Below are 144,179 nucleotides of genomic sequence, written 5' to 3'. Positions count from 1 at the left end.
AGAAAATCTCATAAACTTTCTTATATTATGTGTATAATTCATCATATCCGAAAATAGTAATAATGGTAACTATCCAAAATTATACTTATAAAACTTTTTAAAAAAATATTCCACTCAATATAAATACCATATCAAAATGTATCTAACGGTATCAAGGTTTTTATACGTACGGGGTATTATAATAACATAGTGACAAATCCTCTATAATCTCATGAATGGTCTTAATCCTTTGAAGCTCAAGTAGATTACTACGACTTATCCTAATATTAAAGTACGGGATGTAACATCCTTCCCCCCCTTTTGAACATTCGTCCTCAAATGTTAACTTTTCTAGATTTACAAAATTTTCACTAGGGTCTCCTCTGTAAATTAAACTAAAACCTAATCTTACTAGACTTTTTGTATTATTAATAAGGATTTCAGGATTATGAGCAAAATAGCTACATATTCTTTTTATCGGTAACAAAATAGCTACATATCTGGGGATTAGTGTCGAATAATAGTCGCACATTTCATTTTTCTCCAACTAAATACAATAGAAATAATAAATACTTTCCTCCCTTTTCTCTCTTTTCTTTTCTCCAGCATATCCCTTCCCTGTCTAGGATTCTTTAAATTCAACAATTCCATGACAAAATTTGACATTCATCATTATGTCAGAATAAGATAGATCATTATTTCAATTTTTTGTAAGTCCCTACTTTTTTGTACCTAGACTTCTAAAAGATTTAATTCTTTTTCATTTTTGAGGAAAAGTTGAACATTTCCATTTTCTCATTCAGGTTTCAATCTTTTTGGCTTTTTAAAAAAAAATTATATCTTAGGTCTTTCTTCAATAGATCCAAACACTCATATCTGAAGTCTTGACTATTAACAACCTTTTTTACTTGAGTATCTCGTATCTTCTTCACCTTTACCTTACTTACTTTTCAATCTCACATCATATCTTCGGTTCTTTTCATAACCTTCCTTCCACATAGGCGAAAATTACGCCTTGAAGCTCTACTGTAATACCTGCACCTCTAGTGCATACAAAACATGGTGAAAACTTCATACTGACTTCTTACGGCTCAGCTTTATGGAATGATCTGGAAATAAAAGAAAGCTAATATTTCCTAAATGCCCTATAGCCTCTCATTTATAAATGTGGCGCGCAACACACCCATAAGTGAGACTCTACTAGGCACGGATTTATAGACTCCCTAGTACACGACCCGCTCTGATACTACTTTATCACGCCCCAACCTGGGGAGACGTGGCTGGCACCTGGTGTCGTACTAGCCCGAGTGAACCACGCTATAACTTATTTTGTTTTTTCAAGCTATCGTGGGCCACAACTCATAATGTACAAGTGTAAGTGGGAAAACACTGTATCACTGAATCATTTTTCTTAAAATATGAATACATATGGGCCGTCAAGACCTCTGACATACTGTACAAAATGAACCTTTATCTAAAAAGCCTCTAAGATTATTTGACATAAAATGGGACAGGGTACCAACCTACCCATAAGTCTGTAGCAAAACTCTGACACGATGAATCATAGACTCGACTGCTCTCCGAATGAGGTGGAGTCTTACCGATCCTTTGTTGAATGCTAATCTCGTCTACTATAAGGGCTTGTCAAACTGATTATCTATACCTGCATGCATGAATGCAGCATCCCCAACAAAAGGACGTCAATACGAATAATGTACTGAGTATGTAAGGCATGTAAATCCATATATAAAGGACATGGAAGAAACATGGAGTAAGGACTCAACTTGTAAGTCTTGATAGCTCTGTAAATCATGAAATATTTATAATGTCATGCATATGCATATGTATGTCATGTAATGCATAGGTATGTAAGTACATAACATCATCAAGCCTCTGAGGGCATCCCATCATATAATCTCAGCCACTGTGGGCAAATCATTAACGTATACCAGCTGATCAAGTGGTGGTGTGTATATAACGCCATAACCTTTCCCATATCCCATATACACATATATATATGCGTATATAACACCATCTGATCATGAGTCAATGTGCATGTATAAATGCATGAAATGCATATGAAATACGTTAATAAAATTTCTCGGTACATCATAAGACCATTATGCCTTTGATTAATATCATGAAATAAAATTTACCAACATACGTATTCTTGAGACCCTTGAACAAACGATAGAATAATAAGACATATAGGGAATCAAGAACATAGGAACCTCTAATATTTCTATGAATAGAGTTACGTATGGAAGTCGTGCATTTGCTTGTTTCGTTTGTATCTGTCACGACCCAAACCGATGGGCCGCGATGGGCACCCGGTACCTTACTCAACCGAATACCAACGAAACGAATCTTTCTTATTACATCATCATTTATATGTGACATAAGGGCCTAATAGGCCAACAAAAGCATTTATAAACTCAAAACATAGGCCGATAAGGCCGTACAATCTTTCACATACATGACATATGTCTACAAGCCTCTAAGAGTACATAAATGTCATAAAGGTCGGGGTAGAGTCCCGCCATACCAAATAATACACGTCTAAATCATACTAACCAAACAAGCAACTCCGAAGCAAATGGAGCGCACCAACATCTTCCGCTGAGCTGATAGCCTACTTGGAGGACTCTCGACCTGTCTATCGGGACCTGCGGGCATGAAACGCAGCGTCCCCAGGCAAAAGAGACGCCAGTACGAATAATGTACCGAGTATATAAGGCACATAAATAAATACATAAGAGACATGGAAGACATATAGAGTACATGACTCAACCTGTAAGTCTGAATAACTTTGTAAATCATAAATTACTTTTAGCGTCATGCATATGCGTATGAATGTCATGTCGTGCATAGGTACATGTTTCATAACATCATCAGCCTCTGAGGGCATCCCATCATATCATATCGGCCACTGTGGGCAAAATCATCATCGTATACCAGCTGATCAGGTGGTGGTGCGTATATAACGCCATAACCTTTCCCATATCCCATATACATATATATACATACATATATACGCGTATATAACGCCGTTTGAATACATACATATATATGCGTATATAACGCCATTTGAATACATACCCATATATGCGTATATAACGCCGTTTGAATCATATTTCAGCCACTGTGGACAACATCATCATCATATACCAGCTGATCAGGTGGTGGTGCGTATATAACGTCGTAAACTTTTCCCATATCCCATATACATATAATGTACATATATACGCGTATATAATTCCATCTGGTGAAGGGTCAATGTACAAGTATAAATAATTGCAATATACATGTATAAATGCATGAAATGCATATGAAATACGATAACAAAATCTCTCGGTACGTCATAAGACCATTATACCTGTGATTAATATCATAAAATTATTTTACGTATTTTCTGAGACCCATGAACATACGATGGAATAATAAGACATATGAAAATTCAAGAACATAGGCACTTCTATTCATATATGGAATTTGTGCATTTGCACGTTTCGTTCGTATCGTATGGATCATGCGAAAAGAAACAAGAGATGGCCTTAACATACCTGAAGTAGGGAAAATCCATATGATATTCTTGAGAAAGATTGTATCGGGATTTTTTTGAATTAGCATATCACGTTGGACCATCTTTATAACTTGAGTGATCCTTGCAAGGGTACACTGCCCAGGTAGGTAATTTCCACCCAAATACACCATGTAGTTGGCCAAAAGTTCCCATGACCATCGTAATTAAAAGGACTTCAAGTACATTGCCTTTGTTAACCAATTAATGGCTAACGCCCCTTTCATTTCTGATTTTGCAAATATTTGAGTGCCAAGGTTTTATCCGCAAGCTTTTGTGACAAATTTAAGCAATTTTCTCTTGGTTTACATAATTATCCTTGTAAGCCACCAACTCCTCTACACATGCCACATGTATATATAAGTGAATAGTCATCAAGTGGGCTTTATGTGGCTGCCACATCATGTTTAATTATCTAAAAAATTATTCACTTATTAGTTAACTGGGTAATGTCCTGTTACCCGATAATTAATCAATTACCCGCATAATTTAAAAATTATCTCAACTTAATTAAATACTACTCTCTTTTAACATATCTTGTACACCTTACTATCATAGCCATGTAGTACCTTGTATGGCACTAGTCCATAAATATCAAATATTTTAGCCCGTGCCGTATTTTATTCCAAAATGCCAAACTTTGACAAAATTCATTTTCTTAGACTTGCTCCCCCTTTCACCTTCATGAATTTATTAATCACTTGTGAAATAGCATAATCCTTATAATGCCCAAATAATCTTTCCTTGGACTGATATCAATTACCTTACGACAAATTCTACGTAAAATACTGCAGGATGCAACATCGCCGTTACTTATTACGGCGAAGCGTAACATCACCGTAATGTAATACTACAGGGTGCAACACTGTCGTAACTTATTACTATGAAGAGTAATATCACAGTAATGTAATACTGTAGGGTTCAAAAATGTCGTAACTTACTACTGCAGGACGTAACATCAATCGTAATATATTACTGTAGAGGGTAATATTACCGTAATGTAATACTGTTGGGTAGAACACTGTCGTAACTTAATACTACAGGACGTAATATTGACATAATATTGCGGGGCATAACATCATTCCTCCCTTTAGAACATTCGTCCTCGAATGTTGACTGATGCTCTTATCATTTTCGTAACTTATAGCTCTTGTGAATACCTTAATACTCTTCTTGCCATTTAAGTAGTTGCTCCGTGAAAAAATCCAAAGTCTAGGGTATTCCTCCCTTTTTAGTTTTTTGCCCGTATCATGACCTGTGGTCGAAATCTTTCTAATCTTGCAAATGTTGTTACCTCTTGTCATGCAGCCTGTATGACCCTGGCTTTGTAAGTGCACTTATGCGATTCATCTTTCCTTTTTTCCTTTTATCTTTTAGTCAATCTCTACGCCTTACTTTGTATCTACAAGACTTAATAGGATGCCTCTCTGGGCCTCTATAGGTATACTGAAGTCCTTTGCTCGATACTTTGTAAAATTTGCGAATATGGCCATATCATATTTCATAGATCTGATTATCCATTCATATGACTTTACTGCATTTACATGGGTTATACTATACCATAATTTTTAATTCAATCTACCTCTATTGAGGTATGCTTACCAAGCTTCTAGTTACTTTTGTTGCCTATCATTTAGGTATAAATCTCAGTACTTCAATGCTCCTTCATTACCGTTCATCTTATGAATGACGGCTTAATCTCATCTCATACTTTATGACTTTTGTCCATCCCTTATTTATTCACCTCAATATTAATCTACAATATACCACTGATAACTTGAAACTTCTTACGCCATACCTTGCCACTAGGGCTTACGTTCCATCGAGGAATATTTGAAGTGATTTTCCTGATCCACTTAGGGTTGATACTATACTTCAATGACCGTATTTTATAGCATCCCAACGTGATTCACTTATGTGGGTATTTTAATCTCCTATAATCCATGAAATCCTCTTCAAATCATTACTCAATCGAAGGCCTAAACGTCATTCTTTATCTATCATAATTACACCCTTATTCTACTATTAGGGCAGCATTCCATCTTTTCTAAATGCTACTTATGAAGAGTAACTCTTTTGAGTCCATTCAGGCTATACAGAGCTTACTATAATATAGAGAAACCATTATCTCTCTTATTTTCATGGGCTTAATCCTGAAGACTTATCCATTCTTGTCACCTTTTCACTTGTCTTTCCTAATTCTTACTCATATTTTCTTAAAACTTTGTCGCTCTACCATACTTAAGCTTGCGACCTATAAATATCCATTTATAATACTCGCAACTTTTCTTCAACTTTCTTGCCTTTTCTTATATTATTTTAGAACATCAAGCGCGACATCACGTCGTCTCTAACGCTCTTTGCTTTCTTAACTAGACCTCTTGATACCTAAAAATCATTGACTAGAAGATATGCCGTTGACAATGTCGTTATCATTCTTGGATATTGAATCCTCGTGCTTCTGGCCTTTTAACCCGGAGTATGGAATATCCTTAACCTTCTGCTTTTGAGTGTCTCGTACCTTGTTCACCTTTACCTTACTTTCCTTAAAGCCACACATCATATTTTCTGTCTCTTTCGTACCTCTGATTTTAAGGGAGATCCTGCAATGTTCTCGATCGTGATGTTTCTATTTTTCGGGGTTTAATAATCAAACTCCTGATTTACTTGTGTGATGCAACTCTTTAGTTTCCTCCTTCTTCTGATCGGCCTTTACGTCGGCTTAAGCTATCTTCCGATTTGTGGTTCATGGTATTATTTATTTTGTTTAGTATTTCATGGGCACTGAGGAATATGCATGATACAATCCTTTAACAATTTAATCTTTCATTTATGACATGGGATCAATTTTCTTTCTTTTAACGTATACCAGAACCTTCTATGGCTGTATATGCTGCATATATAAAACTCCAAACCCTTAAGTGAGCTCTTAATGCAACCAACTCTAGATCATTAATTGAGTAATTCCCCTTTTTTCCATCTTAGCTTTCTTTAAACATAAGCTATTACTTTTCCTGATCTTTCTGTCCCCTTGTTGCATCCATACTTAGCTTATCTTAGTCACCATATATATTGAAATTCCATACAACTCATATGATCCTGAATATCACTTCTGATTTTACTCCCTGTTCATTAGCCACTGTAGGTGCCACTTTCTAAGGGAGTGCATACAATTTTGTTTTGAGAGTGTTGTCACACGACCATTTCCTCTTTAGGTCATTGTACTGAGGTTGAAGCCTTCTTCCTTATTTCCTCAGCTAGTCTTTCGTTGTAGTACTTAGGGAAGACCCTCTGACTCTTGTAAAGATTCGAATTTGTTATACTCTATTCCCAATAGAATTTTTGATGTTCGTGCTCACTTGTAATTATCCATAGTTACTTTCCTCCATACTCATCTGCTCGTATGGCTACTTTTGAACTGAAGTTTTGATTGTCTTCCCAGTGGAACTGTCTTTTACTTCCGTAACACTCATATGGTACCTTTAACTACCCCAACTCCTATTTGAATATTTCTCAAGTATTATAATGATATTATCCGAGGCTGAATTCTCCATGTTGGGTTCTACTATGTTTATCTTACACGATCTGATGACTCATCTGTAACCTCATGTTTATCCATACCTGGGATTTTCCTGACCAATTACTAACTACTCTTTGGCCCATTCTCATGTCAATATTCATCGTAATCTTTCTTGGGTTATTTCCTTTGTATTAACTTACGTCTCGCACTGGCTCCTTATTTATTAATAACAGCTCAGGCAGGAACCTTTACTTCCTCTCCTTGATGTGGTGCTTACACAATATTCTTGAACCGTAGCGTATCTGTAAGATTTGGATAAGTGTCATCTCATTCCTCTTTCATTTATCGCATTCTCCTTTACCACTCCATAGTCACTAGAACCACTTAATTCTGACTTAATGCCACATTACTCCATATTCCCCTCTTTAGGGTGTACTAAAAGCTGAAGCCACGAGGATCTACCTATAGATGTTTTACCTCTTCATCCTTAGAGTTGTTTATCAACATCAACGATCCTTACTCATCTTGCAGCAATCCTTCTGTTCAAGAATGACAAATCCCCTTACTCGCGAGGGTGACACTTAATGTAACTGGTATATACAGTCCCTTAAGCTTAACTTTGCTAACATTTCTTGCTTTAGGGAAGCGTCTTCCTGAATGGCCATTCTCTAAATTTCTCATGAACCTTCTTCTGTTGTCCATCCTATTATTGCCGGAATGCGATATGAAGTTCTTATGATGACGACTATCACCAGTCACTCAGTCCTTAATTTATGTTTAGTTTATCTTGTTCACCAATCCATACTGGTTCTATTACTTTGGGGTCTAACTTTTCCTCTTGGTAATCACAATAAAGTTGCGAATTTATTTCTTGAAATGAGGACATGATTGTATGACCTATACTCTTTTATTGTCCTAAGGCCAGTCACTTCTCGTTTCTTCCATAACTTGACTATAGAATTTGTAATATTGTCATCTTTTGATATAACGTTGTCATCCATGTATCACATCTTACTCATAATGCTTCCTTATCTTCCTACTCATTACTCTGCTAATATTTCTGCATATCCTTTTTCTTGTGAAAACTTCAATATGACATTATTTTCGCTTTTAGCTTCTCTTTGCTCCATCCAATGGCTCTTTGGGTTGCTCAACATCCTCGCTCTACTGGGGATGAGAGCCATACTTAAGGTAATATTTATCACATCCAGGCTTTCACTGCCTATCTTCTGAATGCTAGTATTCACATATATCGTAATATTCTAGGGTACACCATCTGGGTGTCTCACAAGAAGATCTATTGGCATATTTGTAATACCCTTCGAAAATGCCAACAAATGAAAGTAATCCATTTACCAATTTGGGTTACTCTAACCCCAGCCGGATCTTGATATCCCATTTTTCTCTTAACTATACCTTTTAGCCCCCACAGGGCATAACTAAAATGGGTGTGAACAACTGTACATACCTCTGTTACTATTGAATATAACTCAAAAAACTTATGTTCCTCTGCCATTAACCTTCATTAACTGGGCGCCTCGTACCCTTCTTCATCTTACTTCTTTTGCTTGTTGAAACTCGTATTTATCTTTTTAATCTCTCATTGTCTTTCACCATAAAGGTGGATAGACATTCTTGTCTTAAGGCTCCTTATCAAGAGGCTCACACCTTTCAGTACGCACATGATCTGTTGAAGACCTCATATTTTACTTATCATAAGCATAATACAAAGTTGAGTTCCTCTAATTCAACACTTCCACAACTATATCTCTTATCGATCATCTTTCTGAACGTAGGCATCGTCTTATTACGAATAAAAATAGAAGCTCGGGACTTGAATTCTTATAAGTGAGCTTTACCACACGATCTAGAGTAAGAAGAAAGAGTGACAATCCTAAATGCCCTGTAGCCTACTGCTTATAAGTGAGCTTTACCACACGATCTAGAGTAAGAAGAAAGAGTGACAATCCTAAATGCCATGTAGCCTCCTGCTTATAAGTGTGGTATACGACACACCATAAATAAGACTCTAGTAGACACGGCTTGTAGACTCTCTAGGATAGAACAGCTCTGATACCACTTTTGTCATGACCCAAACCGATGGGCCGCGACGGGCACCCGGTATCTTACTCAACCGAATACCAACATAACGCATCTTTCTTATTACATCATCATATACATGTGATATACGGGCCTAATAGGCTAACAGAATCATTTATAAACTCAAAACATAGGCCGACAAGGCTGTACAATCTTTTACATATATGACATATGTCTACAAGCCTCTAAGAGTACATAAATGTCATAAAGGTCGGGGTAGAGTCCCGTCATACCAAACAATATACGTCTAAATCATACTAACCAAACAAGCAACTCCGAAGCAAATGGAGAGCACCAACATCTTCCGCTGAGCTGATAGCCTACTTGGAGGGCTCTCAACCTGTCTATCAGGACCTGCGGGCATGAAACGCAGCGTCCCCAGGCAAAAGGGACGTCAGTACGAATAATATATGGAGTATGTAAGGCACATAAATAAATACATAAGAGATATGGAAGACATATAGAGTACATGACTCAACCTATAAGTCTGAATAACTTTGTAAATCATAAATTACTTTTAACATCATGCATATGTGTATGAATGACATGTCGTGCATAGGTACATGTTTCATAACATCATCAGCCTCTGAGGGCATCCCATCATATCATATCGGCCACTGTGGGCAAAATCATCATCGTATACCAGCTGATCAGGTGGTGGTGCGTATATAACGCCATAACCTTTCCCATATCCCATATATATATATATATATATATATATATATATATATATATATATATATATACATATATACATGTATATAACACCGTTTGAATACATACATATCCCATATACATATATATACATACATATATACGTGTATATAATGCCGTTTGAATCATATTTCAGCCACTGTGGGCAACATCATCATCATATACCAGCTGATCAGGTGGTGGTGCATATATAATGTCATAACCTTTTCCCATATCCCATATACATATATATATTTATACGCGTATATACCACCGTCTGAGTCATGGATCAATGTACATGTATAAATGCATGAAATATATATGAAATACGATAACAAAATCTCTCGGTACGTCATAAGACCATTATACCTCTGATTAATATAATAAAATCATTTTACGTATTTTTCTGAGACCCATGAACAGACGATGGAATAATAAGACATGAGCGATTTGGTGTGATCGCAATGTTACCTTTTTCTGCTCTTTCTTATTGAATAGTGATCCCGTCACTATTCATCGGCCATAATTTCGGAATCCTGCAAGGTAAGATCACAATATTGGTACCAAAAGAACACCCTTCTCATTTAGAACAATCTCCTTTTGATTTTTTCCTAAAATCTATCACCATTCAAAACAGATCTTAATTTTACTTTTAAGAGTTGCTGTAGCAACGAGCTCCCATTAGCCAATTTCAACATTGCTGCCAGTGCTAGCTACTGCTTATGTAACGTGAAGTTTGGATGGTTGAAGAACAACTTGGATGGTTTGTTTTTAAGCGTGATTCTCAGTTTTGAAGCTAAAAGCAACAACAGATTAAAATCAGATCTTATTTTGCTTTGAAGAGATATTGTAGCATCGAATTAGCAAAAACTGTGCTTTTTCTTGTCATAAGTATTTACGTGGAAAAGAGTTTTCATTGGTGCAAGAGAGTGTTTACGCGAAAATCTGGGTTGATCTATGTTGTCTCAAGATTTTTGAAAAAACACTTTACAGTTGGAAGATCCTTCACGGAGTGGTGCCATGGCCACTATGGCTAGTGGCCAGCTACCCGCAAACACTGGGACACCTCCCCAACCTCCCCTTAACATCACCCAGCCTTGCACAACAACAATAAATGTTCCAAAATCTATGGATTATGCAAACGCTGCAAAACCCACGACCAGTACTTAGACAATGCAAGATCGAGCAGCAGTAGTTGATCCAATCCCCCCTAGTCAAGCCCAATTCTTTCAAGGACAACCAACGGTATGCTTTACAGAATCAGAAGTTGAATGTATGAACTATATTGAAGGACTTCAACAGGCAGTTGTGTGCAAAGTTTCATACGGATGGCCAGACATCAATGAAATACGTCGAATTGTTCCTATGCAGTGTGGTATCAAAGCAGATTGCAACATTGGATATCTTCGTGACAGGCACATTTTGATTCGATTTTCATTATGGCAAGATTACGTAGATTTCTCGTCAAAAGGTGTGTACTATGTTAATGATAAGCATGAGGATGAATATCAACTAAGAACTTTGATCTATGATGCAAAATTTAAAGTTGGAGAGGAGACACCTAAGGTAATGGCTTGGATTTCATTCCCTAATTTGTTGCCTACCTATTTTGTCAGAGAATGCTTGTTCTCTCTAGCTTCTGCTGTAGGTAAACCCCTTCACTTGGATTTGGCTACTGTCAAGAAAACTAGACCTAGTTGTGCTCGTGTTAAAGTGTTGGTGGATCTGCTAGCTGACCTCCCCAAGAAAGTTCGGATGGACATTGTCAATGAAGTAAATGGGGATGTTAGAACTGAATGGGTAACCATTAACTATGATTATTTGCCAAAGTACTGTAAAGAGTGCAAGTTACAAGGCCATGACATGCTTGAATGTTGGAGAATTAATCTTGATTTAAGGGAAAGCAAAAATGTCCAGCAGCAGGAAAATGTCGAAAATGTGAAACAAGGCACTAAGAAACTGGTAAAACATGATGCTCCTTACTAGTGGTAAGGTAGTTGGTAATGCAGGCCCTCGATGGAAGGAAGTTCGAGACAATAGGGGAATAAACAAAGGCAAACAACCTGAAGGTACTACTACAGAAGGGAAAGAAATAGTTCTTGTTAACAATACAGCTGTGACAAAACAAATACAAATAACCAACCAATTTGCAGTGCTAGAAATTGAAAATGGTGAGATCAATGAAGGTTACCAATTGGCAGCTGTGGAGGAAACTCCAATTCAAAAAACCACAGGCAACAACCTTCAGCAAAAAAATTCCAAGGAGACAATCTCTAGCAGGTGTAGAGAATGAGTCAGAGGAGCAGGAATTTGATTTTTCAACTAGACAAATAGTACAAAAGGTAACTTCTCCTAGCTCATCTAAGAGACAATCATCCAAGACACAACCCAAGAAACTGAACCCTGCAACACCTATTTTCAATCCTACAACAATAAAAAATCATGCAACAAATAGGGAAGCAACAGCTCATTGTGTACAAAAAGATTTGGGGAATGAGCAGCATTTTCGCAATGAGTCAACTGCCCATTGGGTCCAAAAAGCATTCAAAAATAATGTAGTTCAAGTCAATACTTCATGTCAAGACATTCCTTCACAGGACACCAAAGTTGAACAACAATTAGCAAATAATAAAGAAAATGAATTTGTTGAAGATACAGATTTTGAGAAATTCATGACCAATGAAAAAGAAAAATGGGCAGGAGGGAGATTATGTCTCAACCAAACAGAGGAAGACCTAGCAGATGGTCAGATTCCAGATACAATGCATAGTGATAAAGAATTTAGAGGAAATGAAGTGGAAGATGAGGATCAAAGTGTTAATTGTAATGCCAATGCAATCAATATTCAAAGCATCAGTGAATGCACAAATGCAGCAACAGAAAAGACAAAAGAGGGGAACATTAATATTATAGATCTAGGAGGGACTTCACATAATGTTATTAGTAATGTCTTGAAAGAAGCTGAAAATGCAGAAAAGAAACAAGACAAGAATGCAGACAAGAACCGAGCTATGACAGTGCATGTTTATGCAAGAAGTACTGTTCCATTGAGCATCGTGCAGGATGTAGCAAGAAGTAACGTTCCACTAAACAATACAATGTTATTGACCAATGAACATTCTACAAAAGATGCTGAACTTATCAACTAGGCAGAGGATATTGTTACATCAAAAGAAGCAGCAGAAGCACATGATCAAGTTAACCACGCAGAACTTAAAGGTGGAGACATGGATGAGGAATCCACTGCACAAAATTTTCTTAATATTGCCAAGCAGGGAGATCTGTCGCCAAGGCTTATTGAACTAGTAAAATCTACAGCAAAGGGAAAAAAGAAACAGTCAAAAGAGACTTCTACTGTCCCAGTTAGTGGAGTACAAACAAGGAGAACACTGTCCAAATCCCAAAACATTTAATGGATGCCATTATATGGAATGTCAGGTCAGTAAACACAATGCAAGCATTTGAAAGGCTGATTACAATGCACAGAGAACATTATTTTGAGTTCATAGGAATCTTTGAGCCTATGCAACAGTCTCACAAAATAGAGAGGTATAGAGCAAGAATTGGTTTGGCACAGGCTGTGGTGAATGTGTCGAACAAGATTTGGGCTTTTATTGATGAAATTTTTGAGGTTACTATTTTATATAACATGACTCAACAGCTGACTTTGAGATTAATGCACTCTGAAACACATGTTGAGCTCATCCTTACACTAGTCTATGCCAAATGTGATCACACTGAAAGAATAGAACTATGGGATACGTTGTATGCAATGACATCAGATATGACAGTACCTTGGCTAGTTGGAGGCGACTTTAATGTGATATGGGATGAGGAAGAGAAATATGGGGGATTGCTAGTTTCCCTCATTGAAGTAGATGATTTCAGACACTGCATTAATACCTGCAACTTGACAGACTTGGGTTTTAAAGGAAATATATTTACATGGTGGAATGGAAGATCAGAGGAGGACTGCATTTTTAAAAGATTGGACAGATGTTTTGGCAATAATGAATTGCAACAGACCTTTCCTGGATTGGAGATAACTCACCTATCCAAAATCGGGTCTGATCATTGCCTAATGCTGTTGAAATGTGATATAGAAACTCCTCCAATTAAGAAGTCATTCAGATTTCTTAACTTCTGGACAAAGCATAAAGACTTCAAAGATGTAGTAAAAGAGAATTGGAATGCTGATTTTAGTGCTAACCCTTTCTGCATTTTTAACTACAAGTTAAAGAAGCTTAAACAAGCACTATCTACCTAGAGAAGAGCTACATATGGGGATATATTCCAGAAGATTGCAAGCCTTGAGGAGGTGGTCTTGGTTCATGAAAGACAATTTGAAGTCAATCCTACAAAGATGAATAGACAAAGATTACAACAGGTCCAAGCTGAAATGATTAAATATCTTGCAATAGAAGAAGAATTCTGGAAACAAAAAGTAGGCATGTTATGGTTCAAAGATGGCGATAGAAATACTAAATTCTTCCATGCTCAAGTTAATGGGAGAAGGAAGGGACTGAAATTATTAAGGATCCAGAATAGCCTTGGTAACTGGATTGAAGAAGATCACTTAACAGCAGAAGAAGCAGTAAAGTTCTACAAGGATCAATTTACAGAGAGTGCAGTTCCAAATGATTTTGATATTCTAAATCATGTACCTTCAGTGGTAGATAGTGATCAACATGAAATACTGATGGCTTTGCCTTCCAATGAAGAAGTGAAGAGAGCAATTATGGGGTTGAATGGGGACTCAACTGGTGGACCGGATGGATTCACTGGAGCCTTTTACCAAACATGCTGGGAAATTATTGAAGAAGATATAGTCCGCATGGTCAAGGATTTCTTTTGCAGTCAGCAGTTGCCAAAGAGTGTGACACACACAAACCTGGTTTTATTACCAAAGAAAAAAGAAGTTACGACCTTTGCGGACATGAGACTAATCAGTCTTAGCAACTTTGCTCACAAGATTTTCTCTAGGGTTATTCATGAGAGGTTGGTTGAATTTACCAAACATAATCTCAGAGGAACATGCAGGTTTTGTGAAGGGCAGAAGCATAGTTGAGAACGTGCTGCTAACTCAAGAAATCATTAAGGATGTCAGGTTGAGAACAAAAGCAGGACCAAACGTTGTGATTAAGCTTAATATGACAAAAGCTTACGATAGGTTTTCATGGCTATTCCTGACCAAAATACTAAGGAAAATGGGATTTCCTGAAGCTTTTATTGGCTTGATCTTTGATTTGATTGGGAAAAATTGGTACTCTATTCTTATAAATGGTCAGCCTAATGAATTCTTCAAATCATCGAGGGGAGTTAAACAGGGTGACCCTTTGTCACCAACTCTATTCATTCTAGCAGCAGAAGCACTTTCTCGGGGATTGAATTCACTACACACTAACCTGTATTTCTATGGATTTGGAATGCCAAAATGGAGCCCGAAAATAAATCATCTATCATACGCTGATGATACGATCATTTTCTGCTCATCTGATGAAATTTCATTGAGACTTGTCATGGAGGTTTTGCAAGCTTATGAATCATCATCTGGTCAACTGGTGAACAAAGCCAAATCTATGCCTGCATCATTTAATGGATAATGAGGTGATTAACAAGGTGGAAAGGATTACATGCATAAGAAGACAAGGTTTCCCTATGACCTATCTCGGATGTCCTATTTTTTATGCAAGAAGAAGGGGAGACTAATACCAGGGATTAATCACCAAGGTTATGGACAAACTGCAGTCATGGAAAGGCAAACTCCTATCTGTAGGAGGCAGAGCGGTTTTGATCGCAAATGTCCTGCAGAGTATCCTAATTCATATGTTGTCAGCAGTTAATCCACCAAGTTATGTGATCAACAAATTACATAGCATTTTTGTCAAGTTTGACTGGAACAGCAATGTGGGAGGAAGCACTAGACATTGGGCATCTTGGACTAACCTTTGTATGCCTTATGAGGATGGAGGCATAGGTTTCAGGTCCCTACAAGATGTATCCAAGGCACTGTTCTGCAAATTGTGGTGGAATTTCAGGACAAAGCCCAGTTTGTGGAGTGCATTTATTAGTCAAAAGTACTGCAAGAAACTAAATGCAGTAATTGTACCTTGGAAAGGTGGATCCCATGCATGGAGAAAAATGCTAGAATGTAGGGACTTGATTGAGCATCAAATCGACTGGAAACTGAGAATGGGATCAGCTCTATTCTGGTTCGACAATTGGACTGAGATGGAGCCTTATATTTTCAAGTACCTGCAGAGTTTGGTATCGATGAGGATATTCATAATGTCAATGATATGGTTGAAAATGGTATGTGGAATGTGGATAAAATGTTTGAGAGCCTACCTGAAGATTTGGCACACCACATTGTGCAGAATATTAGACCACCAACTGAAAGTTCATAGTTAGATACTCCTTTCTGGATGCTTGAAACAAGGGGACATTTTACAGTAAAGTCTGCATGGGATTACGTGCGAAGAAGAGCCAACCCAAGATTATCTTACAAGATGATATGGGTAAAAGGTTTACCTTTCAAGATATCCTTCTTCCTGTGGAAGGTGTGGAAAGCCAAACTGCCACTTGATGATTTCTTGCGTAAACTAGGATACTCTATGCCATCTAAATGTTGGTGTTGTGCTGATCCTAAGGAAGAGTCATTACTACATCTGTTCTTCACATCCAATGCAACTAGAAGTGTTTGGACTTACTTCCTGAGGAGAGCAGGAATTGCATTAGATGGGTTGCCATTACATCAAGCAATTACAAAGTGTTGGACAGCACCAGTTGTACCTAGATTGAAGCTCGTATTACAAGCTTTACCTGCATGCATTGTATGGGAACTTTGGAAGAGAAGAAATAGTTTGAAATATGGAGAAGCAGTGTCAGTGAGCAGAGTTATTTACCAGGTGTCGTCTACTGTGCAAGCACTGGTCCAACTAAAAAAGCCTGGACTACGTGTGCCTTAGAAGTGGCTGGACTTACTAACAATGATGGAGCAATACACACCTCGACTAAAATATGATAAAGTTTTATGGGAATTTCCTTCAAGAGGATGGATCAAAGTGAATACGGATGGAGCATGTAGAGGGAACCCAGGGAGGAGTTCAATTGGTTTCTGCATAAGGGATGAGGTAGGTGATTTGATATATGTAGAAGGAAGAGAGATTTCTGAAGGAACCAACAATGAATCAGAAGCGGTAGCTATTGTGGAGGCATTGAAGATGTGCAATTTTTTTAATTATTTCCAGATATGGCTGCAGACAGATTCTATGCTATTAAAGAACATTATAGAGGAATCATGGAAGCCTCCTTGGTATATTACTGAACATGTAGAGGAGATTTTAAGATTGAAGGAACAAAGTATCATCAAGGTCACACACATATTCAGATAAGGGAATACATTAGCGGACCACCTTGCCAATTATGCTCTATATGAAGGAAATACTGAATGCCATGGTTTCTGGGATATGGACTCAAAAGGAAGGAGGATTATTAACGAAGATAAGATGCAATATCCTTACATAAGAGTGAAGGTTGCAAGGAATTAGGAGGAAAAGGGGAAGGATCAAAGCCAAAAAGGAGATAAATATGGAGTGGAACAAAGGCAAAATGAGGAGGAGAAACGGACTGGACTTAACTGATCAGTAGGGTCGAATCCTATGGGAAGAGATCTTGATGATCTTCTGTTATACTAACATTTGGTGTTTTTGTGCAGGAAATGGTAATGTGGAAATGACTTATCATGATTGTCAATTTCAATGGGTGGTATTAGTACATGGTACTCAATCCCTTGAAAGAGATATCATGATATACACAAGCAGGGAACAAAGGAACAGAATGCCCAACTCTTTTACATGGGGCAGTGAAGTTGAGTCTAATGCACAAGTTGTGATACCCCCTAAAGTATCACAATGCTTATGGCATTCACTTTTGCAACATTTAGAGACAACATCTAATAAAGAACAAAAGCACTACAATAATCGAGCACAAAAGGAATGGCCTAAGGCATTGGAAACAAATTCAGCATAGGGTGCAAGCGTGCATTCAATTCCTTGGATATACAACAACCTTGGTGCAAAAATGTTTAATTTCGAGGATAATTTGAACATTAAACAAAAACAAATGCAGCGTTTATTAGATTGGAGTGATGCTGAGCTTAAGCTTTTGACAAGATGCTAAAGGCATTGGAAACACAACAAGCATGTGGAGCTCGCATGAATTCGAGAAAAACTGGAAACAAAGGCCGATGCAGTTTTTGATTTTTAAATGCACGAATGGTTCATCCGAGAGATGGAATGCACGCATGCTTCTATCATTTTTAAATGAAAGAATGCTTCTAGCTGATTGGATATCTAGTGTCTTATGCACGCCTGTTTCCTTGGAAAATGCAGATTACATATGCAAATGTCACGACACTCTATGCATATTTTTTAATGAACTTTCAATTAGTGGTATTAATGCCATGCATTCATTCCAATGGAAGGGATTTAAAAATAGGCAAAAACAGTACAATGCATCGTGTGCTTCACTGTTTAATACATTGCACGATGCATCATGGGCAACAACAGTACTGTGCGTCGTGGGTATTTTTAATACAGTGCACAATTTAGCTTTTCATTCGAAGTGCTATTGTCCAATTTTTAATTCTTTTTTACAAGCCTGCGATTTGGAGCTTGCCTATGGAAGGAAACACGAGGCACGTATGGATGCTGGCAGTTTTCAAAACCAAAGCAGCTGGGCAGTGCTTTCTTTGGAGGACATTTTAATTTCCAACAGGGATGCACGCTTGTTTTCACATGGAAATGCACGCTGGAAATGTAAAACATGCTAAACAAGAATGCTTTGGACATTTGAGCATGCACTTAATTTGCACAATTCGAGAAAAGCTGGATTACAGCATGTGCGACCACAGGGATGCAATTTAAGGCAGATTATGTCCAACAGTTACTACTGAAAGTAACTCGAGTGTAGTCATACACGTAGATGAAATGCAGTATACTATGACTGGATGCACGCCTGCAACGTTTGCGACTAACTTGGGAATAGGATTACGCCTGTTAATGGCTGCAATTGTTCTTTTGAATGCAGGCATGATTTCGAGAAGCAGGATCTTGAGAAAATTTCAGCTCTGTTTTCGACAAAAGCTGTAATTAAATAAGGGCCAGTGATTAAACAATGGTCAGTGCTCACATTTTCAGCGCAGGAACAGGAAGGGGATCGAAGGAAAATAGTATACGCGTGGGATGTGGTGCTGGAGCAAAGTGCTAGAGAATACACATGCTCATTGCTATTGTGACAGTGAGCATTAGAGGAGATTTGGGGAATGGGGCATCACATGGTAATCTTCAGTTTGTAAGCACTAACGAAGGCCTGGAGATTCGACACTGGATTAGCGTCTTCTACTGACAAAGCTCCGATGGGATGGCAATCAAAACAAAGGTTTCTATCAACCTGGGAAGAATTTGTTGAGCAAAGTGGCTGCGGAGATACTAATCAGTGGACTAGCTTTTAATTTGGCAAATTTTATCAGTAATAGGTTTAATTCATGGGCTAATTTTACTATACAATGATTAGTAATACTTGTGATATCAATTTTGAGTGATCTACTCAATTTTGATAATAGGGTACATGTATTTTACAAAGTTTATGCTTTACATTTCGTAGGACATCAAGACATTTGTATTTCTTATTTTTATATATATAAAATCTAGCCCTAGGCGCATGCCTAGCAGATTGCCAAAAAAAATAAAAAAATAATAAGACATATGAAAATTCAAGAACATAGGTACTTCTATTCATATATGGAATTTGTGCATTTGCACGTTTCGTTCGTGTCGTATGGATCGTGTCAAAAGAAACAAGAGATAGCCTTAACATACCTGAAGTAGGGAAAATCTATATGATATTCTTGAGAAAAATTGTATCGGGATTTCTTTGAATTAGCATATCACGTTGGACCATCTTTATAACTTGAGTGATCCTTGCAAGGGTACACTGCCCAGGTAGGTAATTTCCACCCAAATACACCATGTAGTTGGCCAAAAGTTCCCATGACCATCGTAATTAAAAGGACTTCAAGTACATTGCCTTTGTTAACCAATTAATGGCTAACGCCCCTTTCATTTCTGATTTTGCAAATATTTGAGTGCCAAGGTTTTATTCGCAAGCTTTTGTGACAAATTTAAGCAATTTTCTCTTGGTTTACATAATTATCCTTGTAAGCCACCAATTCCTCTACACATGCCACATGTATATATAAGTGAATAGTCATCAAGTGGGCTTTATGTGGCTGCCACATCATGTTTAATTATCCAAAAGATTATCTACTTATTAGTTAACTGGGTAATGTCCTGTTACCCGATAATTAATCAATTACCTGCATAATTTAAAAATTATCTCAACTTAATTAAATACTACTCTCTTTTAACATATCTTGTACACCTTACTATCATGGCCATGTAGTACCTTGTATGTCACTAGTCCATAAATATCAAATATTTTAGCTCGTGCCGTATTTTATTCCAAAATGCCAAACTTTGACAAAATTCGTTTTCTTAGACTTGATCCCCCTTTCACCTTCATGAATGTATTAATCACTTGTGAAATAGCATAATCTTTATAATCCCCAAATAATCTTTTCCTTGGACTGATATCAATTACCTTACGACAAATTCTACGTAAAATACTGCAGGATGCAACATCGTCGTTACTTATTACTGCGAAGCGTAACATCACCATAATGTAATACTACAGGGTGCAACACTGTCGTAACTTATTACTGTGATGCGTAATATCACCGTAATGTAATACTATCAGGTACAACACTGTTGTAACTTAATACTGTAGGATGTAACATCAATCGTAATATATTACTGCAGAGGGTAACACCATCGTAACATATTACTGCAGAGCATAACATCGTCGTTATATAATACTGCAGGACGTAATATGGACGTAATATTGCACGGCATAACAGTATCGTATGGATCATGCCAAAAAGAAGAAGAGATAGCCTTAACATATCTGAATCACAAAACCCAAGTTATTCTTATTTTGGAGTACTTGACATAGCCCAGACCTAGCATCCTCCATGCCGTTTTGAATAGTTCTGCTACTAAAACATCTTTGCTTTTAGGATAAGCAGTACTATTTTACTTCTAGTTTGTCGGTTTATTTTCCATCAAGTCTGAGCTTAGTGCTGGAATAATTGGGGAGGTTCCTAATGAAGCTGCATCGGCATATATAGTTGCTACTTGTGGGCGGTATTAAGTTTCAGATAGTTTGATTTTCTGTTACATATACGTATAAAAAGAGATGGAGACTCATTCATATCTTTGTGGTTACTGTTCACATATGTTTTCCTTTCGGTTTCGAGTACTCTGTAATTGCAGAGCTTCATAAATGTTGATTTTTGTTGGTTACCTTTTGATGTCTTAAGCAAGTCATCAGACTGATGTGTTTCAAATGTCCATAAGAAAGATAGAAGATAGATACATGGTAGAGGTCTTAAATGTGCCACTTTTTAAAATGATTCAAGAGTCACATAATTGGGCTTTGAGCTCTTCCACCTTGCTGTCACGTATTTTTTTTGGGGGGGGGGGGGGGGTTAGCTTATCCACTTATTAGGTAATTAGGTAATGTCCCATTACCCGTTAATTAGCCAACTACCCGCATAATTACGAATTGTTTCAAATTACTTAAATTCTACTTATTTCTAATACACTTTATACATTCTACTATCATGGTCATATGGTACCACATAAAATAAATATATTTACTATTACTTTTATTAAAATATCCATGTAAAAATACATATATTTTCTCAACTTATAATTTTCCTAATCTTATATAAAGAATAGAAATTCTCGTACGCTTAATTCTTAAAATGGTAAAAAAGATAGTCTTCTTTTCTTGTGAGAAAATAATTTCTATCTTTACAATAAAGAAAATCGTATAAACTTTCTTATATTATGTGTAGAATTCATCATATCCGGAAATAGTAATAATGGTAACTATCTAAAATTATAGTTATAAAACTTTTAGAAAAAATGTTCCACTCAATATAAATACTATATCAAAATGTATCTAATGGTATCAAGGTTGTTATACTTACGGGGTCTTATAATAACATAGTGACAAATCCTCTATAATCTCATGGATGGTCTTAATTCTTTGAAGCTCATATGGAGTACTACGACTTATCCTAATATTTAAGTACGGGATGTAAAAGAACGTGCTAAGAGGAGGTTCCGCCGTTGGTTCCTCGCCGGCCGGCTGTGATGTAGAAATAGTTTCTTTTTTTGGGGAACTGTTTTTGAAGTTTTCGTCATTTTCTTTTAAATAGAAGGTAAAAGATGAAATAGGGGAAGTTAAAGGGATTCACTTGATGGTTTGGAATGAAGACGAGCAAAAGTTCTTACAAAGATCTCAAGAAGTCGGGATACAAGTGCTAGAAAATGTAGAGATTTCTAAGGAACAAGAGTAGAGAAGGTTTGGATAAAAAGTTTAAATGAATGAAGAAGGGGGTATTTATGGTTTCCACACGACGGTTCAAATCCAGAAGTGGCCGAGCAATAACTGACAAGCATTTAATGTCATTAAAACGTGATTGACGAGACGTTTCGTTCATTTTGTCGTTTCTGACGCGGAGTATCAAGGTGAGAATCGGAAACTCATACCGTTTCTCGTCGTTTGCTCTCCGAATAATGAGGAGACTATGTGCATATGGTCAAAATCGGGCTCGTCCACTACATGACAGATCGAGCTCGGAATGTGAGGGATTGAAGATCGACCCCGAGTCCCATCGAACCAGAACATGAGGTCAGGATGTCCGTCCTCGAGAACATTGAGTCTATGATTCCGAAATCGAAATGACAGAAGGCCAAAATATCTGTGACCAGTCGAATATTACGGCAGGAATCTCGGCACGTATCAATAAATAATCGGTAAATCAGCAAATCAGGAAATTTTTATCTTTCATAGAATTGTACATAAAGTAGGACTCCCCTACTATATAAAGGGAGTCTGATTACTTGTAAAACACGTTGAAACAATCATTCAGAAGCAATATACTGTTATTTTCTCTTTAAGTTCTTATTCAACTGTGTCTTGACATTGATGGTAGTGCATTCTGTTCAAGGGTGGCCCGCCCCAAGGCTGTATCTGTTCAATTCGTGTGGTTTGAATTTACTTGATCATAGTTTGTTTCAGTTGCAATTTAACTTATCGTTTTGTGTCAATTTAATCCACGTATCCTTAAAACCACCTATAAATTTAATTGTTATCCGATTTTGAGGGTAAACAATATATATTTAATTAATTTATTTTATTTTATCATTACAAAGGATTGAAAATTTATAGACTTCAATTTTGTTCGGGACTTATGCTATTTAAATAAAGACTCAACGAATCAAGAGCACATGTCTTTTGATTTTTTTGTTTGAGATTAACGCACGAGTCAATTTCACGAAATAAACGGGCCAAAATGAAATTTTTTATTTGGAATTTTTTTATTCCTACACACTATTTGAAACCTTATTACGAAAAATATTCATGTTTTGGTATTTACCCGACCTAAACATATTTTAGTTACAAAATATATACAATCCACCTTAAAAGACTCCCAATCTATTATTTGTGCCTTCAATCAAGGTATTTAGTTACACACTTTTTCTTTTTTCTCTCCTCTCTCCTCTATCCCCTATTCTCTCCAAATTAAACTTATATTTAGGGATTTAGAGAATCTAATCCCTCATATCTTCCTCCCATATATTCTAGGTTAAAAATATTTGTTTTATAGAAAATATGCTTGTCTTTCTCCTTTTATTCCGTCTCCATCGTAGCCTGAGTAAAACGTGATTAGTTAAGTCAAAGGACGAACAAACATATACGATTGCTTTAGCTGAATTAAATTTTTCTGGGAATAGAAAGAAACCATTTACATTGGAACTAAATACCACGGAGAGATGGAACTCTCCATTGTGAATGTTTCCTAGCAAACATATGTATTGAGACAGACAACTGAACTGCATATAACATTGCTTCGTCATTAGTTTTTTGTTTTTTTTAAAAAATAAATTAAAATTGCAATTCAAAAATCAACTTAGAGTAATATCAAACGTATTTTTTTGTCATATAAAAAGATGAATGAATACAATTGAAAATGTTGGTCAGGGACTGCACAGATTAAACTAAAAGTGACAAATAACTTAATAGAGGAAGTAGAGAAAAATATATAGTGGGCGCTTGGACATAAAAATTGTAAAACTCCAGAAAAAAATGATTTTTTTTTCAAGCAATGTATCTACAACTTATCTCAACTTTCATACATTATTTCTATTCAGTTATACTATAATATCATACAATTTAAATATAATTTTTATACAATTTTTATACAATATGTTTTTTGTATTTAATTTATACATAGTAAAAATAAATTTCATACAACTAATTATATATTATACAACTTATCTACAACTTATCTACAACTTTCATACATTATTTCTACCAAGTTATATACAACTACAATATCATATAACTTAAATACAAATTTTTATACAATATTATTCAACTTTCATACAATATTTAAATAAAAAATTTATATTATAAATAACAGAATACAATTTTTCTATAATTTTACTACAACTTTACTATAATTTCTGCAGTATAATGTATGTCATGTCGTCGTCTTCTTCTTCTTCTTCTTCTTTTAATATGAAATTCAGCCAAAATCAGGTTTAATCTTCACCAAAACACCCTCAAAATTGAGATATAAACTTCAAACCATATTCTCAATTGTTTGCAACAACATCCAATCCGAACAAATAATGATTTTTGAAAACCCAAATTCGAATTCAAAGCTTTAAAGCTTTTTAATGGCTGTCAATGGTGGAATTACTACTGTCTTTTCCTTGGCTTTACATTACTGGAATTAGGGATTGAGAGATAGAGAGACATAAAGAGAATTCCTAATTATTTGCAACAACACCCAATTCAAATAAATAATATTTTTTGAAAACCCAAATTCGAATTCAAAGCTTCAAAGTTTTTTAATGACTATCAATGGTGGAATTGCTGCCCTCTTGTGCAAGATACGTGGAGAAGGGGGTAAGATGTGAAGAGAGAAACATGGAGGTGAGAGTGAGATACAGAGAGAGAGAAACGTGGGGGAGTGAGAGTGATTGTAGGAATTGATTAATTATCCTTAAATCCTAAAAATGTACATAATTGGTAATTTTGTATATATGAGGTAATTAAAGTGAAACTTAAGCAGGGAGGATAATAAAATTTCCAATAGAATATAAGTATATAAAAATTTCTTTTTTATTTTGTCTCGTACAAGTAATACTAATTGTAAAAGTCATCTTTTTTGTATTACAATTTTATGGACCCAAATTTTTATGAACCCAAAAATCTAAGATTGGGCAGTGGACAGCGCAGCAATCTGGTAAGAACACTCTAAACGACGGCGTTCTCTCCTAGCAAAATGCTACTGTCCCAACGATCCAGCCTCGCCGTCGAACTCTATATAAACTCCTCCTTTTTCTTGTCAACCTTTTCCCCTGTTTTCTCAACCGTTGTAACCGATCCAATTCTCCATGAAATATCTCCAGAAGAATCTTTGAGAAAAATCCTACCTCAAAAACCCTAATCTTCTCTATCTCATCTCAATTCCTCTATTTGCTTATCACATGAATCGACTTATACAAGTACGCGTTTGACTGTGTAACTTTTAACTATGGAAGACAAAGACACAGAGCTGCTGTGTAAAGTCAGCGCGAACCATCTTTTCTTAGCTCAATTCGAGCCATTCCGAGCCACTCTACGGAGTCTTCGTGCTCGGAATCCTGAACTCTCTAGAGCAATTCTTCAAACAATTGTTGCGCATGGCGGAAGATTAGATTCGATTATCTGGTCCCGCTCTTGCTCTTCTCCTGCACTCCTCGCTTTCCTCTGCACCATTGAGCTCCTCCATTTTAATGAACCTACTTCCCAACTTTGGTCTTTTGATGCCGCTACTCTTAAATTAAGGGCTGAATTCTGTTTGTACTTACAAACTGTGATTTCAAGGGTTTCAGAAAGCATCTCGAGTTCAAAATTGGACGAAGAAGCTGTTGAAAATGTAGATTTAAATGGAGATGGTTCGGGTATTAATGAAGATTTGAAGGGTTTAAGTGAAAGTTTGAGGGTTTTGGTGAAAATTGCTGATGTTGGTTTGAGGCGCTTGAGGCCGGATTTGATTGAAATGGATGACACGGTAGAAAGTGAGGGAAATTCAGGGGGAGATATTATAGTGGAAGAAGAGGAAATGACGTGTTTGAGGAAGCTATTTTTGGAAAATGCAGATATCTTTGATGTTTTGTCTCTAAATATAGAGAAACAAGTTGGTTGGGTTGAGAATGAGGATTCGGGTATGGCAATCACAGTCAGGACAGTAGTGAAGCATAAGGAGGTTGAGGATAGGGTGCTTAAATCACTGCAAAAGTCCATTCAAATTGCACATTTGGATGCTATGAGGGACTGCCTAATGAATAATGATGTGGATGGAGCTGTTTCTCATATTCGATTTCTACATTTGGATTATGGGGTCGATGAGGAGGAGTATCGGTATGTAGAATCATGGTTTTACATCCTTATCAAAAAGTTCATAACTTAAATTTATTTGCTTAATATCATTGTAAATAAATTGTTAAGTGACTCTTACCTGTGATTTGTAAGTTCATTGTTCCATGGATTGCTGAAATATGAAATATGTAGTTGGGTATTAGGAGTTACTCCGCACGAAAGTGAAGCATAAATTTCTCGATAAAGTAATAATTTTCACTAAAAGTAGGGCAATACACGCCCATGTTTGAAAAGTATATCAAACAAGTAGAAAACCTTACAAAAAGCTACAATTTTCTACAATAGACACCCAATCTTCTTTACATATGGGAACCTCATGGGTGCACCAAAAAGAAATAAGGGATAAGAGATTATACTTCATCAGAAGCATTCCTATTATGCTCTTTCCATACGGTCCACATAAGTGCTAGAGGAGCTCATCCCATGCTCTGTCACGTCCTTATGAAAGTGAAGCATAATTATAATAGATTTGTGGGAAGTTATTACTATCTTAGACCCTAGGCCGACTTTCACTGGGATCAAGGAGTAAAATGTTTGCATGGATTATTGTTTTCAGTTTGACTGATAGAACTTATTATAATAATAGTTTGTATCTGTTATCATTCTAAAAAAAAGAGGTTAAAATAAAAGTTAATATTGACATGTCAATAATTTGGACGAAAACCTTGGAAGACTAGGGTTCCAATCCTACAAGTAGCAAGGTTGTCTCATAGTCACCACTTGTCAATCGTTTCAAGCTTCCAAAACAAGCAGAAAAAAAGAGGTGAAAATGTTGCGTGATTTCTTCCTATCTACCGAAGTCTTGGTAGGCCAGGCTACCCGATACCTGAGCTTGTGGGAGGTAGCAAGTACCTGGTGAAATAGTGGAGGTGCATACATGTTTTCTAGGACAACATAGTTGTAACAAGAAAAAAGGTAACGACATCAAATTTGAAATTAGTACATAGTGGTACACTTTATATTAATTTGCATTGTTAAGGAGAATATTCATTCTTAAATTTCTTTTTTAAGAGAATACAGTTTTCCATTTTAAGGCAAAAGTCATATTTTTGAATTGGTCTAAAGTAGAAAGCTGGTCCAATAAAATGAGAAGAAGGGAGTTTCCATTTCCAAATAATGAGAAGAAGGGAGTTATACTTACAGTCAAAATGAAACAAGAGAGGTGGAGACTTTGCATATGCTTTATGAAGCTACTTACCTTATTGAAGGGCAGTAGGGCGTGGAAATATTAGTTTGATTAAGATTACTTCATTACTGCGGATTGTTTTGTAAAGGCTGCCTTCAGACAAAGGAGTTTTCTATTTACGATGACGGTAGTTTCTAAACCGATCGCGGACCTTAACTATTCCAAAGGACAGCTTGCTCACATTTTAATATGAAGAGTTCCTAAGAGTTCCATTTTTATTACAACTACGGTTCTTTTTAATGTTTTCTGTCATGCCACTGAATTTTAGGATTGAGTAGGTGATTCATATTGGTTAATGGACATGACCATATGTTTTTTCTCGAATATTATTAGTTCTGTCCTCAGCTAATGCAGATCAACATGTTGCTTTTTCCTGATGGATGGTCAACTTTCTTTTCATGTACCAGAATAAAATGCAAATATGCAATATATTCTATTTCTGCCATCATGTGGATGGAGAACATTGGAAAAGTTAATTTTTTGACCACCTTACAAAATGACTGAATGGGCAGTGTTGGACGTGCTTGTGATATAGGAAGGAGCAAAATGTGTTACTTTTTGGTGTTCAATTTATATCCTGTGCTGTTCTTGTCTCTGTTTCGTTATTCTATTCTTGTTCTCTGTTATCTAGCATGGTTTCAAGAGATCTACTCAGGAGGGTGTTACCTGGGAAGGACGATTATGGAGATGCTTGGTTCGAGATGCGAGACAAATTCTTATCAGTTTATGGGGAAGCACTTTCATCTCGTTGTACACCTCTTGTTAAGATGATACAGGTGGAGATGATATTTCTTACTGAAAGTACAGTCGATTCTGAATATTGATTTTTCATGTGGAATTCTCACATAATTTTTTTACAGCCTGCAATATCTGAGATAGTGTAGTTAAATGTTGTTTTGCTTTTGATAGTTGCTTAGTAAAGTGCTTCCTTTTTAAATCTTTGCTTGATTGCGCCCAAGGGTGTCACATAGCGGTCAATGAAGCTGGAATGGACCACGGGAGACTGAGGTTCAAATTTTCAACAGAGACAGAAAATACTAGGTGTTTTATCCTCATCTTCCTAACTTTGGCGGACAGACGTTTCCCAATGCATGTGTTGGTGGGAGGTAACATGCAACCAGTGGATTAGCCGATATGTGCGAAAGCTGGCCGAACACCACCGGAAAAAAATAATCTTTGCTTGGTTATGTCCCCATAATTACTCTTTTCCTAAAAAGTTGACCTTGCCCCCATTTTAGGTTGTTCCAAAAAATTGACATCTTTCCTTAGATGAAAATTTTGTCTCTTTCTACCTGTTCGATTTAATAGAAGCTAACTACTAATTATATTTTTTCAACCCTATCAACTAACTGTTCTACTATGTTTACATTTGAAACCATTGCTTTATATACTTTCAAGATTAAATATAGGAGTGATAGTTATTCAAATTTTAACTCTTATACATGCATTGTTCATTAGATTGGAGGAGTAATTTAGACGGCTTGCAATGTTTTAGAAGGATTAAATGCTCTTTCTTGAATTTGGGAAGAGGGTATTATAATTTTTGCAGGAAAAGGTGATTCTTTCTACTAGCAAATAGAAAGGTTTACAGAAAAAAAGACAACATATCGTCAATAACAAAATCTAGAACCCATAATCAGGTGAATGACTGTGCTGTGTTTTGGCCAGAAATGTTGAAACTGAAGCTTTACGCAAATCTTTGTTTCCAAAAATTGATTGTATCACCATTGCTTGCTTTAAATCTCTTTTTCCAAAAATTGATTCTAGCACCATTGCCTGCATTACCTCTAAAATTCCTGAAAAAATCTTCCTACACTTTTGTTATAATACCTCAGAAATGCGACAAAGTGATCTGACTGGTCTCCCACTACTATTTGAACTCCATACTTTTTCAATTTCCCGTGTAGAGCTTTATCGAAAATCCTAAAAGCTCTAGTCCCTAGGATCCCAAATTTCATAGCTGATGTTATTTTTTTCTAATTAGCACAAGCTTTGGGTGAGCGAGGAGGTCATGGGGTTCCCACATGTATGGATTTGGATTCCTAAGTGCCTTGAACGGCGTTCTTTCCTTGTTTGACAACAATGAGGGCGATTTGAATGTGGAAAACTTGAGGAATAGGATGATTACACATGTTAGCTAGTGCTTTATGTACATATATTCATGCAAAAATGTGGATCACCTCTTATTTCTTTATCAGGTGACTTCGCCATTGTGATGGGTTGTCTTGAACTGGTTTGGGGTGCAGTGAATGATGTCACATTTAGTGTTGGATGTGCTACCTATCTGAGCCTTTAGGAGAAAGCAGGGAAGACATAAGGCATGACATGTTTACCCACTAATCATCAAGTGGATCCTGTGGAAGGACAAAAATAGAACTTTTTGGGGAATCGAAGATGACTTTGAACCTATAAGGAATAACCTATTATTCTTAGTTAGCCTTTGGTGCACCCATGAAGTTCCTATTTGTATTGAAGATTGAGTGTCTTTTGTAGAGAATCATAATTTTGTGTAGGCCTCTAATTTTTTGGTATATTGCTTGTATTTTTTCAAGTCAATAAACTTGTTTGCCCTATCAAAAGATATGTTTTTTCCTCCTGATTAATGATATTGTACTCCTTTCACCTTCCCACTCGTGTTCAACATGAAATTCCCTTACAAAATTTCTATCTTTTTTGCTATTGAGATCACTATGCATTTTGAAGACATATAACGAGTAGAAATATAACATAGTTCTTCTAATTTGTGTCTCGTTCTCCCCTTATAATAAGTGTTTCGTTTGGCACCTTACTAACTTCTTGTCAATTCTTTCAACCATTGGATTCCATGCAACACAGTCCTTGGAAGTTGCACCTAAAGGTAGTCCTACATAAGTCAGTCGAAGGGAGCTAAGCTTACAATCGAGGAATTCTACTAATGGTTCCGTATTATCCACCTTGCTTGTTGGATTTATGTCAAATTTCTTCGTATTTATCCTAAAAGCCAAACTGGTTAAAAATCTCACACTATGCTTTTCAGATGATGGTGTTGATCTTCCTTGTCATCACGTAACACATATATCATCCACAATTCAAGTTGAGACACTTTTTCAACATCGGCCCCCAGATATGGCTTGTTGTTATTTCAGTTTCCCACTTCCGTAATAGCTAACTTCTGCAACTTCTGCAGAAATCCATATCTTAAATTAGCATAGAATTGGAATCTTGCCCCTATTTTAAGACTTAATATAAAGATTCTTGGGGGCCATGTTGATCTCCAGCTTTAGAATTCCTTACACAGATTCCCCACTTACCTTAATAGATCTAGACACTAAACCAAAGTAAATAGGTAGCCAACCAAGCTCACCAGCACTACCCCCTTCACAGTGAGGCTACTGATTCGCCATGCTTGAATGTGTATTCCAGCCTTTGTCCCTAACATAGAAGTCTGTTAGCTTCCGCTTCCGATGATAATTGTATAGCGAGACGGTATCACCAAACATTGGCATCCTCAGGTTGTCACCTTTCATTCTCACTCACCTATAGCTTTCGGTGACCCTGTTGAGGAAGTTCTTCCTCTTGTGTGATTCTCCTAGTATTGTCTGACCTTGCTTTCTTGCCTAAAACACTATGTTGCAGTGTTATTAAAAGCCATCAATTTGTTGCTTAAACTGATGCAGTATGGAAAGCAGAGAGTTATAGCCTCGTGGTTGAAGCGACGCACCTCATAGGTGAAGCGATGTGCTTTGGGGCGTAAGGTGCAAAATGATCCATAAAAGCAGTTGATTCTTTTGAATTTGATTTTCCGAAGATAAAGAAAGAAGGAAAAAGAGGAAAAAATGGGTCTTTTTCCATCTGAATACTAGGACTTTCCTCACATACTTCTTCTCATGTATGGTTGTGGTGTTCTTATTATCGTCATTGTCTTCTTCTTATTCTCGAGTTTATAATGCCTATTCTTTGCTGCTTCTGTTCTCTGGTTTCCCCCCCTTTTCTTTTAATTCATTTCTTTCTTCTTTTACTTCTCCTAGTGTGTGAGTCCTCTAGTACGGCTTGTGGTTCTAGCTTCTTTTTTGCGTCTCCTTCTATTACCTTAATACAGCATCAAAGTAATTTAGTAGCAAACAAAATGCTGTAAAACTAATTCTTTTATGTGGATGATTTATTGGAAATCGAAAATTATTTTTTGACTGACGGTATGTTTTTTGGGCCTCATTGGAGTTACACTTGATTATGCTTAGATTAATATTGTTGTTATTAGTAATTTTTAATTGTATTTAATGTTATAACGTTACATTCATACATTTATACTAGTATTTTTGTATTTTCCATAAAATTAAGAAGTGTACCCTTTCTTGCTTTTCATTTAAAGCCCCATGAGTCTTTTCATTTTTTTGTGCTCTTCGTTTTTAAAACCACTGCTATGTTGGGAACTACCGTCTACAAACTTCTATATTTTTGTATGATCTCATCTTTGTCTGAGCGAAGATCTAAATCGAAGCTAGCTTTGGGCGGATAACCCACATACTTATTTTTGAGAATACACACTTATACACCCTTAATAAGTGGAACTGAATGTTGATTTCTGGAGTATTTACAGGTCATTCATGATGAAATGCTCTTGGAAGAGATTGAGAGTCTCAAAGCTTCTGAAAGTGAGCAGATTCCTCTTCCTCTTCAGCGTCTCAAAGTTTTTGTCCGAGAACTGAATTCTGAGACGACTTTAAACAACACAAATTCATTGCTGGAGACTGTTATTACTTCTTGTATGAGAGAAATGTACCATTATGCTCGTGTTCGTGGCTTGCATGTACTGGAATGTATCATGGATACTGCCCTGTCTGCTGTGAGAAAGGAGGAACTGCAAGAAGCCAGTGATGTACTGTTCACAATTACACCTTCTGCGTTTTATATGCAAAATCCCATATATAAGCTAGAGATTCATTTGCTTTGAGAATAAGAAGTCACATTCTGATACTTCTCTTTAAAAGAAAAAAAAGAATGGCACATTCTGATGTTAACTCACTTGTTACTTCATTTTTAATTGACAATGAATTGCATTACTAACTTCTATCCTTTTTACCTTTTTTTGAATAAAAAATTTGTTGTATCCTTTTCTATATAGATTCTTTTGCTGTTGCCCCGACTTCAGCCTCTTGTAGCCGTCCTCGGTTGGGATCTTTTGTCTGGTAAAACGGGTTTAAGAAGGAAACTGATGCAGCTTCTGTGGACAAGTAAATCACAAGCTCTTCGCCTGGAAGACTCTCCACATTATGGAAATAGATCAAATGAGGTAGTTCCCATGCTTCTGTCATGATAGAGATGGGGCAGACTGCATTTTTTTTCTTTTCCTTTCCTGTCTAATGTTATTCCTCTGCAAGTTATGTCATGTTCTTTCATGAGCAGATAGATTTGTAGGTTTTTACTTAAAACTACCTTTACTTTGGCAGGTGTCTTGCATCGAACATCTCTGTGATCTCCTGTGTTATCAGCTTGATCTTGCTTCTTTTGTAGCATGCGCGAATTCTGGCAAGTCATGGAGTTTGAAGTCCTCGCTACTGTTGTCTGGTAAAGAGTTTATGCAACAAGGAAATGAAGATGTGCAATGGGATCCCTTTGTTGAAAATTTTGTGCTAGAAAGATTATCTGTACAGAGTCCTTTGCGGGTAAACTCTATGCTGTCCTTCCACAGTAGAACATTACTGTTTGCACTGCTGATGTGTTTCGCGGATTTTTGGTTTCGTTTTATTTTTGGAAGAGAAGTATCTTTTGTAGAAAGAATTTTTAATACTAGTTGAAGGTAAGAAGCTTACTTTCATCCTTTCTCTAGCCGAGGGTTTATTGGAAACAACCTCTCTGCCCTTCCAGAGTAGGGGTAAGGCTGCGTACATCTTACCCTCTTCAGACCCCACTTGTGGGAAATCACTGGGTTTGTTGTTGTTTAGTTGAAGGTAAGTAGCTTATTTTATGTCCCACTTGTTTCTGATAAGGTATTTAATGTCCCACTTGTTCAGTGGTTCAATTCTATATAGTTTTCCTTTTCTTTTTTATAAATATGTTTTGATTACAAATTTGGCTTTAGTTTCATTGAAATGCATTTGCATTTACTCGGTACCTTACTTGCCTGCTCATTGAATCTGAGGTTGCATCTGCAGGTAGTGTGTATGGATTGTATGATACTATTACGAAAGAAGAAGATCAAGTTAAGACGTCGCCTCTCTTCTTAATATAATATTATCCTCAAATTCTAAGATTCATTAAAAAAATTCTAAAGATTCATTAAAATTTGAGTGGTCATAGTCTGTCCACAGATGGGATAGAAGAGTGCTAACAACTGGTACATCTTCACATCCCCAATAAAAGGATCATCACATTGCCTAAATTCACCAGAAAAAAAAGAACTGCGAGTAGAACCAATCCAAGAGCCAGAAAATTTTAAGTTTAAGATCAGCAAACAATATTTTTGGTAGATTATTGCACAAATTACTTCTCTCCTCTCTCTCTCTCTCTCTCTCTCTCTCCCTCCCTCTCCCATCTCTTTGCTTCTGTTATGACTTTGCTTTTCATATATCTTAAAATGGTATCTTTCTTACACCTGCTACATATTTGGCTGATATAATTCTTTTCTTTTGCTTTGATAGTATTTGAGATTTGTAATTCTTTTCCATCTTCTAGGTATTATTTGATGTGGTTCCAAGCATTAAGTTTCAAGATGCTATTGAACTGATTAGCATGCAGCCAATTACTTCCAATCTAGCAGCCTGGAGGAGGTGTGGTGACTCATTCTTTTGCAATGTGTTGTATGACTTAGGTTCAGTTCTACGTTTACATCATGCATGTAGATACTTTAGATTCGGCTGAATAATAGGGCACCAAGCATAACTTTGAAGAGATAGCTGCTTCTTTATTCATTCATTTTTTTTATAAAGTAATTATAGAGCTGCTGTGCTTGTGTGTCGCTGCATTACTACTGGGCAGATGGAGCTTGTATTAATGTCCTTAATGTTACAACATGATTATTTTTTTTAAAAGGGTTACAACATGATTATTTAAAATGTTACATTTTGTTCTTAGTCTGGGATCGAACTTCTAATGGCTAAAATGTGTACGGAGAAAGTAGGTTAACTTACTGCATATGTTTTCCTTTTATTCCATTTGTACTTTGGTAGGATGGAGGACATTGAATTCATGCACATGCGTTATGCTTTGGAGTCTGCTGTCCTTGCACTTGGAGAGATGGAAAAGAATATCGGTGAGGGAGTAGGAAATGGCCAATTCAATTTTTGCTACCTGAAAGATCTGAAGAATCATCTTGATGCCATCAACAACATTTTCCGCAAGGTGTCTACTATCTGAAAATTTCTCATGTAGTTGTCTGTCTGTTCTTGTTCTTGCTCTGTCCTTGTCTTCTGTATTCTTAATTCAGTTAATGCAAGTTGACTTTATAGTTTGACTCACACATTACCTCGTCAGTAAAGTCCACATCAATAAGTTGGTATATAACTTTTAAACTTCAAAATCTCATTAAAAAAGTAAAGAAAAATGTGAAAATATAATGCTTATCTTTGATTTGTGCACAGTTCTGCTTTCCGATGTTCAAATGGTTCACTAGGACACTTGCTAACTGCTTACTGTCTCTATTAGGCTGTCATGTATACCAAATAGGTGATGTCAGCACATGTCAACAGGGGAGTGGCTATCACCCCTCAATCAAGAGCCCCTTATAAATTGAGCTAAGCTGAAACATGAATCATGTGATATCTTTTCGTTATCCTTTTGTCTGGCAGTACGCAAGTTTTGTAATTTAAAGAAGGTAAAGTGAAAGCTTTAGAAAACTTGGATTGCAAATGATAGAAGAAGAATGAGCTACAAATATGCTGGATTATCATGAACAGTGTCTGTATGGTTGGAAATGAGGACAAATGAGCAGTAGAAAGAGAAACCTCTGAAATTCCTTGGTCCTCTGCCTTTCTATGTTATGAACTCAGGAAAAACTAGACATTCCTAGGATATTTGACCAATCCAACAATTGGGAGGAGAATGAGGGGAATCCAATATAGTTGTGGGTTCTATAGGGAAAGAGGAGAAAAATGGTTCCACTGAAAAGCTGTGCCATTCTACCTCCTGAGGATTTGTTATGTATATTCGTTGATGTCATCCCCCAAAATCCCAAGGAGACCTGCCGGCACCCATTAATTCCCGTCGGACGAATCCATAATGCCTAGTATGTCAATAAGCTACATTTGCAAAAGGACATTCATTCACACATCACATTGTTCCATGCAATTGTTTTTTTCCGATCAATTAATAAATTTCATTAAAAAATGGCAAGAAAATAGTCTTTATACAAGAAGTGTACCAAAAAGCAAAAACCTTACAAAAAGAAATGGTTTTTTACGAATGACACTCACTTTTAAAAGAAATGGTTTTCTACGGATGACACTCATTCTTCTATACATATAAGAACCTCGCGAGTGATCCAAAAAGAAATAAAGGATAAGAACTATTCCTCAAGTGTACAAAATCCTTTTCTACTCCATCGGAAACTCTCCTATTTCTCTCTCTCTCCCTCTCTATACGGTTCAAGTAAGTGCTAGAGGAGCAACATCTAATGCCCTGCTTCTTCTCTTCTTCTAAAGGTCCAATTAAACATTATTTCTTTCACCGTGCCCGACATCACCCACTCAATTTTGAATTATCTCTGGATTTTACACCACAAGCAAGATGCAATTGACGATGTAAAAGGTGGTGATTCTCATCTCACCTGAGTTTTACACATGAAACACCAATTGACACAAGTAATATTCCTCTTCCTCAAATTTTCTGCCGTCAAAGATCACTCCTCGCAGCTAGCCAAGTGAAAAAACACACTTTCTTTGGTACCCTAGGATCCATACTGAGATATGTGGAAAAACTGACTCCTCCTTAAACAGAAGCCTCTCATAATAGGATCATTTATAAGAAAACAATCTTTGAGGAAGAGTCCTTACTCCAGAGTCCAGACTTAAAAATATACATCATTCAACTATCCCATAATACATCACAGGATCATCATGGGCCTTTTAAGACTTTACTAATTTGGGGGCTCTCAACCACTTCCACCAACACTGCCATATGATCAAATCATGCAATGCTTCATTCATCGCACTAATTCCTAAGAAGAAAGGAGCTATGGAGTTGAGAGACTAGGCTAATTAGCCTCATAGGAAGTGTGTACAAAATTATCTCAAAGCTTCTAGCAGAGAGATTGAAGAAGATTATTGGCAAGGTGGTCTCTTCCCATCAAAATGCCTTCATAAAACACAGGCAAATCACAGATGCCTCACTGATTGCCAATGAAACCCTTGACTGGAGGATTAAAAGCCGTGAACCTGGTGTGATGTGCAAGCTTGACATAGAAAAGGCATTCGACCAGCTAAACTGGTCCTATCTCATCTCTATTCTTAGGAAAATGGGATTCAGAGACAGATGGATAAGATGGATTAGATTCAGCATCTCAACTCTGAAATACTCAGTGACAGTCAATAGGGGTCCAGTGGGTTTCTTCTCTCCTCAAAAAGGGATCAGGCAAGGAGATTCCCTCTCCCCTTTTTTGTTCATTATAGCAATGGAAGGACTGAGCAAAATGTTGGATAAGGCCAATCAATTGCAGTGGATTCAGGGCTTCAAAGTGGGTACTAACATCGGAAACTCGGTCACAGTGTCACATTTGCTATATGCTGATGATACACTCATCTTTTGTGAGCCTGCTACATCACCACTTCCGTATTTGAATTTGACACTTCTCCTCTTTGAAGCACTATCAGGTCTGCATATCAAAATGTCGAAAAGTGTCATGTACCTGGTCAATGATGTGCCTAACCTAGAAGAAATGTCCAACATTATGGGTTGTACAATTGGGTCATTTCCCACCACCTATCTAGGTCTCCCTCTTGGTGCCAAATACAAGAACGCTGAAATCTGGAATGGGATCATTGGAAAGTTTGAAAAGAGATTGGCAGCTTGGCAGATGCAGTATCTCTCCATGGGAGGGAGACTAACTCTCATCAATAGTGTCCTTGATAGCATCCCCACTTACTACATGTCATTATTTCCCATCCCTAGCAAGGTTCTTAAGAAACTAGAGAAGATCAGGCTAGACTTTCTCTGGGAAGGAAACAACAGCTCCCACAAATACCATCTCGTCAAGTGGTCCAAAGTCACACAATCAAAAAGCAATAGAGGGCTGGGTATTAGAGACTTGGCCTCGCACAACAAAAGTCTGCTCATGAAATGGCTATGGAGGTTCGGTACAGATGAGTCAAGCCTTTGGAAAGAAGTAATTCTTGCTAAACATGGTAGAAGGGACAACTGGAGAACAAAATACATCTACGTCATCTCATGGGGTTGGCCCTTGGCAGCACATCAGCAAGTTGGGAAATGAATTCTTTGAGCAAGTATCTTTCAGGGTTGGGAATGGTTTGAACATTAGTTTCTGGAAGGATAAATGGTTAAACAATATTCCCCTCATGGAGGTCTACCCAAATTTATCCCAGATTGCCCAAGATAAGAATTCCTCTATTGCTCAAAACAGATGTGGAAATAGTTGGAATGTATTATTCAGAAGATGTGTTCAAGATTGGGAGTTAGATAGTGTGTTAGAATTACTAGCTAGTTTGGAGAGGTGCACCATTGATGAAACCAAAGCTGACAGACTAAGTTGGGGAGACAACAAACTTTTCACTGTGAAGGAATGCTACCAGTTTTTAAGTTCTCAGAGTCAGATAATTGATTCCTGGCCGTGGAAGCAAATCTGGAAGACCAAAATGCCTACAAAGGTCATCTGCTTCAGCTGGATTGCGCTTAAGAAAGCATGTTTAACACAAGACAATCTCAACAGACGGGGTTTTAAATTGGTAAATAGATGCTATATGTGTCAAAGCAGCTCCGAGTCGGTCAACCATCTGTTTTTGCATTGTAGAGTGGCCAACGAACTATGGAATATGTTCTATTCTCTCTTTGGCATTCAATGGGTCATGCCACGGCATGTTGGTGAAGCATATGCAAGCTGGAGCCTATGGAGAGTTGAAAAGACCATCAAGAAAATTTGGGTGATGATCCCTGCAGTTATTTTTTGGTGCTTATGGAATGAAAGGAATCATAGATGTTTTGATGGAATCTCAACTCCAACTCACTCTCTTAAAGCTAGATGTCTGATTAACCTTTTTTGCTGGACTAACTTAACTCATGTAATTAGCTTTGATCATTTTTTGATTTTGTTAGTTCCCTGATGTTTTGATGTAAAGGGGCTAACAAACTAGTATTTTTTTGCTCTAGTGCTTCTGTTCTTTTGTAACTTTGCATCTTCTTGATGCCTTTTATTAATGAAACACCTTACTTCATCCAAAGAAAAAAGGTTTTAAGTAATATTTCAATCAAATTAGAATTCCACTCATAATCACCTAGACCGGGTAGTGGGATTACCTCTTGACGACAAATTTTGAAATTTTCAACTTTTAAGCTTCTAGAGAGAGATGAAGATCCTAGGCAAAATCCTTGGATTTGGATGTTAGGGCTAGCATGTAGGAGCGCCAAATAACCCCAATACTCAGAAATGCACTTACCTTGGTGGTTGGTGCCCTGCGCTTTCTGAGGCTGGCCTTTCTCCAGCTTAGATGCAACAGGTTTTCAGCTCATTTGGGCTGAACATTAACATCAGTTACATGAGGTTGTGGCAAAATTAAGAATATTGGAGAATATTAGCGGAATACCAGGAACGCAGACTCGGTATTGTATTGCTTTTATGTTGAAATTAAGGTGAGGATGTGGTCATACAGAGGTAGAAGAGCAATATGCTAAGTTGAGGGAGCATATTATGTCACAGTGAGGTTGCTGACCCATTAGTTTCCTGTTCATTTTTTTAATTATATCTTAAATTGTTATTCTGGAGATTGCTAAGTTTGACAGAAGTATTTTGGAGAAGCTACATGCTAGCCTCAGAAATATTTTTCTCCCAGTTGAGTGAAGGTGGTACTGAAAACAAACAACTTCCATTGAATGATTTGTGATACTATTGCAATGACAGAAGTTTTCTTTTGTGTGGACTGTGGTTTGATTTTTGATCTCCAAAGTTGGAGGAATGATTTCTGAAGTTTGCTATTTCCGTCTTGCCCCTTGCATTTGTTTTATTAGTCTTTGTATTACTTACAGCAAAGGGCTTTTTTCCCCCATGCAATCACAGATACTGATGGTGAACATTATCATCTCTCTTCTGCATATGGATGGCCTTTCTCTCAATTTGACACCTTGTGCTTCATCAAGCAGCTCATCTGAATCATCGAATATATCGAGGGGGCAACAATTGGAGGATGCAACTCATGATGGGCGAAATAAGACCGTTGTAATGTTTATAGGGCAACTATTAGATATATTGCGGCAATATCTACCATCATCAAACTCAGAGAAGGAGAATAACGGGGAAGTAAATATGTCTGCTGGTATCAAAGAAGCCATAGAATGGAGAATTATGAATGCCAAAAGATTTATTGAGGATTGGGAATGGCGTTTGTCAATTTTGCAGTGCCTTCTGCCATTCTCTGAAAGACAGTGGAGATGGAGGGAGGCTCTTACGATATTACGTGCAGCCCCATCCAAACTGCTAAACCTGTAAGTACTAATGTTTCTACTTTGTCGTTTTAATGCATATAATTTAGAAATGCCCTTTTGTTTCCAGACAACTGAGTCAAAAACCTTAGAAAAAGTTTTGTTCTAGCTGTCCTCACTGTATGCCTTCTCTTATTTCATTTTTGATTATTGGGAATGCATTATAAAATTTTTCTCAGAAAGAGTGTACCTCTCTATCAATTTACTACTACCTAGAAATATTTAGGGTTGAAGGTAGCTCTTTCTAAATCTGTGTCTCTTGTTTACAGGCCAGTAGTTGTATCTCTTGTTGCCTTGAGAGTTCTTGGCGTGCCTGCATTATATCTAATCTTAAATGTTTTTCCTTTTAGATAATGGTTAAACATTTTAATTTTTATGCTGGAAAGATAATTTGAATCTTAGTTTTGATTTTACAGCAATGGGTTGAATTTATCCGTTTGATGCTCTGGCAGAATTGTCATGTCAATGTAGGGTTGTATCGCACTGGGATGATATCGTTACCATATTGCCTTAACCTTTTTCCTGTTTTTGGGGATATCTCTTATCCTCCACCTCATTTAATTTCTATCCTTGCATTGTGAGTCCCCATCCCCTTAGTTTCCACTGTTGCCTTTCCTGCTGGGCCTCTAGTGTTAACCCTTACCTTTCAGCCCTTAGTTCAGTCGAACATCAACTTGCCTATCTCAGCTCTCTCCCTCCCATTGTAAGTCTCCTCCATTCTTTCCCATGTTATAATCATTAAGGAATTTAGCGTTCTAGAGATTTGGTCATATTCAGTTATATAGCGTCACACATTGGATATAACGTACAAAGTGGCCTATAATAGTCTTGTACTATATATTGCTTGTATGTAGGAACTTTTCGCATGATTAATGATATTAGCCTTATAACAAAAATAATCTTGTGCCTTTCCAACCATTGGCTTGAAGTTGCGGTTGGATTCTTAGAGTATTTCATACGATATCAGAGTCAAATATTTGACACTCTTATATTTGACTGGGTTAATAGTATCTCGTATCTATTATGAAGAGGCATCCAATGGGATTTATAGATGTCTTCAGCATCCCAATCATTGTTTTTTAAAGTTTTCATTTGGATATTTAGATTCTTCGACATGTCATTTTGCCATTATCATTACATTTAGAACCCAAGTTAAGTTTGTGTACCAAATTCGGGTTTGGACTAGTTTGCATCCTAAAATTCGTTATAGATATACCCGTCCTAGGAAAGAGTTGAGGAGTACAATCTGATGCCATTGCAACTTTGTTTCCATTGCTTTCCCTTGTACATATAAATCAGGACTACGGGGTTAAGTGCTAAATTAGGTTATCAAGCTGCTCCTTAACCTGCACTCTTATCACCTACAGATGTGAGGCCAATTTTTGGCTTAAGCAATATATTTTTAATTGTGTTGATGCAGCTGTATGCAAAGGGCAAAGTATGATATTGGAGAAGAGGCTGTCAACCGTTTCTCTTTGCCTCCAGAAGACAAAGCTACACTAGAGCTGGCTGAATGGGTAGATAGCGCCTTTGGAAGAGCATCTGTATGTTCCTTATCTGCTGATTGTATGTGTATCATATCCCGTGCTGGAACTTCTATGTATTTTACATATATTTTCTAGTTTGTCCCTAAAATTGGATATAGTTGGTGGCTAGTTTTTTCTTTTACAATAATTCTGTGATACTGTTAGCTACTGGTTTTCATGTTTTTGGACTGCTGTATTTTGATTTTGTGGGTCTTTAAATCTGGGCCAGAAATGATAAAATTAAGTCTCTTGGTTCTTCAATATCCTTTAGCTGGATTTGCATAAGAAAGAATCAAAGAGAAACTCAGAAAATATGGGAGCTTGAACTTCTGATATTTTGAAATAAGGGTAAGTGCTTATCATATAAGGGAATGGGGGCTGGCAAGTTGATGAAATGAATGTTATAAATCCATTGCTATTCTGATCTCCTTGAGTAGACAGGAATGCTTGTCTCTAAGCTGATTGGTTCTCCTTTCAAAAACTCTTAGCCCAGAGAAAAGCTCACGTAACGTGTAAATAGGTAAAGTGGGTGGCACAAGACTATTTGTATGTTGAAAGATCTAATCTCAGACCCATTCTAATATTATTGTACATATTCAAAGTTTTTATTAGAGCTCGGCATGGCTTAGTTGGAGTACTTGAGACAAGTGTTGACATGGTTCCACGTGGTGTCTGGTCTAAAAATCCTTCTTAGAGAGAATGCAAAATCATCCTAGTTGGTGAGGTGGAAAATATAGAGGCATTAGCACAAATTTGGAATTGCAAGGTGGGGGCGCTTCCTACTACTTTTCGAATTACCACTTGGAGCATCTTATAGCGACCAAACTGTTTGGAACCCGGTGATTGATAGCGTTGAAAGAAGACTTGCGGGTTGGCAAAGGAGATACCTATTCAAAGGAGGAAAGGAAGTGTTAATAAAGAATACCCTTTCAAGTATTCTTACATATTTCATGTCTTTGTTAAATGCTCCATTTCGTATGGGACACTTCTAGCGGGGAAAGGAAATTTAACTTGGTAAATGGGAGACTGTCACAACACCAAAGTGCTGGGGTGGGCTTGGGATCAAAGATTTGAAAGCCTTTAACAGGGCATTAATGGTTATTGGTTGCGTAGATTACGGATAGATGAGAATGCACTTTGAAGGCGGGTGATTGTGGAGAAATATGGGGTTTTTGATGGGGGTGGAGGGCTAAAGATATCACACTCCCTCATGGATGCGGGCTTTGGAAGAATACCTTGAAGGGGTGGGATGAGGCTTTTTGGGTTATGTATCATTCAGGGTAGGTGATGGGAGTAGGGTAAGTTTTTAGAGACACACAAAGGTGGCGTGGGAACAACAATTTGAGTATCACATTTCCAAATATGTACAGGATTTCATGCCAAAAGGAGATGTCAGTTCAACAAATACAATGGCTACAAGGTGGAGAAGTCCATGGGAGTTGAGGTCTCAGAGGAACTTGCTCTATTGGTAGGTCACAAAATTTCATAGTTTAATTGAGAAGCTTCACAAACAAAGTTTTCTGCTGGCTAGCCATGATGTATGGAAATGGGGAGCAGGGAATAATTGTGTCTTTTCTGTCAAGTCCTAAGCTTCTGGTCTGGGAGGAGTACACTTTTCAGTATCTTTTGGTATGGATTCCTAGGGTTCCGAGAAAGGTTGTTTCACCTGGCTAGCTATGAGGGGGCTGTTATTGTTGTTAACTGGCATTTAGTTGGATTTTCCATATCTGTGTGAATAATTGCTGTCTTTGAATGAAGAAATCGAACTAATGTTAGACGCGTAAGAAGAAACAGGAAGTTGGACGTTAGCTTTCTGAGCTTAGGCCTTAGTTGTGGCATGACTTATTACCAGTCTCCTTTTAGATTATTTAATAATGATCAGAGACTTAGGAGCAGTTTTGTGAGCTTAAGGTTCTTGATATGATACGCTCTTCCTGTGATGGACATCTTGTAAGCTCCTGTTGTTTAGATTTTAAAGGATTGACTATGTTTTCGTTTTGGATAATGGGAAAGAAGTATCCTGACTGGTGCTTCATATGGTTTCAGAATCAGCTGCAATATTAACTACAACAACACTTTGGTGAATACTGATTGATATGAACAGATTTTAATTAAACAGGATTCTCTACAATGCAGGCTTTCTTTTTTATCAAAGTGCAAAAATATTTGCTTTGATGCATTGCTCCTCTAAGATAATCCTAAATGTTGCTGCACGGTGTTAGTGTGTTTATAGAATGAGGATGGTTGTCTAGTAAGTGAACTCATTTTATGGGTAGCAGAGACAACTTTCAGATTGTAGACATTCTAAATATATTTGTCATTATCTTTTGTCAGGTTGAAGATGCTGTTTCCCGTGCTGCTGATGGGACTTCCCCGGTTCAAGAACTGGATTTCTCGTCTTTACGTGCTCAGTTAGGTCCTCTACCAGCTGTAAGACACCATGTTCATCCTCTCGGTGTCTTTTCCCTCATTTTGATGTTTCTATGCATGTCAGCATGGCCACTCGTTTTCTCATGGATGAATTTGTAGACTGACATGTTTACCTTTTCTTTTAAGATTCTCCTGTGCATTGATATAGCTGCAACTTCTGCAAAATCTTCAAACATATCCTGGAAGCTGTTAAGTCAGGTATGTGTCACAACTGTGCTTGGAATTGCATAGTACGATTCATCGCAATTCTATGATTGCTTTTATTCTAGTTCTATCATCATTTGTGTCTTTGCCATATCTTCTTTCTTGATTTGGATTGTCCTTCTTTCTAATCACAATATGATCATGGAGTGCCTTAACTAATGAACATTGAACATCCGGTTCACCAATTGCTCATAATGTCTGGTGATCCTTTGTCTTGACATTAAGTATTTGGATTTAACTGTTTTGTTGCATATTGCGGGTGTGATTGATTTAAATAGATCGTGGTATGCTGTTCAGTTTCTTTTTGATTGATGATTGTGAGAAGAACAAGATTTTGCTTCTACGAGTTCTTGAATCAAGGTGAAGGTTCGATCGGAAGGAAATTGAGTCCTTTTGCTAGCCTTCTGCACATGTAGAAGAAGTTGATGTATCATAAGTTGCTACAGGTCTACTCCTTGAAATTGAAGCTTATAAATCTGAAAGACCTACCTTTTGTTGTAGCTTTGGCTCTTGGATGACTATTTCCTTCACAAAGCGACGAAAAACACTTCCAGATGGCTCGTGTGAATTCCGAATAATCACCAAGCTTGAGCTTTTTCCAGAGAAACTTCTACGTGAACCACCCCCCACTTTCAACCACAAAAATTTTAGGAAAAGTGGCTAGTGATGCTTGAAAGTTCATAAAGCTGATAACAACAATGTGATAAGAAGAACATACAAGATTTCATAAAGTTGGTTATTACAGGACGTTTCAGGGAAGCCAAAATCAGGCTTTAGGTTTATGATCAGGAGCGGTATGTGCTGCTGATGATAATGACTAGATATCAGCTTTTCTTTTAGTTACTGATAGTTAATCTTAAGGCTGAATAATAAAAGGAGAGAGAAAGGAGGAGTGGAAGAAGATATGCTACTAACCTGGAAGAAGAGCTGTATTAGTATGGTATCCTAAGTTTTATTCATATCCCACCAATGTGCAATGTACAATAATGCCCTTAATGGAAAATTTTATACAGAAGAAAAAAAAAAGAAAAAACCTCAGCGCACTCGGGTTCGGGTGTCCGATACGGGTGCAGATCTAGAGATTGGATAATTCATGATCTAAATTTTAAGATTGGGGGCACGAGTCGAGGTATGGATACGGGTGCGGGATTCATCTATATCAAAAAATAGAGCTATAAAAATATTCCTAAATTATGTGACATTACGTGGAGAACTTACATGTAGCTTGTAGAGTGCAGCAATTCAATCTTTTATTCTCAAGTTGTAGGTAGGCACTGAAATCTACAGTAGTTTTTGTCTTGAGAAATCAAAATGCCAATTCTAATATCTACTTTCTCCGTATTTGTGGTAAAAGAACCCAATGTTGATTGACCATATCCGGTACGTATCCCACATCCATACTAGTGTTGGTGTCGTGTCGACACGGGTGTGGCACCACAAATGAAGAGTCCGTGCAACTTTGTTAAGCACTCCTCAAGTTGGTGTCTTATGTGCCAAAGCTTTTCTGGAGTACTATGAAACAAGTAACTTGCTACTCTCATAGCTAGGACGCGACCAAGCTCTAGTTTTGATGAAGGGTCTGTGAAGTAATTCTGCAGCCTATTTCTCCTGTATAAAGTTTCATCAACTTCATGCTTTGTTCTTATCGTGTTGGACTGGAATCTGTGTATATCAATCGTTGCCTTTTTATCACTATTCTGTCCCATAGGATAATCAAATTTAAAGTGAAATCTTTTAACCCTCAATCACAACCATGGATGGCATGGCCCATTGTTTGAACTGCTTTAGCTCTTGACAGTCAATAGTAGCTTTTCCTTGCACCAGCATTACCAAATCCCCACTTACTATTGTAAGATATATGAGCTAGATTGCTATTAGTAAGAGAGGGCAGAGCTATATGGGTGTAAGCCACAGTCCTCATATGATCAAAATTAGATAACAATAGAACTTATTTGGGTGATCCTTTCAAACTAAGAATGCAATAAACTATTACCATGTAGAATTTTAAGATTGTGCATAAGAGGCTTCTGTCCCAACGGGAGATCAGGATGTGCGTGAGATAAATCAATCTCCAGCTTGTCTTTGATATCTACCTCTGTTGAAATAAATAAACATATATTTTCCTATGTTTTCCACATTCCTGTTCCTGAGCTGAAGTTTATAGCTTCAATATTGATGTTATTTATGGTTAAAGTTGAACTTTGGGGTATGCAGGCTCAAGTTATATTGTCCGAGATTTACCCTGGTAATTCCCCTAAAATTGGGTCAACCTACTGGGATCAGATTCGTGAAGTGGCAATGATATCTGTAATCAAGCGCGTTCTTAAGCGTCTGCAGGAACAACTGGAACAGGTGAGTGGAGTTGCATTAGTTGGTGAATTCTCGATTCCTTGATTTACTTGTACTGTAACTATAATCTTGGTTTAAGTATGGTGTGTGCGCTATATGGCTACGTTTCCCTTCTATTAAATGCCAAATGTCTCTTATTTAGCCAAATGTTTTTTCAGCACATGAAGATTAAGTATGGAGTAGCACTTAATATTTTTCTTCTTTCTCGATTTCTTTTACTTTTTTATAGATCTGTTTGCTATATGTTTGTCTCCGTGGTTTGATTTTGGCGTAATTGGTAAAGTTGTTGTCATGTGACCAGGAGGTCACGAGTTCGAGCCGTGGAAACAACCTCTTGCAGAAATGCAGGGTAAACCGTGTACAATAGACCCTTGTGGTCCGATCCTTCCTGAACCCCGCGCATAGCGGGAGCTTAGTGCACCGAGTTGCCCTTGTTGTGTCTGTTTTTGAATTGATAACTTTTGTATATATTAATAACATCATCAGTACATAGGTTGTACTGAAAACCAAATTTACAAGTAGGTGGTAAGTAGATGTGCTGGTGTGCAACTAGCAAGATCCTAGTATGTCTACGATTGTCAATGTATCTTCTGTGTAAATCTGTTTACACCAAAAACAAAAAAGAAGAATACAATTGAGTTTGATCTTCTGTACTGGGTTGCTTCTATCTTCAAAACATCTAGCATTCCTTTCCCTCCAAACTGTCCACAAGATACAAGCCGGGATAGTCCTCCATCTATCTCTGTTAGTTACTTCAGCACCAACTTCTTCCCAACTATAAAGAACTTCATTAATCCTGCATGGCATTGTCCATGAAATACCCCTAAAACTAATAAAGATTTTCCATAGTTGGTCTGTTATCTTGCAATGTAGAAATAAATGGCTAACAGTCTCAGCGTTTTCCCCACATAGGAAACATCTTGAATACAGAGAAATTCCTCTTTTTATGAGATTATCCTGGGTTAATACAGCCTCCTTTGCTAGTAGTCAAGAGAACATGCTACCTTATATGGAATCTTTGTTATCCATATATGCTTTCATGGCCAAGCATCTATATGAAGATCATTTTGATTCAAAATCTTATATGCATCCTTCACCTGATAGGCCCCTCTGTTGTGCCTCTGCCACCAAAGTGAATCCACCCCTTCCTGTAATCCTTTAAATGCTTCCAGCTCTTTGTAGAGGTCAGCTAATCTTGTTATCTCCCAGTCATTCAACTGTCTTCTAAGAGTGAGTTCCCATCCTTGATAACTCCACATATTAGCTACTGTCCTACGCTGGTTTTGTGCCAAACCAAACATATCGGGGTATCTTTCCTTTAGGCATCCATGTCCCAACAAATTATCATTCCAGAATGATGTGTTGCTTCCATTGTTCACTCTTATGGAAGAGTGAATCTTCATTATAGGCCAAAGTTCTCTGATGGATTTCCACACATTAACTCCATATGATGTGCTGACTTTGTTTGACACCCAGTTATTTTCCTCACCGTACTTAGCTTTGATCACTTTGCTCCATAAAGTTTGAGGTTCTTGAGAATATTTCCATAGCCATTTCATTCTAAGAGCCTTGCTTTGATTCTTCAAATTTCTTATTCCTAAACCACCTTGTTTTTTGGCCATTGTGAGGGTCTTCCATTTAACTAAATGGAAGACCTTTTCCTCCTTATTCCCTTGCCAAAGGAAGGATCTTCTGAGTTTGTCTAGTCTCTGTATGATTCCGGCAGGAATTGGGAACAAAGACATCGTGTAAGTAGGAAGTGAGTCTAATGCTGAGTTGATTAAAACTAGCCTACCCCCCATTGATAGGTATTGCGATTTCCATCTTGATAGCTTCTTCTCACACTTTTCAATAATTGAATTCCAGATCTCTTTTTATTGTATTTGTGAGAAGGCACGAGAGAAAATATAATATATTGATGTGTGTCTAATGCAATACAAGATGTGCTAATTTATAGCTACTCTATACAAAGGGCATACTACACCTATTCCAATGTGGGGCAACTACATATCTATATCTAACACTTCCCCTCAAGCCGGAGCATACAAATCATATGTACCGAGCTTGTTACATATATAACCAATGCGAGGACCGGTGAGGGAATTGGTGAAAATATCTGCAAGTTGATCATTCGACCTCACAAATTTCGTAGTAATATCTCTTGAAAGTATCTCCTCTCTTACGAAGTGACAATCAATTTCAACGTGTTTAGTTCTCTCATGAAACACCAGATTTGATGCAATATGAAGGGCAGCTTGATTGTCGCACACAAGTTCCATCTGACTGATTTCACCAAATTTCAACTCCTTGAGCAATTGTTTGGTTCAGAATAGTTCACATGTTGCCATAGCCATTGCTCGATATTTTGCTTCTGCACTAGACCGAGCAACTACATTCTGTTTCTTGCTTTTCCAGGACACCAAATTCCTCCTACTAAAACACAATATCCAGACGTAGAACGTCTATCAGAAGGTGATCCTGCCCAATCAGCATCCGAGTACCCAACGATCTGCTCATGACCTCGATCCTCAAACAGTAATCCTTTACCTGGAGCCGATTTTATATACCGGATAATGCGGACAACTGCATCCCAATGACTATCACAGGGAGAATTCATAAACTGACTTACAACACTCACAGGATAAGAAATGTCGGGCCTAGTCACTGTGAGATAATTTAATTTACCAACCAGCCGCCTATAGCTTGCAGGATCGCTAAGCGGCTCCCCCTGTCCAGGCAGAAGTTTAGAATTCGGATCCATCAGAGTGTCAACATGTCTGCAACCTATCATCCCTGTCTCCTCAAGAATGTCTAAAGCATATTTCCTTTGAGAAATAACAATACCTGAGCTAGATTGAGCAACCTCAATACCTAGAAAGTACTTCAATCTGCCTAGATCCTTAGTTTGAAAATGCTGGAAGAGATGCTTCTTCAAATTAGTAATACCATCCTGATCATTGCCAGTAATAATAATATCATCAACATAGACTATCAGATAAATACATAGACTTGAAGCAGAGTTCTGATAAAACAGAGTGATCAACTTCACTACGAGTCATGCTAAACTCCTAGATAACCGCGCTGAACTTACTAAACCAGGCTCGAGGAGACTGCTTAAGACCATAAAGTGACCGACGCAAGCGACATACAAGGCTACGAGACTCCCCTGAGCAACAAAACCAGGTGGTTGCTCCATATAAACCTCATCCACAAGATCACCGTGAAGAAAGGCATTCTTAATGTCCAGCTGGTAGAGGGGCCAATGGCGAACAGCAGCCATGGATAGAAAAAGGCGGACTGATGCTATCTTAAGCCACAGGAGAGAAGGTATCAGTGTAATCGAGCCCAAATATCTGAGTATATCCTTTGGCAACAAGACAGGCCTTAAGTCGATCAATCTGGCCATCGGGACCAACTTTGATTGCATAAACCCAACGACAACCAACAGTAGATTTACCTGAAGGAAGAAGAACAAGCTCCCAAGTACCACTTGTATGTAAAGCAGACATCTCGTCACTCATAGCCTGTCACCATCCTGGATGAGACAACGGTTCACCTGTAGACTTAGGGATGGAAACCGAGGACAAAGAAGATATAAAAGCATAATGGGGAGATGACAGACGATGATAACTCAAACCAACATAATGAGGATTAGGGTTAAGTGTGGTCCGTATACCTTTTCGAAGTGCAATCGGTGTACTAGGAGCAAGGTCCGCAGTAGGAGCAGGGTCAGGTGCAGGACGAGAACCAGTTGGGCCTGATGTAGGGCACAGACGACGATGATAAGTCAAGAGTGATGTTCCTGTGACTGGGGAACTAGGAGGAACAACACTAGACTCCTCAATGGTTAGTATGGGTGAAACCTCTGTGTTCGAAGGTGGAGGAGGAGCTATAGGAAACTCCTCAAAGGTCGGTATAGGTAAGACCTCAGATATATCATGGTGGTCAGCAGAAGCAAAGAAAGGTTTAGACTCAAAAAATGTGACGTCAGCTGACATAAGGTACCTACGAAGATCAGGTGAATAACAATGATATCCCTTCTGAACACGAGAATAGCCAAGAAAGACACACTTTATAGCACGAGGAGCTAACTTATCTTTCCCAGGGGCTAAGTTATGAACAAAACATATGCTCCCAAAAACACGAGGTGGAAGAGGGTATAAGGCTGACTGGGGAAACAATACTGAATGCGGAATCTGATCCTTGATGGGAGATGAAGGCATCCTATTAATCAAATAACAAGCTGTGAGAATTGCATCGCCCCAAAAACGCAATGGAACACGAGATTGAATTAGAAGTGTGCGAGCAGTCTCAATAAGGTGCCTATTCTTTCTCTCTGCAACCCCATTTTGCTGAGGGGTACAAGGACAAAATGTCTGATGAATAATTCCATGGGAAGTCATAAACTGCTGAAACTGAGAAGATACATATTCTAAGGCATTATCACTGCGAAAAATGCGAATAGAGACACCAAATTGATTTTTTATTTCAGCACAAAAACTCTTGGAATATAGAGAATAACTCAGAACGATCTTTCATTAAGAAAAACCAAGTACATATTGAGTAATCATCAATGAAACTAACAAAATAACGAAATCCCAAGGTTGAACTGACTCTACTAGGACCCCATATATCAGAATGAACTAAGGAGAAAACAGACTCTGCATGACTCTTAACACTACGCAGAAAGGAAGCTCGGGTATGTTTCCCAAGCTGACACGACTCACAATCTAATGTAGACAAACTGGATAAACTAGGCACCATCTTCTGAAGTTTGGATAAACTTGGATGTCCTAAAGGATAGTGGATTAGGTCCGGAATTGCAAGGGGAACAATTTGTCCCGAAGAGTCGTCGCCAAAAAATGGCCGGAAGGTGGCCCACGCGACGTCGGAACTTCGCCGGAAAATTTTCTTCCGGTGGCGAGTGGCGGCGCATGGAGGGTATTCTGACGGAGATTTTTTTATGGGTTGGTTGCCGGAGCCTGATCTACTTCGTGGTGGTGTTGGTTTTTGCACAACACTGACGAAAAATGGCTTTTTTTTTACTTGCGGCAGACCTGCCGGAAAAAGGCTTCCGGTCAACTGATTTTCCTTCCCGGAGTCGCTGGAATTTATGCACAGCGATAAATCTCTCACGATTGCTCTGATACCATGTGAGAAGGCACGGGAGAAAATATGATATATTGATATTGTGTGTCTAATGCAATACAAGATGTGCTAATTTATAGCTACTCTATACAAAGGGCATACTACACCTATTCCAATGTGGGACAACTACATATCTATATCTAACAGTATTGCGATGTAAGTAGGTATTGTGTCTGCCGCTTTTTCACTTTTACCTTGAGCCGGGGGGTCTATCAGGCACAACCTCTCTACCTTCACAAGGTAGGGATAAGGTCTGCCTATACTCATCCTTCCCAGACCCGACTTTATGGGATTACACTAAGTTTGTTGTTGTAGTTGTTGTTGTAGTAGACCCCATAAACTTCACCACACCATTCATTGCAAACCTGGCAAACTACAAGTTTTCACTAGCTTGAGATATTGTAAATGGATGGAGAAGTTCCACAAAAGGGGCTAACTGCACCAATTTTTTTTGCTTCCAAAAGATGATTTTGGCTCAATTCCCTGCTCTCAATTTCATATTTCTTTAGAATTATTTCCACCCTTTTATTATACTCTTCCCTAGCGCCACCGTAATGGTTTTATGGTCTGGTTTGTTCCCCTAACTCTTTGTCTGCCTCCACAGTGCTTGCTCGTCCACCAAAACTTTGTCACCATTTTCCTAATAAGGCTTTATTAGAAACTCTTAAATCCCTAATCGCAAGACTTCTATCTTCATTGATCTAAATGATTAACAAGAAGGTACTTTTTCACGTCCAACCTGTCCGATCGTATTTGTATCTTCTCCAATCTTTGTGCCAGCTGATATGTGTAGTAGTGACATGTAGTATGCTAGAATACAGACAACATGCTCTTTATCAGTATCCTTTTCCTATCTTTGATAAATCTCTCTTTTATCATCCAGCAAGCCTCTTTTAAAACTTCTCAACTACCAGGTTTCATATTGTACTGCCCTTGTTTGTTGCACCCAAAAGGAAAACCCCATTAAATTACTGGAAGAGAGCCAACCTTACAGTTAAGAGCCTCTGCCTAATGATTTTCTTTTCCATTAGAATTATCTTTAATTTCTTAGATTTGTCCTCAATCTTGAAACCGCTTGAAACCTTAACAATTTGGCCTTAGATGGTGAAGCTGGTTCGTCTCTGCATCATTACAACACAGGTGTATCATCCACAAAGAGAAAACGAGTAAAAAATGAGACACCTGTAAACTATCTTGCAAATGGGACACCACTATCTTGTCTTTCTCTCCTTGCTGTGAATCCACTCAAATATCTTCCCATGCTGCTCCATCATTTGCTTAGTGCTTCTCTGACACAAATGAGCAACATGGGTGATGGAGGATCGCCTTGTCATAGGACCGTTGTTCTCTCGAAGAAAGTGGAATTTCCACTGACCTCAATTGAAAACTTCATTGTAGATATACAAATACAGATCCACTATCCACTCTTCTCCTTACCCTATTCTCTCCAGAAAAGTGTCTGGAAAGCCACATTCTAAAATAAAAAAGTGTCCGGAAAGCCACAGTTAACAGGTTGTAGGCCTTCTCCAGGTCTAATTTGCATTATAGATCCCATTCCCACCCCTTATCCTGGATGCAACTGACTTGTTCGCAACCAGTGCCTGCACCTAATATTTCTGCCTTCCACAAAAGTGTTCTGAAACGTTGACATCATGTTATCTAATTTTTAAATTTTAAAGGAGAGCAGCCACCTTATAGGTAAAGTCTTTGATGTTCACAACTCTTGCCTTCTTTAGTGACAACAAATGAAAGATGCGCTAAGGCTCTTTCAGATTTGCCAATATCAGTTTTTGCTCTTTTCTCATAAGTTTCTTGATAGCATTAAAGAAGGAATACACTTGAAAGTGCACAAAGCTCGAATTATGTAGTGCATTTACTTTTTGAGAAAGAGAATTGCTCCAGCATAAGTTTTGGACACTAGTTTTCGTGATTCTATATGTTGCATCGTTGTAGGATTATTTAGTAATAGCTTTAACCATTTTTAAAGAGATCCGCCGAGATTCATTTTATAGTTACTTTACTTTTCTTGTAACCTGAGGACACCTTGTCTCCACCTCTCTGTTGCTTTCCTCATTTTTTTATGCTACTAATTATTTCTCTTCCTTATACACAGCTTTTATCAAATTTGTGCTACGCCCGAGTAAAAAAATATCATCAGAATGCTTGATGTAGCATCTCTGGTTTGGGTCAATGGTAGTCCCCTTTTCCGTGCTTCAGAATACTAATATCGAGTTAATAATTGGAAAACCTGTCTGACAATTTCAGGATAAGCCTCCAGCTCTTCAAGACATTTTAACCGGAGATTGTCATTTCGTCATAGAAAAGATACTCTCAGGAGATATTACTACGAAGTTTGTGAGATCGAATGATCAACTTGCAGATATTTTCACCAAGTCCCTCACTAGTCCTCGCATTGATTATATATGTAACAAGCTCGGTACATATGATTTATATGCTCCGGCTTGAGGGGGAGTGTTAGAGATAGCTATGTAATTGTCCCACATTGGAATAGGAGTAGTATCCCCTTTGTATAGAGTAGCTATAAATAGCACCTCTTGTATTGCATCACATACAATATCAATATATCATATTTTCTCCCGTGCCTTCTCACATGGTATCAGAGCTATCGTGAGAGATTTATCGCTGTGCATAAATTCCAGCGATTCCGGGAAGTAAAATCAGTCATCGAAACCCTTTTTTTTCCGGCGACTTTCAAAGTTGTTTTGCGTCTGCTTTGTCTCGGTCAGTGTTGTGCACAAAATCCAACACTACCACAAGAGTAGTCACTGTCCGGCGACCAAATCCTAGTGAAAATCTCCGGCGGTACTGTAGCTGTCCAAAGAAAATTCTCCGGCGAAGTTCCAACGTTGCGTGGGCCACCTTCCGGCCATTTTTTGGCGACGACTCTTCAAGACAGATTGTTTCCCTTGCAATTCCGAGCCTACCCATCCAGGTTACACCAAATTCCGACCACTTTTTTATTTTTCCGGCGTGAATAGTGATTTCAAAAAGTTGACTTCCGGCCATTTTTTGAAAAAGTTCCTTCAGAACAGTTGGGTCTTCTGGTAATTCCGATCCTATCCCTACTGTTTTTATTTCATTCCGACCACTTTGAATATTTTCCGACTGCAACAGTAACTTTCCAACTGCTACAGTAGTTTACTATTCTGGTCCAGTGTTCCTTACTCTATTTTCAGTGGATTACAGTTGATTATTTCTCTTATTTGGTAATAATTTACAAGATGTCTTTGGGAATTGATGTTTTTGGGTCTAAAAGCATGAGTTCTGGAAACTCTAATGTTATGATTACCTCGGAACCTTTAATGGGAGGTTCAAACTACTTGGCTTGGGCTTCATCTGTCGAGTTGTGGTGTAAAGGTCAAGGTGTGCAAGATCATCTGATTAAACAGTCTAGCGAAGGAGATGAAAAGGCGATACCGCTTTGGGCAAAAATTGATGCTCAATTATGTAGCATCTTGTGGCGTTCTATTGATTCTAAGTTGATGCCTTTGTTTCGGCCATTCCAGACATGTTATTTGGTTTGGAAAAAGGCTCGTACGTTATACACTAATGATATATCTCGCTTCTATGATGTGATATCACGGATGACAAACTTAAAGAAGCAAGAATTAGATATGTCTACTTACTTGGGTCAGGTACAGGCAGTCATGGAGGAATTTGAGACATTGATGCCAGTTTCTGCTAGTGTGTCAAAACAACAAGAGCAGCGACAGAAAATGTTTCTAGTTCTTACACTCGCTGGACTTCCTCATGATCTTGATTCAGTACGAGACCAGATTTTGGCGAGTCCGACTGTCCCTACAGTTGATGAATTATTCTCTCGATTACTTCGCCTTGCTGCAGCACCAAGTCACCCAGTGATTTCATCACAGATACTTGATTCCTCTGTTCTTGCATCCCAGACAGTGGATGTTCGAGCATCTCAAGCTATGGAGAATAGACGAGGAGGCGGTCGTTTTGGGAGGTCTAGACCCAAGTGTTCTTATTGTCACAAACTTGGACACACTCGCGAAATGTGTTATTCCTTAAATGGCCGTCCACCCAAAAATGCCTACGTTGCTCAGAGCGAGACTACAGGTAACCAGGGCTTTTCTGTGTCTAAAGAAGAATATAATGAGCTCCTTCAGTATCGAGCAAGTAAGCAAACATCTCCACAAGTAGCCTCAGTTGCCCAGACTGACACTCCTATTGCTGGTAATTCTTTTGCTTGTGTTTCCCAGTCTAGTACTCTTGGACCATGGGTCATGGACTCGGGCGCTTCTGATCATATCTCTGGTAATAAATCACTTTTGTCGAATATTGTATATTCACAGTCTCTTCCTACTGTTACTTTAGCCAATGGATGTCAAACTAAGGCACAAGGAGTTGGACAAGCCAACCCATTGTCTTCTATCACCCTAGATTCCGTTCTTTATATTCCTGGTTGTCCTTTTAGTCTTGCATCTGTTAGTCGTTTGACTCGTGCCCTCAATTGTGGTATATATTTTATTGATGATTCTTTTATTATGCAGGACCGCAGTACGGGACGGACAATTGGTACAGGTCGTGAATCAGAAGGTCTTTACTACCTTAACTCGCTCAGTCCTTCCACAACATGTCTAGTTACAGATCCTCCAGATCTAATCCACAGATGTTTAGGACATCCGAGTTTATCCAAACTTCAAAAGATGGTGCCTAGTTTATCCAGTTTGTCTAGATTAGATTGTGAGTCGTGTCAGCTTGGGAAACATACCCGAGCTTCCTTTACGCGTAGTGTTGAGAGTCATGCAGAGTCTGTTTTCTCCTTGGTTCATTCTGATATATGGGGTCCTAGTAGAGTCAGTTCAACCTTGGGATTTCGTTATTTTGTTAGCTTTATTGATGATTACTCAAGACGTACTTGGCTTTTCTTAATGAAAGATCGCTCTGAGTTATTCTCTATATTCCAGAGTTTTTGTGCTGAAATCAAAAACCAATTTGGTGTCTCTATCCGCATTTTTCGCAGTGATAATGCCTTAGAATATGTATCTTCTCAGTTTCAGCAGTTTATGTCTTCTCATGGAATTATTCATCAGACATCTTGTCCTTATACCCCTCAGCAAAATGGGTTTGCAGAAAGAAAGAATAGGCACCTTATTGAGACTACTCGCACACTTCTAATTGAGTCTCGTGTTCCGCTGTGTTTTTGGGGCGATACAGTTCTCACAGCTTGTTATTTGATTAATAGGATGCCTTCATCTCCCATCAAGGGTCAGATTCCACATTCAATATTGTTTCCCCAGTCAGCCTTATACCCTCTTCCACCTCGGGTTTTTGGGAGCACATGTTTTGTTCATAACTTAGCCCCTGGGAAAGATAAGTTAGCTCCTCGTGCTCTCAAGTGTGTCTTCCTTGGTTATTCTCGTGTTCAGAAGGGATATCGTTGTTATTCACCTGATCTTCATAGGTACCTTATGTCAGCTGACGTCACATTTTTCGAGTCTAAACCTTTCTTCACAACTGATGTCACTTCTGCTGACCACCATGACATATCTGAGGTCTTACCTATACCGACTTTTGAGGAGTTTAGTAATCCTCCTCCACCTTCAACCACAGAGGTTTCACCCATACCAACTTTTGAGGAGTCCAGTGTTATCCCTCCTAGTTCCCCAGCCACAGGAACACCACTCTTGACTTATCATCGTCGTTCGCGCCCTACATCAGGCCCATCTGGTTCTCGTCCTGCACCTGACACGGCTCCTACTGCGGATCCTGCTCCTAGTACACCGATTGCACTTCGAAAAGGTATACGGACCACACTAAACCCTAATCCTCATTATGTTGGTTTGAGTTATCATCGTCTGTCATCTCCCCATTATGCTTTTATATCTTCATTGTCCTCGGTTTCCATCCCTAAGTCTACAGGTGAAGCATTGTCTCATCCAGGATGGCGACAGACTATGAGTGACGAGATGTCTGCTTTACATACAAGTGGTACATGGGAGCTTGTTCCTCTTCCTTCAGGTAAATCTACCGTTGGTTGTCGTTGGGTTTATGCAGTCAAAGTTGGTCCCGATGGCCAGATTGATCGACTTAAGGCACGTCTTGTTGCCAAAGGATACACTCAAATATTTGGGCTGGATTACAGTAATACCTTCTCTCCAGTGGCTAAAGTGGCATCAGTTCGCCTTTTTCTACCCATGGCTGCAGTTCGTCATTGGCCCCTCTATCAGTTGGACATTAAGAATGCCTTTCTTCATGGTGATCTTGAGGATGAGGTTTATATGGAGCAACCACCTGGTTTTATTGCTCAGGGGAGTCTCGTGGCCTTGTATGTCGCTTGCGTCGGTCACTTTATGGTCTAAAGCAGTCTCCTCGAGCCTGGTTTGGTAAGTTCAGCACGGTTATCCAGGAGTTTGGCATGACTCGTAGTGAAGCTGATCACTCTGTGTTTTATTGCCACTCTGCTTCAAGTCTATGTATTTATCTGGTAGTCTATGTTGATGATATTGTTATTACGGGCAATGATCAAGATGGTATTACTAATCTGAAGCAGCATCTCTTCCAGCACTTTCAAACTAAGGATCTAGGCAGATTGAAGTACTTTCTAGGTATTGAGGTTGCTCAATCTAGCTCAGGTATTGTTTTTTCTCAAAGGAAATATGTGTTAGACATTCTTGAGGAAACAGGGATGACAGGTTGCAGACCTGTTGACATGCCGATTGATCCGAATTCTAAACTTCTGCCTGGACAGGGGGAGCCGCTTAGCGATCCTGCAAGCTATAGGCGGCTGGTTGGTAAATTAAATTATCTCACAGTGACTAGGCCCGACATTTCTTATCCTGTGAGTGTTGTAAGTCAGTTTATGAATTCTCCCTGTGATAGTCATTGGGATGCAGTTGTCCGCATTATCCGGTATATAAAATCGGCTCCAGGTAAAGGATTACTGTTTGAGGATCGAGGTCATGAGCAGATCGTTGGGTACTCGGATGCTGATTGGGCAGGATCACCTTCTGATAGACGTTCTACGTCTGGATATTGTGTTTTAGTAGGAGGAAATTTGGTGTCCTGGAAAAGTAAGAAACAGAATGTAGTTGCTCGGTCTAGTGCAGAAGCAGAATACCGAGCAATGGCTATGGCAACATGTGAACTAGTCTGGACCAAACAATTGCTCAAGGAGTTGAAATTTGGTGAAATCAGTCGGATGGAACTTGTGTGCGATAATCAAGCTGCACTTCATATTGCATCAAATCCGGTGTTTCATGAGAGAACTAAACACATTGAAATTGATTGTCACTTCGTCAGAGAAAAGATACTCTCAGGAGATATTACTACGAAGTTTGTGAGATCGAATGATCAACTTGCAGATATTTTCACCAAGTCCCTCACTAGTCCTCGCATTGATTATATATGTAACAAGCTCGGTACATATGATTTATATGCTCCGGCTTGAGGGGGAGTGTTAGAGATAGCATGTAATTGTCCCACATTGGAATAGGAGTAGTATCCCCTTTGTATAGAGTAGCTATAAATAGCACCTCTTGTATTGCATCACATACAATATCAATATATCATATTTTCTCCCGTGCCTTCTCACATGCGCGTTGGAGAATTAAATAGAATGAGTGGTGAGGCTATCTTATTGTTTCTCTCCCTTCATTTTCTTCCTCCTCTTCGTGTGCGTTTCGTCTCTATCTCTCCCTCTTTATTGCTTCTACTTTTTTGATGTAATTGCATGTTTCAATTATGTTTTATTCTTGAATGTTTAGCGAGATCCTTATGGATTTTTCTGTATGCGTGTACTTACTCTCTCAAAAGTCATGCATATGAATTTTTGGTGCTTTGGAAAAATTTAGGTAAGCTCCACAATTTGGCAAGAGCTTTAGCAGATGAAGAAACAGAGAGGGAACAGGTTAAGGAGGATGGTTCACGTTCTGACAGGAAAGGATTGTTACTGTACAGCAGAAATGGTATTATTGGGCTTGGGTTGAAAACCTTGAAGCAGCTTCCGATAACTTCAGCAGCTGGTGACAACAATATACCTTCTGGTGGCTATGATGTCAAGGAAACTGGAAAGAGATTATTCGGGACGTTCAGCTCCAGAATGACCACATTTCTATCACAATTTGTTCTCTACCTTGCTGCCATTGGGGACATTGTTGATGGGACTGATACCACTCATGACTTCAACTACTTCTCACTAGTGTATGAATGGCCTAAAGACGTAAGCTTTCTTTTTCCATCTTTTATTACCATTGCGGGGAACTGTGTGAACTGGCAAAAAACGTGAAAGTCTAGTAACAAATTTTGTTGTAGAACCCTGGATTTGAATTTTATTAGTATCTCACATTCTTTAGAGGTAACATTTATGGTATTTAGCTAAGCAATACCGCTCCTCTTGCAAAGAAGATAGCTGATTGAGAGAGGATAAAGTTAAAGACAGGGGAAGCAACATGCTTGGTCTAGAATATTGCATTAGAGCTTTCTTGCTCTCACAAAATATTTGCTAAGATGATATTATTCTTATTTCTGTTTGGTCTTAACTTGCTCACTTTTCTGTTCATCACTTTGCTCGCAGCTTTTAACTCGTCTAGTGTTTGAGCAAGGCAGTACCGATGCAGCTGAAAAGGCAGCAGAAATTATGAATGCTGATTTTGTTCATGAAGTGATTTCTGCTTGTGTGCCTCCAGTTTATCCTCCAAGATATGGTCATGGTTGGGCTTGCATCCCAGTAATTCCTACATACACTGAGAATAACTCTGAAAATAGAGTAATATCCCCTTCATGCAGAGAGGCCAAGCCTGGGTCTTTCACCCCTTCCTCAGGGGATGTTGAATTACCTCTTTATCCTCTCCAATTGGATATAGTGAAGCATCTCATCAAATTATCCCCAGTTAGAGCTGTATTAGCGTGTGTCTTTGGAAGTTCTATACTTTATCGTGGCAGGGATACTACTGTATCTAGATCTCTGAAAAGTTGCTCGTTACAAACTCCTGATGCTGATAGGTTATTCTTTGAGTTCGCTCTTGACCAATCTGAGAGGTTCGTAACACACTAAATTGAGTTTGTAAAATGGATCACTAATATATGTGACATATGTGGATACTTTTTTGCTTTTATCTTTTTGGTCAGTTTCTTGTTATGACTTCCTGAGCAGGTTCCCTACCCTGAATCGCTGGATACAGATGCAGACCAATCTTCATCGAGTCTCAGAATTTGCGATAATGGCTGATCACACAACGAGGGATGGCAAAGATGTACCTGAATGCAAAACTGCTATGAAGCGATTTCGTGATCATGATAGTGATGCTGAATCTGAAGTTGATGAACTTGCTGGTAGCAATAATATATCAACAAATGCCCAGGAGATCAAGAAAGAAGTGGGAGGATCTTCTGATCCATGCCATGATTCCCTAAAATCCGAAAGTTCTGATTGTACTACAGTTTTTCTTTCTTTTGATTGCGAGAGTGAAGGCCCATATGAGAAAGCCGTGGAACGGTACTCCATCTCCTTTACTTTTGTTTTGATGATTGTTGTTCATATAAAGTTGGTCTTGCTTGTGTCAGCCATAGTGTTTTCGCTGATCTAACCTGCTTGTCTTGTGGGCTTCGCTTGCACTGGACAATAATCATGAAGAAATTAGTATACGTATCTTGTTTGGGGAGCTGAAACTTGGTCTCATCCCCCATGAGCCAGCATATCAGTGGCTGAACTTTAGGTATTGGGTACAGGTCTGGAAAACAATGATCATTTGCAGCAGAAGTGTAGAAGAAATCTGATATAGAACATTAAAATATGAACTGCTAATATCTTCTGGGCTAAGGAGCAAGAAGATCCTTAAGAATTTTGCTAGTAGAGGAAATAACAGATCTCATGTACGAATCTTCTATAGGCTATTTGTTTTTTCGATGAGGTAAATAATCTCATGAACGTGTGGGGAAACCCCTGTATGAGAAGTATACGAAAAGTAGAGAACTTGTACAAAAATATAAAAAAGTGGCTTAATCATCTAAAGGCTACTTCTCAAATGTACGAAGTCATTCCAACACCATTCAAATGCTCTCCTATTTCTCTCTTTCCCCAGACCCCACTTGTGGGATTCCATTGGGTTGTTGTTGTTGTTGTCATATTACCCCTGTAAGAGCTAAAGGGGGAATATCCTATGCGATGGATCTTCTCTTCCTTCTCGTATATGCTATGTGGCTATGCCTCCTTGACAGTCTTGGCATCAGCCACTGTACTCCAAACTCCATTCGTTACCACCCACCACAAGCGTGCTGTTACTTTACAATGCAATAAGAGATGATTCACTTCTTCTCCCGTACATATGCAAATGTGGCACCAACTGGCATAAATGATCATCCTTTCCGTCAGGTTCTTTGCTGAAATGTTGCTCCTCTAGCTGCTAACCATGATGATCCTTCTCTAGGCTGTTTGTAGGAGATACGTGAAACTTATTTCCTAATATAGCATAAAGACAAATCTCCTTGTGGTGAAGCATAAGTTATGCACATACCTCTAGATTGAAGACAATGGGAGATTGTCAATGTTGGAGATACGGGAGAATATGTATTATGCTTCCTTGGAAATTGTTAGTTTCATTGTATAAATAGTAGTAAATAACCCTAATCCCATATGTATTACCAGATTTTTAATACTTATTAGTTGAGTACCAACAGGTTTCTTTTCCTGCAAAAGGAGTGGAGACAAGGGGATCCTCTTTCTTCTTTCCTATTTCTATAGGTGATGGAAGCTCTCAGCTTGATGATAGATTTGGTGGTGAAGGTGGTTGAAGCCTGAAGGTATTGGAACAAGTCAAGTACGCAGTAACCCACATCTTCTATGCAGATGATACACCCATTGTTGTTGATTGTGAAATAATGCTGGGGAAATATTTAACGATCCGTTTTTTGAGAAGAAAAATAGTACTATCTTCTTAAGTTGTTGCGGATCACATTAACCTGGTCAACAACAACATTATTTGTGTCAATGCTGGATAGGTAGTGGATGAGCTAGCTGGTTTCTGAAGTTTAACAGTGTGGAAGCGTATAATTGAAAGGTGTGAAAGGAAACTAGGCCATTGGAAGAAGCCATATCCTTCATTTGGAAGAAGGTCGACACCGGTAAATAGTGTAATATAGTCTATTAGATGGGATCCATAAATATCTAACGTCACTTGTCCCAACTCCTGCCAAAGTTGAGAAACAACTGGACACATTGAGATGTAATTTTTTTTGGCTCGGAAACTATAAAGAAGGAATATACATTTGGTCGGATGGTCTCTAATGACTAAAGCAAGAAGTAGTAGAGGGTTAGGAATGAGGAACCTAAGGTTTCATAGACATCAACAACAAACCCAGTGTAATCCCAATATCCCACAAGTGGGATCTGGGGAACCTGCCGTTTCATAAAAAGAATATTTTGTTCAAATAGCTGGGGAGCTTCTATACATAAAATACAACCTGTGGCAGGAGGTATCAAATCCAATTGTGGGATGAAGGACAACTGTGTCTTTTTTTGCACTGTAGGATAACAGAACAACTTTGGAGGATTTTCATTAACTTGAAAGGAATCATGTGGGTAATGTCAAGGAGTATTGTTGAGGTTCTAGAATTCTGGAACAGACTCAGTAGCTCCCCAATCAGAAAGAGAAACCAAAGATGTTTTGTAGATAGACATAGTACTATCCAGAAAATGAAAATGCATTGTTTAGATTTATTTTTGGTGTAAGCAAGAGTACATGGAAGATCCAGAATCTTTTGTTGATGTTCTAGGATCTTTGTAAGGACTAAAAAAAAAAAAAAGAACAGAAAGAAGTGGGGGTTTTGTCTAACACATGACAACTTGCAGAGGAAAGGGTTCAGCCAGTGTTATAAATAGTGCTCGCTACCGCGCTAAAAGCGTGTAGCGACGCGAGGCGAGACAGTGTCGCCATTTCTGGGCTGTTGCGTTGCGAAGAAGAAAAGCGAGCGCCTCTGCCTTTGTAGCGAGAGGCGCTGCGCTGCGAGAAGCGATTTGAGGCGTCGCTATTTGAAAATAACGCAAGAAAAGGCATCTGTTTATACTAAAACAACAAAATTAGGGCTTGGGTGAAATCACTTCTTACGAGCAGCGACCCCTTCTTCTCCAGTTCTCCTTCAGCGACAAAATTAGGGCTTGGGTTCACATCTTCTTCTTCTTCCATCGTCAGCTATCAGCGACCCCTTCTTCACCAGGTATGTTTCTTTCTTTTCTTCTTCTTCTACTTTCTTCTTCTTCTGGTAGACCACCATTGCTGTTCTTCTTTTTTCTTTTTCTTCTTCTTTCTTCTTTCTTCAGTGATCGCTGTTTTTCTTCTTCTTTCAGCTCTGTTTTTCTTTCTTCCATCATCTCTTTCAGCTCTGTTTTTCTTCTTCTTTCTTTGCTCTGTTTTTGGGTTCTTTGCTCTGTTTCTTCCATCATCTCTTTCAGCTCTGTTTTTTCAATTTGTTGCTCTGTTTTTCAAAATCGAGCAGAGGCAGTAGCTTTATTTTTTTTTTGTTGCTCTGTTTTTCAAAATCGAGCAGAGGCAGTAGTCTATGACTATCTATTGAGTCTTTAATTTTTGAATGATATATTTATTAATATATTATTGTTATTGAGTTTTTAGTTATATGTATATAATATTTTATGTTTTTGTATAAATTGTCGCTTCACATCAAAAAGGCGAGCGCTTTGCTGCGCGCCTCTCGCCTCAGTGAAGCGGACCCTCGTCGCTATTTGTCGCCGCACGCTATCCAAAACACTGGGTTCAGCTGAGTAGTGCATCCTTTCACAGCAAAAATAACACTAAATCAGTGAAGCACCTACTCCTGCAATGTAAATACATATACTCCATCCATTTCAATTTATGTGAACCTATTTGATTGGGCACGGAGTTTAAGAAAAAAGAGAAGACTTTTGAACTTGTAGTGTAGAATGAGGCACATATATTTTGTAGGGCTATAAATCATTGCATAAAGGTAAATTGTCTCCAAATATGGAAAGGGGTCCTTTTTGGCACGGACTAAAAAGGAAATAGGTTCATATAAAATTGAAAGGGAGGGGTAGTAGATATTGTTTATGTTGTTAAACTTATTTGGAATTATTAGATGATGCCTGGGATAGTGTTATAAATAGCGCTCGCCTCAGCGCTAATATCGTGAGGCAAGGCGATGCGAGCAACCTGCGCTATTTCGGCTCTGTTGCGTTGCGATTGTAAAAGGCAAGTGCCTCTGCCTTTGTAGCAAGAGGCGCTGTGAGGCGAGCTGTGGCGTCGCTTTTTGAAAAAAAAGAAAGAAAAAGGCACAAACATTAAAAGAAAAGACCAGCGACTTAAAACATTAGGGCTTGCAGTGATTTCACGTTTCTTTCTTCTTCAACCTTCAAACAACAGAGCAGCCAAGTCCACCCAACCCAGGTAAGCTTCTCTTCTTCTTCGATTTCCTTTCTTCTTCTTTCTTTCTTTCTTGCTTTTCTTTCTTCTTTCTATTTTTTTTGCTCTGTTTTTTGTCGAGCAACAGTGCAGAACAGAGAGTCTGTTGCTCTGTTTTGTTTTCGTTTTTCTTCTTCTTCTTCTGATCTTCTCTTCTTCTTTCTATTTTTTTTGCTCTATTTTTTGTCGAGCAACAGTGCAGCAAAAAACAGAACAGAGAGTCTGTTTATGCTCTGTTTTTTGTTTTTGTTTTTCTTCTTCTTCTTCTTCGGATCTTCTCTTTTTTTTTTGTTGCTCTGTTTTTGATTGAGCAGCAGTACTGCACCCTGTTTTTGGGGGCAGTGAACTTCAAACTTGAAATTTCCTCCTTTTTCAGTTATAGAGTAGAATTAATTGCATATTGCGAATTGGTATATTTATTAATATATTATTGTTATTGAGTTTTTAGTTATATAGCTAATATTTTATTTTGTTGTATAAATTGTCGCTTCACATCAAAAAGGCGAGCGCTTCGTTGCGCGCCTCTCACTCAGTGAAGCGGGCCCTCGTCGCTATTTGTCGCCGCACGCTATCCAAAACATTGGCCTGGGAAGTTGGTGGATAGAGTAAGCAGCTGGTAGGGACAGAGGTGAAAAAGAGTCGGAGAAAGCTATGCAATGTCATTACTCTGTAGTTTTTGCACATTTTTGGAGTGAAATAACCATATATGTTTTGAGGATAGAACTTTATCCTTATCTTTGCGTAACTCAAATACTTGGAGAATATGTACCTTTGGTGTCTGGAGAGTATGTAGAAGATCCTGAAATTGCTGGTGAATTCGAGTCCCTGCACACTTGAGAGGGAGAATTTCACACTCACTGTTGTGCTGACCAAGTACCTTGTTGGTGACACTTACTGTTAATAAAGGACTTACATTACATTTTAAAAAAAGGAGGGTTTTCTGTCTAAATGGTGTTGTATTTCTGCTTGCTTAAGCAGTTCATTAGTTGAAATGAATATTAGCCACTGAAACCACCTACCTCTTCCTAACAACTGTATTTTGGTTTCATTAACTCACCTTCAATAATTCATAGGGACCTGCATCCCTTAGAGGGTGTTCTAGTTCACAAAACCTCTTTGGTTTAAGTTGATTTGTTCTTTTTGCAAATTTCTTTATCTTGTATCTTATCTCCTTGTTTTCTGTTCATCCTTTTCTGCGGTCTGTCTATAATTCCTTCCCGTAAGTGCTATGTTCACACTGCAGTTGTTGCAATTCCTGGTTACTATTTTCTCTTTCATTATTGAAAACGATATATAGTGCAAGTTATATGCATCTTTACAGTGGCTACCGGGAAGAGTGTAGGCTCACCTTTCACATTTTTTATGTCAACAGGTTGATTGATGAAGGAAAATTGATGGATGCTCTTGCCATTTCTGATCGTTTCTTGCAAATTGGAGCCTCAGATCGGTTGCTTCAGTTACTAGTTGAACGCGGAGAGGAAAATATATTGTCCGGACAGTCTCAAGGTTACTCTGGCAACCATAATTGGAGCCATAGCTGGCAGTACTGTCTGCGTTTGAAGGATAAACAACTGGCAGCTAGACTTGCACTCAAGTATGTCTATAAGTCTCTTTTTCTTCTGTTGAGTTCTTTATTATGTGTACAATGGAAGTGATTTGGATGTGGGTTCATGCATCACTCCTCACCCTTGCAAACACTGGAGCTACAATTGGTTGGTTTTGCATGTTCCTGCTGACTCCAGGGTACTCACCAAGCTATCACTTGCTGAACTTTTGAAACACACCAGTGAGAGATGGAGGGTAAAGTGGAGAAAAGGAAAATGATTTCCCTTTTTTGACTCTATATATCTAGATTCTAAACTACAACCTTCCCAACCCAAATGTAAACTGTAAGAATGGTTTCTTTGGCATCCCAGAATTGTGGCCAGCCCCTGTAATTCTTGTACTAAGTTAAAAGGGATTAGTCTACTTTTGGACCAATTTACATGAAGTCCAGGCACAACTTCAAAGACACTTAGGATCACCCTTAGGTACTTAATCCACCCACCTTAGGTTCACAAAAAATGAGGGTGTCATCAGCATACAAGAGATGTGAAATAGTCAAAGTATTTTCTTGCCCTCTGTTCACCTTGAATCCTTGATCCACCTTTTCATTTACTGCCAAATTATCATTCTTTTGAGACCTTCCTTAAACAAGAAGAATGAAAATGGAGTTGGATCTCCTTTTCTTAGATCCCTTTGAGTTGGAAAGAAACCCTATCCATTAGTTAGAATGGAGAATCTAACTGTGCTGATGCAAAACCATACCAATCGCTGCCATTTCTTTTCAAAACCTAATTCATTATGCACATTTTGCAAAAAACCCAAGGTTACATGACCATAAGCTTTTCCACTGTCAAGCTTACACGTGATCCCTGGTTTCTCTCCTTTGTGGAATCAAGGCATTCATTTGCTATTAACATAGCTTCCATTATTTGTGTTTTACAAAAGCCATGGTGTTCTGGAAATTAACTTAGGCATTATCTTCTTCAATCTTATTGTAACCGATTTGGCAATAATCTTGTTGAAAAGCTTCCAATAAACCTATGGCTGTGAAGTCCTTAAGTTCTCTGGCAGCCTTCTTTTTAGGAATTAGTGGAATGTTTGTAGCACTGGAGCTCTTTTCTGACTTTCATGTTGATGGATGTGTTCATTGGCCCTGATAATATCTTCTTCCAAAGTTGACCAACATTTTTGAAAGAACCACATTGTGTACCCATCCGACCCTCGTGCTTTGTCACTAGCACACTTTTTAACCACATCAAGGACCTCTTCTTCATCAAAAGGCCTTTGTAATCAGTTGTCTTTCTCACTGATCTTTGTGGCATCTCCCATGTTGAGTGATGGAGGTCCAATATTTAGTCTCAGTGTAGAGTTTTTCATTAATTCTAACATTTCTTTCTTCATCTCTTTTGATTCCTCCATTGTGCTATTTACTTCTATTTTCTCTATGTGGTTGTATCTCCTGTGGGCCTGGCCATCTTCTGAAAGAATTTAGTGTTCCTATCCCATTGTTTTTGCCATAAGAATCTTGAGTTTTCTCTCAAGGAGATTTCCTTTGGCTTTGCAGTTTCCTCCATCCCCATTTTAATGATTGGTTTTTCTACCAATTCATCCTCAGTCGATCCCCATTTTCCATTTTTTTATCAGTGTCTCGTATCTGCCTAACAGCTCAGATTTGCCTCTTATCTAATTTCTGACAGTTTCTCCAATCCATTTCTTCAATTTCGACTTTGGTAATTTTTGTTCCAAATGTAATGTGGACTACCCTTGACCATAAAAGAAGACCACCATGTTAAAATAACTTCAAAACCCTCTTTTTTCTAGCCGTCCGTTTTTGGATTTAAAATAGCTAATAGTTCTTTCCCATTCCATTGTAGAAGTAGGGGAGTATGATCCGAGGAAAGTTTGGGCAGTGTAATTATTTTATAAATCTGAATTCCTCATCCCATTCTACTAAGAACATGATCCTATCAATTCTAGATGCAACTGTGGAGTTATCCCTTAGAGTTATGTAAAAAAACTACCAGAGAGTGGTGGACTAATTAGCCCAAGTTCCTTAATTTGTTCCAAAAAAGACCACATATCTCTGGTTCTTCTAGTTCTAGTATTATTTTTATTCTCTCCCACATATGTTGTAAGTTTGAAATCCCCACTAGTAACCCATGGGCCGTGGCTTAAACCTCTGGCTGTAGCCATTTCCAGCCATATATCTTCTCTTCCCTTCCCTCTGTTAGGACCGTAAATCCCTATACGTCAGTTGAAATTCTCGAATAGGCTTTCAGAAAGCATAGTGGAGCTGTAAAACCCTGTAACAACTAGCATACCTTTGCACTATCTTTTATCCCATAGAACTAAGATGATTCCCTTGCTTCCTTTACCTCTAAGTGTGCATAACCATCCCATCTTACCATAGAAGTGGAGATTAATTCAGCTTCACGATTCCTCAAAATTTAACAACCTCCCTTAAATTTTTCACTAATTTCCCCATAATTGACATTGAACTCTTGGTCTTTGAGTTCATTTTTCACACCTTTTAGCTTACTCAATTAACCATGGTGCTTTTTGGAGACCTTTAAGTCTCTTGGTGTCAATTTTGGTGAATAACTGTATTGCCTCCCTTTCAAATCTTTCAAAATTCAACCCCATCTGCTTGCTCCCAAGTCCAATTCGTGATTTCTGCTCCACAGCTTGTTGGGTTGAAGGTTCGGCCGTTGCTGGTTCTGTTAATAGAGGCCCAAAAGGATTGAGCTTATTAATAATGGAAAGCTTTTCTTGTTGAGGGCCTCGGGCCCTTTTATTTCGGAATGGAGCACGTGTCTTGCATCTAGTATTGGGATTGAATTCAAAATTCGAATTCCACACTTGCCCATTCACATGATTTCTAGTACCCAATGGTATGTCTATTGAACTGTGGTGGTCTCGAAACAAGGTTCATCATCTTCATTATATCGGAGGACAACATTAGATTGATAAGCTCCCATTTTCCAACAAACTCTTATGGTGCTCTCTACCCAATGGTGATATAAACTCTAGTTCCCTCGAATCCACCATGACTGATCTCGTAATACGATCTGATAGTCCCCTAGCCCAGCAGAGGTGGTTTTCCTAGGTTTCTCCTCTGTTTCCTAGCACCCGCCACACTATTCCCTTACTTTGAAAACCCTATCAGATTGTAGATGTAGTGGCATGTCCAGTAACCTGACCCATATCCATTTTGGCTCAAAGTGCTCTGAGATGCAACCTACTTCTGGTGATCACGAATGTAAATTTAGACCCTTATATTTCCCACTCCAACTCCCATTAAAGATCCTTTTTGCCTCCTTTGATGGTAGTTCAAAAATAAACTTTACGCCATTCGTTTCAAAGACCCTGCAACTATTGTGAATCTGAGTTCATTGCATGTTGACATCTCCTGTGTTGCCCTTCAGATCTTCCATCACACAATTTTGTAGAGGCTCCATTGTCTGATTTATACAGCTTTAGTCTCCAATAGTCTTTTGGCTGTGGGTTTCAGTTTCACACTTATTTCTTCTTCGACCATCTTCTTGTTTTCATTGCTTCATCAAAGCTCCCTTGTTACTTCCCTTTGAGGAGTTGGGCCTTTCCTGTGAACCTTTAAATTTTGTGTGCAACATCCACCCGTCCTGTATTCTCCAGTCACCTTGCCTTGCACAGATATCCATAAACCTACCATGAATTTTGAAGTTTTGAACCACTGAGTCTTCATATAGTTGATCCATCTGAGTCCATCTTTTAACCTCATTGCCATGACAGTCCAACATGCAATCATCATACGACAGGTCCATAGTAGCATCTTTGTGTTGATTGTCAGTTTTCTGATGAAGTTCTTTCTCCTCTTCATCCATTCGTACTAGATGCCCTAGCTGATGCAATTTCAGTAATATCGAAAGATTTCGACTCCACGATGAAGAGTAACTTCCTTGACATATTGGACGGAATGAGTTTTAAGCCAATAATTCTAATCAATGATTGATAAAACACAAACCTGAAATCAAGGATTAACAGAACTTTCTGGAAAAAGTAACCTAACTCGAAATCTAGGAGAAAAGTTGGACTTTCTATCTCCAAGTCTGCCAACTTTACCCGGATATTTGTCTCTTTTCTTTGCCTCTCTAAAGTGAGATACCCTTGCTATGTAAAATTACTGTAGTGTAGTCAATATTCTTCTTTTATTTTTTTTGTTTGGGGGGGTGGGGGTTAAATTCACTTGTATTTGTGGTGAGGTTCGGCATAGACCTTTACCAGTATTTTAAAAGTGAATTGGGGGGGGGGGGGGTCTTAATTTAGCCATCCACAGAACCTTTGTCAAGAGCAGACATGCCCTCTGCTTTACATTTTCATTTTGTCTACAAAAGGTGATTCAGTGAGAAGCTTCTTTAATTTTTGGCATATCTTGGTATTTTAACAGATAATTTAGTTTTATTAATTGATTTATTTATTTTTAAACTCAGACTATCACACAGATTAGGTTTGCTCTGGAAGTTTGATATTTAGAAAGCTCAGCTCTATTTTTTTGTGTACTCCAGATATTTGCATAGATGGGAACTGGATGCTGCTTTGGATGTTCTCACTATGTGCAGCTGCCACTTGCTTGGAAATGATCCTATTAAAGATAATGTATGCCCGTACTGCGGTTGTGTAATCTTACACTTGTTGCTATTTCTAGGCATTATTTTTTGTATCTGATTTATCTATATGTACTTGGATTTGCCTTGGAATGCTAACTTTATATCTGTTTTCTTGATGCATTGATGGTACAACTAGGTTGTTCAGATGAGACAAGCTCTCCAGAGGTACAGCCATATATTAAGTGCAGATAACCGCTTCCACAGCTGGCTAGAGGTTATTATTAGCTCATTCCTTGCTTATTATTAGTTAGATTTTAGGAAACTGTAAGATTATAATCTTGTTCGTGTTTCTAGAGCTCTTCTTTTTCTCTCCCCGTGTTTGTTTTCACTTATGTTGCTCGGACTCTCCAAAACTGTTGCTGCACCTATGTCGGATCCTCCAAAAATGCACTAAATTTGGAGGATCCGACACGCACCCAACAACATTTTTGAAGAGTCCGAGTAACATAGGTTTTCACCTTTTCATCTCATGTGAAGCATTTCTTTTGAATTTTTAGGTGGAGTCCGAGTGTAAAGAAGATCCTGAGGGTCTTGCCCTTAGACTAGCTGAGAAGGGAGCTGTTTCTGCTGCTTTAGAAGTGGCTGAAAGTGAAGGGCTATCTATTGAACTGCGCAGAGAGCTGCAGGGGCGTCAACTTGTGAAGCTTCTAACAGCAGATCCTTTAAACGGTGGAGGCCCTGCAGAAGCTTCACGTTTTCTTTCTTCTTTACGTGACACTGCAGATGCTTTACCTGTTGCAATGAGTGCAATGCAGCTTTTGCCCAACCTACGATCAAAACAGCTTCTTGTAATGACGTTTCCTCCTATAACATTTCTTTATCAGAGTTGCTCTGAAATTGATTGCTATCAGCCTTTAAAAGTTCTCCTTGCAAATAATTCAGTTTTTTAGTTTATTTTATTTTTGTTTCTCTGAAGGTTCACTTTTTCCTGAAAAGAAGGGATAATAATTTATCAGAGTCGGAAGTTTCCAGGCTCAACTCCTGGGCTTTAGGGTTACGTGTTCTGGCTGCTTTGCCATTACCATTGCAGCAAAAATGCTCTCCCCTACACGAGCACCCTCATTTGATTCTAGAAGTTTTGCTGATGAGAAAACAACTTCAATCTGCATCTCTGGTAATAAGTTGCAAGTGTAGAGAAGGTTATTTTTTTCATTTTTGTCATTATCTTTGACGTGGTCTTGGTTTTTTTCTTGCAGATACTTAAGGAATTCCCTTCCTTGAGAGACAACAATATGATTCTTATATATGCTGCCAAAGCTATCGCTGTCAGCATTAGTTCTCCTTCCAGGGATCCGAGGATTTCAATTTTGACTCCAAGAGCAAGACAGAAGACAAAAATGGGAACACCTACAAGGTCATCATTCACTAGTAGCCTTAGTAATTTTCAAAAAGAGGCCCGCAGAGCATTTTCTTGGGTCCAAACTGGAGACAAAGGTGCATCAAAGGATACACATAGGAAGAGAAAGAGCTCTGGTGTAATGCAATCTGAGAGAGTGGCGTGGGAGCCAACTACTTCCATTCAGGAAGACCGTGTTACATTATTTTCTGCAGATGGGCAAGAACGGCTGCCTGCTGTTGCTATTGCTGAGATGTGGATGCTCACAGGTGACCCCAAGAAGGATGAAGCTGTCCGTTCATCGCATCGATATGAAAGTATCCCGGATATTACTCTTTTCAAGGTATGGTTATTTTCTCTAATCAGTATGTTTCTGCTGGACCGCACCTGGCACAAGTTTTGAGGTGGTTCTTTTGCCTCTATTAACTGAAAAGCTATTGATTCTGATTTTTCATAGGCGGAAAAGAATTGTTGCATTGCTAATTGTTTTTTGTCGCACCTAGAATTAAGTACTTCCTTTTAATTTCCGCAGTAGCAAATTTACTCTTCTCTGCATTAGAAAGTTTCTTTTTTGAGAATGGTGTTATTCAGGTAATCAATCCATATGCTAGTTAGGTAATTATATAATTAAATACATAATTTCCTAAGGTATCATATATAAACTATATGATTATTATATTATTTTCCTTATTCAAGTACAATGAGTATAGCAAACTCAAAGTGGGGGAAACCAACTTGGGTTTGCTTATTTTGAAAATATAAAAAGTTGATGCCTAAATCTCGCTGGAATAGTGCACAATTACGAAAAGAAAAACGGCGCTGGAATTCCTTCCTCCGGAAATCAGTTGGTAATGGTAGAGCGAAAGAAAGTGCTTTTTGCACTATTCACGAAAAGGAATCTATTCTCAATCACCAAAAAGAATATGGTCTTGCACATCTCAGAACATCATCTGTAACTTCAATTGGCAGAACAATAACAAGAAATTTAACGTTTAGAGGAGTGCGTTGGCCCCGTTAAAAGTAGCAGCGCCGATCACCAGAGAGATGATCGGTACTTGAACGATCCTAGAGAAAGGAGAGGTGCTTGAATGGTCATATAGAGATAAGGGCACCGGTTGCCGAAGACAGGAGCATCATCGGGCACTTAAAGGAAGAATAAAAGAAGAAAACATTGGCCAGACGGGCAGTACACATTGGCCGATACTGCCCGCCGGTAACGGAAGCTATTTGAGTCTCTACCAAGATTGTAGAGAAGTGTGTGATCATCTCATCTAATAGCTTAAGCTGTAAGAAAGAACACACTTCTATTCATTTAATTATTTCTTCAATAATGTGTAATACTGAGCATTTCTAATTTTATGTGTCTGGTAAACATGACTATTTGATCGGGTAATTTCTCATTGTCTAAGTATTGTTGTTATAAGTAGATAGTTGGAGAGAAAGAATGAGTGGTTGCATAATTCATGCTGATCTTAAATGGCTGATGTGAATTTTGGATTGGGATGGTTTGACGTGCAGGACGTTAATATTTTCATGACACTACCCCTCTTTATTGCAAAATGTGAGCCCTATGTCATGAAAGCAGAATTTACGCCTTGAATTGCACACGTTCTGTTTTTTCTCTTGTGGGTATTAAGCGATACCTTTCTGGCCTGGAGTTTGAGATTGTCCGAATAAGAGACTCAGTTTTTTCTGTATCTATGCTTTCAGGAATTGCTCTTATTCTAATTATGTTCTGCACTCTAAAACATGCTAATTTGACTGTTCCTTTTCTTTTCTTTCTGAAATTCTTAATATTTTTACTTTGGATTTAAGGCACTGCTTTCAATGTGTTCGGATGAGAGTGCATCTGCCAAAGGTGCTTTGGACTTGTGTGTTGGCCAGATGAAAAGTGTATTAAGCTCCCTACAGTTACCTGAGAATGCAACAATGGAAACTATTGGCCGAGCATATCATGCCACAGAAACTTTTGTTCAGGTATCTACTCTGCATTCAATGTAAGACTAAATGAAAATATTCATGAAATAGTGCAGTAATATGTTGAGTTTTGATCTTGTAGGGCCTGCTTTTCGCAAAATCCCTCCTTAGAAAGCTTTCTGGGGGCACTGACTTGTCAAGTAGTTCAGAAAGAAGTAAGGATGCTGATGATGCATCTTCTGATGCTGCAAGCTCTAGTGTGGGTAGTCAGTCGACTGATGAGCTGTCTGAAGTACTGGCACAAGCTGAGACGTGGCTAGGACGTGCTGAATTGCTGCAAAGTCTTTTGGGTTCCGGAATAGCTGCGTCACTGGATGATATTGCTGATAAAGAGTCATCTGAGCGACTTCGGAATAGATTAACTCTAGATGAAAGATACAGCATGGCTGTCTACACTTGCAAGAAGTGTAAGGTAGTATGGAAGATAAATTTTTTATGTGCATGATTGTCCTCTTTGCACCATAAAGTAAATTCTAATTGGCAACTTACTCTCAGATTGATGTTTTTCCTGTGTGGAATGCATGGGGTCATGCTCTGATTAGGATGGAGCGCTATGCACAAGCTCGTGTGAAATTTAAGTATGTAGGAATAATATTATTTCCTACTTTTTGTCAACCACCAACAAAACCCTTTTTTTGAATTCTCGTCTCTGTACTGTTCTTACCATTTGACAATTTCTAGGCAAGCACTTCAATTGTACAAGGGTGATGCTGCAACTGTTATAATGGAGATAATTGGCACCATTGAAGGAGGTCCACCGGTAGATGTTTCATCTGTTCGGTCCATGTAAGATAGTAAATATTTTTGTCTGTATATATTGGTGACTTAATATGAGGAAGACATGAGATATCTTATCTGCAAATGCTGGTCCTGTTCTTTCTTTTATGCATGCTGTTGAATCTCTTCTTCTTAGGTTATTTTAAAGTAGCAGCATTTAGGGGCTAGTGCTATATTTATAAGATGTCATTGTTAAAGAATGTCCTAGATTTATTGTGCAAGGGGTTCTAAGGGATTTATAATGCCCGAGCTACTCCACCCATTGCCTTAAAATATTGGGGTTGGATGCTGAGATTTTTCACATTGGTAGGCTGATTTCACATCTTTTCTCTATACCGACTCTTGTCTTTCTGGACTCCTCTCTCAACACAATCCATCGAGCTGCTTTGTGCCTCTCTCTGAGTTCAGCTCATCGAGCGATTAACTCTGTTCTAGAACCACTCCTTAGTTTGTCGAGTCTTTTCATTCTGGTCCAAGCTCACTCCTTAACCGTCAGCCCCTTGAGCCGCTGTAGTCTTCTCACAAAAAAAAAAGGTCTTCATTCCACGTGTAAACCATTGAATCAGGTTACACATGCATGAGGGTGTTAAAAACATGTCCTACATGGATTATGTATGGTTCTAAAGGGATTTATAACGTCCTGAGCTACTCTACCAATGGTCTTAAGGATTCTGGTTGGATGATCAGACTCTTTTAAAGCCACATCTTATGAGAGATAGTATTTAAATCCAACATCAAATTTGGTTTAAACGTAATTTTTTCTTCGATGATATTCTAGGTTTTTTAATAGTATGTCTTCTGTTATTTGGGCTGTGCATTTAGGAGAAAGATCATTTGCTGCCACCATGGAGCAACCAACAACAACAACATACCCAGTCTTATTCGTGGGGTCTGGGGAGGGTAGTGTGTACGCAGACCTTACCTCTACCTTGTGAGGATATAGAGGTTGTTTCCAATAGACCCTCGGCTCAGGAAAGTATGAGCACCACATTAATGAAAATATAGACAAGAAGGGACAGTACCAAAAAGCCATATAAAAGCAGAATAAAAACAACAAGGTAATAAGGTAATCCACAATGAAAGAAAACAATGGTTAGTCATAAAAACCTACTGCCCACATAAAGCGTGACTATGTGCCAATACTACTGTTACGAACACTCTAGATTACCTACTCTACTACCTTAATCCTCGACCTCCATACCTTCCTATCAAGGGTCATGTCCTCGGTCAGCTGAAGCCGCGCCATGTCTTGCCTAATCACATCTCCCCACCTTTTCTTTGGCCTACCTTTACCTCTCCGTAGGCCCTCCAATGTCAACCTCACACCTCCTCACGGGGCATTTATGCTCCTCCTCCTCACATGACCAAACCACCTAAGCCGCGCTTCCCGCATCTTGTCCTTAATAGGAGCCACACCCACCTTGTCGCGAATAACGTCATTTATGATCCTATCTAACTTGGTGTGCCCACACATCCATCTCCACATCCTCATCTTTGTTGCCTTCATCTTCTGGACATGAGCGATCTTGACTGGCCATCACTCAGCCCCATACAACGTTGGTCTGACCACCACTCTGTAGAACTTACCCTTAAGTTTCGGTGGCACCTTCTTGTCACATAAAACACCGGAAGCGAGTCTCCACTTCATCCATCCCGCTCCAATACGATGTGTGACATCTTCATCAATCTCCCAATCCCCCTGAATAATAGACCCAATGTACTTAAAACTCCCTCTCCTAGGGATGACCTGCGAGTCCAGCCTCACCTTCCCTTCCCCCCTTGAGTCTTGCCACTGAACTTACACTCAAGTATTCTCTCTTGGTCCTGCTCAACTTAAAACCTTTAGATTCCAGGGTCTGCCTCCATACCTCTAATTGCACGTTCACACAGTCTCGCGTCTCGTCAGTCAATACAATATCATCTGCAAAAATAGCATGCTCCCCGGCACCTCCCCTTGGATGTCCATCACTAGCGCAAACAAAAAAAGGGTGAGTACCGACCCCTGATGCAACCCCATCATAACTGGAAAATGATCCGAGTCCCCACCCACCATCCTCACTCAGGTCTTTACTCCATCATACATGTCCTTAATCAGCCTAACATAGGCAACAAGTACACCTCTAGCCTCCAAATATCTCCACAAAACCTCCCTCGGAACTTTATCGTACGCCTTTTCTAAGTCAATGAACACCATATGCAAGTCCTTTCTCTCCCTATACTGCTCCATCAATCTCCTAACAAGGTGGATGGCTTCTGTAGGCGAACGCCCCGGCATAAACCCAAACTGGTTCTCGGAAATACACCCTTTTCCTCACCCTTAGCTCTACCACTCTCTCCCAGACTTTCATAGTATGGCTAAGCAGCTTGATACCCCGATAGTTATTGCAATTTTGGATATCACTCTTGTTCTTGTATACAGGAACCATCGTGCTCCACCTCCACTCTTCGGGCATCTTCTTCGTTCTAAAAATGACATTAAATAACCTAGTGAGCCACTCCAAGCCTGCCTTGCCTGCATTCTTCCAAAACTCCACTGGGATTTCATCCGGCCCGGTCGCTTTGCCCCTACTCATCTTACGCATAGTCCCCTCAACTTCATCAACTCTAATCCGCCTACAATACCCAAAGTCACAACGACTCCCGGAGAGTTCCAAATCACCCCGAACAATGCTCCTGTGCCCCTCCTCGTTCAAGAGACTATGGAAGTAGGTCTGCCATCTCCGACGGATAAGCCCCTCATCTAACAAAACTCTACCTTCTTCGTCCTTGATGCACTTCACTTGGTCCAAGTCACGCGCCTTTCTTTCTCGCGCCTTGGCTAACCTGAACAATCTCTTATCCCCACCTCGGTCCTCGAGTTCCTCTTACTAATGACTAAAAGCTGCATTCTTGGCCGCTGGAACTGCTCGTTTTGCCTCTTTCTTAGCCAACTTATAATGCTCCCTATTCGCCCTCTTCTCCTTTTCGTCTACATTTTCCGCTAGCTTCAGATACGCTGCTTTCTTGGTTTCTACTTTTCCTTGCACCTCTCGATTCCACTTCCAGATTCCCTTGTGACCACCAGAGTAACCCTTTGAGACCCCTAATACCTCACCCGCGACTTCCCTAACGCACTGCGCAGGTATGGTCCACATAGCGCTTGCGTCCCCACTACTCCTCCAATCCCCCATAGTCACCAGCTTGACCCTCAGCTCCTGCGCTTTAGCTTCCGTCAAGGCTCCCCACTTGATCCTATGTTGGCTATACATCGCCCTCTTCCTCCTCTTCCTCATGATCTCAAGGTCCATGACTAGGAGCCTATGAAGGGTCGAGAGGTTCTCACTTTGGATGACCTTGCAATCCGTGCAAATACCTCTATCGGACTTCATGCAGAGTAAATAATCAATCTGAGTCTCGGCCACCGAACTCTGGAAGGTGACCAAGTGCTCCCTCTTCTTCGGGAAACTCGAGTTTGCTAAACCACCATGGAGCAACCTTTTACTTTTTTTATATTTATAAATCCTTTTCTTTTGTATTTTTCTTTTCTTTTTCTGCTGGGGAAGAGGTACGGTGGTAGTTCATGTTTCTATTTTACTTGGCGAACTTAGAATTCCACCTAGAATACCAAACTTCTGAATTGTTTGGCTGTTAAACTTTTGCAATTTTAGTGCACTTTCTTCTAGTCTGTTACATTATACCGAATTTTAATCTTCTGTTCTCCAGCGGCTGGTGCCGGATTGATGTTGATTGTTAGTCATTTTGTGTTTGAATAGTATCTGGTTTTCTTCCTGTTTTGACAGTCTACTAACTGGTTTCTGGCATAGGGTACAGTAGATTTTGTAGACCATGTGATTGGAAGAATGAATTTTAAGTGGTTTGGAGTTGCTTTTGGCCCTCTCGGCTGTTGTCATGTATTTTGTTTTCTCATTGCAACTTCCATCACCTCTCTTTTGAGCAACGCTATTCTTTCTAGCGTAACTTTGTCAATAATGTAAAGGTCTTCTCTTTGGTCACTCTTACTGAGATAAACAAAAAATGCTTCATCCGGCTCATTTCTCTATTGGGATGTTTAGCTTCTCAATTAAGGTTAAATTCTCATCTTGGTTTTTCTGACAACAATGCAAGGTATGAGCATTTGGCTCGAAGTGCACCAGCCATTTTAGATGATTCTCTCTCTGCTGATTCCTATCTCAATGTCTTATACATGCCATCCACTTTTCCTCGGTCAGAGAGATCCAGGAGATCTCAAGAAGCCTTGAATGACAGTTCTTCCAACAATACACACTTCGAAGATGGACCCAAGAGCAACTTGGACAGTGTTAGATATCTTGAATGCATCAATTATTTTCAAGAAGTAAGTCTCTTTTTACCTAGAACAGGTACACTTTGGGATTACTCTACTTTTTTTCCAAGATCCTCTACCCAATTGTTATCTCGATAAGCATGCTTGAAGCATCTGTATCAGTGTTATATCAGAGTATTAGTTGTAGCAAATTGATCTTTGGTTATTCCCATTGGAACAATTGATTGAGCTTTGCATCAGTCTGAACTATAGTTTTCCCTTCATTATCTTGCATGAATGTGCACTATATATAGTTAATTAGTCAAAGAATGCATTGCGTCTCTTCGTGTGTCAGGTATGAAGGCTGGGTTCTTTATCTTTTTTCTATATCTTAATTTTTTTCACACCAGGCTTCTTTATCTTTTAATTAAGAAGCTTGGAGTTTGTAAATTACAAATGACAAGTGAGTATAAGCTTTCAACTAGGATGCTTTAAATCTCTTGATACTGATTAATGTGATTGGAAAAAGAATTTTTAGAAAGAAATCATTTCCATAAAATAAATTCATGTCGACCTTATAAAAAAAAATTACATCTCTTTTTCTGTTTTCCCCTTTTGTTTTGTTTTCCAAGAAATAAAGAAGAATTATAATCCTTGTGCACATAAAACTTAAGATTGTAAAAGGCAATGAAGTTTTACACTTTTACCAATGTTTGATGCTTCCAGAAAATAACTTATATTCTATTTTTCGGACGTATGAATTATTGCCCCTTTTAATGATATTTAAGCTTCCATTTATGATTGTCTTTAGGAAACATGGGGCATAGTTTGTTGACTATTGAACTCCAACTTAGAGCTCCTTCCACTCTAAAATACTGAGTGCTTATTTGGAGACTTCCATTATCAAAGTCAAAACCCTTTTTTTTTATTGCTTTTGGTGCAATAGTCAAAACCCATTAAAGAAGCCAAAGACATAAGTTTTTTAAATATAATTTTTCACATTTTTGTGTTTCTTCCTGGCTTTTCTTAGTTGTCCTGGGTTGACTTTCGGGGAATTTGAGAGAGAATAGCGTCCAAAATATTATTATATTGAGTTTGGTAAAGGAGCTATTGAAATAATAGTTAGAAATGAAGGAAACTAAAGAAGTTTGTTTTGAAAAAAATTCACATTAATTCTGAAATGATATAAAGTTAAATATAGTTTATACTAACTTAAGTTATTGGAGGGTCAAAATTAGTTTTCAGGATCAGTGGAATACTCCCAATTTATGTGGGACCATTTGGATTTCGAAAGTCAAATGAATTTTTCTTTGACCACTATTTTTTCATATGCCTTTTAGATATTTGAATTGTTAATTATTGTGACTTAGAGTACTTTTTACGTAGTTTTGAAATATTTAAATTTTATTTCAAAAAATTAAGAGATTTTATGTCCGAATTCATGGTCAAAATTAAGAACTTTGACTCTCTGTCATCTGCAAATATGAGATGAATCAGATTCAACCCTTTACGCATAGGATGGAATCTAAAGTCAGGGAGTTGGCACTTCTTGCTCATAACTTAGGAGAAAATATTCCATGACACGGACAAATAAGAGGGGGGAAATTGGCCCCCTCCTCACTTCAAAGTAGCCATGTCCCTCTCCATTCACCTTCATTGAAAACTTTGTGGAGGTAATAAATATCATAACTAGCTAGATAAACGTTTAGGGAATCCAAAACCTGTCAGCATTTCTTCAATGATCTCCCACCTAACCATATCATAAGCCATCCTCAAAACAATGTTCATCATGCATCTAGGAGATGTTTTCCTATTGTAATACCTTAGTAGGTCATTGACAAATCAGATTATTGTGCACCAATGACCTTCCTTGAACAAATTCAGCTTGAGTATCAGCCACTAAGGAAGGAAGAACATCCTTCATTTGTTTTTTGTTTTGTTTTGAGAATGGTAACCTGCGTAAAGATTGTGCTGAAAGCCAAAATGAGAAGGTTACATCAGTTCACCAGAAAAGAATGAGGGTTAAAAACAAAAACCAAATGTCTTTGTTCTTCTTACAAGGAATCTAACCATCTAGAATTGCCTCCGAATCCTCTATGTATTCAGATTTACACCAAAAACTGAAAAGAAGTATACTATTCTTCTTGATTTTCTGTAAAGGGCTGCTTGTATCTTCAAAACATCTTGAATTTCTCTCCTTCCATATTGTTCACAAATGCTTGCTGGGACAATTTTCCATCTGTCTTTGTTCATGGTATAGGTTCTACCTTTGTTCCAGTATGTCAACACATTAAAAGTTCTTCCAGGCATTACTCATCTGATTCCTCTGAGACTAATGAATAAGTCCCATAGCTGGCTAGTAATTCTACAATGTAAAAACATATGGTTGATTATCTTTGCTTCCTGTCCACACAAGGAGCATTTTGAACAGAGTTGGAATCCCCTCCGTATGAGATTATCCTGAGTCAAAATAGCTTCTCTTGCTACTAAGCAAGTGAAACAGGCCACCTTGTATGGCACATTGACTTTCCGGATATGTTTCCAAGGCCAAAACGTGAGCTGAGATCTTACCTGGTTCAGATCTTTGTAAGCTGAGCTAATCGTATAGTTGCCACTACAATGGCTTTGCCATCTAAGTGTATCTTCTCCCTCATGCAGCCCATTGCTCTGTTCCAAAGTAGTAAAAAACTCGATTATCCTTGGTATTTCCCAATCTTGAAGTAATCTTCTGAAAGTTGGATTCCATTCATGTGTGGACCAAACCTCCCTTAGAGTGGCCTCCTGTTGTAGAGTCAAACCATATAGATCAGGGAACATCACCATTAGACTCATTTCCCAATCAATTATCCTTCCAGAACAAAATTTTACCATCTTTCATATTAAACTTCACTCTGCCTTTGAGATGTAGCCACAAATTCCTAATAGATTTCCACAGACTAATACCCTAAGGAGTTGTCACTTCGCTAGTCAGCAGAACCCTTCTTTGCCTTACTTTGTTTTTATCACAGTGCTCCATAAAGCATGTTCTTCTCTTGTGAATCTCCATGACCATTTCATTAACAGACATTTGTTTTGTTTTTCCAAGTTTCTGATTCCCAGCCCCCCTTCTCTTTTGCTGATGGTCAAGTTTTTCCATTTAACCAAATGAATGTCTCTATTCTCTTTATTTCCCTGCCATAGAAAATTCCTTCTCAATGCGTCTAACCTCTTTTCCACACTAACAGGTAGGGGAAAAAAGGACATCATATAGATAGGGAGTACATCCAAAAGAGTATTAAATCACCCTGCCTCCCAGAGAAAGATACTGAGATTTAAGATAGCATTTTTCTCCCTCTCTAGATTGCCATGAGTATTCAGGCTCCAGCCTCTCAATTTGCTTTTGAGCGCTTTCAGCTTTCTTGCTAAAATATAGTCTGGTCTTCCCGTAATATCAAAAGAGGTCCACCAAATCTTTACTCTATCACTGAAACCTTCAGTCTCCCGCCACCAATTTTCAAACTTGAAATAAGATTTGGTTGTCTCCCAGTTACCACAATTTAAAACTAGTGGAGAGGTCTGAAACAACTCTGGTAGGATTTCTATATTTCTGAACATATCATCCCAATCCTTTGTCACCAGGAACCTGTCAATCCTATATTCCCCCAAACCATGTGTAGTTGCCCCCTTCCCATTCCCATTGTGGTACGATCAACTCCATATCATCAATATACTCTGAGAATTCTGACATTGGTTTGGTGATTCATGTTAGATAGTTATGTAAATAACCCTAATTCCATATGGAATATAAGTAGAATATGTATTGTGTATAGTTATAAATAGGGCTATTGTAAAACACGTAATAGAAGATGAATAATATTTTTCTCGTGCTTTCTCACATGGTATCAGAACATACGTGAGAGATTCATCGATGTGCAAAAATACCAGCAACTCCAGGAAGAAAAAAACCCCGTCATCGTGCAAATTCGGTGGTTGTCCGACGTCAGTTCCTTTTCTGTTGGTATTGTTCGAAAACCAACACCATAACAAGGTTTGTTAGATAGTTATGTAAATAACCCTAATCCCATATGGAATAGGAGTAGAATATGTATAGTGTATAGTTATAAATAAGGCTATTGCAAAACACTTAATAGAAGATAAATAATATTTTTCTCGTGCTTTCTCACGTGGTATCAGAACGTACGTGAGAGATTTATCGATGTGCAAAAATACCAGCGACTCCAGGAAGAAAAAAACCTCGTCATTGTGCGAATTCCGGTGGCTGTCCGGCGTCAGTTCCTTTTCTGTTGGTATTGTGCGAAAACCAACACCACCACAAGGTTAAGACTCCTCTGGCTAGCAAAACCCTGCCAGAATCTCCGGCAACAGACGTCACACGCGCTGACACGCGCCGTCAAAAGCTACAGTTCTGCCGGCACGTGCAGGCCTTTCCAGCTATTTTCCCGCAAAACTTTGAGGACAGTTTGGTCGCAAGGTGTTTCCGAGCCTACCAATCCAGGTTACACCAAATTCTGACAACTTTTTTATTTTCCGGCAAGTAAACAGTGTTCCAGAGGAACAATGCTTTTTCTTGTGTGAATAGTGTTTTCCCAAAGAAAAAAAATCTCCAACTTAACTTGTTCTGATTTGGCATTCCAAGGTTAACCATACAACCTTTAGTCAAGAATTTGAGAGATTGGTTGTAGCAAAATGAGATCCAATACTATGAATAGTTGGATGGTTTCTCTACCGGATTATATTGAGTTCTTTCAGTATAAAGCATGTAAACAGACATCTTTAGAGATAGCTTCCGCTGTTCAAACAGGTAATAGCGTGACTTGTGTCTCCCAATCTCTTCCAACAGTAACAATGGCCAACGGGTCTCAAACCATGGCAACTGAAATAGGTCAAGCAAGTCCACTTCCTTCCTTACTTTCAGATTCAGTTCTTTATGTTCCGGTAGTCCTTTTAATCTCATAGCCGTTAATCGCATAGCCAAATTACTTAAATGCTCTTTTTTATTTCTTGATGACTTTTCTTTAATATAGGAACGGGTGTGAATCAAATGAACTTTATACCTTATCCTTGCTAAATCACATGGACTCACATCTTGTCTTCTTTCAATAACTTATTCTGTTACCGATTCACCAGATTTATCACATAAATGGTTGGGACATCTCACTTTGTAAAAACTTCAAAATATGGTACCTGGTTTATCCACTTGTTCACTCTAGAGTGTGATTCATGTCAACTCAGTAAGCATACTCGTTCCCATTTCCCTCGGTGTCCTAATAATCGAGCAGAGTCACCTTTCACTTTAGTCCATTCAGATGTTTGAGGTCCTAGTCGGGTCAGTTCTACCTTGGGATTCCGCTACTTTGTCAGTTTTATTGATGATTATTCAAGGTGCACTTGGATATTTTTGATAAAAATCGATTTGAGTTGTTTTCAATTTTCCAGACTTTCTACACTGATAATCAAAATCAATTTGGGGTTTCTATCCACACATTTCGTACTGATAATGCCCTAGTGTATTTGTCTTACCCATTTCAGCAGTTTATGAACTCTCGTGGGATTATTCATCAAACATCTTGTCCGTACACATTTCAACAAAATGGGGTAGCTGAAAGAAAGAATAAACATCTCATTGAAATTGCTCGTACCCTACTCATACAATCTCATGTTCCGTTGCATTTTTTGGGGATGCAGTTCTTACATCTTGTTATCTTATTAATCGTATGCCATCCTCAGCTATCCAAAATCAAGTTCCATTCGCTGTCTTGTTTCCCCCCTCACCTTTGTTCTCTTTTCCACCCCATGTCTTTGGGAGCACTTGTTTTGTTCATAACCTTACTCCAGGAAAAGATAAGTTAGCTCCTCGTGCTCTTAAATGCGTATTTCTGGGTACTCGAGAACGCAAAAGGGATATCGATACTATTCACCTGATCTCCAGCAGTACCTTATGTCTGCTGATGTTACCTTCTTTGAAACCCAATCATACTTTACGGGTCCAAGTGATCACTTAGATATTTCTGAGGTTCTACTAGTTCCATCTTTTGGAGATTCAGTCACTATCTCCCATTATGTATTTGTATCATCTTTGTCCTCTGTTTTTATCCCTAAGTCTATAGGTGAAGCATTGTCTCATTCAGGATGGCGACATGTTATGATTGACGAGATGTCTGCTTTACATATGAGTGGTACTTGGGAGATTGTTCCTCTTCCTTCGGGTAAATCTACTGTTGGTTGTCGTTGGGTTTATGCAGTCAATGTTGATCCGGATGGCCAGGTTGATCGACTTAAGATTCGTCTTGTTGCCAAAGGGTAGACTCAGATATTTGGGCTCGATTGTTGTGATAGTGGCTAAAATAGCATCAGTCCGCCTTTTTCTATCCATGGTTGTTGTTCACCATTGGTCTCTCTATCAGTTGGACATTAAGAATGCTTTTCTTCACGGTGACCTTGCGGATGAGGTTTATACGGAGCTACCATCTCGTTTTGTTGCTCAGGGGGAGTCTAGTGGCCTTGTATGTCGGTTGCGTCAGTCCCTCTATGGTCTAAAGCAATCTCATCGAGCATGGTTTGGTAAGTTCAGTTCAATTATTCAGGAGTTTGTCATGACTCGTAGTGAAACTGATCATTCTGTGTTTTATCGACATTCTATTTCAAATCTATGTATGTATCTGGTGGTTTTTGTTGATGGTATTGTTATTTCCAGCAATGACCAGATGGTATTACTAAGTTCAGCACTTTCAGACTAAGGATCTGCGCAGATTAAAGTATTTTCTGGGTATTGAGGTCGCTCAGTCTAGCTCAGGTATTGTGATCTCACAACGGAAGTATGCCTTAGACATTTGTCACGACCCAAACCGATGGGCCGGGACGGGTACCCGGTACCTTACTCAACTGAGTACCAACGTAACGTATCTTTCTTAATACATCATCATATACACATGCATACGGGCCTAATAGGCCAACATGATCCTTTATAAACTCAAAACATAGGCCGACAAGGCCGTACAATCTTTTATGTACACGACATATGTCTACAAGCCTCTAAGAATACATAAATGTCATAAGGGTCGGGACAGAGTCCCGCCATACCAAACAATACACGTCTAAATCATACTAACCAAGCGAGCAACTCCGAAGCAAATGGAGCGCACTAACATCTTTCGCTGAGCTGATAGCCTACTTGGAGGGCTCTCGACCTGTCTATCGGGACCTGCGGGCATGAAACGCAGCATCCCCAGGCAAAAGGGACGTCAGTGCGAATAACGTACTGAGTATGTAAGGCACATAAATAAATACATGAGAGATATGGAAGACATATAGAGTACATGACTCAACCTGTAAGTCTGAATAACTTTGTAAATCATAAAGTACTTTTAACGTCATGCATATGCGTATGAATGTCATGTCCTGCATAGGTACATATTTCATAATATCATCAGCCTCAGAGGGCATCCCATCATATCATATCGGTCACTGTGGGCAAAATCATCATCGTATACCAGCTGATCAGGTGGTGGTGCGTATATAACGCCATAACCTTTCCCATATCCCATATACATATATACATACATATATACGCGTATATAACGCCGTTTGAATCATACTTACATATATATGCGTATATAACGCCGTTTGAATCATATTTCGGCCACTGTGGGCAACATCATCATCATATACCAGCTGATCAGGTGGTGGTGCATATATAACGCCGTAACCTTTTCCCATCCCATATACATATATTTACGTATATACGCGTATATAATGCCATCTGGTCATGGGTCAATGCACATGAATGCAATGCATGAAAAGTACGTCAATAAAGTCATTCGGAAGGTCATAAGACCACTTTGCCTCTTGAGCAATATCATAAAGTAACATCTTTTCAGCTTTCGTATTTTTCTGAAACCCATGAACAGATGATAAAATATTATGACACATGAGAATTAAAGAACATAGGTATTTCTATTACTTCTATGAGTAGGGTCACTTATGGAATTTGTGCATTTGCACGTTTCGTTCATATCGTGTGGATCATGCCAAAAGAAAGAAGGGATAGCCTTTACATACCTAGAGTAGGGAAAATTTCTGTAATATTCTTGTCTCAATTCGGTGGCTGTTCGGGAAAAAAAATTGGAGGCCATCCTAGCGGCATTGCTATTACTTCTGTTGCTCGTTCTGATGCAATCGCCCATGATGTTGATCATTCCAATGAAATCGTCACCTCCAAGAGCAATTCGACCATTTTTTTAATGACTTCTCAAGCAAACCATTTTTCCAAAAGCTACTATTTAGATAAGAAAAGAAAGAGCTTGCTAGTTGTTTCTTCTTGTATGTATACATGCATAAATACAGAAGATATGAACCTCTCACCACTTCAAGTTAGTGTACACCATTAATCAGCAATTCCCATTGTCAAAAACGTATTTCACAAAGTATGATACAAGACTAAAAACACTAACTCTTCAAAGGATAATTAACTTTTGCCACGTGGTATCCTACATAGCCACCTAAGAAAATAAGATCCTTAGTCATTTCTTGAATTGTGGCTTTTTGCCACGTGTAATTCCTATCCACTTATTGGTTAACTGGGTAATGTCTTGTTACCCGGTAATTAATCAATTACCCGCATAATTTAAAAATTACCACAAATTATTTAAAGTATTACTCACTTTCCACATACCTTATATACCTTACTAGCATGGCCATGTAGTATCTTGTATGACACTAGTCCATAAATACCGGGTATTTTAGTTCGGTCTGTATTTTACCCCAAAATGCCAAATTTCGACAAAATTTATGTTCTTCGATATTACTTACCCTCTTACCTTCACAACATTTATTTATTGCTTGCTATAAATAACGTAAGTACGTTAACGTCAAGATGATCTCATCCCCGAGTCTTACATCGGTTAACTGAAAACGAAATTTTAACGTACAATACTTCAAGGTGAAACATCGTCGTAACTTAATACTGTGAAACGCGACATCACCGTAATGTAATACTGCTGGACGTGACATCTCACTTCCGGGCTCTCATTAATTTATTTATGGCGTACTTTCATGTACGAAAATATGGGGTGTAACATCATTCGCCCCTTTGGAACATTCGTCCTCGAATGTTGACTGATGTGCTTATCGTTCTCATATCCCACAACTCTTGCGAATACTTTAGTAGTCCTCTTGACCGTTATGTGAATAAGTCCAAAGGCCAGGGTATTCCTCCCGTTTAGGTCTCTTTCTCACGCCATGACTTGCGATCAAATTCCTTCCAATCTCATAACTGTTTCTACCTCCCATCATGCAGTTTCTACGATACTGACCTTGTAAGTGTGCTTATGCGACTCTCCTCTCCTTTTTCCTCCAGTTTTTTTAGCCAATCCTGAAGTTCTTCGCTTTTTGTCAAACTTACGAATATTGTTATCTCTTATTTTATAGACGTGGTTATCCGTTCGTATGACTTTACAGCATCTACATAGGTCATACTATACCATAACTCTTACCTCGACTTCTCGTTACTGAGGTCTGCTACCAAATCCCAGGTTACTTTCATTACTTATCCTATACGTATAAATCTATGTCCTCTAATGCTTCCACATTACTGTTCATCTGAAGAATGACAACCTAATCTCTTCTCATACTTTATAACTTTTATCCATCCATTGTTGATTCACCTCAATTTTGATCCATAATCCACCCCTGATAACTTAACTTTTTATGTAATATTGCTGCTAGGATTCACGTTTTATCGGGGAACATCTGAAATGATTAGATTGATCTACCTAGGACGATACCCTGCTTTCATAACCGTATCTCATGCCATCCCAATGTGATTTACCTTGCGTGGGTATTTTAATCCTGTCCAATTCATGAGATCCTTTTCTGTTATTTGTTTGACCATTACTCAATCGAAGGCCCAAACGTCATTTTTCATTTTTTTTTCTATAATAATTACACCCTCATTCTATTAACAGGGCAACATTCCATCTCTTCTGAATGTTATTAGTCTTAGACTCCTTTGAGTTTATTCAGGCTATACTGAACTTTTTATAACTTAGAGAAACCATTAGCTTTCTTGTTTTCATGGGTTTTAATCACGAGGACTTATCCGTTCTCGTTACCCTTTTACTTGCCTTTCCTCATCCTTACTCATGTTTCGTTAAAACTTTGTCACTCTACCATACTTAAGCTTGCAACCTATAAATATCCATTTATAATACTCGCAACTTTCCTTCAACTTGCTTGCATTTCCTTGTGTTATTTCTCTTGTACATCTGATATTAAGAGTGGTTCTGTCATGTTCTCAAGCACAACTTCTATAATTTTTCTAGGTCCAATAATCAAACTCCTGATTTACTTAGGTAATGTAATTCTTTAGTTTCCTCATCCTTCTGATCAGCCTTTACATAGGCTTAAGCTATCTTCCGATCCGTGGATCATGGTATCAGTTATTACCTTAGCCTTTCATGGGCATTATGGAATATCCATGATAGAATCTTCTAACAATTCAATCATTTGTCTATGCCCTGGGCTCAATTCTTTCTTTTAACTTATACCGGAGTCTTGTATGGCTGTATGATTATCGACAAATATGTTGCCTGGATAATGTTCCAAAATCTTGAGTGTATCCATATCGTACTAACTCTGGGTCATTGATCAAATAATTCTTTCGTTCCGCCTTAGCTTTATTTCAACGTAAGCTATTAGTTTTCCTGGTCTTTCTGCCCCCTTGTTGTATCCATACTTAGCTTATCTTAGTGCCCATACTTGCCAGAATTTTCATACAACTCCTATGATCTCGAATATTACTTCGGATTTTACTCTCTGTTCATTAGCCACTGTAGGTACCACTTTCTTAGGGAGTGCATACAATGTTATTTTGAGACTGTTGTCACACAACCATTTCCTCTTTAGGTCGTTGTACTGAGGTTTAGGCCTTCTTCCTTATTTCCTCAGCTATTCTTTCGTCGTAGTACTTAGGTAAGACCCTCTGACTCTTGTAAAGATGCGAGCTTATTATATCATGTTCCCGATAGAATTTTTGATGTTCGTGCTCACTTGTAATTATCCTTAGTTACTTACCTCCATACTCATCTGCTCCTACGACTGCTTCTGAACTGAAGTTTTGTCTGTCTTCCCAGTGGAATTGTCTTTTACTTCCGTAACACTCATACGATACCTTTAACTACCCCAACTCCTATTTAAATATTTCTCAAGTATTATAATGATATTCTCCGAGGCTGAATTCTCCATGTTGGGTTCTACTATGTTTATCTTACACGATCTGATGACTCGTCTGTAACCTCCTGTTTAGCCATAACTGGGATCTTCCTAACCAATTACTAAATACTCCTTGGCCCATTCACATATCAATATTCCTTGTAATCTTTCTTGGGTTATTTCCTTTGTCATAACTTACGTCTCGTACTGACTCCGTATTTATTAATAACAGCTCGAGCAGGAACCTTTACTTCCTCTCCTTGACGTCGTGCTTGCACAATATTCTTGAATCGTACCGTATCTATAAGATTTGGATAAGTGCCATCTCATTCCTCTTTCATTTATCGCATTCTTCCTTTACCATTCCATAGTCACTAGAACCATTTAATTCTGACTTAATGCCACATCACTCCATATTCCCCCCTTTAGGGGTGTACTAAAAGCTGAAGCCACGATGATCTACCTATAGATGTTTTACCTTTTCATCTATGGCGTCGTTTCTCAACATCAATGATCCTTACTCGCCTTGCGGCAATCTTTCTGTACCAAGGATGACAAATCCCCTTACTCGCGAGGGTGACACTTAGCGTAACTGGAACATACAATTTATTAATCTTAACTTTATTCACATTGCTTGCTTTAGGGAAGCGTCTTCCTGAATGACCTTCAAAGGTTATTCTTCTGTCGTCCATTCTATTATTGCCGGAATGCAATCTGAAATTTTTGTGATGCCAACCATTATCAAATCAATCAGTCCCTATTTCATGTTTAGTTTATCTTGTTCACCAATCCATGCTGGCTTCTATTACTCTGGGGTCTAACTTTTCCTTTTGGTAATTGCGTCAGAGTTGCGAACTTATTTCTCGACGTGAGGATATGACTTTATGGCCTATATTCTTTCATTGTCTCAAGGCCTGTCATCTTTTGTCTTTCCCTTCACTTGACTGTAAATTCTGTAATACTGTCATCATTTTTTTTTTGACCTACCGTTATCATCCGTGTATCATATCTTACTCATAATGCTTCCTTATCTCTCTTCTCATTACTTTGCTAATATTTCTGCATATCCCTTTTCTTGTGAAAATTTAAATACGACATTCTTTCGCTTTTAGCTTCCCTTTGCTCCATCCAATGGCTCTTTAGGTTGCTTAACGTTCTCTCTTTACTAGGGACGCGAGCCACACTAAGGTAATATTTATCCCTTCAAGGCTTATAGTACGTGTCTTTGTAGTACTCATATCTGGTTGCACTATTTTAGAGTGCACCATCTAGGTGTCTCATAAAGAGATCTATTAGCACATTTGTAGTATCCTTCAGAAATATCAACAGATGCTATCAATTCATCCATCATATCTTCTTATACTACTTTTGTTAACCCCCATAGGGCATATCTGGAAGGGGTGCGACAAATTGTATATACCTCTATTACTATTGAATATAACTCAAAAAGCTTATGTTTCTCTGCCTCAATTATTAATGTTGTTAACCTTTATTAACTGGGCGCCTCGTACCCTTCTTCATTTTGCTTCTTTTGCTTATTGAAACTTGTATTTATCTTCTTAATCTCTCATTGTCTTTCACCATAAAGATGGATAGGCACTCTTACCTTAAGGCTTCTTATCAGGAAGCTTACACCTTTCAGTATACCCATGATCTGCTAAAGACCTCACATTTATTTATCGTAGGCATCATACAAAAATCCAATTCCTCTGACTTAGCTTTTCCACAACAATCTCTCTTTCCAACCTACTTTTCGGATATAGGTATCGTCTTATTATGAATAAAAAAAAATTAAGAATTTGAATTCTTATAAGTGAGCTCTACCACATGATCTAGAGTAAGAAGAAAGAGTGACAATCCTAAATGCCCTGTAGCCTCCTGCTTATAAGTGTGGTGCACGACACACCCATAAACAAGACTCTACTAGACACGGCTTGTAGACTCCCTAGGACAGGACTACTCTGAAACCACTTTTGTCACGACCCAAACCGATGTGCCGGGACGGGTACCCGGTACCTTACTCAACTGAGTACCAACGTAATGTATCTTTCTTAATACATCATCATATACACATGCATACGGGCCTAATAGGCCAACATGATCCTTTATAAACTCAAAACATAGGCCGACAAGGCCGTACAATCTTTTATGTACACGACATATGTCTACAAGCCTCTAAGAATACATAAATGTCATAAGGGTCGGGACAGAGTCCCGCCATACCAAACAATACACGTCTAAATCATACTAACCAAGCGAGCAACTCCGAAGCAAATGGAGCGCACTAACATCTTTCGCTGAGCTGATGGCCTACTTGGAGGGCTCTCGACCTGTCTATCGGGACCTGCGGGCATGAAACGCAGCATCCCCAGGCAAAAGGGACGTCAGTGCGAATAACGTACTGAGTATGTAAGGCACATAAATAAATACATGAGAGATATGGAAGACATATAGAGTACATGACTCAACCTGTAAGTCTGAATAACTTTGTAAATCATAAAGTACTTTTAACGTCATGCATATGCGTATGAATGTCATGTCCTGCATAGGTACATATTTCATAATATCATCAGCCTCTGAGGGCATCCCATCATATCATATCGGCCACTGTGGGAAAAATCATCATCGTATACCAGCTGATCAGGTGGTGGTGCGTATATAACGCCATAACCTTTCCCATATCCCATATACATATATACATACATATATACGCGTATATAACGCCGTTTGAATCATACTTACATATATATGCATATATAACGCCGTTTGAATCATACTTCGGCCACTGTGGGCAAAATCATCATCGTATACCAGCTGATCAGGTGGTGGTGCGTATATAACGCCATAACCTTTCCCATATCCTATATACATACATATATACGCGTATATAACGCCGTTTGAATCATACTTCGGCCACTGTGGGCAACATCATCATCACATACCGGCTGATCAGGTGGTGGTGCGTATATAACGCCGTAACCTTTTCCCATTCCATATACATATATTTACGTATATACGCGTATATAATGTCATCTGGTCATGGGTCAATGCACATGAATGCAATGCATGAAAAGTACGTCAATAAAGTCATTCGGAAGGTCATAAGACCACTTTGCCTCTTGAGCAATATCATAAAGTAACATCTTTTCAGCTCTCGTATTTTTCTAAGACCCATGAACAGATGATAAAATATTATGACACATGAGAATTAAAGAACATAGATATTTCTATTACTTCTATGAGTAGAGTAACTTATGGAATTTATGCATTTGCACGTTTCGTTCATATCGTGTGGATCATGCCAAAAGAAAGAAGGGATAGCCTTAACATAGCTAGAGTAGGGAAAATTTCTGTAATATTCTTGTCTCAATTCGGTGGCTGTTCGGGAAAAAAAATTGGAGGCCATCCTAGCGGCATTGCTATTACTTCTGTTGCTCGTTCTGATGCAATCGCCCATGATGTTTATCATTCCAATGAAATCGTCACCTCCAAGAGCAATTCGACCATTTTTTTAATGACTTCTCAAGCAAACCATTTTTCCAAAAGCTACTATTTAGATAAGAAAAGAAAGAGCTTGCTAGTTGTTTCTTCTTGTATGTATACATGCATAAATACAGAAGATATGAACCTCTCACCACTTCAAGTTAGTGTACACCATTAATCAGCAATTCCCATTGTCAAAAACGTATTTCACAAAGTATGATACAAGACTAAAAACACTAACTCTTCAAAGGATAATTAACTTTTGCCACGTGGTATCCTACATAGCCACCTAAGAAAATAAGATCCTTAGTCATTTCTTGAATTGTGGCTTTTTGCCACGTGTAATTCCTATCCACTTATTGGTTAACTGGGTAATGTCTTGTTACCCGGTAATTAATCAATTACCCGCATAATTTAAAAGTTACCACAAATTATTTAAAGTATTACTCACTTTCCACATACCTTATATACCATACTAGCATGACCATGTAGTATCTTGTATGACACTAGTCCATAAATACCGGGTATTTTAGTTCGGGCTGTATTTTACCCCAAAATGCCAAATTTCGACAAAATTTATTTTCTCCGATATTACTTACCCTCTTACCTTCACAACACTTATTTATTGCTTGCTATAAATAACGTAAGTACGTTAACGTCAAGATGATCTCATCCCCGAGTCTTACATCGGTTAACTGAAAACGAAATTTTAACGTACAATACTTCAAGGTGAAACATCGTCGTAACTTAATACTGTGAAACGCGACATCATCGTAATGTAATACTGCTGGACGTGACATCTCACTTCCGGGCTCTCATTAATTTATTTATGGCGTACTTTCACGTACGAAAATATGGGGTGTAACAACATTGTTGAGGAGACAAGAATGATAGGCTGAAGACCTGTTGACACTCCTATGAATCCGAATTCTAAACTTCTACCAGGACAGGGGGAGCTACTTAGCGATCCTGCGAGATATAGGCGGCTGGTTGATAAATTAAATTACTTCACAGTGTCTAGACCTGACATTTCCTTTCTTGTGAGTATGGTGAGTCAGTTTATGGATTCGCCATGTGATAGTCATTAGGATGCAGTTGTCCGCATTCTTCGGTATATAAAATCGGCTCCAGGCAAAAGATTACTATTTGAAGATCGAGGCCATGAGCAAATTGTTGGATAATCAGATGTTGACCGGGCAGATCACCTTTTGATAGACGTTCTATTGGATATTGTATTTTAGTAGGAGGTATTTTGGTATCTTGGAAGAGCAAGAAACAGAATGTGGTTACTCAGTCTAGTGTAGGAGCAGAATATCGAACAATGGTTGTGGCAACATGTGAGCTAGTTTGGATCAAACATTTGCTCAAGAAGTTGAAATTTAGTGAGATCAGCAAGATGGAACTTGTATGTGATAATCAAGCTGCCCTTCATATCGCATCAAATCCTGTGTTCCATGAGAGAACTAAAGATTGACTCTCACTTCGTCAGAGAAAAGATATTCTCAGGAGATATTGCTACAAAGTTTGTGAAGTCGAATGATCAACTTGCAGATATTTTCACCAAGTCCACTGGTCCTCGTATTAGTTACATATGTAACTAGATCGGTACATATGATTTGTATGAACCGGCTTGAGGGTGAGTGTTAGATAGTTATGTAAAAAACCCTAGTCCCACATGGAATACGAGTAGAATATGTATTGTGTATAGTTATAAATAGGCTATTGTAAAACACTTAATGGAAGATAAATAATATTTTTCCCGTGCTTTCTCACACTTCTAACACAATTCCTCTTCTCAGAGGGGAATCTAACTATATGAAAATCACCAGCTAAAACCAGTGTTGTTAAAGACGCGCTTAAGCCCTGAAGCGAGGCTCAAAACACGTTGAGCGCTTCGCCTCGCTTTGTGGGCGCTTTAGTGTCGCATCAAAGCTCTAAGGCATACTTTTCCTTGCCAATGAATGTAATCTTGAAAAGACGATCTTAAACAATTGATATTTCACTTTATCGTTAATGTTTTTTCAATTTCTTTTTTCATATATTTGTTATTCATGCTTATAATGATTAGTCTAGGAGACTTCATGCATATTTTTACTTTTTCTCCCGTTGCGCCTTTTTTCATTAAAGCCCACGTTTTATTTGTGCTTTGCGCTTAAAGCCCCAATGGACCTTAGAGCTTTTTTGCGCTTTTCGCCTTTGATAACACTGGCTAAAACCCATGGTCCATTGAATAGTCCCCTAGCAGCCCCAATCTCCCACCACACCTCTTGCCTTTCTTTGTCACAGTTAGGGGCATAAACTCCTGTTAAGTTCCAATTAAGGTCTTGCAGTTGAGAAACAAATTTGCAGGTTAGGGTAAATGCTCCAGTAGCCACAATCTTCCCCTCCCAAACTTTGCTGTCCCACATAATTAGGATACCCCCTCTAGTTCCACCAGGCTCCAATTGTGCAAATTTGACTCTCCTATTCCCCCATAATTGTTTGACTTTATCTGTAATATCCCCTACTAATTTTGTCTCTTGAAAACAAAAAATATCAGCCTTCCATTTAAGGATCAGGTTGTTTATCACCCTTCTCCTATCCATGTGGTTCAGCCCCCTCACATTCCATGATAGAATTTAATATTCATTAATCCACATTGATCTCTTCTCTCCCTCTGTTTTTGGTTCCATTACTTTTGAATTTCATGTCAATAACCAGCCCTTTCAATTCTTGCATGCCTTTCTTTTTAGGAGTAGCAGCAATTGAAAATTATGCCTTGTGTCTCTTTACTTGCCTACTGTTGTCGATTTTCATGAACATGCCATTGCCTCCTTTTCGCACCCCTGGAAATCAATCCCAAATTGCTTGCTTAGTTTGATCACATTCTGATAGACCCATAATGATGTGTCCAGTTCCCCTCTATCTCCTCCCCTGTTGTGTGTATTTTTAGAGGTTCAGCTTCCTCAACCTGCCAGATGTCTATTTCTGCTGTCTTCATTATTTGCATGCCCCTACTTATAAATATGTATTGTATTGAGTCAGTGTATGTATACAAATATACCATCATACTTGACATCTTGAAAAAAGATTATATAATGATAACATTCTTTCATCGAATATTTCGTTAGTTATAGAAACAATTGTTTCATGTTCTTCTAACTAGTGAAAAAATGTATAGCATGGTAGAAAAGGTCAACATTTGGGCTCTTGCTAGAATAGGAAGCATATTTTGGAAATCGGATGGGAGGAGTATTGTCTTCAGAGATTGAATGAGTTGTTTCCTTCCTCTTGGACGAGAGCACAACCTAAATGTTGAGATGCTTGCTATGCATGGCTCTTCCCTCCGTCACCACCTTGCTCAATTTTTTTCTTCATCCTTCCATATTGTTCTTCTGCTTATTGATCTTGCAAATCTTCATTTTTTCCATGTAGAGCAGTGAGGCTTGCTTGATATCTGTATAACCACTGATGTAGTACACTTTGAAATGCAGTATGCTCGTCAACATCTGCTTGATTTCATGTTTCGACATGGGCATTACAAGGATGCTTGCTTGTTATTTTTCCCTCCCAATTCTGTTCCTCCACCTCCTCAACCATCTTCAGGCGTTGTTACTTCATCTTCTTCCCCTCAACGACAAGATCCTTTGGCAACAGATTATGGGACCCTTGATCTATTGTGTGATTTGTGCACTGCTTATGGAGCCATGCCTGTTTTGGAGGAAGTACTGTCAGGAAGAACTTCAAATATAACATCGCAGGATCCATCGGTGAACAAACATACAACTGCAGCACTTTCTCGCATCTGTAATTATTGCGAAACTCACAAGCATTTCAATTATTTATACAAGTTTCAGGTATTATTCATTATCTTTTGCTTTGAACTCTTTCATTTGGAAATATGAAGTAAATGGTGACCCTGTTGTCGAGGCTGATGTTAAATTTCTTTACATGTGCCTCTGGAATTATAGACCTTTAATTGATGTAGATAAAATTAACAGGCTAGTGAAATGAATCCATTTCATCAGATACACTTGACGAAAGATTGACTAAGAGTGGACTGCCTCTCTGATCTGACTTATTAGGCTGTAACCCAGTTTTAAGAAATGCTTCAGCTTTTAAGCAAAAACATTTTTGCTAATTTCTTTAGATTTCATGTATAGGTTCCGGTAGTGCTGGTTTCTTAGTTTAGGTGCTTTGGTAAACCTCAAGAAGCTCAATCTTTCTGTTTCTCCACAAGCTTTACTCCAGAATTTGATCGTATTCTCTGATAGGTTGCCCTAGTCGATTTGCTTCCATTTTCTGTATATACTAATGCCATATGTCCGTCCTGTGTATTTTAAAATTGCATGATGATCAGGTAACAAAGAAGGATCATGTGGCAGCTGGGCTTTGTTGCATACAATTGTTTATGAATTCTACTTCTCAAGAAGAAGCTATAAGACACTTGGAGAATGCCAAGGTCAGTCCATTTTAAGAATTTGTTCTGCTGCACATCTGCTTTATAGATGGTGTTTATGGTCATCAATGAATTATTGGTTTTACTAAGCGCAGGAGCTGTGCTCTCTTTTCTCTGTCCTAGTTGTCAAACCAAGTTTAGATGCTTAGGGAAGCCAAAAAATACTGGCAAGGTGCTATTTTATAAGCAGCGTGCTTCTAATGCAAGGAATGCAGACCTGAATAATGGCTGGTTACTCCTTGAATTGGACCATTCTTGAAATAGAATTCCTAATTTTTTTACTATATTTGCAACTTCGAGATTCAAAATTTATATGTGAAAAATGATAATTCTTAATTGATGGAATCAATTGAAGCACTTATTTGTTAGTTCTAAATATAGCAGACAGTTTCATTGGTCTAATTTGGGACCTTAGAATGGATTTTGACTCTATATGACAAACATATCAAGAAAAAGAATAAGAAAGCGTCCATAGATTTATTTGTGCCCTCTGAAGAGTTGTATGAGGTGAACGTTTCACATATGGTTATGTGATAGCGATGGATGCAGTGATGCTATCATAGACTATGATTATCTAACAGTTAAAGTATAGTTGATATAGCGGAATGTCAAAATATGATTTGGTGGTGAAATTTGCCTGAAATTCTAGGATAGTCGCAAAAAATCCGGCTTAATTTATTTCCTTATGTTTTGACACTTATATTTCCACAGAAAGACCTTATCAGGATCCTAATAATATCTAATTGCGTATATAAAAAATTGGTTAATAATGAATTCTTATTAGGAATGAATTTATGAAAATTCTTGTAGCAAAAAGTTGATTGCTTGGTCAAATAAAATATGTGTCTGTTGTATGTGTGTATATATAGTTATTTATTATATTATTTGTATATTACATTAATTAGAGTGTATTAGTTTTTATGTCAGATAAGTTAGTATCAGCAATATGGTCTTACTAAGACTTCTTTAGAAAAATCTTATCCGCCTATATCTTATCTCTATAGTATATCTGTATCTATATTATATAAAAGCAGAAATTACATGGATATAAATAAGTATAGATTATGGTATTTATACATCAGCCGAACAAAAAATTGTATATATGCATGGGTAAGTAGTTTGAGATGATTGATGCTCAACATAGATGACACAGGATATATATAACCTGACAGTTCACTGGCACCTCAATTGCTTTGTAAACATATTTCTTCTTCTTGTGAATTATCACAAATTGTTTTCTCTTTTGCTATTTCTTTATTGCATTTCCAGCAGATATGCTGTTTCCATATTCTTTATCTGCATCTTTTGATCATCCCCTCTTTCCCTATGCAAGGATTGCTTTCACCTTCTGTGGGGTTTTAGTTGCTAACTTGTGCTGTAACTCCTGTGTGGTCTGCTTATTCTTCATTTGTGATGTAGATGCATTTTGAGGAAGGCTTGTCAGCGCGACATAAAGCAGGAGAGTCTACTAAGCTTATTACCAAGGGCATCCGAGGAAAAAGTGCCTCTGAGAAACTAACTGAAGAAGGACTTGTCAAATTTTCTGCTAGAGTTGCTATTCAGGTAAGCATGGGATGCTAATAAACTGAGATTGGAAATATCTTCACCTGTCAGCCAAATGCAGTTAGGTGCATACCATTGTTGCTTCTTTCATTTTTGATGTTCTGTTTTCAGAACCTTATTCTCTGTTATCCGAGAGCTGATGCTCTGAAAGATAGCCCTTTTAATTTCCCACATAACTTCTGTCAGAATCCAGAATAACGGGAGGTTCTTCTCAGAAAAGCAAGATGTTTGAATCCTGCATTTCATTTCTTACCTCTATCGATAGCATGTAACTCTCGTTCATTACTAGGAAAATTCCTTCTGTCAAAATGAGCCATTTACTGATTAGAGAGGATGGAGGAAACAGGATTTATAAATGACTTCTGACATCAGATCTAATGATAATGCTTCTAACGTCATTCAGTATGTGGATTGGACATGATCATTAGCACTCATAAGGGTTTGATGCTTAAGTTGTTTCACGTCTATCTTGAGTTCATGATTGTTTATGCTTCCTGATTTGCAGATAGATGTTGTCAAATGCTTTAATGATGCAGAAGGACCACAGTGGAAACATTCACTTTTTGGGAATCCAAATGATCCTGAAACTTTCAGGTGTGTTAGTCTTGGGTTTTTGTGCGTGTGTTTTCAATGAAATGTTACCAAGCTCAAAAAAAATGAAGAAAAAGAAAAGAAGTTTTTCTGGGACACTAACCAAAATTTCAATGTTCAGCGTAGGGGTTCTATACTCGGACTCTGGTAGAAGAGAAAAAGAAGTGTTGGAAAATATTTTGCTTGAAAATAGCTGGAATAGGTGGTGCCACAGGAACGGTTACTAGAAAGATGCAAGAACACTAAATTATGACAAGGGAAAAACTTTAACCACGCAGGACTATTTAGGTTTCCTATAAAGATGGTTGAGGTTCTAATTCCATGTAAAATGAGAATTCTTTTTGTATGGAGTGTGAAAAATGTACAACAGGGCTCTTATATAGGAGTTTAGTCTACATGAGGTTTATAGAGGAGTTTAGACTACATGAGGTGATGAAACTTTAGACTACATGAAATAAAGGAAGTTATTACTTTAGAAAGATTACATAAATACCAAATACTATTAAATAATAACAGACTTGGGAAGAATTTTTATATTATTGACTTAGATATATACTAATGTATATATTTAACATTGCCAACATTATCCCTCATGACTAGATAATTTATATTTGTTGAAATGCAGGAGGAGGTGTGAAATTGCAGAGACTCTTGCTGAGAGGAATTTCGACTTGGCTTTCCAGGTGATCCATGGGTTCAACCTTCCAGGTAGTTCATGTACTTTCAACTTTCTTCAAAACTTTTCCAGGGTATGCTCCCGTAGTAGAACTTACTATTGGTTTATGCTCAACTGTTTCAGCTGTTGACATATATGCTGGTGTTGCTGCATCACTTGCTGAGAGAAAGAGGGGAAGCCAACTCACAGAGTTCTTTAGGAACATTAAAGGCACCATTGATGATGATGATTGGGATCAGGTATTTTTATGAATGCAGTTGTCTTCAATGTGTGTTGCTTTGTCTATTCCGCAACAGATGATTGACCTGTCTTTCCCCCTTTTCTTTTTTATAACTCATTTCTTAAGGAATGCTCGTATTTGGGAGGGTCAACTATAATAAAGTGTGTGTGGGGTTGGGGGCATAGATACTACACTAGTGTACTATTTATTTTGTTGTTAAGGTGACATGTATCAAGTCTACTCCACTTCTCCCGGTTCAACTGTTATATTTTAAAACAGCTTTAACTAGCACCCACAATGGTAACATATTTCAATGATCTTATGCTTCATGATTGTTTAACAGTCACTAAGCCAAGTACTAAAGCTCGGAATTGATAACCTCCTCTGATCGTTCTGTCATAAGAACATCCCAAGAAGCCTCCCAGTAGAATTGCATAAGAACATCCCAAGAAGCCAAACGTTAATGGATTCTATTATTTTTCCAGCAATATAATCTGATTTTTAAGGATAGTAGTATTTCTATCTAAACTTAGTTTTGTACTGCTTGGTTTCTATTTACACTAGTTTTTAATGATCTGATGGCATATTTAACGGATTCTATTATTTTTTAGGTTTTGGGAGCAGCCATCAATGTGTATGCAAACAAGCACAAAGAGCGACCTGACCGCCTGATTGACATGTTGACTAGTAGCCACAGGTCAGTTTATTTAAGAAAGTTGTACTTCCATCAGGATGCAAGTTAGACTCTTTCAAAAACAGGGCAGTATATTTTCTACTATTGCATCTACTCTAAATTTGAACGCTTGTATGAAGAACTCGGAGGTAGAGGAGGGGATAAGAAGTTGTACAGGCTAGCCAAGGTGCGAGAGAGGAAGGCCCGTGACTTGGACCAAGTGAAGTGCATCAAGGACGAGGACGACAGAGTTTTGTTGGATGAGGCACGTATTCGACGTAGATGGCAGACTTACTTCCATAAACTCTTAAACGAAGAGGGGGATAGGAACATTGAGCTAGGCAACTTAGAACACTCTGAGTGTTGTCGGGACTTTGGGTATTGTAGGCGTATAAGAGTCGAGAAGGTTGGGGGGCTATGCGTAAGATGAGCAGGGGGAGAGCGACCGCCCTAACAAGATCCCGGTGGAATTTTGGAAGAGCATGGGTAGGGCGGGCTTGGAGTGTCTTACTGGGTTATTTAATGTCATTTTTAGGACGAAGAAGTTGGCCGAAGAATGGAGATGGAGTATGATGGTTCCGCTGTGTAAGAACAGGGGTGATATCCAAAGTTGCAACAACTACCAAGGCATCAAGTTACTAAGCCATACTATGAAAGTCTGGGAGAGGATGGTGGAGCTGAGGTTGAAGAGGGTTGTGGATATTTCTGAAAAACAGTTTGGATTTATGCCAGGACGCTCGACTATGGAAGCTATTCACCTTGTTAGGAGGCTGATGAAGCAGTATAGGGAGAGGAAGAGGGATTTACATATGGTATTCATCGACCTAGAGAAGTCTTCTGATAAAGTACCAAGGGAGGTTCTATGGAGATGCTTGGAGGCTAGAGGTGTTCATGTTGCTTACATTAGGGTTATTAAGGACATGTATGATGGAGTTAAGACTCGAGTGAGGACCGTGGGAGGAGACTCGGAACACTTACCGGTTATAATGGGGTTGCACCAGGGGGGTCAACCCTCAATCCATTTTTATTTGCTTAGCAATCAACGTGCTGACGCGCCACATACAAGGAGAGGTACCGTGGTGCATGTTATTTGCAGATGACATTGTTCTGATTGACGAGACACGAGGTGGTGTTAACGAGAGGATAGAGATTTGGAGGCAGACTCTGGAGTCTAAAGTTTTCAAGTTGAGCAGGACCAAGACAGAATACTTGGAGTGCAAGTTCAGTGGGACGACTTAGGCGGTGGACGAAGAAGTGAGGCTTGACTCTCAAGTCATCCCTAGGAGAGAGTTTTAAATACCTTAGGTCAGTTATACAAGGGAATGGAGAGATCAGCAAGGATGTTACGCATCATATTGGGGCGGGATGGATGAAATGGAGACTCGTTTTAGGTGTTTTGTGTGATAAGAATGTGTCACCTAAACTTAAAGGCAAGTTTTATAGAGAGGTAGTCAGACCGACTATGTTATATGCGGCGGAGTTTTGGCCAGTCAAGGACTCCCTTGTCCAAAAAATGAAGGTGGCTGAAATGCGGATGTTGAGATGGATGTGCGGGCATACCATGCTAGATAGAATTAGAAATGAAGTTATTCGGGACAAGGTGGGCGTGGTCCCTGTGGAGGACAAGACGCGGGAGACGAGATTTAGATGGTTCGGGCATGTGAAGAGTAGAGGCACGAATGCACCAGTGAGGAGGTGTGAGAGGTTGGCCCTAGAGGGCATAAGGAGAGGTAGAGGTAGGCTGAAGAAGTATTGGGGAGAGGTGATTAGACAAGATATGGCGTTGCTTCAGCTCACTGAGGACATGACAATGGATAGGAATGTGTGGAGATTGAGGATAAAGGTAAAGGGTTAGTATAGGTCGCCTAGCGTTGTCCTTGTCTGTAACAGTAGATTTAGTACATGAGTTAGCATTATTTATGTATTTTTGTATTCCTTGACTCCTGTGTTTACTTGTCGTTGCTTTCATCCCGGCCTTCTGATTACAATACTCAGTTCTAATTTTGTATCTTTGTATTTTTGCTTCGGTTTTCTAATTGGTGTGCTTGTTGATGCTCTTTTTTTTTTCCTAAGCCGAGGATCTTTCGAAAACAGCCTCTCTATCTTCTTGAAGGTGGGGGTAAGGCCGAAGTACGTTCTATCCTCCCCATACCCCACTTGTGGGATTACACTGGGTTTGTTGTTGTTGTTGTTGTTGCATCTACTCTAAATCTTAAGGAATTAAAGTCTGGAGATTATCCAGACCATTGAGGATGAGATCACGGGTGATGTAAAGTTGCATCTTGTATGCTGCAAAAGTTCGGAAAAATTTACTTAGCATTGCACATGATGACTTCAATATGCAGATGAATAATATCAGGTCAACAACAAAATATTTTCATGTGCATACGTAAAATAAATAATGTGAAGTGTATGTTCTCTAACAGATCAAGCAACTAATAGGTTAAGCTTTTTAGATGAGACGGTCTGCACAATTCAATAATATCCTTTTAATTTCTATGCTCTTAATTTAAAAACTAGCTGGTAAACTTTGAGTGCCTCCTCATTTTTTAGCTTGGCTTTCCCAGGAAAGTACTTGCTTGTGTTGTCTGCGGGCGTCTCAAAAGTGCATTCCAAATTGCATCCAGAAGTGGAAGTGTGGCTGATGTTCAGTATGTTGCACATCAGGTTCGTTATGATCATGAACTTCAGAGGTTAAATATCTTTTCCAATCGACGTATTTATATTTCAAGGAATGCACATGCGTGATAATGTTTTAACCGCTTTCCGTTCATATACTGAGGGCCCGTTTGCTGGAAAGCTCGTCATATTGGTTTAAGGTATTCTAAACTAATGCAACGACTTCTTAACCGATGCCAAAGATAAATATGTAAATGTTTTAGGTGATTAATTTGATGGTACTGATATATTGTCTCTTTTCGTCTTCTTGAGCCGAGGGTCTTTCGGAAACAGCCTCTCTACTCCCTCGGGGTAGGGGTAAGGTCTGTGTACACACTGCCCTCCCTAGATCCCACTAGTGGAATTTTACTGGGTCGTTGTTGTTGTTGTTGTTTTGGGTGATTAATATTTAGAACCTTAATAACCAAATTAGGAATGTCAACTTGAGAGCTGAAAACAACCATGTACCTCAGCTGGTTATTTTGGCTCTTTGATATCCTCAGCGTGTTTATACCTTCAGCTATGGTAAATAATTTGAAGGTGGTTAATCTTTAATGGAAAATTTGTTCTGTAAACACTCCGGTCCTGCTTTTTTTTTTTTTTCCGACGTACTTATCAAGTTAGTCTCTACCTCTACAAGATGTTTCTGCAGCCAGTATCCAGCATGTGGGGTTCCATGGAATAGCAGATTTCTGAACTTTTGAATCTGTTTTTTCATAGGTATAGATCAGGAAATATATGGTTTTGGTGTGTTTGACGTTTGTCTCCTTAGTTATGCCTTTGAGAAACTGGAAGAATAGAGTAGATACCATTTGATTCGACCTTTATGAAATGCGTACCTATATTTTTATGAGGTTTACTGGAATTTGAATATGGTACTTTTAGGCGTTTTTTAGGCGCGAAGATGTTTCTTTTCTTTCCTTTTTTACTATTATATTTTGTAGGATAGGGGTCCTGACTAAGTTTACCACTTCTTTGCTGATTTCTCTTTCTGTCTTTGAGTCTCAACGCAGGCATTACATGCTAATGCACTTCCAGTTCTTGATATGTGCAAACAATGGCTCGCTCAGTACATGTAGTCTGGGTTCTAGAATGTGAAGTTGGTTTGGAGTGGTTGCGGCTTACTATGCAGAAATTTTGTTTTCTGCGGCATAATGTAAGGTCATTGTCAAAGATATGCTGGTTGCTTTGTTTCAGATTGGCAACGTAGCTTGCTCAATGGCACAATCACTTTAGGAGTGTGTGTCTGGTTTCACATTTGGGATGTAGCTTTGCTCATCGTTGTGGTTTCAAATTTCTCATCCAGGTTACCCAGTGTGCATGCAGTCAGTTAACGTTATCACCATTTTAACGAGTACGGCGAGGTGTAATCCGTCCTCTGACGCGCTGCCGCATGAGCATCTCAAGTCCCTTTGATCAAAGCATGAAGCGAAATTCCTATATATATTCTGATGTCAAGGATTGAACTACATATTTGAAGTTGCTCAAAGCTGGGAAGTTGCAGGAGTCTGGATTTGTGGTTGATATTTCTTAGGTTCGATTTTTTCATCTGTATATAAAGGAACATATAAAGAGTGGGCATCCATTTTTATTAGGTTGGGGTCCAACTCCCTCAAACTCCTTTTTTTTTTTATTTGTTTGAGGGGCCATTGTGCCTTTTCAATTAACTTTTTGGAACCATAATATGTATATCCTTTAGATTTGAAGAGAGCTTTGAAAAAGGGTTTCTTTTTGGGGTGGTTCTGCAAATCATTGTACCAAAAATTCTGGACTGATATATATTCTCTTTCGTTAATCTGTTTCATTATTTTTATTGAATGTTTTTAGTCACGTTGACGTTTCATGTGAAAACTAGGAAGAGACTATCTTTTTGCTGGATGAGACAAGTGAATATGCTGTTATAATATTACTTATGTTTATACGATACTCTTTCAAGTAAAGTTTGTTCCTAATAAGTACCTTCCTACATTTACACTCCTTTAGTTAACATGTAGGGTTAACTCATTTACCCGTGTTATTAACTGAACTAGGGTAAATGCGAACGATGTGCTAATGGCAGTGGATACAAACTATAATAAAGGGGGAACTTGAGCAACTTCGAACAGTACCACAAAAAAAATGGATTTCTTCTCTTAATGACATAGTTTTCTGCTGAATATAATGAGTTATAGTGCATTAAATAGTGATAAATTGGCTTGATATGTGTAAGTTTTATATCATAGATTTTTTAGAGATAGTACTACTAAAATGGCTTGCAGTATGATATTGTTAAACGTCAAATCAAATTCATCCACCACTAATTGATTTCATCCAGACCAATCGCATTTTTATTCTCATAGTCAGTTCGTTTGAATTAATATTAGAGTTGCAACCTTATAGTTGCAGTTTCACTTTGCATCGTTTAAGTGTATATTTCCAATCTATTAGAAGCACTTTTCATCTTCTCCTAATCTCCTTTGTTATTGATGGACTAATCTTAACCTAAATTTCTCCTTTAAAGGAGGATATATCAAAATCGTTATGTTGTTGTACATTAGAATTTTTTCTTGTTACATTGAATTTCTTTTGCAGAATTCTAACTTTAATCTATATCTATCTATCTATATCTATATTATTATAAAAACACGAATAATTTGTGCAAAATATTGAACGACTAAAATATCTTTTATGCTCTTAAATATTTGTATAATTTCAGGATCTAATTGTAATTAAATTACTCAATGATGGAATCTTTTTCGATTTAAACTACACATGCATCGACCCTATAAAGTTGGTCCTACTTGAATTAGAAAAGCATATTCATAGTTTTCTTTTAAAAATTAAGGTGTCTAACGTAATGTACTACATAGATTGATTTTAACTTGTGATCAAATTTTAAGTGATTTACCGGTTCATAAAGCTTAAAAGAAAAACTATAACACTTATTATTGGTACAAATTTTTCCCTATATCTAATTCCCAATTGAGAACGTATATATTTATATCTACAACTGTCTATTTTTATCTATATATAAGTACTTATGAAAGTACGGCTAGAAAGCAAAATGTTGATGGACTAAAATTGATTGACCTTCTTGCCTTTCATAACATATATTTGTACAAAAAAAATAAATCCATGTTGGTTGATAAAATTATCGTATTTGGGACTATCTAATTAATATATTGGATACCGAAGTTAATTAATAATATATGTTTAGAATTTTTAATGGATGAATCCTTCTCTTATTTGAACAAGAACTAGAGTCTGATTTCAACTTAGTTTTGAAGCTTCAAGTGTATACTAATTACACATGGATAAGAACGCTTTAAATCGTCTGTTCCTTAATCTAGATATAAAACGTTTCATTAGCATGCTGCATAATGCATATTTCAAACGTTTCGTGGAGCATGCTAAAATTCCCTTTTTTATATAAAAAAAAAATTAACTTTTTAATGTTAGGATTCGATATGCAGATGCAAATTGCCTATCTTTTGGTTGCAGATGATCCTATTGAAATTTTTCCTATCTTTACTTGAAGACCATTGATCTCAGGTAATTTCAAAATTTCTCTCCTTATCTCACACAAGTTATAGTAAGCATGAATAGATTTCGATTTACAGGGTTATCTTTAGTAGTTTCAAAATTTAACTATTGGTACTATATAATGTACTTAATTAGTGATGCCACAAGGTGGAAACTATATATGTTGATGTTTTATTGTAGGAAAAGCGACAAATCTCTTTTTTTACAGTATAAGTGAATAGGGAAGGAACTACAATTTCCGATTTGTGGCATCTTTTGAGTTTCAATTTGGGTATTGTTCTTTACGTCCTGGTGGGATTTTAGATGGTGAATTGGTGATTAAATTCTACGAGAGTTTGTTCAAAAAAATTAATTTAAACCATCTATTTAATTATGAAAGAACAGATATAAATGAGAATAATGTAGGAAACTGATTCATAATAATATTTAATTTTCTTGTGACCAATCAACTACAAATAGGGATAGCACTACTGGACCAGAGTGCAATTATTTGGTTTTACCATACGTATATTTGTGTTATGTATCAAAAAAACACATCATTTTTATTTGGTAAACTGAATTAATTATTTTTTTATAAATATAATTGACTAAAGATCGGTAGCATAGAGACTAGTTGTCTAAAAAGTAGTGATAAATAACACTTTTTGAAATCACTATCTTTTTTCACTATTCTAAAGAAAAATATATGAAGTGTGCAATTTTTATGACATAAACATAGTTCTCTAAATACTAGTATTTCTAAACGTGCGTGGCACATTGTATCTCATTAATTAATAGTACTATAAAATTTGTATACTGAATATTTCCCTAAGCATTTTAGAGACATGAGATGATGAGATGGTGCACGGATCGGGTCGGGTCGGATTTAACACATTTATATCAGATCAGATTTTAAAGTTTGTGTCACGACCCTAAATCCGAACCCGGTCGTGATGGCGCCTCTTGTGAAGACAAGGACAGCCAATTAAACTCAATTCACTTTTAAAACAGTTAAACAAAATAAAAGCGGTCTAAAACATGATTTAATAATACTAAGTAACAGATAATATTAATAAAATGCGGAAGTACAACCCAACACAACCCTAACCAGGGTGTCACAAGTCACGAGCATCTAACAACGCTGAATACTCAATTGTAACTACAGAGCTTAGTACTGAACTAAGGACATAAATGAAAAGAGATAGGGAGGAGCTCCGGGCTGCGAATGCCAACAGCTACCTAAAAACTCCTCGAAGGATCCACCTGAAGCTGGAATGATCAGCACTCGGGAGCGGGACCAGCTACGCTTGAATCTGCACACAGGGTGCAGGGAGTAAAGTGAGTACTCCAACTCAGTGAGTAACAAATGTAAATAACGACTGAAAGTAAGAATACGCGTAAGGCATGAGGCATTCTATAATGAAGCAGTAAAACCATTTTAAAACAGTAAACCAGTGAAAAGTTAAGAGAAAATCCTTTTTCAACAAATAACAGGTAATTGACAGACAGTTAAGGTAAAGTAAACAAATAGAAGTTCGCCCCTCGGGCACAATATCAACAAATCTGCCCTCAGGCAATATCTCAGAACGATACCAGCCCCTCGGGCCCAATCTCACATCACAATAAGTACCCACGCTCACTGGGGGTGTGCAGACTCCTAGAGGGACCCCTTACGGCTCAAACACAATAACAAGCCATCTCGTTGCATCAAAACTAGGCTCTCGGCCTCATATCAATCAAGCCACCTCGTGGCGTACATATCTTAGGCCCTCGGCCTCAAATCAGTATCAATGTTTCCTCACGACATAGGCCTTCGGCCTTACTCAGTCAAAAATACTCACAAGCCCCTTTGGCAATAGTAAAACAGTGTTTCTCAACCCAAACATCATTTAAAATATCATTTAAGTCTTAAAACTGAGTAAACATGGCTGAGTATGAAAACAGTGGAAAATAACATGACTGAGTTCAAGTATAAAGTCAAAACAGTGAGGAAATATCAATAAAAATCCCCGAAGGGTTCGAATAGTTGGAACGAAGCCCAAATATGGCATTCAGCCCAAATAATGATGATAGCAAATAGATTTCAGTTAAATACGTAGTAAAAATCATCAATCGGGACGGACCAAGTCATAATCCCCAATGGTGCACGACCCCACGCTCGTCATCAAGCTTGTGTCTCACCTCAATATAGCACTACAATGTGCAATCCGGGATTTCAAACCCTCAGAACATCATTTACAATCACTACTCACCTCGAACCGGCTAAATCTCTAGCTCGCGATTCCTTTGCCCCTCAAATCGGCCTCCACTCGCATCGAATCTATCCAAAATTAGAACGAGTACATCAAAATATGCTAAGGGAACGAAACCCAAGCAAAAATAATCAAAATACTACACAAATCCCGAAATTACCAAAACCCGACCCCCGGACTCACGTCTCGGAATTCAAAATTTTTTACACCAATAGATTCCTTATCTCCTCACGAGTTCATACATATCAAAAGTTCTCAAATCCGACTCCAAATGGTCCTTCAAATCCCCAATCAAAAGTCTAAATTTCCAAGCCCTAGTTCTTCAACTTTTGGCTTAATTTTCATGATTTTCTAGGTGGAATTCACATAACGAGTTTTAAGTCCAAGAATCTTACCTCCAAGTGATTCCCCTTGAATCCCTCTTCAATTTCCTTCAAAAAGCTCCAAAAACGACCAACAATGGAAGAAATAAACTCAACCCTCGCGGACAAGACGAGTTTAAAAACCTTCTGCCCAGGCATTAATTCCTTCTTCGTGAATGCGGTCAAACCCTCGCGTTCGCGAAGCACAAATTTACATTGACCAATTTTCCTCTTACGCGAACGCAACATGACCCTCGCGAATGCGATTCTTTGACAAAACAAACTTTCGCGAACGCATTCCATCCATCGCGAACGCGATAGGTTAATTCCACTGAAGCTCAGCCTCTCGATTCCTTCTATGCGAACGCGACTACACGCCCGCGAACACGATGCACCATCTTGCAGCCCTTCGCGAAAGCATAACCTGCCTCGCGAACGCGAAGGCTAAATTTCCACCTCCCTCAGGTCCTCTCGCGAACGCGAAAAAGTAAATACCTGCAACTGCTGAACCTGCAATTTCTGCAACTTTCTTAACTTCAAAATGATCCGATTGACCACCTGAAACTCACCCGAGGCCCCCGGGACCTCAATCAAAGGCACAAACACATCCTAATACCTTATTCAAACTTATTCCAATCATCAAAACACCTCGAATAACATCAAATCACCCAAAACACATCGGATTCAAGCCAAACTTTTCTAAAATCTTCTGAAATCCGCTTTTGATCAAAAACCCAACCAAACCACGTCCGAATGACCTGAAATTTTGCACACACATCCCAAATGACACAACGGAGCTACTGCAACTCTCAGAATTCTATTCTGACCCCTATATCAAAATCTCGCCTATCAACCGGAAATCGCCAAAATATCAACTTCGCCTATTCAAGCCTAAATCAACTCCGAACCTCCAAAACTCATTCCAATCACACTCCTAAGTCATAAATCACCTCCCGAAGCTAACCAAACCATCGAAACTCACATCCGAGCCCTCTAATACATAAGTCAACATCCGATTGACTTTTCCAACTTAAACTTCCTTAAAAGAGATTAAGTGTCTCAAATCTTACCAAAATCATTCCGGATTCGATCCGACCAACCCGATACCACAAAACATGGATAACGAAACATAAAGAAGAAGAAATGGGAGAAATAGAGTGGTAACTCATGAGACGACTGGTCGGGTCGTCACATCATCCCCAACTTAAACAAACGTTCGTCCTCAAACGAGTCAAGAATCATACCTGAAGCCTCAAATAAGTGAGGATATCTGCTCCACATCTCCCGTTCGGTCTCCCAGGTAGCCTCTTCCACGGGCCAACCTCTCCACTGCACCTTCACTGAAGCTATATTCTTTGACCTCAACTTCTGAACCTGACGATCCAAAATAGCTACTGGCTCCACATCATAGGTCAAATCATCATCCAACTGAACCGTGCTGAAATCCAGAACATGAGACGGATCCCCAATATACTTTAGGAGCATAGAAACATGAAATACCGGAAGCACACTCGACAAGCTGGGTGGCAAAGCAAGCTCATAATCCACCTCCCCAATCCTCCGAAGCACCTCAAAAGGCCCAATAAATTGCGGACTCAACTTCCATTTCTTCTCAAATCTCATAACACCCTTCATGGGTGAAACCTTCAACATAACCTTCTCGCCAACCATGTAGGACACATCTCGAACCTTCTTATCAGCATAACTCTTTTGCCTCGACTGCTCTTAAGCCTCTCCCGAATCACCTTTACCTTTTCCAAAGCATCCTGCACCAAATCAGTCCCCAATAGCCTAGCCTCACCGGGCTCGAACCAACCAACTGGAGATCTATACCGTCTCCCATACAAAGCCTCATATAGGGCCATCTGAATACTCGACTGGCAGCTGTTGTTATAAGCAAACTCTGTAAGCGGTAGAAACTCATCCCATGACCCTCTAAAATCGATGACACAAGCACGCAACATGTCCTCCAATATCTGAATAGTGCACTCGGACTACCCGTCCGTCTGAGGATGAAAAGTTGTGCTCAACTCCACCTGAGTACCCAACTCTCTCTCCACGGTCCTCCAAAATTGCGAAGTAAACTGATTACCTCTATCTGAAATGATGGAAACCGGAATACCATACAAGTGGACTATCTCTCGGATATAGATCCCTGCCAACTGCTCTAAAGAATAGATAGTACATACAGGAATGAAGTTCACGGACTTGGTCAGCCGATCCACAATCACCCAAATAACATCGAATTCTTCATAGTCCGTGGAAGTCAAACAACAAAGTCCATTGTGATCCTCTCCCACTTCCACTCTAGAATATCCATCTGCTGAAGCAAGCCACCCGGTCTCTGATGCTCATATTTCACCTGCTGACAATTGAGACACGTGGTATCGAGGTTCGATTTATTTGGAAAAGAGTTCAATCTTAGGGGAGATCATTTGAATGGTTGAATTGATGACTTCGCTTCGATCTCTTCGACTGAACCTAAAGGAGACTTCGATCATTCAACTTTAGCATATGAAGGAGGAATCATGTCACTTGGAATTTCGAAAAGTGAATCCTCTCTTTCAGATCCTGGCCTTGGTAGAACTTGTCTTTGATTGGGATTTTGATTGAAAAGAAGTTAGGCCGCTTCCTCATGTGCCTAAGAAGCCGAAGCAATCTGGATTGAAACCAATTCAACATTTTCCTACTCAATCTTCTTTATAGAAATAGCACTCGATCAAAGGGGAGCATAAGCAAGTTCAGTGGTAGACCCCAATGAGCACGTTACTGCTTACACTTGCGCAGTGAAGGGAAACGACATAAAGGACGACGAGATCGAATCCGTTTTACTGAAAAAGTTCGGGGAAACATTCTCGAAGGGGGCCATGATGTGGTATCACAACCTAGCTCATAACTCCATAGACTCATTTGCCATGCTGGCAGATTCCTTCATAAAGGCACATGTCGATGCCATCAAAGTAGCAACAAGGAAATTTGACATCTTCAAGATCAAGCAGAGGGAGAATGAAATGCTACGAGAGTTCATATCTCGCTTTCAAATGGAACGGATGGAACTACCGCCAATCTCCAATGGATGGGCAGTACATGCCTTTACTCAAGATCTGAATGAGTGAAGCTCGATGGCTTCGAAGCAACTGTAATAGAACCTGGTCGAATATCCCGCCGTAACCTGGTCGGACGTTCACAATCGATATCAATCAAAAATCAGGGCTGAGGACAACCAACTAGGAGCCCCCTCGGGATTGGTATACCCAAGCAGACTTTTGGCGAATGAGTCAAAACAAAATAAGGAAAGGTACCAGCCATACACCGACGATAGGAGAAACGCCCTGAGGCGTAACATACCTCGCAATGATCGAAGGATATACTGAGGTCAAAACCCTCGGGGATTCGTCAACAGAGCCGGATTCAACAGGAACAGGGGCCAGCAGAAGCACCTCTCTTGTCGGAGTATAACTTCAATGTAGATGTATCAGACATCGTGTTCGCCATCAGTAAAATCAGAGACGCCAGGTGGCCCAGGCCTATGCAATCAGATCCTTCGCAAAGAAATCATAACTTAGTTTGTGACGGCCATAGGATCGAGAATTGCCACCAGCTCCGAGTGGAAGTAGCCAGACTACTCAATAAAGGTAACCTCCGAGAATTCCTCAGCGATCAGGCCAAAAACCAATTTCGGGAAAGAGAAGCGGCTAAGAAGAACGAAGCGAATGAGCCACAACACGTCATCCATATGATCTTGGGAGGCATCGATGCCCCACAAGAGCCCATGATGAGAAGAACAAAAATATCCATGACCAGAGAAAAGCGAACTCGGGATTACATACCCGAGGACGCCCTCACATTCAACGATGAGTACCTCGAGACCTTGTCTCAGCCCCACAACGACACACTGGTAATCTCTATTCTTGTAAATACATTTCAGATTAAACGTGTACTTGTGGATTCAGGAAACTCGGCCAACATTATCAGCTCGAGGGTGGTAGAGCATCTTGTACTGCTTGACCAAATCGTACCCACCTCTCGAGTCCTCAACGGATTCAACATGGCGAGCGAAACAACAAAAGGGGAAATCACCCTTCCAGTCAATGTGGCCGGCACAATCCAAAATGCCAAATTCCATGTCATCGAGGGAGACATGAGGTAAAATGCCTTGCTCGAAAAGCTGTGGTACACTGCATGAGAGTAGTACCTTCCACCCTCCATCAGATGATGAATTCCCCACAAAGGATGGGATTAAGATCGTCTACGGGGAACAGTATTCGACAAAAGAAATGTTCGCGGTACACGATGTGGCCCCGACACCGGCACCTCCACCTTCGAGGGAGTCGAAGGATAAGCAAACAGTAAAATAACAATAACAAACTACACTCCCGGCCATCCCGACTAAACAAAGTAGGGGACTGTATCGCATCCTCGTCACAAGAACCTAAAATATATCAAGGCTCGAAACATCGCCGGCGCATCATACGCTAAGGTATGATCGTTTCCTTTCTTTTTCAATTATATTCTACACTGACCAAGTACAATTACCCGATCAAAACGGCCAAAACACTCTCCAACTCGAAAACCTTAGGTTTCAAAAGCATGCATTGCACTCTTTTCCTTCGACCGGGTTTTTATCCCGAAAAGGGTTTTACTGGCAAGGTTTTTAACGAGGCAACATCCATATGTTACCTAAGGAATACTCAAAAAGTATTCAAGGCTTCCTTTGCAATCAACCTCGAATATTGGGAGGCATCCCCCCGGGAGGTCACCTACTCGGTGTTGATACCCAATTTTTCCTTATATTTTTAATACATATATATACACTTTCAAAATAGAATATATGCATATATAGGCATGCATAAGCATTTTTATATTTTTTTATATAATTCTAAAGGCTTCAAATTAATTTATTTCTTCCCTTTTCACTTATAAAATTTTCAATAATTATCCTTCAAATTATTTTTTGTGGTGATTTAGTCATCTAAATTCTATATTTATGTCAAAATATTTTTTAAATATTTTAGTGCATTTTTTACAATTGCATTTGTATTTTTTAAGCTAATTTGCATATATTTGCAATACTAGCCCTATTAAGGCATAATTACATTTTTGATGCATAAAATGGTCTTTTATATTTTTAAAATGTTAAACAACTATTTTAATCATTTTAATGCATGAAATATTTTTTGTAAATCATTTTATTATTTTTTTATAAATTATATAGTACTGAAAATGACTATTTAAAATCTAGCATAATTTTATTTCAATTTTAGCCCAAACCCAACCCCAAAATCAGCCCAATTTTTTAAACCTAAATCTACCCAGGCCTAATACCCACCTGCCCAACCCAAATACCCGGCCAAATCTTGGTCGTTGATCATTTTGATCAACGGTGCAGGTTTCCCCCTTCCTTAATTAAACCATCATATACCCCAAAACCCTAATTCATTTCCCACCTTATACCATCGTCACCTAATCCTCTCTACTCTCAAACGCTCTCACCCTAACCCTAATCCACAATCTCACTAACCCCCCATCTATGGCTATCTCCGATGACCTCTCACCACCTCTCAGGGCTCCAATGCCTCTCTCATGTCATGCTTGCCATCTCTAAGGCCCTCAAGGGACCAGGGCTATGTCGACTTGCATCTAGGGTTCATCTCTCACCTGTTCCAGGCCATTTCGGTGTGATTTAGAGTGAGATCGTCCTATATTAGCCACGATCTATGGGTTTCTAAACAGGTTCCTTCATCTTCGTATGGTTCTCTTCGAAACCCTAATTTCTTTTCTAAAATCCTCCTAGATCTGTACATATCTAAGGTGATTTTAGTTTGTTTCCTGTGAGTTTTACAATAGCCTTGAGATTCTTTACAATAATCGTATGATTTCAAGTGATTTTCATCTTTTTCTAAAATTAGGGTTTCCGGAGTTTCTTTTTAAAGTTTGTTCAATGTTCTTTGTGTTTAAACTTCTGCTTCTCATACATTTTTTGACTGATTTTATGAACCTGCTACAACCCTAGCCCGTTTGTACTGAAAACTCTAATTTTTTGGGGTTCTTCATTTGATTTCTGGATATTGGTACATCTGATCGTGTTCTTGTCTTGGGTTCTTGTGACTTCTCGTGATTTTCTTGTCCTAATATGCTTCTACTAAATTTTCCTAGTTCAAACTTTCCTTGATATTATGTTCTTGTGTTCATACTGACCATTCATGCAAGACTTGTATACTTCTCCTCGAATCAGTGTTGTTCAACTTTTGTTTTGTTAAAATTATGTATCGATTCCTGATTATTCATGCTCTACCTCATTTTATATGCTAAGCATGTTGATTCTTCCATGACTTTCTTTTTGACTGAACCCTTGATTATTCTGAATCACTTAATCCCTGGTTTAATTTGAACACTTCCCTTTAAACGTTTAACTCTTACTTCTTTACTCAATTTGATTGAATTTGCCTGCCTTAATTGTTTTTCCCGTTTATATTTCGCTGATTATTACTAATTTGTTTCCCCAATTAAATTGTTGTGCACTTACCCCAAATTACCTATTCTATACCTAAACTTTACTTTATTCTTTTCCTTAAATACTTATTATATTTTATCGTTGATTGAACTGTCCCTTGATTAAGGGAGGATCTTGCTGATTTACATGTGACTTCCTTGATTTTGCTACTAATTGATCTCTTACCTTATTTGTTGAGTTTTCGATTACTATATAAACCCCCCTTATTTTAAGTTCAGAATAAGAAGACTAGTTCAAAACCTCCCTCTTATACTTAAAGCTTTCTGCTATTTTCTGTTACTTGCTACTTCTATTGAACTAGCCGGCTGTAAGCCAAGGCTAGTTATTGTACTACACTGCTCTATACTTTGTGTCTGCTCTCCTTAACTGGTATGTTCTGATTTAATTACAAGTTCAAAACTCTATGTGTTCTCTTACTGCATTAGTTTACTGATTCCTGTCTATCACTTGGCTTTTTTATATGTAACTAGCATGCTTAAATCCTGGGTTCACTTAGCATATATGAGCACCACCTACTCAACTTATGATTAATATGTCTGATGACTTGTCTATTGCTTTCTCTAGCATGTCTCAATTTGACTCTACTCCATGTATGATTGTCTGTCTGTTTGTTTACCCAATTCCTGATAGTAATCTACTTTGCTAGGTTACTTACTACTTCCTAATTACTTCTGAACCTATGTTCAATTCTGCCTAGTATAACTATGTTCTCACTGTTCGTTCTATGGTTGTGTGATTAACTCCTAAATCCCATAAAGAACTCTGATAAAAAGAAACTTCTGTTCTCTTGTTGTTACATTAATATGTTCTATGTGTCCCCAATTCCCATACTCCCTGAGTGAAATCTGTGTCCGAATGGTGTTGTTTAAACTGTTTGTTTATTTCTCACAAGTTCACTATTTTCAAAATTGTTTTATTACTAATCAATTCCTATTTTCCATAAAACTTCTTTACTTAATTGAGCCCTTTTCAACACTGTTTTTTCATATCAAAATCATTTCACAACTTGGTCAAGCACTCTCACATTACTCCTAGAGTATTAGGTTCTGCCCATCTGGCATGTGTACTGCCTTGAGATCCTTAAGATCACTCTGAACTCTGGCATGTCGGAGCTGGCACTTCCACACTGCACTTAAACTAGTTATGGTTGAGAAAAGGTCTAGGTGTGAGCACTGCCTGGGATCCTTGAGATCCTTAGGGAACTTTGACACACCTAGACATGATACTGTCTATGGAACTTTGGCATTTGAGGCTATTGGAGGCTTGGGAAGTCATTTGGGCCTGCTTTAGGCTCCATATAGTTAACTTCTTCTTTTTCTTTATTTGTTTATGTAATTTATTCAGCTGGTCTGTAATAATTATTTGTAAACAACATTGGGGTGATTAGTGAAAAAGGGGTGGGTAGTTATATCTATTGGGTAATTCGGGTAGATACCATACCTATAGGATTGTGTTAATGCACTTGCTATGTTTGCCTTACTTTCACAATATTAGAAATCATGTCTATAGGATTTAAATGACTTTATAATTAGAAATCATACTTATAGGATCTAAATGGCTTTATAATTAGATATCATGCCTAGAGAGTGTAAAGTGATTAAGTTCAGTTTCTGCTACAACATGTATTTTCATTTGTTTCACTAGAAATCATGCCTATAAGTTCCAACATCAACTCTTAACAATTAGATATCATGCCTATAGGAATTAAAATCAGAAATTCTGCCTATAGAACTTAAAATCAATTTAGTTAAACAAATCAGTTTAATCCATGTTAGTTCCTTTTGAACTGGTTTAATCAATTGTCCGCTTCTTTAATGAGTTTTCAAGCACTGCCTTAATTTACTACCACTAGAAAACATGTCTATAGGTTCTCAAGTATCCGTTTAAAACTGTTTGCTGTTTTACTGCATCAATGTAGATATCATGCTCTTAGGACATCACTATTCTGCGTTTAGGCAAGCCTATAGGGCGATTTAAATTCTGCAACTCTGAAACTATGCTTTGGTTATTTAAAGCTATCCAGATTTAACAGGTTTAAATCAGTAGGCAAGCCAAATAGGATTTTGAAACTTTGTCCTAATTCAATACTGTGTAATCCCTGCTCACCTAGATATCATGTTCTAGGATTTTCTCTTAAAGTACCTGACTATTGTTTGAAGGCGTGCATTTACTTGTTATATTTGTGGAGGTAACCATGGGCCTATAACTTGTTCCCTTTAAATGCAGTCCTAACTGTTCTTGATTGACGTCTAGACTTTTTATCCTTTTAAAAACCTTAGGATGGTCTAGAACTGTCCAAAAATAGAGGTCCTAAAATACCTCCAGGGCCACGAGGAAGTGACGGGTAGTGCACGCATAGGACACTTTTAAGGTTGCTAGAACGCTTTAGGCTATGACCAAGGGGAGGGAATTGGGTAGAAAGGGATATGATGACTACGCTCTAATGTCACGTGTAGCCCCTTATTGAGGAGTACTTACCAGGCATTGTGTGGGGTGATCCTGTAGGCTAACCAACCTAGGACCCCTTTTCCCAATTTCTCGATGTTTAAACTTTTCTCCTTTATATGCAACTTGTTCAAATTCTTTATCTTATTATTTGATTCATACAATGTCCAAACCGCTTTTATATGCAATTATGTGTTTCAACTACTTATTTGTCTAATTCATAAGTATAAGTTCGGTCGGGACCCACCATTGTGGACCGAGAAGGGTTCCTAATACCTTCCCCTCAAGGTTATTTCGAGGCCTTACCCTAATCTCTGGTAATGCAAACTAGTCTAAGAGTAAATCGCTCTAGGTGCCCTAACACCCCATAATCTGTTAGGTGGCGACTCTTCAAATACCCAAATCCCAAAAGAAAATGAGTTATTACCCCTATGAACGTCGGAACCCGGACTTTCTCCATGGAGAAAAAAGGGGGTGCGACACTCGGAGAAAGCCAAGACGCATCAAGTGGGTCTCGATAGGAAGATAATGTACCGGGTCAAACGGTCGAACGAACCGTGTTCGTATAGAACAACTGAGCCCTTAAACAGCAGAGATATGTATACTTACACCAAGTAATCAAAGAATACTTCACAAAAGCATTTTGCGTGTCAAGAAAGCTCGACATTTTTATGCAAAAAACAGCTTCAAAGCCAAAAGACGACCTGAACACTCGGGGACTGGCATCAAGAACTCACAACAACGCGACCCCCGGGTCGGAGCTTCGAGCTCGTAAGCCCTCAATAAGGCAACATCAAGATCACAAAAAGGCTCTAAAGCCAAAAGACGACCCAAACACTCGGGGACTGGCATCAAAAACTCAAATGACCTCCGAGTTGGAAATTCCAAAATTGTAAGCCCTCAATGAGGAAATACCAAGTTTACAAGTAATGGCTGTCGAGTCAAGAAACCCTCGACGACTCGGGGACTGTTGTCAAGCACCATCTCCATCAACATATCGAAACTCGAGGCCGTAAGGCCACATGCGGGCAGCCTCGGTCTTGTAAGACCTATATAAGGCAACAACAATATTTGTAAGACCTCAAGCAAGGCATGAACCATACTTGTACCAAGTATCCAAAACTGTAAGACCTCAAAGGCATGAAAAACTTGTAAGACCTTACTAAAGGCATCAACCTAATCTTAAAGTTTCGGCTATATATCGAACTTGTAAGACCCATAAAAAGGCATACCCTCGATATAAATGCCGAAACTACTTCACTGGGGACTTAAAGGCTCCGGCCAAACACAGATGACTCCGGTCACCAGGCTGTACCAGCCAAACTAACGCGACTCGGGGACGCCCAACCGTCGCAATAAATCATAGGCCTTCAATTACTCCGAATATACTTCGAAAAGAATCGGTTAAATAGGATACCCTCGATATAGGCAAAAGAGCTTCGACCATGTCAACTCCTAAACACCGGCTTCGAGATACTCAGCCTCCGAGCCAAACCTCCCGAGGTGCTCGATCATCGCCATATAATGACTCACAATCGAGGTTTTTTATTAAACCGTCAAAGAGCCAGGCAAACACTATAACAAAAAATCCTTATCGAGGGAAAAATAAAGGCTATATAAAAGGTCGCATCAACCCAAGGCGTAAGAGCCATTGTCTCCAGCCCACATATATAAAAGGTCGTACCAACCCAACGCGTAAGAGCCTAAGGGCCAACTAGCAATTCAAAAACTTGAGGGTCGAATGAGCTCGAGTCGTAACCCAATTCAGAGATTGAACCCAAAACAGTTAAATAAATATGCCTAAGGGCAAAAACGTAAGAGCCATTATCTCCAGCCTGAAATCTGTAAAAGGTCGCATCGACCAAAAGCTTAAGAGCCATTGTCGCCAGCCCACATACACTAAAAGGTCACATCGACCAAAAGCGTAAGAGCCATTATCGCCAGCCTACATACACTAAAAGGTCGCATCGACCAAAAGTGTAAGAGCCACTGTCGCTAGCCTAAAATTTGACAACTTGAGGGTCAAATAAGCTCGAGTTAATGCCCGACTCGGGGACTGAGCCCAAAATAGTTGGCCTAAATACAAAAGCGTGTAAAAGCATACAGTCCAGCCCAACAAACCTCAAGACCATACCGTGTATCTAAGGGTTCTTCTCAACTCAAAGACCGGTTCATCTGGCTAAAATCAAGACAAAAAGAAATATAGAAGAAACAAAACTGCAAGGTTTCCTCCTTATACATACATGCAAAAAAACACAAGCTCCATTTACAACATACTTCAAAAGTACTATCTACAGAATTGGAAAGCAAAATCTATACCCCCCCGGGGGCTATGGCTCGTTCGCCTCATCTTCGCTATCCTCGGTGTAGGACAGAAGCAACCGAGCACCACGCTCGTCTACCCTCGCCTGCGTCAACACTTCCAAGAGGTCAAATCCCCGAGCACGGATCTACTCGAGGGTTTTCCTCCGAGACTTACATCGAGTGTATTTTTTGCTCCTATCTTCGTGGTCAAGGATCTTTCTCAGCTTAGCTTGAGCATCAGCAACGTCCTTCAAATAGACCGCCACTTTCTGGTCAGCCTTAGCTCGGCTCATTACAGCTCTAGCTTGGGCATCCACAACCTCAGCCATTATCTTCGAGAGCTTAGTCTCAAGCTTCGCAATCGTATCTTTTCAAACCGAGCTATTATCACGAGCTAAGCGAAGTTGAACCTCAAGGGCGGAAGCCTTAGCCAGAGCACCCTCCTCTGTCAAAACCTAAGCATCCACCTGAGCCTTTAACTCATCATACTTGCGCTTGGCTCGGCCAACCTCATCTCGAAGGCACTCCAAGCCCTCCGTCTTTTGCTGCAACTGAAATAAACAAAGCATTAGCTCCGGGATCTAGAAGGAGGAATGCCCGCTCGCTCGGGACAAAAACTACCTACTCCTTCAAGTAGCTCTCATAATTCGAGCCCCGACTCGCCTCATACCGTAAGTATGCCAATTCGACTTCCCTTTCATCGCAAAGGAGCCTCAGGGATTTCTCCTCATCCAGAGCTTTCCGCAGCCTGGCCTCATGACAAAGTAGCTTGAACTTAAGCTTGTCGAAGGCTTGCAAAAGAAAACTCAGTAAGGAAGGGAAGGCGCGAAACTCGAAAGGCCTATGCCAAAAAACTCACCATAGAGGGAAGCCGTTGTGCTTCCTCAAAGGTCAAGCACACATCTGCTAACCTAGTTCTCTCAGCTCCGCAAAAGTCGACCCCGACTGAGACATGATCGCTCGGTGCATATGATTCTGGGTTTCGAGTATCCCTCAAAGTACCTCCGACGAAAAAAGAAGACGATAGCGGAGGATAAGCCGCCTCTCCAAAACCAGAAATCACGGGCGCAGCAGGATCAATCAATACTTGCACTCCAGGCCCCGGCTCCAGGTTCGCCTTACTTCGAGCGCCATCGCTCTGTGAAGGTATCTCTTGCATATTGTTATCATTCTTTAACCCAGAAGCTAGCGATCCTTTTTTCCCCTCCCCCCCCCCCCAAGGGGACACGGCCTCGCCGCAGAAAGCTCCCCAATGCCTACAATAACAGGGTTAGCATGCAGAAAGAGAAAGTGCTCTTTCAACTAAAAGAAGGGAACAGACCACACGACACATACCGTGGTATTTTGCCTCCCACCTATCCTTAGATAAAGCTCGCCACCTACGCTCATTGTAAGTCGAGTGGATTGCCAGCTTCCGAACCCAATCCGGCAGATCGAGAACCTCGCCCGGCATCCACGAAATCGCTGCAGAAAAAGAAGAGAAGGCACACTTACGGAACATCCCTTCGCCATAATTGAAGAACTGTGAAGGCACGAGTGCACCACTTACGTGTATAATTCCATTCCTCAGGGAATGGCATGAACTCCACGGGGATAATATATGCAGTTCGTACTCGGGCGAATTGACTCATCCACTCCCGACCCCCATCTTCATCATCGACAACAAAAGACATAGTAGACTGGCATCGTAAGGTTAGCAAACCTCGATAATGAAAGGGCCGGTATAGTCTGATAAGATGGCTAAGCGTGAATTCAAGCCCTACCTTCTCCGCAAAGAACCTCACCATCAACACTATCTGCCAAAATGACGGGTGAACCTGGGCCAAGGTAACCCGATACTTTCGACAGAAGTCAAACACAACCCTATCAAGGGGGTCCAGCGTGAAGGGATATGTGAACACATTCATAAAGCCCTAGGCACGATCCGTAATACCCTCATCGGGGAAGGTACCTGCAGTACCACCTTTTCCCCCAATCCATAGTATTTTCTCACCAACTTAAGGTGTCCCTCTCCTATCGAAGAAGTGAACTCCAAGGTATGCTCCCGTTGGTCCTGAGCATCGGGGCACTTTTCTGGTGAAAAGCCCCCTCTCGAAGCAGAATGCTCCGAGCCAACAAGGCGAGAACCGGGGGCCGGAACTCCCTCCTCCCTTCCAAAAGGATCCTGGTGTAGCAGTAATAACTACATCACAATTGGAGAACTGGGGCAGGAATTTAGACCAGAGCGTCAATACCGAAATAATGAAAAGCCTAACGCAGGAAAAAAGGTTAACTCCTCAAAATGGTGAAATCTCTGAAAGGGCGAAAGCAAACTTATATATGGAAAAAGCGGCAATGATCCACCTGCCCCAGAGGCCTATTAAAATGTTGGCTGAAATCACTTTGGGAAGATGTGCCGGCAGGGTTGCCTCGATCACTTTACAGTCGTGTTGCCAATTTGACAAGCATCATACGACGTTTCAGGATCGGGTACTCCCGCACCAAACAAGTCCCGAGGTGGTACCCGACCTCGAGGACCACCATCAAAAAGAAGTTAGGCTCCAGGAAGCCTTTGGCATCATCTCCAGTCCCGAGATGGTACCCAATCTGGAGGACCTCCATCAAAAAGAAGTTAGGCTCCAAGAAGCCTTTGGCATCATCACCAGTCCCGAAGTGGTACCTGACCTCGAGGACCTCCATCAAAAAGAAGTTAGGCTCCAGGAAGCCTTTGGCATCATCACCAGTCCCGAGGTGGTACCCGACCTCGAGCACCTCCATCAAAAAGAAGTTAGGCTCGAGGAAGCCTTTGGCATTATCACTAGTCCCGAGGTGGTACCCGACCTCGAAGACCTCCATAAAAAAGAAGTTAGGCTTAAGGATACCCGACCTCGAGGACCTCCATCAAAAAGAAGTTAGGCTCCAAGAATTCTTTGGCATCATCACCAGTCCCGAGGTGGTAACCGACCTCGAGGACCTCCATAAAAAAGAAGTTAGGATCCAGGAAGCCTTTGGCATCATCGCCAATCCCGAGATGGTACCCGATCTCGAGGACCTCCATCAAAAAGAGGTTAGGCTCCAGGAAGCCTTTTAGCATCGTCGCCAGACCCAAGATGGTACCCGATCTCGGGGATCTCTCCAAGGGGCCGTCGATGTCATTATAAGATTCGAGATGGTACCCGGTTTCGAAGGCTCCTCTCAAGGAGAAAAATAAGCACTTAAAAATCTACTCGTATGGGCTTGGCCTCATGATACCATCTAAACCCGGGCAGTCCATCATCTGGGATCTATCTACAACACCATAAGGCTATGTACACTAAGTTTCCAGATGGCCCGAGTTAACCCTCACTCGGGGACTGCTCTCGAAAGCCTGAAGGCAATCTCCATTCTCGAGCTTTTGAGCGAATCCCCCCTCGAAGGTTATCGCAGGGTCTAAAGGCTAAATCTCGATTTAGGGGTTCGAAGCCTCACTCTCATTCAACTCGAAGTCAGGGTTCCGACGACCCGAGTTTATCAGTCCAACTCGAGCTCGATATTTGCATCGACCGATAGGGCCATGCACTTAGATTCTACACAAGCATAGATAAATAGAAAATAGTGTGCATTAGGGATAAATTAAAGGAACATTTTTTCATTCATAAACATTCGATTACAAAAGCCCACGATGGGTCCTTACATATGATTACGAAAGCCCGCAAGGGGTCCTTACACAGAAACCAAGAAGCAAAAAAGGTACATATGCAAGAAAAGCCTAGAGTCTAATCTCTACTAGGAGGTTCATCCTCGATGGCAGTATCTTCGAGTGCCATCTCCTCGGGTATGCATCCTCGGCGGCAGCGTCTTCAATCACCACCTCCTCAGGGGCTCATCTCGGTCCTCCAAAAGGAAATCTCCAAGGGAGAAGACGAAGAAGAGGAAAGGGAAAAGATGAATATGAGGAAAGTGAAGGGACAGAAAAGGATGAAAAAATGCCATAGCCCGCCAAAAAGCAATGGCTTTCACCAGGCCAGGAGGATCACGGCCCAGTAGAAGACTTGGCGGGCGTCAGCCTCACTTGCACGGCTACTTTGAGTCCATTTTTTGGGAAATTGCGCCATGCAAGCTACCAGCCAGAGGTACCACTTCACCCCACAGAGAGCAAAAGGGGTGAAGTGCCACACCAGGCCGGGAAAGGAAGGTGAGCAACGGTGTATAGTCCGAACACCCTCGTGATCAGTGGTGTATAGTCCAAATACCTTCCCAAGTTAGAAGAGATCGGCCTCCCTATCTCCCCGTCTCGAGCCAACGGCGGCGGCAGTAACAACAATAAGAAGTTGGTGTAATTTTGCTCGACAAGGAGGGGCACCAGGAAAAGGACACGATATAACTGATGAGAACGCCACCAAGCAACTTTAAGGTCGTGGGCCTCAGGCATGGGAAACGACAGTGTATGGGGATGGAAGGAAGAAATGAGAGAAAGGCTGATTGAAGAACACTTGAATAAGGAATTGGTTCCAAAAAGCCCCCATTTATAGAGAAAGGGCAGAGTAACCGGCAGGCACAATCAATACTCTTTTGAAAAATGCAACTAACGGCGCCATCAATGTCCTTGAAAGACGTATCGGCAGGCTTAATTAATGCATTTTTGGGAACTGAATCGGCGGCAATATTATCGCCTAGAAGGACGAGGATCGACTGTGCATTGAAAGACGTTAAAAAGACAAGTTAGCAGGACGTCTCGGTTGCCATAAAAGCCTATCATGAGTATGACACCATCAATATAACATTATCGTGGGAAATTCGGAAAGATGGTTATCAAGGTCATTTCTTGTCGTTCTACTCTAAGAAATGCGGGGACTATCTGTATATGGTAAAATCGAAGGGTCCAATTTTTCATCGTTAGGACACCTCGAAGGCTCGAAATCACGGTCGATTTTCATCCCTCGAGGGCCATCGACACTCAACCTCGGAACCGTATGAGGCTGACGGTTACGGGAAGAAAATGGGGAGTTCCCAAGGCGTGAAGCTGGAGCCAACAAGATCTGTCAGGCTAGTCTAAGCCCGTATCTTGGCATTAGTTAGGTGTTCCATCTCCATATCTTTGTAATAAATGCACTTGTACTATGTTGGGATTCCCCCTCTTATATAAAGGGGATCTGTATCATTTTGCAAACATCTGTTGCTCCAAACTAAATATACAAGAACATTTTCTTTGCTCTCTAACATATTCTCTTGATCTTATTACTTCATTTATTGTTCGTACTTATTGTGATTCTATTCATTGTTCATCATTTATTGCTTATTATTGGCCACAAAGAGCCACCCTTGATCCATTTGTTACTGTTATTCGCCATCGACGGCCTTCGATAGCTCCCAGCCAAGCTTCAGACTCAACCTCGAGGCCCTCGAATAGGCAAGCTCGAGGCCCCAACTAACAGCGATTCAGTATGATTAACACCTCGTTCTTAAGCTCTTATTTCGTTTCTAAGTCTTTCACATAGCATCTACTGCCTAACAACTAGCATAAAAATAGATCACGTATTTTTAGAACTACTAAATCAAATTTAATTGTTATTACCATTTTTACGGTAAACAAGTAGCTTGGAGGAAGATGTAAAGGAAGTACTGACTATCCGAAATTAAATTATAGTATTTATACATGCCCTAATAATTTTGGATCGAATCGGATCAGATTAAAATATATCAATCTGAATCCAATCCGAAATCCGAAATTTTAATAAACACAATCGGAAATCCAATCCAATCTGAAATCCGAAATTGAATGGATCAGTTCGGATTTCAGATATCCGATCCGAATGAACAGCCCTACATGAGATGCCATCAACTTGCATTATGGTGATGTCAGTGTTATACAAAAATTATGTAATATAACTATAATACCTTCTATATAATATTTTATAATACTTAGAAGTTTGAAGTTAACTAACTATAATAATCCTACTTTTGGCTAAATTTACATTACTATGAATGCCCACAATTTTGTATTGTAAATATTGGAATTGTCTTCTTTTGGGGGTAAAAATTTGGAAATTGTTCATTTAGAGCAATTTATGAACTCATTCTACTGATCAATAGTTTTTTAATTGTTGAAAATAAATAGGTTGCTACAAAAAATATAGGTAGTGTAAAGAAAAGTAATATAGAGTGAAAGTATATCTACAAAATATTAAGTTCAATACAGTAACTTTGTTTCTCGTATGAAATCATTTGAATTATTATCTTCTTATGATGCTCCCTAAATCAAAAATACAAATAAAACGATAAATAATCTATATCTATCTATATTATAAAAGCATGAAGGCCCTTAGTGAAATGTCGTTCGCCTTTTTTACCCTTTAAAACATAGCGTTCACATTAGACAATATAGTAATTTAAGTATTTTATTAATATTTAATAAAAATTTAACAATCTTGGAATGTTAACGAGATTATTTGGTAAATTTTTGCCACAATTATTTGTTATTAATTTTGCTTTAATTATTTAGTATAATGTTTCTTCACGTTTCTTACATAGGAAAGTTAATAAAAAAGTTTCCCTAAACTTTCGCTTCCCTATGACTTCGTTTGTTTGCCTTAATTATTTGGTAAAACTTGTCTTCATGTTTCTTTCACAAGGAAAGTAAATAAAAAGAATTTCCTGCACTTTCGCTACTTGGTTCACTCTCATTAAATGACCGTATGTCTATTGGACTTTCGTTAAATTCCCTTTATTCTTTGGAGTAGTAAATATTTGGTAATTTTTTCTTACAATAGAATAGTTAATAACGTTTTTTCTTAAACTTTTACTACTTTGTTCAACTTTAAATAAATGACTTTATTTGTCATTAAATTATCTAAACTAGGAAATTTTGTAGTTAGATTCTCCACGAGCATATAATTCCTTTTATGTATCAATTTGTGTACCAAAATATTTTTATAAAAAACCTACAATGTCATAATTTAATTGTCAAACTTCGCCCTTTTCCAACACCATAATTTCAAATTTTGTATCTTTTACTAATATCAACATATTTTATTACTTCATATTTTGCAAGTACATTTGCATGCACCAGATTTTATTGTTGCATCAACAATTTATCTTTATTGTTGCATCAACAAATTGTTATTATATAATTTTTGTTTCATGTTTTGGACGTGGCTAATTTCACATCTCACATAATTTACAAATTTAATACATATTATCGAACAATTGCAATTCATCACAAAAATCGATTAGACATTTGATCTAAGTCTTATTACTTAAATTAGTATTTTTTTCTTTGCTATATGATAAATAATACTTATTGCTATGCCAGCTCAAGTTGCTTGTTTTAAAAAAAAAAAAATTAGACTATCTTCTTTAATTCTGTGTAATATTAATACTACATGATTTGCATTATTTGCAATTGACATGCTTGAATCACTTAGATTTCAACAATTACATCTGTTCAGGTAAACAATCTTCCTTATATCATAAAAATAATCAATTATTGAATTAGTCACTTTGATAACTTATAAAACTCTTATGCATGCTTTATTTTAGGTACACTTGAATGGCCAGTGAAAAGGAATTGTCAGACCAGTATGTCCCAATTAATAGTCTAAGAGTATCTGATTCGTGTTGGGTAATACGAGTGTTAGTGTTTGGGAGTGGAATAGTAAAAGAGTTTAACAATAAAACAAATCAAGGTACCCGAAAAATTGTGACATTAGTTAATGAATAGGTAATTTTTATTTTGTATCAATATTTTATTTCATGTCTTTTCATATTATAGTTTTAACCATCAGATTAGCTTAAAGTGAAACTTTTTACCGGGAACAAAAATTCACGCTATACTTTTCAATGGTTATATTGAGAAGTGGGAAAATTATTTACAACAAAATAAGATTTGTTACATCATAAACGGACACATCAATAGTGCCAATCCTAATTTCCAATCATCGCACAAGGAGCTTGAGATTGGATTTAAGGTGAAAACTTTAGTTGAAGAAAGCAATACTCACTTGTTGACCATTGGTTTTTCAAATAATTTTATTTCATTCGATGAGGCATCAAAGTGCACCAATCGAATAAATTTTGGTAAGTTATTTAGATTTCATCCATTAATCTTTCACTAAATATATAAATAATATTTTATTTCTGTTCGCCTTATTAATTTTTTGATAATATACATTACAACATCCAAGCTTCGTTGTACCACTCAATTTAGTGTCTACACGCTGAATACAACTATTTCTTTAATGTAATAATTTTTTTGCATCGTCAATTGCTATTATACTTAATTCATTCTTATTCAATTAAATATGCACTATTTTAGACAGTTTACCATTTAAATATTTGTTGCAACATCAGTTACCTTTATACGTAATTCATTCTTATTCTACCTAATTAAAATACGCTCTTTTGTGCATAACGCATAATACACGTGCAACGCACGTATAAATAATCTATATCTATACTATATTAAAAGCACGAAGGTCCTCAGCGAAATATCGTTCGTCTTTTTTACCCTTTAAAAATAAACTATACATTAGACAAAATTATAATTTAGTTATTATCCTAATATATAGGACTTTAAAATTAATTTATTTTTTTTATTATTAAATATTTCCTTATTTTAACTATGTAAGAAGTCCTAATATTAAGGACTCTAAGGTAGGTATTATTTGGGGAAATAGAAGTAATATTACGTCTCTTTTCCTTGTGTATCCGACAACAAATTTCAACAGAAATACGTTTCACATTCATTCTTCTTATATTGGGGAACTTATAATTCTAATAAGATATACTACTAAAAGTAAGAGATTTGGTACCTAATTAATTATATATTTTAATTATTAATATAGTTTTTAAATATAACACAAAATTGATAAAGAAAATAATATATTGTTCGAATAGCAAAAACGTTTGAAAATAAATATATGTTCTATTATTTGCACGTGTACCTATATCAACAAATATATAATTTTTAATAATTATGTAAATATTATTAAATGATATAGTTGAGTTATTGAAAAAATATTAAAAAATATAAGTTCCTAAAAATAATGAATATTAATCTCACTAAGCTAGCTCAGTAAAATTATTGACAGAGCTAGCTTAGTGAGATTAACATTCGTTATTTTTAGGAACTTATAATTTTTACTATTTATTCAATAAGTCAAACACAATATTTAATGATATTTATGTAATTTTTAAAATTAAATATATACTGATATAGGTACACGCACAATGCGCGTACCCTAAGACTAGTCTATATCTATATCTATACTATATTAAAAGCACGAAGGCTCTTAGCGAAATGTCGTTCGCCTTTTTTACCTTTCAAAATATATTATATATTGGATAAAATAGTAATTTAAGTTATTTGCCTTCAATTTAGGGCTTAAAAATTAATTATATTTTGTTTATTAAATACTTCCTTGTTTAAAATAGGTATGAATCCTAATTTATAGGACTTACTTTTATCACGTTTGGTTTTCCATTTATTTTATTAATAAGAGATAATGTGCTTATTATATTTTCAATTCTAGATTATTTAATAATATACCTACAATAAAAAATTTAAAACTAATGTTTTTTTTCATTTTAAACTTGATTTTTATAAGCAAAAAAGAAAATCTGAAGTCCCTCCAAATTAATGTTAATTATTATATAAAAATACTTTATTTAATTATTTTTATAATTTTTAGAAGTTTAAAATTAATAAAACTTTTATTTATTAATTTATTTTATTATTTGGACTAAAATTTCTAATACTTAGAAATTTAAAATATTAAAATTTTACTTTATATAGATCATTCACTTAAATTATGCGAGATTCCTTATACACCGGACTACCTTTTTTTTTGGTTCTAATTCTAAGTCATTCTCTAGAGTTAATATGTCATGGAAAAGTCTTCTTTCAATTATAAATTTTCTCACAAGCTTACTTTAGTATCCTTTTAAATGTATTTTTTTCTTGCTATTTAATTTGATTTTGTGATCATATGAAAGTCGTAGATTATTAGTTGCCTGATAATATATATATATATATATATATATATATATATATATATATATATATATATATATATATATATATATATATATATATATATATATATATATATATATATTGGTACTAACTGATTATATATTTTAAGCTATCATTCAACACTATTTAGGCTTTTAAGGATTTGTTCTGGCTGAAACTGAAAAGGAAGCATGATAACTTGTGAAATTAAAGTCATAAGGTTTTTAAGGGAGAAATTCAAAAATAGTCAGATTTACAACTGGTCGTTCAAAAATAGCCCAGTTTCAAAAGTAATCGAAATTTAGCCACTTTTTATGTAAAGATAAATCTGAGCGAAAATACTGTTCAAAACCTGAAAAATACGTCAGTATATTATGCTGGAGTTCCAGCATAAGTATACTGGAACTCCAGCATATTATACTGGAGTTCCAAGATAAGTATGCCGAAACTCCAGCATAATATGATGGAGTTCCAGCATAAGTACACTAGAACTCCAGCATAATATATTGGAGTTCCAGCAAGTATACCGGTCCAGTATAATATACTGGAGTTTGGAGCACCGGTGCTCCAATCTCCAGTATATTATACTGGAGCCAGCGAAGTATACTGGTTCAGCATAATATGCTGGAGTTCATACACAGGGACCGAACTTCAGTATATTATGTTGGACCGGTCTCTGTTGTAGCAAAATAGTGGCTATTTTTCATTGACTTGGTAAACGCTGGCTATTTTTGAATGACCAGTATGAAAACTGGCTATACTTGTAAATTAATGTTATAAGGTTTTTAAGGACTTGTTCTTGCTGAAACTGAAAAAGGAAGCATGATAACTTGTGAAATTAAAGTTATAATATTATTAAACTGAAATAAATTTTAAGTTGAATAATTGACTTATGATTGACGATTTTTACGAGAGCTTCTTTATTTATTTAGTTATTATGTACATTTAACATATATAATTATCTTTAGGAAGTTATACTTTTATTTTATTATTTAAACACAAATTTTAAATAAATTAGTACTCATTGAGATAGAATACACGCGCATCGTGTGTACCTTGAGACTAGTTATATTAAAAGCATGAAGGTCTTTAGCGAAATGTCGTTCGCCTTTTTTACCCTTTAAAAATAATTTCACACAAGGCAAATAGTCATTTAATTATTTTCCTATTATTAGGAATAGTTATTCTTCTAATATTTATGAATTCAAAATCAACAAAATTTTATGTATAACTTTTTCCTTATTTGAGCTATGTAATTTAACAGATTCGTAAAATAAATTTTAATAACAATTTTAACTGAGTAAGTCTCTAGATATTTTAGGTAAAAGTTTCGACTACTTCATTACTTAAGTTAAGGACACATTATATAAAGGGGAAAAAGATTGTACTTTAGGTATAAATTGATATGGTAATTAATCGTATAGGCATCAATTAATGAGTATACATTTATAGATTAAACAAAAATTCCTAAATATTTTAGGTCAAAATTTTCATAACTTTTCAACTCCTTTATGTCTAGGAGTATTTATTTCAAGTTGCTGAGTTACATGATTGCGTTAACCAGTCATTCTTTTGAAAGTTTTCCCCTCTATTTATACTAGTATTAGTACCCGCACGGTGTGCGGACAAATTATTTCAAATTGCAATGTATATTATTTGAATCATGTATAAATAACCTTAAAATATATATCTCTCAGATAAAATTTATATAACATGAGAATTTAATTATGAAGCAGGATATGAAATTATTGATCAAATCTCGTAGTAGACAACCAATCTTTTTAACATATATTTGTAGCAACCTAACTCCTTGATTTTAGTACTTGCATTTCGTTCCGTTGTCGATACTAAAGAATATTAAACATGTCATATTGTGATCTGTCTTGTTCGAGTACATTAGATCATATTATTTTAACAAAATTCTTACAACCACTTTATTTTTATCAGGAAGTCAAATATGTCTTATTCATCACATCATTTTTACGTAAATTCTTTTTTTTGTTCTTTTCTTATAGTTATTGTATTATTTAATATTTAATATTATTATACCATCATATAATTTTTTGTTAGCTTATAATTAAATTAATGTCTTGCTTATTATCCTTTTAATAGTATGTGATAAAAATAAATGTTTTATTCTCGAAATTTGATATATTGTTATGCTTTTATCCTCTTATTCATAATATTTTAATCATTTAAATTTGTCAGTAATATTTTTAAAAATAATTAATTATTTTATTTTATCTATATTAAAATTAATTTAAAGTATAAGTATCCTCACACTACCTTTATTTTCTTTTTAATATACATTCTCTTTCTTACTATAAATGTTAATTAATTTTATATTAATATTTTAGCTATAACCAAAATAATGTCATATTTTGTTTTAAATTGTAACTTTTAATTAGTCTAAAATATTAATACATAAGTTATTTCATTATCATGTTCCAAATGTATTGAGTTCGCTTCTAATTAATTTTGTATTAGATGCAGTTAAATGTTCTTTCTTTTTTATCTATAAGATAAAATTTAATTTTAATTTTAATTTTCATTATTAAGATTACCAATATTAGAAATTTATTTTGTATTTTAAAAATTTATTTAATCATAGAAAAATATTTCTTAATTTTATGAACACATTATTTCTAAATCTTGTAAGAATATTTTTACTATAATTTTAATTATTTACGTAATATTTTTTTTTAAATAAATTTTATCTCAAACTCAAATAATTCTTATCATTTTATTTTCTAAACTGAACCACATTTTCAAAAAATTATGCTATGCATTTAAACTCAAACTAACTACACTCGATTCAGATATTAATCATAAGTCTAAAATATTAATACATAAGTTATTTGATTATCATGTTCCAAATATATTGAGTTCTCTTATAATTAATTTTGTATTAGATGTAGTTAAATTTTTGTTCATTTTTAGCTATAAGATAAAATTTAATTTTTAATTTTCATTATTAAGATTACCAATATTAGAAATTTATTTTGTATTTTTAAAAATTTATTTAATCATAGAAAAAAATTCTTAATTTTTTTATCACATTATTTCTAAATATTGTAATAATATTTTTACTGTCATTTTAATTCTTTACATAATATTTTCAAAAAATAATCTCATCTCAAACCCAAATAATTCTTATCATTTTATTTTCTAAACTGGACCGTATTTTCAAATAATTATGCTATGCATTCAAACTCAAACTAACTGCACTCGATTCAGATATTAATCACAGAAAAATATTTTCTTAATTGTTTGAACATATTATATCTAAATGTTGTAGTAATATTTTCACTGTCATTTTACTTCTTTACATAATTTTTTTTTCTTTTTTAGTTTTAAGATACAAAATTTAATTTTTGTAAACTTACCTATATTAGAAATTTATTTTATAATTTAAAATTTTATTTTTTATTATTATTTTATTTTTCATAAATAAGACTTCAATTCGTGGTATTATTCATAATTTGAGCATTCGCATCGTAGTTTTAAGAACTTTCTAATCTTAAATTCAAATAGTCTTTTCTTTTCATTTCTAATAGTAAATTTGTCACGACCCGGATTTCCCACCCTCAGGAGTCGTGATGGCGCCTACTCGTAGAAGCTAGGCAAGCCAGGATAATTTGGAAATCTTTAACTACTTTATTTTAAGCCTTTTAACAACTTGCATTAACCGGTGATAAACATTTAAAAATAGCGGAATATGAAATTAAAGGGAAGACTTAGATGAATATAATCCCAAAATCGATACGAAAAGCCAACATATGTCTCTACCCAGAAACCGTTGTCACAATATCCACGGACTACTAAGAGTACTACATACAATAGTTTGAAGGAAAAATAATGTTGTTTGTCTCGGATACATGAGATAAAACAACATAATAAAAGATAGAGGAGACGTCGGACCTGCGGACGCCTGCAAGGCTACCTCGGTGTCGGTGGACTGAAGGCTGGCTCCCCTACTGCTACTGATCAAGTGCCGCTCCGGTATCTGCACAGAGTACAGAGTGTAGTATCAGCACAACCGACCCCATGTACTGGTAAGTGTCTGGCCTAATCCCGGCGAGGTAGTGACGAGGCTAGGACCAGACTCCAGATAAACATGTGCAGTTGTATAATATACGTTGGAAAATAAACAGGAATGAACAGTTTAAAATGGGAGGGGTACATGCTTCGGGGAGCATATGAAGACCAACAGAAGCTTAATAAAATATGAAAGGATAGCTCAATATCCACAACGATACCATAACAATACTGTTGCGTGCAACCCGATCCAATATAATATCTGTTGCGGCGTGCAACCCGATCCAATATAATATCTGTTGCGGCGTGCAATCCGATCCAATATAATATCTATTGCGGCGTGCAACCCGATCCAATATAAAATCTATTGCGGCGTGCAACCCGATCCAATATAATATCTGTTGCGGGGTGCAACCCGTTCCAACTATACAGTCAACAATAATCATAATTAATCGTCCTGGCAAGGGACCAATACTAGACTACACTATCCCTGCAAGGGAACTCAGTAGTACATGTATATACGTCCCGGAAAGGGAGAATCAGTTATAACCAATCTTAACTCAACTCCTACTCGTCTCAATTACTACCATTTCTCAATCATAAGTAGATTCCACGATAAACAAACTAAGTCTTTGCTCAATATCAAGGATTTACTCACTATTTCAACTCTAGTAACATTCAAGAATACAACAAGTATCAATTTAAGACTCACGGTCATGCTTAACACCAACGTATAGATACTCGTCACCATGCCTATATGTCGTACTCAACAAGAAGCAAATAGCAAATAGGGCTCAACTCCTAATCCCTCAAGCTAAGGTTAGACCGAACACTTACCTCGATGCCTAGAACACAACTTAAGTTTCAATTATAGCTTTACCCCTTGATTCCACTGCCAATTCGCTCGTATCTATCCACAAGTTACTTAATTACATCAATAAACGCTAAATGAATCAATTTGAATGCATGAAAATGAGTTTTCCAAAGATTTTACCCAAAAAATCAAAATCGCCCCCGGGCCCATGTGGTCAAAACCCGAGGTTCGAAACAAAACCCGATTAACCTTTCCCCCACGAACTCAAATATATAATTTGTTTTGAAATCGAACCTCAAATCGAGGTCCAAATCCCCAATTTTTGAAAAACCTAGGTTCTACCCAAAACACCCAATTTCCCCCATGAAAATGATTGATTTGAAGTTGAAATCATGTTACAAGATGTTAATGATTGAAGAAAACTAGTTAACAATGACTTACAATTGATTTGGAGAAGAAAAGTTGTTTGAAATATCGCCTCTTATGTTTTTGGGGTTTTCAAAAATGAAAAATGACTGAAAATCTCGTCTATTTATACTCCTCTCAGACCCCCTGTGCGGACCGCATAAAATGGTCTGCGGCTGCACATGCCTTCCTGAGGTCCAGTGCCTTGTGCGGACCGCACAAAGTCGACTGCGGCCGCACAGCAGCGCCCTGTGCGGACCGCACAAAGTTGACCGCGGCGGCACAGCTTTTACTGCGCACCGCACAAGGTCGACCGCAGACTGCACTGGTGGGTTCAGAGGCCTGCAACTTCTCGTTTTAAGCCTAAAACATCCCGAAACCTACCCGAAACTCACCCGAGCCCTCGGAACTCCAAACCAAGTGTGCATACTAACTCAAAGACATCATATGGACCTACTCGTGCGATCACATCATCAAAATAACATGTAAAATCATGAATTAAACCTCAAAACTTAACATTTTCATCAAGAACTCTCTAAATCCATAACTCCTCAACCGGAAGTCCAATTCACGTCTAATAAACTCCATTTTTCACCAAATTTCACAGAAATGTCTTAAATTATATATAAGACCTGTACCGGACACCGGAATCAAAATACGGGCCCGATACCATCATGTTCTAAGCAAATTTTATTTCAATTTTCCTGAAACAATTTCAGAAAATAATTTCTTTTAAAAATTCATTTCTCGGGCTTGGGACCGCGGAATTCGATTCCGGGCATACGCCCAAGTCCCATATTTTCCTATGGACCCTCCGAGACTGTCAAATCATGGGTTCGGGTCCGTTTTACCCAAAAGGTTGACCGAAGTTAAATTAACTCATTTTATAACCAAATTTTATCATTTTTCACAGAATTTCATATTTAAGCTTTCCGGTTACGCGTCCGGACTGCGCACGCAAATTGAGGTGACTCTAAATGAGGTTTTCAAGGCCTCAGAACACAGAATTTAATTTAAAGCAAGTGATGACCTTTTGGGTCATCACATTCTCCACCTTTAAAACAATCGTTCGTCCTCGAACAGACAGAAGAAGGAAGTACCTGAGTCGAGGAAAAGATGGGGATAACGGCTCCGCATATTGGACTCGGACTCCCAGGTCGATGCCTCAGGAGGCTGACCTCTCCACTGAACACGAATATAAGGAAAACTCTTCAACCTCAACTGGCGAACCTGCCGATCTAGAATGGCTACCGGCTCTTCCTCATAAGACAAGTCCTTGTCCAACTGGACAGTGCTGAAATCTAACACGTGGGATGGATCGCTGTGATACTTTCGAAGCATGGACACATAAAACACTGGATGCACGGCTGATAAGCTCGGCGATAATGCAAGTCTATAAGCCACCTCTCCCACTCGATCAAGAATCTCAAACGGACCAATGAACCTAGGTCTAAGCTTGCCCTTCTTCCCAAATCTCATCACGCCCTTCATAGGCGACACTCGGAGCAATACCCGCTCACCGACCATCAAAGCCACATCTCCAACCTTGCGGTCTGCATAACTCTTTTGCCTGGACTGATCTATACGAAGCCTATCCTGAATAATCTTGACCTTATCCAAGGCTTTCTGAACCAGATCTGTACCCAACAACTGAGCCTCTCCCGGCTCAAACCATCCAACCGGAGATCGACACCGTCTGGAGCCATAAGGAGCCACTTGGATACTCGACTGGTAGCAGTTGTTGTAGGCAAACTCTGCTAAAGGCAAGAACTGATCCCACGAACCTCCAAAGTTGATGACACAGGCTCAGAGCATATCCGCCAAAATCTGAATAGTCCGCTCTGACTGCCCGTCCGTCTGAGGATGAAATGTTGTACTCAACTCAACCTGAGTGCCCAACTCTCGTTGAAATGCTCCCCAGAAACGTGAGGTAAACTACGTACCTCGATCCGAAATGATAGACACAGGCACACCATGAAGACGAACAATCTCCCGGATATAGATCTCAGCTAACCTCTCGGATGAATATGAGACTGCCATAGGAATGAAATGCGCTGACTTGGTCAGCCTATCAACAATGACCCATACTACGTCGAACTTCTTCCGAGACTGCGGGAGTCCAACAACGAAATCCATAGTAACCCGCTCCCATTTCCACCCGGGAGTCTCAATCCTATAAAATAAACCACCAGGCCTCTGATGCTCATACTTAACCTGTTGACAATTCAAACACCGAGCCACATATGCAACGATGTCCTTCTTCATTCTACGTCACCAATAATGCTGCCGCAAATCCTGATACATCTTCGCGGTGCCCGAATGAATAAAGTACCGGGAACTATGGGCCTCCTCTAAGATCAACTCTCGGAGCCCATCCACATTTGGAACACACACTCGACCCTGCAATCTCAAAACTCCATCATCATCTAGGGTAACCTGCTTGGCACCTCCGCGCTGCACTGTGTCTCTAAGGAAACACAAATGAGGATCATCATACTGCCGATCGCGGATACACTCCAATAACGAAGAACGAGCGACTGGGCAAGCTAGCACACGGCTGGGCTCAGAGACATCCAACCTCACGAACTGATTGGCTAAAGCCTGAACATCCAAAGCAAGCGGTCTCTCACTGACCGGAATATAAGCAAGACTGCCCATACTGGCTGACTTCCTACTCAACGCATCGGCCACCACATTGGCCTTTCCCGGATGATATAAGATAGTGATATCATAATCTTTCAACAACTCCAACCACCTCCTCTGTCTCAAATTCAACTCCTTTTGCTTGAAGAAATACTGAAGACTCTTGTGATCCGTGAACACCTCACATGCCACGCCATACAGATAATGCCTCCAAATCTTCATTGCGTGAACTATGAATGCCAACTCAAAATCATGAACTAGATAGTTCTTCTCATGAGTCTTCAACTGCCGCGAAGCATAGGCAATGACCTTGTCATCCTGCATGAACACTGCACCAAGCCCAACACGAGAAGCATCACAATAAACTGTATAAGGCCCTAAACTTGTGGGCAAAACCAACACCGATGTCGTAGTCAGAGCTGTCTTGAGCTTCTAAAAGCTCGCCTCACACTCGTCCGACCATCTGAACTAGGCACCCTTTTGGGTCAACCTGGTCATCGGGGCTGCGATAGATGAGAACCTCTCCATGAACCAACGATAGTAGCCTGCCAATCCTAAGAAACTCCGAATCTCTGTAGCTGATACTGGTCTAGGCCAGTTCTTGACTGCCTCAATCTTCTTCGGATCAACCTGAATACCTTATGCTGATACAACATGACCAAGGAATGCAACTGAACTCAACCAGAACTCACACTTCGAGAACATAGCATATAGCTGACTATTCCTCAGAGTCTGAAGAACCACTCTAAGATGATGCTCGTGCTCCTCCCGGCTGTGGGAATATATCAAAATATCATCAATGAAGACTATCACGAACGAATCCAAATAAGGCTTGAACACTCGGTTCATCAAATACATAAAAGCTGCTGGGGCATTTGTCAACCCGAATGACATAACCAAGAACTTATAATGCCCGTACCGAGTGCGAAAAGTTGTCCTAGGGACATCGGATGCCCTAATCCTCAACTGATGGTAGCCATATCTCAAGTCAATCTTTGAAAATACCTTGGCACCCTAAAGCTGATCACACAAATCATCAATCCTTGACAATGGATACTTATGCTTGATCGTAACCTTGTTCAACTACCGGTAATCAATACACATTCTCATCGACCCATCCTTCTTCTTAATAAACAACACCGGCACACCCCAAGGCGAAACACTGGGTCTAATGAAACCCTTCTCAAGCAAGTCTTGCAATTGTTCCTTCAACTCTTTCAACTCAGGCGGGGCCATACGATACGGCGTGATAGAAATAGGCTGAGTGCCCGGAGCCAAATCAATGCAAAATTCAATATCCTTGTCGGGTGGCATACCTGGCAAGTCTGAAGGGAATACCTCAGGAAACTCACGAACAACAGGCACAGAATCAATAGAGGGAACCTCAGCACTAGAATCACGAACATATGCCAAATAGGCCAAACACCCCTTCTCGACCATGCGCCGAGCCTTCACATAAGAGATAACACTACAGGTAGAATGACCAGGAGTCCCTCTCCACTATAAACGGGGCATACCTGGTAAAGCTAAGGTCACATTCTTGGCATGACAGTCCAAGATAGCGTGGTAAGGTGATAACCAGTCCATCCCCAATATAACATCGAAATCGACCATGTCTAAAAGCAACAAATCTAATTGAGTCTCAAGACCCCCAATCACTACCATACAAGAACGATGGACTCGATCGACCACAATAGAATCACCCACCGGTGTAGACACATAAACAGGATCACTCAAAGAATCACTAGGCATAACCAGATATGGTGCAAAATAAGAGGACATAAACGAGTACGTAGACCCTGGATCAAATAACACTGAAGAATCTCTATCATAAACCAGAATAGTACCTGTGATAACCACATTTGAAGCCTCAGCCTTGGGCCTGGCTGGAAGATCATAACATCGAGGTTGGGTCCCACCACCCTGAACTACATCTCTGGGACGGCCTGCAGCTGGATGGCCTCCACCTCTAGTAGCCTGAGCTCCGCCTCTAGCACCTCTACCTCCACCTCTAGCAACTCTACCCCCACCTCTAGCTGGTTGGGCGGTCTGTGGAACACCTGGTGCCTGGACCATAGCACGGGAACCCTGCTGCTGCGACTGAGTATCCACTAACCTCGGACAAGTCCTCCTAATATGACCATACTCACCACACTCAAAACATCCACCTGAGTGTTGTGGTTGAGGAAACTGAGACTGACCCTAGCAACCCGAATGACTACCCCGAAAACTTTGGAGCGGCGGTGCACTGATAGGAGCTGGTGGTGCACTGTAGGACTGCTGATCAAAATACTGCATCTGCGGACCACGACTACTTGAAGCACCGTGAGAAACCTGAAGAGCTGACTGAAAGGGCCTAGGAGGATGGCCTCTACCATATGAATCTGTACCTCCCGACGAGGCTCCACTGAATCTTCCCGAATGATGGGGCCTCATATCTGACCCATGAGCACCTCCCTGTGATAGGACCATCTCCACTCTCCTGGCCACATTAGCCGCCTCCTGAAAAGTGATCTCACTCCCAGCCTCCCTAGCCATCTGAAGACGAATCGGCTGAATAAAACCGTCAATAAACCTCCTCATCCTCTCTCTCTCGATAGGAAGTATGACAAGAGCATGTCGAGCTAAGTCGATGAACCTGGTCTCATACTGGGTAACCGTCATGGAACCCTGTTGGAGATGCTCAAACTGCCTCCGATAGGCCTCTCTCTAAGTAATGGGGAGAAACTTCTCCAGAAACAACACTGTAAACTGCTCCCAAGTCAAAGATGGAGATCCGGCTGGCCTGGCCAAGCAATAATCCCTCCACCAAGTCTTGGCGGATCCAGACAAGCGAAATGTAGCAAAATCGACCTCATTAGTCTCAACAATACCCATGTTCCTGAGAACCTCGTGGCAATTGTCTAGATAATCCTAGGGATCCTCAGTAGATGCACCGCTGAAAGTAGAAGTAAAGAGCTTGGTGAACCTATCCAACCTCCACAAAGCATCGGCAGACATAGCTGCTCCATCACCGGTCTGAGCTACCATACCCGACTGAACTGCTCCAACTGGCTGAACCGCTGGAGTCTGAATTTGAGGAGCTAGTTACTCCGGAGTGCGAGTAGCAGGAGTCTGAGCCCCTCTTCCAGCCTGAGAGACGGCTGGTGCTACAGGAAGAAAGCCCGCTCGGGAGACACTCTCCATGAGGCCCACTAATCGGACAAGAGCATCCTGAAGGACTGGGGTAGTAATAAACCCCTCTGGGATCTAAGCTGGGCCCACCGGAACCGTTGGGGTCGGAACCTCCTCATCAAAATCAACCTGAGGCTCTATCACTAGTGCTGCTGCTCGGGGCTAACCTCTGCCCCTACCTCGGCCTCTAGCACAGCCTCGGCCTCACCCTCTGCCCCTCGTGGGAGCTGCTGCTAGGGATTCGGGATGCTGAGCGGTAGATGAGGAAGCGCGTGTTCTCGCCATCTGCGAAAGAATAGAGTAGAAATTCAATTAGCTTTGAGAAAAAAAACCG

At 38.5% G+C, this 144,179-nt stretch overlaps 2 protein-coding genes and 1 long non-coding RNA gene across 3 annotated transcripts; 2 read left to right on the top strand and 1 right to left on the bottom strand.

Moving 5' to 3' along the window:
* The first annotated feature begins 13,284 nt into the window (after window positions 1-13,284).
* On the top strand, window positions 13,285-14,139 carry LOC107781683 (uncharacterized). The gene has a single exon (XM_016602419.2). The coding sequence runs from the start codon at window positions 13,285-13,287 to the stop codon at window positions 14,137-14,139; it is 855 nt and encodes a 284-aa protein (XP_016457905.2).
* A 97-nt stretch (window positions 14,140-14,236) lies between these two features.
* LOC107781682 (uncharacterized) lies at window positions 14,237-20,083 on the bottom strand. Its single transcript, XR_001647060.2, has 5 exons — window positions 16,221-20,083; window positions 15,982-16,127; window positions 15,819-15,886; window positions 15,585-15,689; window positions 14,237-15,455 (listed from the first exon to the last, which is right to left on the bottom strand). It is a non-coding gene; the product is annotated as an uncharacterized LOC107781682 (long non-coding RNA).
* Window positions 20,084-25,386: 5,303 nt separating this feature from the next.
* Window positions 25,387-107,253, top strand: LOC107781681 (uncharacterized). The gene is made up of 36 exons (XM_075251724.1): window positions 25,387-26,480; window positions 28,316-28,460; window positions 32,261-32,539; window positions 32,786-32,953; window positions 33,111-33,326; window positions 34,336-34,430; window positions 34,830-35,001; window positions 39,881-40,305; window positions 41,723-41,846; window positions 44,163-44,258; window positions 44,385-44,456; window positions 46,677-46,836; window positions 59,708-60,162; window positions 60,517-60,980; window positions 61,096-61,437; window positions 66,744-66,965; window positions 71,461-71,551; window positions 71,699-71,776; window positions 72,060-72,350; window positions 72,479-72,676; window positions 72,759-73,241; window positions 74,714-74,875; window positions 74,958-75,287; window positions 75,371-75,453; window positions 75,557-75,661; window positions 79,757-79,985; window positions 98,078-98,440; window positions 98,944-99,045; window positions 100,462-100,605; window positions 101,111-101,199; window positions 101,822-101,904; window positions 101,996-102,111; window positions 102,704-102,789; window positions 105,333-105,432; window positions 106,437-106,584; window positions 106,730-107,253. The coding sequence occupies exons 1-35, from the start codon at window positions 25,612-25,614 to the stop codon at window positions 106,500-106,502; spliced, it is 7,503 nt and encodes a 2,500-aa protein (XP_075107825.1). The 5' UTR covers window positions 25,387-25,611; the 3' UTR covers window positions 106,503-106,584; window positions 106,730-107,253.
* The last annotated feature ends 36,926 nt before the right edge of the window (window positions 107,254-144,179 follow it).

Source organism: Nicotiana tabacum, chromosome 1 (assembly GCF_000715075.1).
Source record: "Nicotiana tabacum cultivar K326 chromosome 1, ASM71507v2, whole genome shotgun sequence".
Classification (NCBI taxonomy): domain Eukaryota; kingdom Viridiplantae; phylum Streptophyta; class Magnoliopsida; order Solanales; family Solanaceae; genus Nicotiana; species Nicotiana tabacum.
Note: the sequence above shows the minus strand (reverse complement) of the source record. Positions and strands in the feature narration are given on the sequence as shown.

Coding starts and splice junctions, on each gene's coding strand:
- LOC107781683 (XM_016602419.2), top strand. CDS start 13,285: ATGGATGCCATTATATGGAATGTCAGGTCAGTAAACACAATGCAAGCA.
- LOC107781681 (XM_075251724.1), top strand. CDS start 25,612: ATGGAAGACAAAGACACAGAGCTGCTGTGTAAAGTCAGCGCGAACCAT. Junction 44,457..46,676: donor CCTGGAAGCTGTTAAGTCAG/GTATGTGTCACA, acceptor TGGGGTATGCAG/GCTCAAGTTATATTGTCCGA. Junction 72,351..72,478: donor TACGATCAAAACAGCTTCTT/GTAATGACGTTT, acceptor GTTTCTCTGAAG/GTTCACTTTTTCCTGAAAAG.